The 121,896-nt window shown below is 45.1% G+C and overlaps 2 protein-coding genes across 5 annotated transcripts; one reads left to right on the top strand and one right to left on the bottom strand.

Moving 5' to 3' along the window:
• Window positions 1-5,658: 5,658 nt before the first annotated feature.
• plekhn1 (pleckstrin homology domain containing, family N member 1) lies at window positions 5,659-61,158 on the top strand. Of its 3 annotated transcripts, none has more exons than XR_010016071.1 (19): window positions 5,659-5,851; window positions 10,912-11,008; window positions 16,536-16,637; window positions 18,489-18,635; window positions 20,930-21,010; window positions 22,201-22,288; window positions 26,090-26,229; window positions 30,033-30,182; window positions 35,186-35,266; window positions 36,901-36,979; window positions 37,570-37,724; window positions 39,355-39,588; window positions 40,859-41,080; window positions 43,519-43,752; window positions 47,366-47,599; window positions 50,901-51,116; window positions 51,985-52,076; window positions 54,071-54,124; window positions 58,581-58,663. XR_010016071.1 is itself a non-coding variant. In XM_063033055.1 (19 exons), the coding sequence occupies exons 1-19, from the start codon at window positions 5,775-5,777 to the stop codon at window positions 58,799-58,801; spliced, it is 2,661 nt and encodes an 886-aa protein (XP_062889125.1). In that variant the 5' UTR covers window positions 5,659-5,774; the 3' UTR covers window positions 58,802-61,158. The 3 variants fall into 3 exon arrangements, 2 of the variants coding, with proteins under 2 accessions (XP_062889125.1, XP_062889126.1); XM_063033055.1 differs by having other exon boundaries at window positions 51,985-52,033; window positions 58,581-61,158; XM_063033056.1 differs by lacking the exon at window positions 39,355-39,588 and having other exon boundaries at window positions 51,985-52,033; window positions 58,581-61,158.
• Window positions 61,159-83,408: 22,250 nt separating this feature from the next.
• perm1 (PPARGC1 and ESRR induced regulator, muscle 1) lies at window positions 83,409-94,239 on the bottom strand. 2 transcript variants are annotated; one of them, XM_063033030.1, is made up of 4 exons: window positions 94,125-94,239; window positions 88,652-89,935; window positions 84,700-84,813; window positions 83,409-83,575 (listed from the first exon to the last, which is right to left on the bottom strand). In XM_063033030.1, exons 2-4 carry the CDS (start codon window positions 89,931-89,933, stop codon window positions 83,460-83,462), a joined length of 1,512 nt encoding a protein of 503 aa, XP_062889100.1. In that variant the 5' UTR covers window positions 89,934-89,935; window positions 94,125-94,239; the 3' UTR covers window positions 83,409-83,459. The 2 variants fall into 2 exon arrangements, with proteins under 2 accessions (XP_062889100.1, XP_062889099.1); XM_063033029.1 differs by having other exon boundaries at window positions 94,051-94,151.
• Window positions 94,240-121,896: the final 27,657 nt, after the last annotated feature.

The raw sequence follows: 121,896 nt of genomic DNA, 5'->3' as shown, positions 1-121,896 counted from the left end.
AGATACTATAATCAACCTTAATCCATGTCAGAAAGGTGCATCGGCTATGATTTATAATATTATTATGAAACTTAGGAAAGCTCCATTTGATAAGATTAGGGTAAATTGGGAACAGGAATTGGGGTTTACCATTTCCGTGGATGACTGGGGGCAGATTTTACAATTAGTCAATACTTCCTCTATCTGTGCTAAACATTCCCTAATTCAATTTAAAGTTGTTCATAGAGCACATATGTCCAAAGATAAGTTAGCGCGCTTTTATTCTCATATTAATCCTTTTTGTGATAGATGTCCGGGGCAGATAGCCTCTTTAACTCATATGTTTTGGTCTTGCCCTACTTTGGAAACTTTTTGGAGAGGCATTTTTAATATTATCTCCAAGGTATTGAATATAGATATCTCTCCTCACCCTATTACTGCTATCTTTGGACTACCTAAAATTTCCAGTAATCTTTCCCCTTCAGCCCGTAGAATGATTGCATTTCTTACTTTAATGGCGAAAAGATGTATCTTACAACATTGGAAAGAGCTTAATGCTCCAACTACCTTTTTTTGGTTTTCTCAGACGATATTATGCTTGAATCTGGAGAAAATTAGAAGCAATCTTTATGACTCCTCATTTAAATTTGAACAGACTTGGAGATCTTTTATTTAATATTTTCATTTAATGTAATATGTACCCTTCTTGTTTTTTTTTTACTGTTTTTAATGGAGGTCGGGATTGAGGACGTGATTTTAAGTTTAACTCTGTTTGGTTTCAAGTTAGCCCATTGCTTTGCTTTGCTTTTAGTTAGTTGCACGGTGGGTTTTTTTTTTGGGGGGGGGTTTCCTTTTCTCTATTGATATATATATAAAATTAGTATACTATTATGTTACCTTGGTATGTTATGTTTAACTTACATTGTTTGTAGTATTTTTTTTGTATTAATATCTTCTGTAATTTTATTATATTCTAACAGTGTATTAGTGTCTATATGGCTTACCTTTTTGTATACTTATTCAATAAAAAGATTTAAAAAGAAAAGAAAAGAAACTAAAGAAAATTTTAATTGTTAACTAATGCATTTAGGTATTTTCTCAATTAAATCAGCTAATTCATTACCTGAATTCTCTGCTTTCCCTTGAAGCCATTACATTCCATGGAACTGAATGGTGAAAGTTGCCTTGATTGTCATATAAAAATGTACATGTACGGCAGGATGACTAGAACTGAAGATAGAAGTCCCGATGAAGGGTCTCGGCCCGAAACGTCAACTCTTTATTCACTTCCACTGATGCTGACTGAGTTCCTCCAGCATTTTGTTTGTGTTGCTTTGGACCTCCAGCATCTGCAGAATCTTGTGTTTACAGTATTCCCAATGTCTTGCACAACTGCAATATAGCAACCCGACTTCTGTAGTCAGTGCCTTGACTGAACAAGACCAGTGTGCCAAAAAGCCTTCTTTACCACCCTGTTTACCTGCAACATCACTTTCAGAGAACCATGTTCTTATACAGCACTGTGCAAAAACCTTAGGTGCATGCATACACGCACACATACATACACAGCATATACAGCTCAGGTCCCTGAGACTTCTGCACAGTACGATATTTGTCAACGTGGAGCAGAGAATGAGTTTGTAAATCTGATGGGAGCAAAGGACATTGGGGATAGCGAGGGTGGAGTGTCACGGGAGGGGTGTGGGACGGGTGGCAGAGAAGGAGTGCCAGTGGCAGGGTGGGGGGGGGGGTTGGCATGAGTGCAGACACACCCAACACTGAGACACCAGGTAAGGTCAATTGATTCCAAACAATTGGTTTATTGATCATTACAGAATGTCTCTCTGGTGCTTCCCGCTCCCTCCCCTCTCGCTTCCCCTTTTCCCAACCATGATTCCCCTCTCCCTGCCCCCTTCCCACTCTCAGTCCACAACAGAGACCCATATCAGAATCAGGTTTATCATCACTCACATATGTCATGAAATTTGTTTTTTTTTGTGGCATCAGTGCAGTGCAATATATAAAATTGCAACAGTACTGTGCAAATGTTGTAGACACCCTAGCTATACATACGTGCCTAAGATTTTTGCACATTACTGTACCTGTCATAGAGTAATACAGCATGGAATCAGGCCCTTTGGCCCATCGAGTCTGTGCCAACCATTGATTACCCATTTGCACCAATCCTACTTTCCCCAGCTTCCCATCCGCACACAATTGTTTGGATCCAATGAGGTATCAATAATCAGTAAGCGTAAAGAACACAATGAGAAACACAAGAAGTATGAACACGAGATTCTGCAGGTGCTGGAAATCCAGAGCAACACACACAAAATGCTGCAGCCACTCAGCAGGTCAGGCAGCACCTCTGGAAACGAATAAACAGTCAACATTTCAGATTGAGACCCTTCATCAGGGTGGAAGGGAAGGGGGAAGATGGCAGATTATAAAGAAGGGGCGGGGGGAAGGAGGATTACTAGAAGCTGGATGGGTGGGAAAGGTAAAAGGCTGGAGAAGAAGGAATCTGATAGGAGAGGAGAGTGGACCATAGGAGAAAGGGAAGGAGGAAGGGATCCAGGGAACTATGAGAAGAAGAGATAAGAGGCCAAAGTGGGGGACAGGAGAAGAGGGAAGGGGGAGGAAAAAATTACCTAAAGGAGAAATTGATGTTCAGGTTGGAATACCTAGATGGAATATGAGGTGTTAGTCCTCCACCCAAGAGAGGCGTCATCAAGGCAAAAGGGGAGGCCATGGACTGAGATGTTGGTACGGGAATGGGGATGGGAATTAAAATGTAAATGTAAAAGCTGTCCTACAAAACACGATGTACAGGTAACTTATACACATGGCCTGTTGGTACATAAAGTGACTCTAGGTTATAGGTATGTGGTGGTGGTGCCTGTGGTGTGGTGGATTAAAGCAGAAAATTAATATAACAACCTCAGCATCGTTGCAGTAGAAGAAGAAATTGGAGAGCCAGGAGGAATCACACTCCATGATGGAGAGAGCGTGCAAACTCTATGCGGACAGCAGTAGATGTCAGGATCACATCTGTGTACCAGGACAGTGACAGCAGTTCTGCTGCCTATGACACTTTTGCTGCTGTTGTGAAAGTCCATTTTTAAAAAGTCCATGAAATAAAACCATAAACCATTAAGGGAGCTAGGGCTTTACTCTTTGGAAAGAAGGAGGATGAGAGGAGACACGATAGAGGTGTACAAGATAATAAGAGGAATAGATAGAGTGGATAGCCAGCGCCTCTTCCCCAGGGCACCACTGCTCAATACAAGAGGACATGGCTTTAAGGCAAGGGGGTGGGAAGTTCAAGGGGGATATTAGAGGAAGGTTTTTTACTCAGAGAGTGGTTGGTGCGTGGAATGCACTGCCTGAGTCAGTGGTGGAGGCAGATACACTCGTGAAGTTTAAGAGACTACTAGACAGGTATATGGAGGAATTTAAGGTGGGGGGTTATATGGGATGCAGGGTTTGAGGGTCGGCACAACATTGTGGGCTGAAGGGCCTGTAATGTGCTGTACTATTCTATGTTCTATGTAAAATTCTGGACCTACTTAGCAGGTCAGACTGCATCTGTGGAGAGAGAAACAGATGAAGTTTGAGATCCAGGACCCATCTCTCTTGCTCTCAACTGTACTGGGTATATCGTTCATCCATCCTTACGAATGGAGCTGTACAGATTTCTCTGAGGAAAGATAACGGGGTACAATACCCTAGAACAAAATTGTCTATGAAGAATATTGGATAAGGCCCAGTCCATCACGGGCAAAGCCCTCCCCAACATTGAGCAATCTACATGGAGCGCTGTCACAGGAAAGCAGCATCCGTCATGAAGGACCCCCACCGTCCAGGCCACGCTTTTTTCTCGCTGCTGCCATCAGGAAGGAGGTGCTGGAGCCTCAAGACTCACACCATCAGGTTCAGGAACATTTATCACCCCTCAGCCACCGAGGTCTTGAACCAAAGGGGATAACTTCACTCAACTTCACTCGCCCCATCGCTGAGAAGCTCCCCCAAACAATGGACTCATTCTCAAGGACTCTTCATCTCATGTTCTCAATATTTATTGCTTATTCATTTTTAATTATCCCCCTCTTTTTATATTTGCACAGTTTGCTGTCTTTTGCACATTGGTTGTTTATCCAATTTGTCGTATAACATTTTTAGACCATAAGACCAAAAGATATAGGAACAGAATTAGGCCACCTGGTCCATCAAATCTGTTCTGCCATTTCATCATGGCCCATCCAATTTTCCCTCTCAGCCCCTATCTCCTGTCTTTCATTGATTCTTTTGTGTTTCTTTGTATTTACTGCGAATGCCCATCATAAAAAATGAATCTCAGGGTAGAAAATTGTGACATATATGTACTTTAATAATAAAGTTACCTTGAACTTTATATTCTCCAAGTTTTGCTCAGCAGTTCTAGTGAGTCAGAGCAGTTTCCCAGAATCTTTTTTTTCTTATTGTGCAGTTAGTGTATATTTTCACATTCTAGGAAGAACTGCCGGCTCATTGTTGAGTTCATCGAGTGCGAGGTTTCACTGTCCAAGTGTCTGGTGGGCTTGAATGGGTTGGTGGGGTTTCCTTCCCTTTGTGCTGTAAACTAATCGGCGTGCCAACAATAGCACTTGGATGAAATGTCACCTCGGAAGTGTACTCGCTTCCATTTGTCACATCTATTGACACTTTCGGGGCTGTAAATCAGCCCAGTGTCATTCGATACTCAGTAAAATTAGTAACTGGGCAGGGCATGTGGTCCCAGAATCCTAAAACAAGCAGTATAATTCAATTATAAACACCCTACTGGTGGAGACCGGACGCAAAATAAAAACAAGTCTGTACAGTTTAATGCTGCACAAACTCCTTAGTCGCAACCTCGGGCCATTAGTCATGGTTTCTGAGAGTTCACATTTTTTTTACACAGTCCCATTGATTTATTTCTTTATTTGAGGATTAATAATTGCTTTGCTTCGGGCCGTGACTGTTTCTTGTAACGGTCTCTAATTTTGTTTTTCACAAACGCTCGCCGTGACCTTGAAGGTGTTAAAGTTAATAACTTTATTTTTTTTTCGGCTGATGTTCTGACAATATACATTGTCTATGTATAAATTGCATTTAGTCGGGGGCTTGTTAGCCTGGCATTGGGCCCTCGTGAACTTGTACTCTTGTTTGGCCTTTTGGGTTTGTTGTTTCGTCTGAGTTTCGGGGGGTTAGTGGGGTCTTTCGTCGCGCCCTGAGATGCATTTGAAGGAGCGACGCTTTCCTCTCGGGGTCGATGTTGATCCTGGTTTGGGGTGAGATGATAAAAATGCTGGAGGAACTCAGCAGGTCAGGCAGCATTTCTGGAAATGAATGAACAGTCAACGTTTCGAGCCGAGGCCTTTCTTCAGGACGCTGTGTCCTTATATTATTCAAGGTTGGATTTAGTTTGTTTGTTTAATAAAACTATTATTCCGAGCCTCCCGTGCCTGGATCCGAACATGAACTCGGGACACTTCCCATTAACGCCGTCCCCTCTCCCTCTGGGGAATTTCGATGTTACTTGAGTCTGGGAATAGGACCTTTGACCGACACCCCCCCCCCCCGGTCAGGTTGAAGTCAGGTTGACTCTGTAAACCCCACCCACCGAAATCATTACCTTATAAGCGGAAATGGTGGATGTGTTAACAGTCAGAGCAGTCGGACGTCTGCACTCGGCTATCGGTATTGTGGCTCTCCCTGAGATCAGGAGTTAATCCCCCCACCCCCGTGTGACAGAGGCACAACCCGCAGCCAGAATGGGCAACAAGCACTCTTGCATCCCGAAACGGTTGAAACGATTAAAGAAGAGGAGAAAAGGACTGAGAGAAAGTCGGTATGTAGATCGATTATATACTAGTGCGCTCCCAAGACAATCCCGCTCACTTTATTTAACTTCTAGCCAGTTCGGCAGCGAACCTTTTGCTGTCAAAGGGGGCCACATGCACTGCAAGATGCCCATAAAATTTCAGCCAGACATTGTTCAGACACTGAGTGTTTTGAAGTAATTCGATTGAACTGTTTTAGAGAAAGGTGTTCTGAAGTTATAGTGGGCAATCATTAATGGATTTTGACCTTACACAATATAACGATTTTACGTTTTGCTTTCAATCTGTGCGAGTTGAGTTTTAAAGTTGAAACAGGGCAAAATACTTAAGAGGGAGATAAGCACAGAATGTGTGTAGGATTGCAGACGGGTGGCTGACAAAATTATAACAAGCACAGGCCCCGATAAACCTGAACCGCACCAGCCCAAGTGACTGACATTCCAGTTCATGGATTAGATAGTTTGCGCAAACAGGAGAAAATCTGCTGGAAATCATGAGCAACGCACTCAAAATGCTGGGGGAACTCAACAGGTCAGGCAGCATCTGTGGAAAAGGGTGAACAGTCGACGTTCCGAGCCGAGATTCGGCTAGTTTCTGCGTGAGTAACTGCAGTGAGAGGGCTACAGGGTTCTTTTGCCTTACGATTAATTTTTAAAGCGGGCGGACGAGATGAACAATGCATGCTTTCGTGTTATCAGAGTGCGTTAGTCAGTTCGCTTCCAAATAAAATTAAATTGCATTGCATCCTTTGCATAATGTCGCCTGCCGTGACTTCATTTTTCATCGAACATTACAGCACAGTGCAGGCCCAGGGCGCTGTGGTGAACTTGTAACCTACTCTAAAATCAATCTCAACTCAGGAGATCCTGCAGGTACTGGAAAAACAAAGTACTGTAACACACACAAAATGCTGGAGGAACTCAGCAGGTCAGGCAGCGCCTGTGGGTGGAATAAAGCGCCGATGTTTCAGGCCGAGACCCTTCATCGAGTCTCATCATCGCCCAGTTTTTTTCTGGAAGTGAATGAAGCCCCAATGGATTAATCTCATTATCTTTGTAAATTCCTTTTACTTCAAGATTCAAGATCGTTTAATGTCATTTCCAGTACACAAGTGTAAAGGAAAGCGTTACTCCCCATCTAATGCAGCACAAAAAACTCAAAAGATAAATAAATAATAATAATAAAAAAACAATAAATATAAATAGGTAAGATAGCTTATAAACATAGATTGATTGTATGGCCATAAAGTGATTCTAGGCACAGGAGTGTCTGTAGGTAAGGTGACTCCTGCAGGAAATGATAAAGTCGTAGTGGTGGCTGGTCTGGAGGGGTAGGTTAGCACATCACGTCAGCACTTTGACTTAGTTGTGATGAAGAGTCATGGCCTGAAACGTCGACCGTTCATTCCTCTCCATAGACGCTGCCTGATTTGCTGAATTCCTTGTGTATTTTGTGTCTAGATTTCCAGCATCTGCAGAACCTCTTGTGTTTGTCCCACATTCAGGCAATTCCCTTCACAACCTCTGCCCCTTTGCTGTCTTTACATCTAAATATACCTTTCCTCGAGAGGAATAAACAGTCAGTGTTTTGGATCTAGACTCTTTTTCAGGAGCTGATGAAGAGTGTGGGCTTGAAAACGAAGACTGTGTATTCCTCTCCTTAGCCGCTGCCTGACTGGCTGTACTTTGTGTGTGTTGCTCTGGATTTCCAGCATCTGCAGAATCTCCTTTGTGGGACACTTGAATGATGTAGGCAGCCCCATTTCCCCACCATTTCTTATTTTTACATCTGGTTCTCACGTTTATCTGCCCTTGCCTCGGGTTTGCCCGTCTCCTTCATGTTCTGTACAATGGCAGCTTAGTGCTGGAGTCTGTTGCTTAGAGTGGCTCTTGTGTGGGTTACGTGGATCCCTTTCTGTCATTTCAGTTCAGTATAATTACTTACTTATTTAGAGATACAGCGTGGAACAGGCATTCCAGCCCAACATGCCACACTGCCCCAGCAACCCACTGATCTAACCCTAGCCTAATCACTGGACAATTTACAATGACCAATTAACCTACCAGCCGGTACGCCTTTGGACTGTGGGGGGGAAACCGGAGCACCCGGAGGAAACCCACGCGGTACATACAACCTCCTTACAGACAGAACCAGAATTGAACTCTGATCTCCGATGCCCCGAGCCGTAATAGCATCGTGCTAATCTCAGTCATAGGACAATACACTACTGAAGCGGGCCATCCAGCCCACCTAGTCCATGCCAAATGCGTATTCTCCCTAGCCCCATTGACCTGCTCCTGGACTATAACCCTTCATGCAACTCCGCCCAGTCCACTTACCTACCCAGACTTCTGGTAAATGTTGAAATTGAAACCACATCCACCATTTCCATTGACAGCTCACTCCGCCCTCTCACCACCCTCTGAGTGAAGAAGTTGCCCCTCAAGTTCCCCTTAAACGCTGATGAAACTTCAGAGTTGTGGACACAGCTCAGCTCACCATGGGAACCATCCACCCCTCCATGGAATCTGTCTGCACTTCTCACTGCTTCAGTAAATATATATTTAACATACATGGATTAAATATGTGATAAGAGTGGGCACGTGGCCAAGTGGTTAAGGCATTGGACTAGCGACCTGAAGGTCGTGAGTTCGAGCCCCAGCCGAGGCAACATGTTGTGTCCTTGAGCAAGGCACTTAACCACACAGTGCTCTGCGACGACACTGGTGCCAAGCTGTATGGGTCCTAATGCCCTTCCCTTAGACAACACTGGTGTTGTGGAGAGGGGAGACTTGCAGCATGGGTAACTGCTGGTCTTCCATACAACCTTGCCCAGGCCTGTGCAAATCTGCACAGGAAGACTTTCCAGGCACAGATCCATGGTCTTGCAAGACTAACGGATGCCTTTACTTTATGTGATAAGAAAAATAGAGGCCTTTGTGGGAAGGAAGGTTTAGATTGGTCTTAGAGTAGGTTGAAAGGTCAGCACAACATGGTGGGCTGAAATGTTCGATGTCCTAAGGCAGCCAGCATAATCAAAGACCTATCCCATTCCAGACATCCTCCCTTCTCCCCTCTCCCATTGGGCAGAAGATTCGAAAGCCTGAAAGCACGTACCCCCAGGCTCAAGGATGGCTTCTGCCCTGCTGTTATAAGACAATTGAACGGCTCTCTAGTTGATGGGGTTCAGGTTCATAGCTCCCTGAAAGTGGCTGCCTCTCAATAGGGAGGTAAGGAAGGCACATGGCATGCTTGTACTTGTTCATTGAGGCACTGAGTCCAAGAGTCAGGAAGTTAAACTTCAGATTTGGAAAACCCTGGTTAGGCCGCATCTGGAGTATTGCATTCAATTCTGATTACAGGAAGAATGTGGATACTTTGGAGAGGGTGCAGAAGAGGTTTTACCAGGTACCAGGAAGCTACCTGGATTAGGGAGCATATGTTACAAGGTGAGGTTGAACAAACTGGGAAGATTTTCCTCTGGAGTGGCGGAAGCTGAGGGAAGACCTGATAGAAGTTTATAAGAGGCAGAAATAAGTAGTCAGTCTGAATGTTTTTCTCAGGGTTGAAATGTTAATACAAAAGGCTGTGCACCTAATATGAGAGAGTGAATGTTTAAAGGAGATGTGTTGGCAGGTATTTTAAACAGAGAGTGATCGGAGTCTGGAATTGTGAGCATTTTTGGGCCCCTTATCTGAGATAGGATGTGCTGGCATTGGAGAGGGTCCAGAGGAGGTTCATGAAAGTGATCCTGGGAATGAAAGGGTTAACTTATGCGCAGTGTTTGGTGGTTCTGGGCCTGTACTTGCTGGAGTTTAGAAGAATGATTGGGGATCTGATTGAAACCTATCAAATGTTGAAAGGCCTGGATAGAGTGGATGTAGAGAAGATGTTTCCTTAAGTGGGGAAGTCCAAGGCCAGAGGGCACAGCCTCAGAATGCAAGGACATCCATTTAGAACGAAGATGAGGAGGAACTTCTTTAGCCAGAGAATGGTGAATCTGCCTATCATTGCCGCAGAAGGCTGTGGAGGCCAAGTCACTGGGTAGATTTAGAGTAGAGGTTGGTAGGTTCTTGATTAGTAAGGGCATCAAAGGTTACGGGCAGAAGGCAGGAGAATGGGCTTGAAAGGGATAATACACCAGCCATGATGGAATGGCAGAGAAGACTTGATGGGGCAAGTGGCCTAATCCTACTCCTATGTTCTGTGGTCTTACAGAATGTGATGCCAGGGTAGTGGTAGAGGCAGATACAATAGAGGTGATGACAAGGCACATGAATGTGTAAAGAATGGACAATTTTTTTTTTAATGTGCAGGTAGAAGGGATTAAGTGTCATTAATTTAATTAATTTAGCACAAAATCATGGCTGAAGGGTCTGTTCCTGTGCGGTACTGTTTTATGTTCTAAACTGCAAGCACAAGCTCACTCCAAGCAGGTCAGTGAAATTGCTTTCATGTGAACTGTATCCACTGTAATCCCTCAGAAATAAATGGGCTTTGCTTACGATCTCTCTCTTTCCCCATCTCTCCCCCCTCCCCCTTCCCTCTTCCCCCTCTCCCTCTCCCCCTGCTCCCTCTCCCCCCTCCCCCTCTCTCTCTCCCCTCTCTCTCTCCCCTCTCTCTCTCCCCTCTCTCTCTCCCCTCTCTCTCTCCCCTCTCTCTCTCCCCTCTCTCTCTCTCCCCTCTCTCTCCCCTCTCTCTCCCTCTCTCTCTCCCTCTCTCTCTCCCTCTCTCTCTCTCCCTCTCTCTCTCCCCTCTCTCTCCCCCCTCTCTCCCCCTCTCTCTTCCCCCTCTCTCTTCCCCCCTCTCTCTCCCCCCTCTCTCTCCCCCTCTCTCTCCCCCTCTCTCTCCCCCCTCTCTCTCCCCCTCTCTCTCCCCCCTCTCTCTCCCCCCCTCTCCCCCCCTCTCCCCCCTCTCTCCCCCCCTCTCTCCCCCTCTCTCTCCCCCCTCCTCTCTCTCCCCCCTCCTCTCTCCTCCCCCCTCCTCTCTCCTCCCCCCTCCTCTCTCCTCCCCCCTCTCTCCCTCCTCCCCCCTCTCTCCCTCCTCCCCATCTCTCTCCGTCTCTCAGCGAACAAATACAGATTTATAACAAGTTGCAAAACGGGTTGGAAACTGATCACAATCAAGATTACTACAGCTTGCAGGCAGAAACATGTTCAGCAAAGGTAAGGAAGTTTAATATCTGTGACTATATTAAAAGTACACTCTTTGGCCACTTTATCAGGTACGCTTGTACACCTGCTCGTTAATGCAAATATCTAATCAGCCAATCACGTGGCAGCGAGTCACTGCATAAAAGCATGCAAACATGGTCAAGAGGTTCAGTTGTTGTTTAGACCAAATGTCAGAATGGGGAAGAAATGTGATCTGAGTGACTTTGACCATGATTGTTGGTGTCAGGCAGGGTGGTTTGAGTATTTCAGAAACTGCTGGTCTTCTGGGATTTTCACACACAACCTGTTTTCAGAGTTTACAGAGAAAGGTGCAAAAGAAAACAAAAAAAAATCCAGTGAGCAGCAGTTCTGTGGAGGAAAATTGTTTGTTAATTAGAGAGACGTCAGAGGAGAACAGCTTCAAACTCACAGGAAGGTAACAGTAACTCAAGTGGCGACATTTCATGGGCGATTGTGATCTTTCCACGACCATGATTGTTCTTGGCAAATGTCCCTACAGAAGTGGTTTGCCATTGCCTCCTTTTGGGCAGTGTGTTTACAAGACTGGTGACCTCAGCCATTATCAATATTGTTCAGAGACTGTCTGCCTGGTGTCAGTGGTCGCATAACCAGGACTTGTGATACGCACCAGCTGCTCATACGACCATCCACCACCTGCTCCCATAATTTCACGTGAGCCTGATCGGGGGGCTAAGCAGATGCTACACCTTGCCCAAGGGTGACCTGCTGGCTAGCGGAGGGAAGGAGAGCCTTACCCTTTATTTGGTAGAGACGTAGCTCCACCCCGCCACCCCTTAGGTACGAGGTACATAATAACCTGGCCACTGAGTTTTAAGTGCAAGTGCTGGGCATGGCGCTTGGCAGCACAATACATTCTCAGCCCTTTTATTGTTGAAAACAAACCAGCATGCGGCTGATACGTCTCAGTTCCCGACACTGTGCCTTTGAGATAATGCACATGCTGGTAACGTCTTAACACCTTCATGCGTTCCCTTCTCTGAAACAGAGAAACCCCTGTTCATTCTTAGTGCAATCCGTGAGGTCTAAATTTTAAAAAAATGGACTATATCTTATTCCTCACCACCATTCAGAGTCAGGTTTAATATCCCTGGCCTCTGCCGTGAGATTTGTTGTCTTGCAGCAGTAGTACGTTGCTGTACATAATAATAAAACTATAAGTTAATAATTATAGTTACAATTTGCCTCAGGGTATTGTAGTGGTCAGCACAACACTTTACAGTACCAGCAGATTCCCTCCACTGACTGTGAGGAATCTGTATGTTCTCCCTGTGACTGCGTGGGTTTCCTCCGGGTGCTTCGGTTTCCTCCCACAGTCCAAAGCCATGCCGGTTAGTAGGTGAATTGGTCATTGTAAATTGTCCCATGATTAGGTGAGGGTTAAATCAGGGGTTGCTAGGCAGTACGGCTCGAAGGGCCAGAAGGGCCTGTTCCGTGAGGTATCTCAATAAATATAAAAATAAATAAATAGGTAGCAAAATAAATGCTGAAGTAGCGTACAGGTTTTCCTGGACCATTCAGAAATCTGCTGGCGGAGGGGAAGAAACTGTGCATGAAGATCGAGTATGTATCTTCAGGCTCCTGTGGCTCCTCGCTGATGGTAGCTATGAGAAGAGGGCAAGAGGGAGAGTTCCCCTGAGCCCCGATCGTTAGATGCTGCCACTCTCTAAAGTATTGCGCTAACCGCTGCACTTCTGTGCTCCGTTAATCACTACCGCAGCACAGCAAAGCCCGACCACATTAATCAGTTTGCACCAACCTGCACTTGGTATTTTATTTTGCTTTGACTGCATTCTAGTTTATAAAAACTGTGTATAGCATGTTTACTCGATATTTTTCTTGTGAGAATGTTGCATCTCTTGTGCCTGTGATGCTGCTGTGTTTTTCATTGTGCCTGTGCATATGTGTAGTGCGGATGACAGTAAACTCAGCCTTGACTTTGATCCATCTTCCTCCATTCCCTGCACGTTCATGTGTCTATCTGAGAGCCTCCTGAGTACCACTATCATATCTACTTCCACCAACGCCTCTGACGGCCCCTTCGAAGCATCCACTGCTCTGTGTGGAGGCACTTGCCCTGCACATCCCCTTTAAACTTTCCCCCTGTGTACTTCTTAAGCCCGTCACCCCTGTTGGGGCGTAGGCCGCCGACCGCAGCTCACCAGAGCCCTCTGTCCTGGGCCAGTCTTTCAAGTCCAGGTGTAGCCCATCTATACGCCTCGGGGACAAAGTCACTGGAGCTTCTGTTGGCTCTGGGTTTTCATGGGATGCGTTTGCTAGCCTCCTCCTTTCGCAGCCGGGCTTGGGACCATCCATGGAAGAGCTTGTATTGATTGTGCAGGGAGTTAAATATTTACGGTGGGTGAGTGTTACTTTGTCCTGGATGGTGATGAGATTTTGGAATGTCACTCATCAGGCAGGTGGAGAACATCCCATCACATCCCTCACCTGTGGGATACAGTGAAATGTATTTTTTTTTGCACTAACAACCATTGGATCCTGGTGTTTTTGCGATCAAAAGGATCTTTGGAAGTCGAGAATGAGGCATAATACTTGTTGCTTATGGTCGTTTTATTAAATGTCACAAGAATGAAGAATAAACAAAAACGAGGAGCCAAGAGAACAAAGAAAATGTTGTCATTGTCATCTCATACTCAGACTGGAAGTAACGACATTCCAGTGATAACAATTACTCTATAAAAATGCCAGATTCGAGTGGTGAGACACCTGCTACAGAAAACTAAGAAGTTTCTAGAAAAATACAGAAGCAGCTGTACTGTATTTGCTGGAAAATTCACTGAGCAATTGCATGTAAATAGGTGATTATATGAAAATGGCAAATTTCTACGGACGTACCATTGAGAACGTTTCAACTGGTTGCACCACGGTCTAGGATGGAGGGGAGGGGAGGGGCTACTCCACAGGATCGAAATAAGCTGCAGAAAGTTGTAAACTCAGCCAGTTCCATCGCAGGTACTAGTCACCTCACACTGAGGACATCTTTAAAAGACGATGCCTCTGAAAGGTGGCATCCATCATTAGTGACCCCTATCACCCGGAAGATGCCAAGATGCCATCTTCTCATTGCTACCATCAGGGAGGAGGTAGAGGAGCCTGAAGACACACTCTTAGTGTTTCAGGAACAGCTTCTTTGCCTCCGCCATCAGATTTCTGAATGGACAATGAACCAACGAACACTACCTCGGTACTTTTCCCATCTCTTTTTGTAATACTTATTTAATTTACTTTTTATATATACTTATTATAACTTATAGGCTTTTAAAATTATTGCTATGTATTACAGTGCACTGCTGCGTCAAAATAACAAATTTCATGCATACGCCAATGATATTAAACCTGATTCCCATTCAGAAATACAAGTCAGCTTAGGGAACTTAAACCACAAGAAAAATAAATTCCACATCCCAATCAAACACTCTGGACGAGAGATTTTTATTCCAGATATATAGGCATCCGTTAATCTCAGGAGACCATGGATTTGTGCCTTGGAAAGTTTCCAGGGCACAGGCCTGGGCAAGGAGGTATGGAAGACAGACAGTTGCCCATGCTGCAAGTCTACCCTCTCCATACTACCAATGTTGTCCAAGGGAAGGGCATTAGGACCCATACAGCTGGGCACCAGTGTCGTCGCAGAGCAATGTGGGGTTAAGTGCCTTGCTCAAAGACACAACACGCAGCCTCAGCTGAGGCTCGAACTAGCGACCTTCAGGTCACTAGACCGGTGCCTTAACCACTTGGCCACGCGCCAACAATTCCAGATATAACTTCTAGTTCGTCAGTTCACAATGAATGAATTGGACTGATCACGAGGTCAGTGATTTGGTAACGCAGAGTTGAGGAGGAACTCGAATGGTTTAGCACGTCCTGATGGGGACTTGCCTCAGACATCTGCACTCAGGGTCGAGCCATCTGAGACTTCAGTGACAAGTAACACAATGTTCCCCTTTCTAATACAGCAACCAGCTGAATCAGAGTCAGAATCAGGTTTATTACCACTGAACCAGTCTGGTCATTCTCCTCTGACCTCTCTCATTGCCCACAGAACTGCTACTCACCGAATGGTTTTTCTTTTCCACCATTCTCTGTAAACTTAGCAGGGGTTCCCAACCTGGGGTCCATGGGTTTGATCCATGGCAGAAAAACGGTTGGGAAGCTGCTGTAGAGATGGTTATGCATGAAAATCCCAGGGGATCAGCAGTTTCTGAGGTACTCAAACCACCCCATCTGACGCCAATAATCATTCCACCGTCAAAGTCACTTAAATCAGATTTCTTCCCCATTCTGATGTTTGGTCTGAACAACAACTGAACTTCCTGATCATGTCTGATTAGAAATTTGCATTAATAAGCAGGTATACAGGTATATCTAATAATGCTGCTACTGATTGTATATTTGGGTGGGGTTCACATTGATTTAGAACTGAAATTAAGACACTACCTTGGCTAACACTCTATTCTCATACATACCAGACACACCTGGACTTCATTTCCTTAAGGAGTTTGTTAATGTGCATTCAGTCCCTCTCTATCCAAGGGAAGACACTGGGCTTGCTATTTGTCAAGTTAATTGACGAATGCCAGCAGCAGATTTTCCAATAACTTTATTAAAGGTGGCAGCTTAAAGCTTTCTTGAGTTGTTGCAAATAAGCTGGCTGATTCCAGTATTAAATTTGTGTCTGTAGTTGTGGCCGTGGTTAACATATTCCTCTCATTGCAGCATGGTAGTGTAGCGTTTGGCGTAACACTCTTAAAGCTTAGAGTTCAGAGTTCAGTTCCGCTGCCATCTTTAAGGAGCTTGTACGTTCTCCCGGTGAACTGTGTGGGTTTCCTCCGAGTGCTCCGGTTTCCTCCCGCAATCCAAAGATGTACTGGTTAGTAGGTTAATTGGTCACTTGAAATAGTACTGTGATTAGGCTCGGGTTAAATAGGTGGGTGGGCAGTGAGGCTCTTGGGGCCGGAAGGACCCGTTCCACACTGTATCTCTAAATAAAATAATTATGTGATTAAGAGAACAGTTGAAGAGACTGGATGGACAAATTTTGCTTACTCAACTAAAGATGAAAATGGATTGAAGATTAAATTTATTTGTCACATGTACATTGAAACACACGGTGAAATGCATCATTTTGCATCAACAACCAACCCAGTCTGAGGCCATTTTGAGAACAGCCCACAAGCGTTGCCATGCCCCTGGCACCAACGTAGGATAACCACGACTTACCAGCCCTAAACCTGTATGAAGTGTGACTGTGGGAGGAAACCGGAGCACCCGGAGGAAACCCATGCGGTCACGAGGAGAACGTACAAACTCCTAGCAGATAGCATCACGAGGAGAACGTACTGAATCCTTACAGTGATCAGCGTGAGCTGAAGCTGGGTCTCTGACGCTGCCCCGTTTACTTCCTGTTTAATCACCAGGATTATTATCATTGACCAATCACTGTCAATTAATCAATCAATAATTTGATTAATCTCTACAGGAGCAAACTGAAGGATCGCGCAGAGATGGTGTTCGAAACAGTGGGCCATTTATTAAAAATGGATGCGTACCGGGAGAGCGGTCAAAGACGACGATGAATTTGGTACAGCACTTACATTCTCAGTTGCTGAGATTACTGGTAAAGCTACGTATAGACAACAGATTGGTGGTGACAGGAAGGGTTAATTAAATAACAGATTAGATCTGGATTAGTTTGTTCGTCATGTGCTGTGTCGCACAACGTGGATGATCCTGGTCTTTCCTTAACCCTGATTGTTCTTGGCAGATTTTTCTACAGAAGTGGTTTGCCATTGCCTTTTTCTGGGCAGTGTCTCTCCAAGACAGGTGAACCCCCCAGCCATTATCAGAGATTGCCCGCCTGGGGTCAGTGGTCACATAACCAGCACTTGTGATCTGCACCGGCTGCTCGTACAACCATCCACCAGCTGCTCCCGTGGCTTCTCGTGACCCTGATCGGGGGGGCTAAGCAGGTGCTACACCTTGCCCGAGGGTCTCCTGCAAACTAGCGGAGGGAAAGAGTATCTTACACCTCCTTTGGTCGAGGTGAATGCCCCCCCACCCCCCGCCATTCAAAGATCCTGATTAAAAAGCAAAATGATTATCCGCAGGTCTAACAGCAAATCCAATTTTCTATTACAATGATGGGTGCACACTATAACGTGATTAGTGAAGTTCCTGATACTTGGATGCCATCAATGCTGCATTCCTTGTCTCTAGTTTTGTCTGTGGCTCCCTGTTACCACATTAGCACAATCCATACCAATATTTACTAGTTATTAGCCCTCATTTTTCTTTCCTCTACAACAATCACTAACTGCATGGTCAATCATGAACCTTTGACATGAATGCTCTGACTCCCTCCACACCAGGAGTGTTGTGGACGAAGGGCCCAAAACACTGTTGAGGACCCCTACCACCCATCCCAGTAGCTGACCTACTACCGTCGGGAAGGAGGTACAGGAGCATCAGGACTAGGACTGCCAGACTGGGTAACAGCTTCTTCCCTCAGTCCGTGAGGCTAATGAGTACCCTGCCACCACTGAGGGCTCGTCACCAGCACAGCAAGCTGTTTATTGTTTAGCTATTTGTCTTTTTTTTAGTTATTTAGTGATACAGCATGGAGTAGGCCCTTCTGGCCCTTCCAGCCACATTCCCTCAGCAAGCCCACATCCCCGATTAACCCTAACCTTATCATGAAACAATTTACAGTGACATTAATCTACCCAGCGTGTCTTTGGACTGTGGGAGGAAACCGGAGCATCCGGGGGAAAACCCAAGCATTTCACGGGGAAGATGTACATAGACTCCTTACAGAATGGCAATGGAATTGAACTTTGAACTTCGAAGCGTCCCAAGCTGGAATAGCATCACGCTAACCACGACAGTACCATGTCTTCCTGTTCTGTGCAGTGCATGCACTTTGAATTATATTTTATTAAATTATTTGCCCTTTGAGAGGACCACAACCTTATCGTAGGGTTTGGCGGCTTGCCAAGTGACCAGGAGAGCTACATTGGTTGGAGTCAGGGCCTTGTGCTGTGGCTCTTGGTAGGGTCACCCATGCCAAACAGGTCAAAGGGTAAAGGCCAGGATAAGAATGTGCCACCAGTCCTCCAGGTTTGGGGTTTATCTCAGGGCTAACAACCTTGAACGGTCAAACAAAAATGTTAGAAAAATAGCAATGAGGAATCCTTCTATATCTATGTTCGAGTGTATGTGCAGACAGAGATGGAGATCTCCATTGCTGCCCTGAACGCCAGTGCGTAGCAGGCAGTTAAAGAGAAACTTATTTGTGGTGATATTTTGCCTTATGTGCTGTGTGTGATATATGTTTTGTGGGTGTACCGCAGTCCGGAGGAATGTTGTTTGGTTATATATATGTACAGTCAGACGACAATAAACTTAAACTTGATGGCCCTTTATTTTCAATTAGGTTACAGAGCAAAATGATCGTTCTGATATAGAAGGCACACTGTTCCTCAATCCCATCAAGGAATGGGATCAAAGTGGGATGGAGCTGGAAGATTTAGGGGAAATAATCCATTGCTCCAAGGTCAAGATCAATTGGCACTCCTGCAAGGTAAGGAAGTCTTCACCCATTCGGAGTATGGATGCTTCCAATTCACCAATGAGGAATTCTGTCAAAGGAACCTTATTACCAATGGGAAACTGGCTTGGGAGAGATAATCAAATTGAAACACTGGATCCTGGGCTTGTCATTGTAGGATTTGGACTCAGTAAATATGTAAATAAATAATACTATTTACATGAGTTGTAGAGACCTTGAAGTTGAGTATATAAGTTGAAGAGTGGGTCCTTAGGTTGTGGAATCCATTCAGTCTTGAGGTGAGTGAAGGTTCAGGAGCCTGATGGTTGAAGGGTAATTACTGTTCCTGAACCTGGTGATTTGGGACCAGAGGCTCCTGTACCTCCTGTACCTCCTTCCTGATGGCAGCACAGAGAAGAGAGCATGGCCTGGGTGGTGGGGGTCCTTCACGATAGATGCTGCTTTCTTGCACCTTTCGATGGGGAGGGTTTTTCCTGTGAGGGACTTGGCAGCATCCATCACTTTTCTTGGGTGTTGGTGTTTCTATACCAGGCCGTGTGCAATCAGTCAGGATACTCTCCACTGTGCATCTGTAGTCAAAGTTTGAGGTGACTTGCCAAACCTGCACAAGCTTCTAAGAAAGTAGAAGTGCTGTTGTGCCTGCTTTGTGATGACAGTTTTATTTATTGATTAATTGATTGAGATACAGTATGGAATAGGCCTTTACGGCCCTTTGAACCACGCTGCCCGGAAACCTCCGATTTAGCCCTATCCTGATCACAGGACAATTTTCAATGACCAAATCACCCACTAACTTGTACGTCTTTGGTCTGTGGGAGGAAACCGGAGCACCTGGAGAAAACTTTCGGGGTCACATGGAAATTAGCTCCTCTCTTCTTGGGGTTGGAAGAACGTTGCTTTAATTCTTTCAGTTGCTGAGTGATAAAGATCCCAGCGCCAGCTAAATTTTCTTCTTTCATTCATCTAATCACAAGACACAAGGGCTGGTCATCATGGTCGCGGACCTGGCAAGATTCGAGAGATTGTAAGTTGGGAGGATGGTTAGTGAATCTAGAATCGGCAAATAAGCACAGACTATATGAGGGCCAGATTCCAACAGAAATACTTATTAGACCCCAAACTCATGGATAACCAGGTTGGGACATGATGGGTAAAGTTTTTCTCCTCTTGAATCGGGTCAGACCCTTGTACTCATAGCCTCCTTCCTTTGACATCATCATCATCTTCACTATGTGCCGTATCATATGACATGGGCGATCATGGTCTCGTGACTATGATTGTTCTTGGCAATTTGTTGTACAGAAGTGGTTTGCCATTGCCTTCTTCTGGGCAGTACCTTTACAAGATGGGTGACCCCAGCCATTATTAATACTCTTTGCATAGCTAGGGCTTATGATATTCACCAGCTGTGCATACGACCATCCACCACCTGCTCCCCTGGCTTCACGTGACCCTGATCAGTTGCCACATCTTGCCGAAGAGTGACCCACAATCTAGGGGCAGGAAAAGGTGTCTTACACCTCCTTTGGCAGAGACGTATCTCCACCCCAATGCTCTGAATCTTGAGTAACACACTCAAAATGCTCGAAGAACTCAACAGGTCGGGCAGCGTCTATGGAGCACAATAAGCATCAACATTTTGGGCTGGGACCCTTCATAAGACAGACAAACTCTGAGGAGTATTGATAATGGCTGGGGTCACCCAGCTCGCAAAGACACTGCCCAGAAAAAGGCAATGGCAAACCACTTCTGTAGAAAAAATTGCTAAGAACAGTCATGGTCATGGTACTATGCTGGGCTCTGTCATATGACACTGCACATAACGATGACGATGATGGCTCGATTTACATCATCTGTAGAATCTCTTGTGTTTCTACACATGCATAAGGCTGGAGGAACTCAGCAAGTCGGGCAGAATCTGTGCAAGGAAATAGACAGTTGGCATTTCAGGTGAATGCCCTTCACCTGGGCTTCAGCTAATTCATTTTCTCTGACTGTACATCACTATCCATTGATGCTGCCTGACCTGCTGAGTTCCTCCAGTATCTTTTGTGTGTTGCTATGGGCTTATAGCATCTGCAGAATCTTTTGCATTTGTAGAAAGGTTTACATAGAACTTGCGTTTTGGCTTAAAGTGTAGAATTTCATGGTCTGCTGAATTTTGAGAAACACAATCTGTCACTTTCAAACAGAAGTAGGTATAACCCCAATCTCCTGTGTCCAGCTTAGTGCAATGATACTTGTTTGTAGAACATGTTCCAATGTGATTTCTGTTTGAACCTTCCCATCTGGCTGTTTCCTAACAGGAAGTAACTGACAGATGTCTGGTACTCTTCCAAAACCACTTGGTGATTCTCTCAGATGACTTCCATGGTTTCACTTACCAGGTATGTCTTGCTTAAACACAGCATCTAGTAGTATTAGAAATATTTATTATTCATTCATGAGTACAGGCATTTCAGAAAAAAACAAGCCCATTTAGCAGAAGTTTGGAAAAGTATGAGCTATATCTAGTTCTAGGGTGGGACTAGAACTAGAAGTCATGGTTAAGGATGAAAGGTGAAATATTTAAGGGGAATCTGAGGGGGGTCTTCTTCACTCAGAGAAATGCGAGTAAGGAACAGGCTGCCAGCAGAAGTGGTAGATGCGGGTTTGATTGCAACACCTTAAGAGAAGTTTGGACAGGTAGAAAATGCATCTAGTTCTAGAGTGAGACTCTAAGTATCAACTTGATTAACAGAGGAGAGGTCAAGGATGTTGCTGGGACTTGAGGAACTGAGTTCGAGGGAAAGGCTGGATGGGTTTGGACTTTATTCCCTTGAGCGTAGGAGAATGACGGGAGATTTGTACAAAATTATGAGGGTATAGACCAGGTAAATGTAAGCAGGGTTTTTCCACTGAGGTTTGGTGAGACTACAACTAGAGGTCATGGGTTAAAGGTGAAACATGTTTAAGGGGAAAATGAGGGGGAATTTCTTCACTCAGGGCAGTGAGAGTGTGGAACGAGCTGCCAGTGGAAGTGGTAGATGTGGGTTCGATTTCAACATGTAAGAGAAGTTTGAAAAGTATATGGATGCGAGGAGTATAAAGGGCAGTCCAGGTTCAGGTGGAAAGGTCCAAGCAGAATAACAGTTTGGCATGGACTAGATGGGCCAAAGGGCCTGTTTCTGTGCCCTAGTGCTCTATCACTCTATGACTGTACATTTTGCCTAGACCTGTCAACCCATACCCAGACCATAGCCCTCCATACCCCTCCCATCCATGTACTTATCCAAACTTCTCTGAAATGCTGGAATCAAACCGCTTTGATAGGGCTTCTTTTGCTGTTGTTGTTTGGTTGCTCGTTACGTTCTTCGTTGTTCTGCCGAGCACGGTGGGCATGCTATATTGGTGCCAGAGCGAGCAGCGACACTTGCACATCCTCATGGATGCAGACAATGCAATTCATTGTATGTTTTGATGGACAGGTGACAAATAAGTCTGAATCGGAATCGGTCGGTGACAAAGCCCTGAGTTATGATTTGAATCAATCATAAATAGAATAAAAAAATTAACACGTAACTCTCTTTCTGTAAAGGGCACACTGCCTTTAGCAGGGATTTCCGTGCACGATGTGAATGGAGCTAGCGACGGTTCTGGGCAGAGCCATATGTTTCAAATCACAGGTAAGTGCCAATGTGTAAATGATCCAGTGAAAGAGGAATTCTTTGTTGTCTCTGACAGTCAAAATTCCTTTAATACCGAGGGGAAGGTCGCAATTAACAGAGATGTTTCTGCTTATTGAGTGATTTTGGTTTCTCACTAAATTTTAGTTCAATTTGTTCACAAATGATTTGTTTTTTCTCTATATTTCTGAAGAATTAACATCTCTGTGGCAAGTTCCATGCCATAGATTGTCAGAAGTGGTCTTCTTTGTGCCACATCTGCTGTAGCACTCGTAGGTCTCTCCCCTGTTAATCAAGGAGATACTTAGAGTGCTACAACAGAGAAACAAATCGTGGTTAGTCATAGTCATAGTCATAGTCGTACTTTATTGATCCCGGGGGAAATTGGTTTTCGTTACAGTTGCACCATAAATAATAAATAGTAATAAAACCATAAATAGTTAAATAGTAATATGTAAATTATGTCAGGAAATAAGTCCAGGACCAGACTATTGCCTCAGGGTGTCTGACCCTCCAAGGGAGGAGTTGTAAAGTTTGATGGCCACAGGCAGAAATGACTTCCTATGACGCTCTGTGCTGCATCTCGGTGGAATGAGTCTCTGGCTGAATGTACTCCTGTGCCCAACCAGCACATTATGTAGTGGATGGGGGACATTGTCCAAGATGGCATGCAACTTGGACAGCATCCTCTTTTCAGACACCACCGTCAGAGAGTCCAGTTCCATCCCCACAACATCACTGGCCTTACGAATGAGTTTGTTGAATCTGTTGGTGTCTGCTACCCTCAGCCTGCTGCCCCAGCACACAACAGCAAACATGATAGCAGTGGCCACCACAGACTCGTAGAACATCCTCAGCATCGTCCAGCAGATGTTAAAGGACCTCAGTCTCCTCAGGAAATAGAGACGGCTCTGACCCTTCTTGTGGACAGCCTCAGTGTTCTTTGACCAGTCCAGTTTATTGTCAATTCGTATCGCCAGGTATTTGTAATCCTCCACCATGTCCACACTGACCCCCTGGATGGAAACAGGGGTCACCGGTACCTTAGCTCTCCTAATACTGATTAGGATACCGATTCAGACTCCGATTCCAATTCCAATTCTGACTCTGATTTGGATTCGGACTTGGATAAAGATTCGGGTTTGGATCTGGATTCAGTTTCATTCATTTATCGTGGACAGTGAAGTGCGCTGTTTGCGTTAACAACAGTTGGATCCTGGTGAAGATCCAGAGGTTCTTCAGAAGTCAAGAAAGAGGCATAAAATTTGTTGCTTACAATCATTTTATTAATTGTTCCAAGAATACACAAAGAAGGGGAGTGAAGAGAACAAAGAAAAGGCAAAGGGATTGGCATTGTGTTCATCTCAAACTCAGACTGGAGATAACAGCATTCCAGTGACAATGATTAACCTGTTACATAGCCAGATTCAAGTGGTGTGACATCTGCTGCAGAAAACCTGAGAAGCTTCTAGAAAGAGACAGAAGCAACTAACTATACTGTGATTTCTGGAAAACTCGCTGAACGATTACATGTATACAGGTGACTGTGTAAAAATACAAGCAAACATAGGCAAGTTATACTTTATACTTTATTGTCGCCAAACAATTGATACTAGAGCATACAATCATCACAGCGATATTTGATTCTGCTCTTCGTGCTCCTTGGAGTACAAATCGATAGTAAATATTAAAAATTTAAATTATAAATCATAAATAGAAAGTTGAAAAGGGAAAGTAAGGTAGTGCAAAAAAACCGAGAGGCAGGTCTGGATATTTGGAGGGTAAATTATGATCGATTAAACCTTGCTCCGGCACCTTCCACCAACGGCATCGAGGGAGAGAGAGATTGCTCAGCTGAAAGGACCTTCTCTCGGGGGCAGTGAGCGAGAGGGGGAGACGGACCGCCACACAGAGACACCCTCCTCCCAGTAGCAGTGAGCGAGAGGTGGGTAGACATTGCTAAACACTTGCTCGCCCTCTGCACCAGCCTTGATGAATTTGATCTTCCTTGGTGCTTTAATTGGTGAGATTAGTGAAAGACAAGAGTTGATCGTGGGCTCGCGCCCCATCCCCTGGGTTCCTGGCCTCTATGCCACACACCTTGGTCACAGCCTTGTGGTACTCCCAGTGACAGTAGAGCATCAGATCGCCTGATCGGATCGAAATTACAATGCCAGAATGTAGATTACAGGCTCAACTGTAGCAGAAGCACATCGGAAATAAGAAGTGGATGTAAAGGAAGTGAAAGGGATTGCTCCATGACCCGTCTTGAGGATGTCACCTTTAGTAACGTCTGCTGGCACCATCTTCTCCCAGCAACACAATGGCAAGATCTCATTTGTACGTTTCTCTGGTTTGTCTTCTGAAAAGCATAGACTTCATCACAGTCTCTGTCCAGTAACTTGGATTTGTCTCAGGCCTGTATATATAAGAAAAAAGTCTCAAAGTGCTTCACAGTTGTATTATGACTGTGTGTCATAGCATTTTACACACAGTGGCCACTTTATTAGCTACCTCCTGTACCTAATAAAGAGGCCACTTGAATATGTTCATGGTCTTCTGCTGCTGTAGCCCAGCCACTTCAAGATTCAACATGTTGTGCATTCAGAGATGCTCTTCTGCACATCACTGTTGTAACGTGTGGTTATTTGAGCTACTGTCGCCTTCCTGTCAGCTTGAACTACTTTGGCCATTCTCCTCTGCCCTCTCTCATTAACAAGGGGTTTTTGCCCACAGAAGTGCTGCTCACTGGATGTTTTTGTTTTTTTCCACCATCTTCTGTGAACTCTAGAGACTGTTGTGCATGAAAATCCCAGTAGATCAGCAGCTTCTGAGATACTCAAACCACCCCATCTGGCACCAATAATCATTCCATGGTCAAAGTCACCTAGGTCACATATCTTCCCCATTCTGGTGTTTGGTCTGAACAACAACTGAACCTCTTGACCATGTCTGTATGCTTTTATGCATTGAGTTGCTCTCACACGATTGGCTGATTAGATATTTGCATTAGAGCAGGTGTACAGGTGTACCTAATAAAGTGGCCACTGAGTGTATGTTGTAAGGCAGGTAGAGCATGCTCACAGGGTGTATTATGAGTTCTGTGGAGTGGTGTGGAGGGTGAAAAATTAGGGATGAAGTGTCTTATGATTGTGGTTCATTGACCTCTGCCATAAACCTTGGAATATTGCTCAGAAGTAGAACAGTCGATGTTTTGGGTTGAGACTCTTCATTAGGACTTGAAAGGAAGGGGGAAGAAGCCAGAATAAGAGGGTGGGAAGAGAGGGGATGTGTACAAGTTGGCAGGTGATGGGTGAGACCAGGTGAGGAGGCAAGTGGGTGGTTGGGGGAGGGGGGATGAAGTAAGAGGTTGAGAGATGATATGTGGAAGAGTTAAAAGGCTGAAGAAAGAATCTGATAAGAGGAGAGTGGGCCATGTGAGAAAGGGAAGGAGGAGGGGCACCGGAGGGAGGTGAGGAGAAGAGGAGTAAGAGGGATATCAAAATGGGGAATGGGAAAAGAGAGAAGAGGGAGAGATTACTAAAGGTTAGAGAAATCGATACTCATGCCATCAGGCTGAATATGAGGTGTTTCTACTCTGACATGAGCTTGGCCTGATCATAGCAGTAGAGGAGGCCGTGGACTGACATGTCGGAAGGGAATGGGTAGCTAACAGGAAACCCCGCCTTTTGTGGAGCAAAGGTGTTTGATGAATTGCTCGCCCAGTCTACCCAAGTAGTGTGAATAAACGAGGTACAAACAACCCTGGTAACTGTCATCTTTCACTTCTTCCGGTTCCAGGTCCTTTGGTGCACCCTTTTACTGTCTACTGCTCAACAGAAGAGGAAGTGAAGGAGTGGCTTTATCACCTTGACAGACAGAGGGAGGAGAACAGCAAGGTTCCAGCAATATGTCGGGGACGATCATTGAGAACCAGTAATGTAAGTTATTCTCGGCTGCCATTTTTCTCATGCGTCAGGGGTGTTGTTATGCGGGATGGTTGTCGATCACTGTGAGTGAGAACGTGGGTGCATGTTGGAAGGGGAATGACTGATGAGGGGTATTCCTTGTGACCAATCAGCCATTCTAGTAAGTCTATCACTGCATTGCACTCTGGTGGCCATGAAGGTTAGGAAGAAGTGTGATTTCCGAAAACTCCCTTCTGGAAAGCACGACAGGGCTATTAAAACAAAAACGCCACGGCATCTTAAAGGTTTCTTCCCGAGGCAGTTAGCCTGATCAACCATTAGCCCTCGAAACCCCTTTGTCTTTGAACCCCCGTCACTGCTCTGCACTGTAAACACTGTAAACCACTTTTTACAATGCTGTTTACATTGTAAATACATGCTGGTATTTATATATTTATGCACATTTTATTCCATATTTGTACTTTAACTCTTAACTTCACTTTATTATAATTCTATATAAATATTGAATGTTGTTTTTGTTTCATGTGTAACCCTGGCCACCACACCACAGCAAATTCCTAATTCCAACGTATGCTCCATGGCCACTTTATTAGGTACACCCGTACACCTGCTTGTTAATGCAAATATCCAATCAGCCAATCACGTGGCAGCAACTCAATGCATAAAAGCATGCAGACATGGTCAAGAGGCTCAGTTGTTGTTCAGACCAAACATCAGAATGGGGAAGAAATGTGATCTAAGTGACTTTGATCATGGAATGATTGTTGGTGCCAGACGGGGTGGTTTGAGTATCTCAGAAGCTGCTGATCTCCTGGGATTTTCACATATAACAATCTCTAGAGTTTACAGAGAATGGTACGAAACACAATAAAACATCCAGTGAATGGCAGTTCTGTGGGCGAAATCACCTTGTTAATGAGAGAGGTCAGAGGGGAATGGCCAGAAGAGCATCTCTGGATGTACAACATATTGAACCTTGGAGTAGATGGGCTGAAGCAGCTGAAGACCACACCGGGTTCCACTCCTGGATCTAGTAAAGTGGCCACTGAGTGTAGAAGGCAAATCGGTGTAACACGCAGAGCAGGGACGTGGTGGCACAGCCGAGCAGCTAATCGAGTCACTGACCAGCAGCTCTGGAGTCGAGGGTTCAGTCCTGAGCTTGTGTGTTGTGTGCATGGGCCTACCTGATTTTCCCTTGGGCCTTCCTACGTCCTACAGACCAGGAACATGGGAGGAAACAGGAGCACCCGGAGGAAATCTGCACAGTAACAGGGAGAACGTACAAACTCCTTGCAGGCAGCAATGGGAATCGAACCCCCTGTAATAGGGCAATGCTAAACGCTGCTCTCCCTGATTGGCCAAGTTGGCCAACGTAAATTCTCCCTGGTGTATAGGTGGGGTTATGTTTATTCATTTATTATTTGTTAGAGATACTGCGCGGAATTGGCTGTTCCAGAACTTCGAGCCATGTCGCCCAGCAATCCCCGATTTTAACTCTAGCCTAATCATGGGGCAGTTTACAATGACCAATAGCCTACTAACCAGCACATCTCTGGACTGTGGTATGAAACTGGAGCACCCAGGGGAAATGCACACATTTCATGGGGAGGACGTACAGACTCCGTACAGAGGACACTGGGATTGAACTCTGAACTCCGACGCCCGAGCTGTAGTAGCGTCACGCTGACTGCTACACTGCTGAGGGTTGTGGAATCTGACGGGAGTTGATGGCAATGTGGGAGGAATAAAGCAAAATAGGATTAGTGACGGGGTGGCTGATTGTTGGCGTGGACTCGATGGGCTGAATGGCCTGTTTCTCTTCCTATGGCTCAAGGGGGAATGAGATCCTCTGCCTCTTGCAATGGCAAGAGTTCTGGTCTGAGGCAGGTTTGCCAGCTCACCTGTGAGCTTCCTTCAGCTGTGGTTCAGAGAGAGACTGGGGCTCTGGTGAAGCTACCCACAGCCGAGTACAATGGTGAAGGACATTACACTGCCATTTCAGATCGAGGCCTTTCTATTGACGAGTGCTGAAGATATTTTATTAATGACACCAACGTGTTACAATGCGCCAGGTGCAAAAGCCTTGAGGAACTTGAGCTTGGAGGAGAAAAGGGTCAAGTACGTTGAACCCGGAGGTGGAGCTGCCCTATAAATTGGGAAACCTGATCTCTGCCTGACCGGGGGCTTCTTCCTCACAAAGGACGTTTCCTATGGTAACCCGGCCTTCTCTCCCCTTCTCTTTGTGGCGATCTTAAGCACAATTCGAGGCTTTCACAGCTAGGGTTACCGATTTTTCCCTCAGCTTAAATGACTTGTCGGCTATTTGAGATGCGCAGGAATAGGCATGTGAGTGAAGGGTCTTCTATTGTTGCTGTCGGGTTTGTGAGCCGGAGAGGAAATGCATGAAGCAACCTCTTTACGCAGTCCCGATATGTCGAAGACTAGTCCTTTCCTGCAAACACGCCAAGCTTCTCAAAGTAATCATCTTGCTGGGATGCATCGTAGTATTTTGCTCGTTATCAAGCTGGGCACACACCTCGTTCCCATCCCTGACTCTATCACGGCACAGAAGTTAGAACACTGAATCCAGCATCCGGCCATTATAATTTGTTGTAGTCACTCCTGTGGGCTGTTTCTGAAGACTGTTAGTGTGAAGAGGAATAAATCAGGAAACTGAACCAGAGAGTAAAGGGAGAAAGGAAAAGAGAGAGAAGACTGACCTGCTGAGTTCCTCCAGCATTTTGTGCGCGTTGCTTGGATTTCCAGCAGATCTCCTCTTGTTTGTGATGAACTTAACCCATGCTTTGGAAGTGGGAGGGAACCAGAGCACCCAGAGGAAACCTGTGCGTTGTAGGGAAAACGTACGAGCCCCTCACAGCAGGGATTGAAGCCCGACTGCTGATCGCTCGCACTGTAATAATGTTATGCTCTCCGCTAAGCCACCATACGGCTGCTCAGGACCGCACCGCGTATGTTGAAATCTCACCTCATTCCGAACGGCTGCAATGTGCCACAGTCATTCTCAGTAAGAATGGTATGTAGATCTGCTGATTGTACAGATGACGGCACACAAGAGATTCTGTAGATGCTGAAAATCCAGAGCAACACACACAGAATACTGGAGGAACTCAGCAGGTCCTGTATGATGGATGTTGCCTTCTTGAGGCATCGCCGTTTGAAGGTGACCTCGATGCTGGGAGCGCTAGTGCCCATGATGGAGCTGACTGAGTTTACAACTCCCTGCAGCTTTTTCTGATCCTGTGCTGTGGCCCCTCCCTACCAGATGGTGATGCAACCAGTTAGAATGCCCTCCATGGTACATCTGTAGGCATTTGCTATCATCTATAGAGTAGAATTTGCTAGTAGAATTTGTGGGCATGTGGCCAAGTGGTCCATTGGACTAGCGACCTGAAGGTCGTGAGTTCGAGCCCCATCTGAGGCAATGTGTTGTGTCCTTGAGCAAGGCACTTAATCACACATTGCTCTGCGACAACACTGGTGCCAAGCTGTATGGGTCCTAATGCCCTTCCCTTGGACAACATTGGTATCGTGGAGAGGGGAGACTTGCAGCATGGGCAACTGCTGGTCTTCTATACAACCTTGCCCAGGCCTACGCCCTGGAGAGTGAAGACTTTCCAGGTGCAGATCCATGGTCTCGCAAGACTAACGGATGCCTTTACTTAGAATTTGCTAGAAATTTGTGGGGGTGGAGGGAGACAGAATTAATGTTTCAGGTTGACAAAATTTATTCCTGCTGTTTGTTTTTTGCTTTCTGACTTCCACTGATGAGCTAATCACAGGTTCTTTTCCCACAGTCCAACTCCCCTGGGCAACGCAACCACGATACGGACTTGAGGACGTTGGTACTGAGCCAGCCTCTCTATGGAGGGGAGAGGACAAGCATCAGTTCCCTGGGTAACATCCTCTGGATATCAGAGGCAAAGCTGCAACACTTGCCTTCTCAGGTACGGGGGTGTGCATTAATGAGATGATTGGGAGGGCAACGGTCTGGGTGTACTTAGCCAACTTGGTTTTCAATGTTGTAATTTACTATAAAGTTGCCATGAACTTCAGTAACAGGTCCTTTGGCCCAACTTGTCCTGCTGACCAAACTTCCTAACTAACCTTATCATGGTTTATAAAATTATGAGGGGCTTTGATAGTCAGAAACTTCCTTCCTTGGGTAGGGGAGTCCTGAATGAGAGAACTTAGGGCTTCGGTGAGATGAGAAAGGTTTAAAGAAGGGTACATTTTTCATGCTGATGTTTGAATATCAGAACATAGAACAGTACAGCGCACTACGAGCCTTGAGGCCTATGTTGTTGTGCCAACCGATATAAATCTACTTCACGATCAGTCTGTCCCTTCCCAGGATGGTGACTATTTGCAGCGAGTTTCCGGAGGGAGTGCCAGCAGCAGAAATGATTACAATGTCTAAGAGAGATTTGCACAGGCACAGGGATAGAAATGGTATAGAGGGTTACGGGCCTAATGTGGAGAAATAGGATTAGTGTAGTTAGGCGTCACAGTTGGCATGGATGGCAAGGCTTGAGTCTGTGGTTCTATAATCCTATCTGTTGTGTATATAATATTTAAGTAATATTTGAGTAATCTTGTGTATATATATATATTGGTTGATTAAACATTCTTGTTTGTTTAAATAATTCATTACAAGTTATATGTAAAAATACGTGAATTGTCTACATCATGACGCTACCACATGATACGTGCGCGCCTCGAAGTTAGAAGTAAACACGAAGTTAGACGCACACTTCAGACACTCACAGGTCTTCCTTTGAATTAATGTCTTTGTTTTGAGCACTGTTCGTGACAAGGAAGGCTGCAGGCATGGGGGTGGCCTGTCTTTGAGCGTGAGTGGGTGGGAGGGTGAAAAGGGGTTTGTTCTGCTATTGTTGTTGTTTATGTTGTTCTGCTGAACATTGCGGGCACGCTGTGTTGGCATCGGAATGTGTGGCAGCACTTGCAGGCTGCCCCCAGCACATCCTTGGGTTGTGTTGGTTGTTCACGAAAATGACACATTTCACCGTCTAGTTCCTTGTACACATGATAAGTAAATGAATCTTAATCAGAGTCTAAAAGTGCTTTAATTGGCACTCATACAGTTGGCAATAATACCATTCCTTAATTGGCACTGTTTTTATTAGCTCAGCCTGCTTGAGAGTGGAGTACGAAGAGTAACAGGCCAGACTTCCAAAATGTTGCCAGGATACACGCTGATGAATTCATATTAACACTGGACACACCTTGGATACACACTGATTGGATACACAAGCCACTTTGCAATGAGACCATTTTACTCAGAGATAAGCAAGTTAATGATTTACGTACATGTTGTGTAAAGGTTTATGTCTAGGTTTCTGGCCACCACATTATCAGAAGGATGTGGAAGCTTTAGAGAGGGTGCAGAGATTTGCCAGGATGCTGCCTGGACTAGAGAGCATGTCGAGTGAGGACATGTCGAGTGAGCTAGGACTTTTCTCCTCGCAGCGAAGGAGGATGAGAGGAGACTCGATAGAGGTGTACAAGATGATTAGAGGCATTGATAGAGTGGACAATCAGTGATTTTTTCCCAGACGGAAATGGCTAATCGAGGGGTCATAATGTTAAATTGGGTAGAGCAGTTGTTAATTTCTTGCAGAATCACGGGCAGAGCAGTTGCCACACCAAGACGTTGTGCATCTGGATAGGTCGCTTTCCATGGTGCATCGATTAAAGTTGGTGAGGGTTGATGAAGACATGCCGACTTTCCTGAGGCTCCTGAGGAAGTAGGGACGCTGGTGAGCTTTCTTGGCCGTGACGTCTAGCTGGTTGGATCAGGACAGGCAATTGGTGATGCCGACTCTGAGGAACTTGAAGCTCTCCACCTTCTCAAGCTCAACACCACTGGTGTCAGAGTCAGAGTCGGGTTTGCTGTCACTGACATACATCATGACATGTTGTCATGCGGTAGCAGGGCAGTGCAGTACATTAAAGAACTAAAACAACAGTAAGAAATATATAAAGATAAACAATTAGTGCAAAATGGGAGCAAAAATTGTGAAGTAGTGTACACACGAGGAAATCTGCAGATGCTGGAATTTCAAGCAACACACATAAAAGTTGCTGGTGAACGCAGCAGGCCAGGCAGCATCTGTTGGAAGAGGTACAGTCGACGTTACGGTAGCCTCCAACGTGATGGCATGAACATTGACTTCTCAAACTTCCGCTAATTCCCCACCTCCCCCTCGTACCCCATCCGTTATTTATTTATATACACATTCTTTTTCTCTCTGTCCTTTTTCTCCCTCTGTCCCTCTCACTATACCCCTTGCCCATCCTTTGGGTTTTTTTCCACCCCTCCCCCTTTTCTTTCTCCCTGGGGCTCTTGTCCCATGATCCTCTCATATCCCTTTTGCCTATCACCTGTCCAGCTCTTGGCTCCATCCCTCCCCCTCCTGTCTTCTATCAATTCGGATCTCCCCCTCCCCCTCCCACTTTCAAATCTCTTACTCACTCTTCCTTCAGTTAGTCCTGACGAAGGGTTTCGGCTCGAAACGTCATCTGTACCTCTTCCTAGAGATGCTGCCTGGCCTGCTGCGTTCACCAGCAACTTTGATGAAGTAGTGTACGTTGGTTTATTGTCCATTCAGAAATCTGGTGGTGGAGGGAAGGAGCAGTTCCCAAAACATTGGGTGTGTGTCCTCAGGCCCCTGTATCACCTCCCTACGGTAGCAATGAGGAGGGGGCACGTCCTAGGTGATAGGGGTCCTCAGTGATGGGCGCTGCCCTTTTGAGGCATCACCTTCCAAGATGACCTGGATGGTGGGGGAAGCTGGTGCCCATGATGGAGCTGGCTGAAGTTGCAATGCTCTGCTGCCTTTTCTGTTCCTGTGCAGTGGCCCCTCCATACCAGACGCTGATACAGCCAGTTAGAATGCTCTCCACGGTACATCTGCAGAAATTTGCTAGACAGGAGCATGTACACCACCCCCGCTTCCTGAAGCCAGTGACCACATCTTTTGCTTTGATGACAATTTTGAGAGATGGGGGTGTGATGGGATGCCTTTCCTCCTGAGTTGGGAAGAGGTGGGGTGCTTTTCCTCCTGAAATGATTCAGAGTTTCCTCTAGCCTGCAGAGATCCCGGGAATATGCAGCATACGGTGGTGTGGCAACTCAGTTATTAAACAAGTATCCCGATATTGGGAGTATTGTTTTGCATACGTAAGATCAAATCACATCACAACAGCTGAGGGATTCATGTGTTTCTAATTCAGGAGTTACCAATCTAGCATCCTCGGATCCCTTGGTTAATGGTAGGGGTCCATGGTATAAAAAAGGTTGGTAACCCCTGCTCTGATTGGTAAGTCTGGAAGAAGAACTAGTGGTCATAAAACATCCAGACATATCTGGTTCCAGAGGGGAAATCGGCTGGTCTATACGTGACTCCAGGTCCATAGCACAATAGTTGCCTTGTAATTACCCTCTGAAGTGGCCCAACAAGTCATTTAGGGTAATGAGGGGTAGGTTTGCGATTCAGGATTGAAGTATATTTATCACATGTACATGGAAACGTACAGTGAATGTGTCGAACACAGCTGAGAATGTGCTGGGAGCAGCCCACGACTCTTACCCCACATTCCAGTGCCACGTGGCATGCCCAGGGTGCTCAGCAGAACAGAGGACATGACAAAACAGAGCGTTACAAGCAACAAGTTCAGCAAAACAAACCCAGTTCCTCCCTCCCATCCACACACACAAACAGTCCTCTAACCACTGAACATCGATTTCGCTAACTTCCATTAATTACTCTCCCTTTCCCCTTCTCTCTTCTTCCACTTCCATTCTGATTCCCCTCTCACCTCTTCTCTTCTCCTCCCCTGCCTATCACCTCTTCCTTCCCTTTTTCCCTTGGTCCACTCTCCTCTCCTATTAGATTCCTTCTTCTTCAACCCTTTACGTTTTATATGTATCCCCTCCCAGCTTTTCACTCCATCCCCCCTCCCCTACTCACCTTCCTCCCCCCCTCACCTGGTTTCACCTTTCACCTTCCAGCTTGTACTCCTTCCCCTCCCCCATCTTCTTATTCTGGGTTCTTCCCTGCCCCCCCCGCCCTTCCTTTCCTATCTGAAGAAGGGGCTCAGCCCAAAACGTCGATTCTTTATTCTTTTCCACAGAGGCTGCCTGACCTGCTGAGTTCCTCCAGCACTTTGTGTGTGCGTGTAACCCCAGGACAGGCTGCTTTCCTCAGCCTCCAGCCTCCAGAGAACGTAGACACGGGCTCTCAGACGTTGGGCTTCAACTTTCCTGGTGACTTGCAGAGATTCTCAATAACAAAATTTGCAGTTGCAGATACACGCAATAAATTCTGGGCCTTGCTGCTGTTGTCTACAAGTCAGGGTATAGTATGTGCCTGTTTTACGCCCAGCGGCCTCTTTGAGGTCACGGTCTTCTGCTGCTGCAACCCGTCCACTTCGAGGTTCAACGTTTTGTGTGTTCAGAGATGTTCGTCTGCACACCACTGTTGTAATGTGTGGTATTTGAGGTACTGTCACCTTCTTGTCAGATTGAACCCATCTGACCTCTCTCACTAAAGGCATTTTCACCCACAGAACTGGAGCTCATTGGATGACTTTTGGTTTTTTTTTGCACCATTCTCTGTAAATTCTAGAGATTATTGTGTGTGAAGATCCCAGGAGATCAGCAGTTTCTGAATAGTCAAACCACCTCGTCTGGCACCGACTATTATTCCACAGTCAAAGTCACTTAGATCACATTTCTTCCCCACTTTAATGTTTGCTCTGAACAACAACTGAACCTCTTGACCATGTCTGCATGCTTGTATGGATTGAGTTGCTGCTATTTGATTGGCTGCTTGGATATTTGCATTAATAAGTAGGTGTACCTAATATAGTAGCCACTGGGTGTAGATTCCTAATGAATTCACGCTGAGCGCTACTGTCTCCACAGGAGAAGCATGACCGCCTCTTGGTTCTCTTCCCAACTACGCTTCTCATCCTAATGCAAGTCGACTACTCCCTGGTTTACAAGGTAAACAGTGCTTTTGTCTTGCCAGTAATTGAATACTCTTCCCTTTCTGCAACCGTACAGTCACATTTATTCGAAGAAGATGGCTTGAAGTCCACTGTTAAAAAGATTACCCCTTATTAATAATGATCTGTTAGGCAGAGAGAGAATCTGCACTTATAGTCAAGTACCTTTACTGTCTCAACTAAAAAGTGTGTGTGAATTTGTGCAATTGGGTACCTGTGTGCACACCTACTAACTTTCCCTGACCCTCCATGAACAGTCCAAGAATATTACCTGGGAAAGGGGTCTACATTCCAACAAGGGTTCCTTCACATCCAGAATAGTTGGTCTCCAGAGAGTTGTCGCTGCTTTGCATTTGAAGCTCCTTCCTTTTAAACTTCTTATCAGTTCAAATGTCACACTTCAATCTCATTGACTCGAGGTCGTCTGACTAACCTGTGTCACCTTATTGGTCCAAGCCAGCATCTATTTGCTGCCTCTACCTTAAGTGACAACTGGTAACTTATGGCCCTTGGTTGTAAATCCATTTCCGAGCAAGTAACCAGCTAGAATCACACAGGGCAGACGCACACCCCACCATTCATAAACCTGCATGTGATACAGTATCTCAGAAATAACTTCCGGTGGAAATGACCTCGAATCCAGCAGATTACCTCGTTCATCACTGTGCCTGCCATAAAACACTGATTCAGCCTGGAAGCTCCAGATCACAAACCAACAGCTTCCATTCCTTCAAACTCACGGCATGAACAAAGGCAATCTGTCTGCTTACTTCCACTATCCTTGATTTATTCGAGTTAGAAACTCGGTGGTAGTTTTGGATGTAAATTCTATCTCACTAACCCTCTCTTTTCAGGCATTGACGTTTATTTGAAGAATAAGTTCATCTGATTTAAGATGTGGCAGAATCCTCCAGCACAACTGATTCAGTTTCAGCTGTGGCTCAGTGTAAGATTTTCACTGATATAACAAAGTTGTGGGTCCACTCACCAGCTGGAGCTGATGACCCCTGGGCTGTCTGGTTGTACTGAGTGAGGGTAGCAGTTCCGAAGAGGGAGTGCTGAGGGTGGATTGTTCAAAGTACATATGTGACACCATACGTTACCCTAAGATTCGCTTTCTTGCAGGTTCTCACAGTAGAACCAAGAAATACAATAGAATCCGTGAAAAACTACACGCAGAGACTGATAAACAACCAGTCTGCAAAAGAAAACAAACTGTGCAAACATAAAAAAAAAAGATAATAAATAATCTAACCTCAGTGGAGAAAGCCTGCTTGTATTCACCATATCTGTATCCCTCATTATTTTATACGCCTCTGTCGAATCTCCCGTCATTCTCCAACGCTGCAGGGAAAAAAGTCCTAACCAATTCAGCCTTTCCTATAACTCAAGTAGAACCACACTCTCAAAACTTATCCTTTCTTGAAGAATTATACAATTATAACTCATGTGAGTGTGTTTACAACATCTTATAAATTTTCTCTATAATCTTTTAATCTTACTGGTATCTTTCCTGTAGGCAGTTGACCAGAACTGCACTCAGTACTCCAAATTTGACCTCACCAATGTATTATACAACTTTAACATAATAACCCATTTAATGCATTTATTCTTTTTGGTGTTTGCTTACAGGGGGAGCTTCCACTTAATGCTCTAACTATATCAGAACAAGATCCATCTGATAGCGATTCACGCACGCTGTTGATGGAAGGTAGGTGGAGTATCAATGTCCACATTGAACAATAACTTGTCTCATCATCAAATTGCAAAGCTGCTTTACAGAAGTCTAGTCAGGAGATATTGAACAGGCGAAGGATCAAGGATCAATTATTGGCGATACGTATTTACATACATTAGGGATTCTGTGGTACCGTATGCCAGCACTACAATCCACAGAGAAACGACATTCAGCTGTGGTAGAGCAGCGGTTAGTGCAGCGTTATTACAGCTCAGGGTGTTGGAGTTCTGGGCTCAATTCCGACGCCATCTGTGAGAAGTTTGTATGTGTGTGGGTTTCTTCCCACAGTCCAAAGATGTTCTGTTTCGTAGGTTAATCGGTCATTGTAAATGATCCTGTGACTAGTCTAGGGTTAAAATAGGTAGGTCACTGGGCTGTGTGGCACATTGGGTAGGAAGGACCTTGTTCTGTGCTGTATCTCTAAATTTAAAAAAAATATGAAACATTGACTCTTGTTTCTCCAGCATTTTGTGTGTGTTGCGCTGGATTTCCAGCACTTTCAGAATCTCCTGTGTTTATGATTCTCACATCTTCTCTGTCTTTACTGCTTCTTTGCATGCTAGGTAAAATGATCAATCAGATCGTGGTGTCCTGCCCCAGCAGATCTGTATACCAGAGCCTAATCCATCACCTCAGCTCTACAGGGGTCACGGTCCACAAATACTCCCTGGTCATTACAGAACGTGACGGCAAACACTCGTTGCAACGCAGAGAACAGGTAGTTACAGCTTATAATCCACGCAAAATGGTACAAAAATCCAACAGGGAGAATACCTCCTGTACCTAATAAAGTGAACACTGATGAATGTTTGTGGTCTTCTGCTGCTGTAGCCCATCCATTTCAAGGTTTGACGAGTTGTTGTTCAGAAATTCTCCTCTGCACATCACTGTTGTAATTGACACATTGGCCTTCATAAATCAATGTATTGAGATGGGATGTTGTGTTGAAGTTGTGTAAGACACTGGTGAGGCCTAATTTGAAGTATTGTGTGCGGTTTTGGTCACCTAGCTACAGGAAAGATGTAAATAAGATTGAAAGAGTGAAAAGAAAATTTACAAGGCTGTTACTGGGACTGGAAGACCTAAGTTTTCAGGAAGAGTTGAATAGGTTCGGATTTTATTCCCTAGGATGTAGAAGATTGAGGGGAGATTTGATAGAGGTACACAACATTATGAGGGGTATACAAAGGGTAAGTGCAAGCAGGCTTTTTCCACTGAGGTTGGGTGAGAATAAAACTGGAGGTCATGGATGAAGGTTGAAAGGTGAAAAGTGTAAAGGGAACATGAGGGGGAAACTTCTTCACTTAGAGGATGGTGAGTGTCTGGATGAACTGCCAGTGCAAGTGATGGATGCAGGGTCGATTTCAACACTTAGGAGAAATTTGGATAGGTGCATGTATGGGAGGGCATGGTCTGGGTGCAGTCTGATAGGACCAAACAAATTAATGGTTTGGCAAGGACTAGATGAGCCGAAGAGACTGTTTACGTGCTCTAGTGTTCTATGACTCTATGACCTTTTCTGCTGACCTGACGGTTCGCTGTAGCTTGAGAATATTGTGAGACGATGCTGCACCAAACCAGACAGTAATGGCTGACGTGGTGTGATATGATGGCAGTGTAAATTGCACCAATATATTCTGGGGAAGATGAAATTTCACCAACTACGGCAAGAAGTACGTGCACTGCAGACCCTTTAGTTAATGAAAGAGATGGGGTTCTCGCATATGAGGTGCTGTGAAATAATAACACCCAGGAGTCTGAATGTCAAAACGGAGCTAATGGTAGAGTTGTTGATGTTGATGCAATATAAATGGAAATTGGTGGGACAGTTCCAGCGATAGTTTCTGATGGTCCATAAGACCGTGAGACATGGGAGCAGAATTAGGTCATTTAGCCCAACAAGCCAGTTCCGCCATTCCATCGTGGCTGATTTATTATCCCTCTCAACCCCATTCTTCTGCTTTCTGCCCGTAACCTTTGACACCCTTACTAATCAAAACCCTATAAACCTCTGCTTTAAATGTACCCCAAAGATTTGGCCTCCACAGCCATCTGAGACCATAATTTCCACATATTCACCACCCAATGACTAAAGAAATTTCTCCTCATCTCTGTTCTAAATGGATGTCCCTCTATTCTGAAGCTTTGTTCTCTGGTCCTTGGGAAACAATCTCCCTACATCAACTCTCTCTAGGCCTTTCAATATTTGATAGGTTTCAATGAGATCCCCATTCATTCTTCTAAATTCCTGTGGGGACAGGCCCAGAGCCATCATACGCTCCTCATACATTAACCCTCTCATTCCTTTTCTTCAGCGTCTCACTGACTAAAATATTTTTCAATTTTAGCTTGTAAACAAGAGCGATCCTTTACTGGAAACACAAGGAGGAAAAGGAAGTCCAGGAGAAGTGTACGGAGTCTTCACCTTTCCCCAAAAGCCAATAGAAATGATCTCTGTGTCAGAGCATCTGCCCACAGTGATTGCCGAGACGGAACAACCCCTCTCCCCTGATTACACAGAGCCTTACACTCCTCCTCCATTGCGTTCCTCTGCGCCGGCTAATCATTTAAACCTTCCTTCAGTAAGTAAACATTACTACATTACGAGACCATCCCTGAAGGTTAGATAAGTGACTAAATCACATTTCAAATCTGCATCCACTCTACATTGCGAGCACAAAAATAATAACATATTGTTTCATGATACATTTCAACAAATTTTCTGAATTGGACTTCCCTCAATATGTTTTTCATTTTGTTAAAAAAGGTCATATATACACCACAAAAATGAAACAGAAGACCACAAGGGTTTCATTGCTTAACGGGTCCTAAATGAAGACATTACTTTATCCCACACACGTTGCTGAAGGAACGCAGCAGGTCAGGAGCATCTATGGAAAGGAGCAAGTCGATGTTTCAGGAAGAGATCCTTCATCTGGATCCTGATTATGATTCTGATGAAGGTTCTTGGCCTGAAAAGTTGACTGATTATTCCTTTCCATAGACGCTGCCTGACCTGCTGAGCTCCCCCAGCATTGTGTGTGTGTTTCTTTAGATTTCCCGCATCTGCAGAATCTTGTGCATTTATCATCACTTTGTAAATCAACAATGGATTTTTCACTAAGTCCTGGTGTGGAATTGATAGAACTGTTGGCATTTCGTTAACTCTGGCGCTTTATGGGCTGGGGTGGCTCACCTTGTGCCCAGTCCTCCTCCTTTTGCAGCCGGGCTTAGGACTGCCATGAAGGAGTTATCTCAAAGTTCAAAGTAAATTTGGTATCAAAGTATATATATGTCACCATATACAAGCCTGAGATTCATTTTCTTGCGGGGATTCATAGTAAATAGAAGAATCACAATAGAATTGTACACCCAACAGGATAGACAAACAATCAATGTGCAAAAGACAAATACAAAAGTGCAAACACAAAAAGAAAAATTAAATAACAAAAAATAAATGAGCACTAAGTATCGAGAACATGAGATAAAAAGTCCTTGAAAGCGAGTCCACAGGTTGTGGGAACATTTCAGTGATGGGCAGGTGAAGTTGAGTGAAGTTATCCCCTCTGGTTCAAGAGCCTGATGGTTGGGAGGTAATAACTGTTCCTGAACCTGTCGCTGTGGTGTGCCTCCTTCCTTATGGGAGCAGGGCCTTGCTGTTGGAGGTCCATGATGATGGATACTGCTTTCCTGCAATAGTACTCAGTGTAGATGTGTTCAATGGTGGTATGCCTATCTATTATCTATTAACATTATCTATTGCATTAGATGTGCTTAGTAACCTATTATATTAATCAGCTTAATGCCAGCTGTCCCATTAGATGCTAACGTGGAGTTCTGCATTCACTTCAGATTGTGAAGAAGCATAAATCCTCACCCCTCCCGGCCTGCCGGAACAGCGTGAAGGCCCCGGGCCGTAAGCTGCATTCTTTGTCCCAGCCTTCGCCCCTGTCCAGCAGCGTTTCCGAGAACCTGCTCGTTACTGGAAATCGCCTGTCGTTCGGCTACGCAGAGCCCTTTGCCGCTTTGAAGATGGAGGCAGCCCTTCCTGAGGACGTGCTATCTCATGGACAGGTAAGTTCAGAATCACCTACAGTGTCAGTAAGTGATGGAGAAGGCTTGAAGAGCGCAGTGTTCTACTCCTTACGCTGCTGGTCTATAAGGCATAGGAGCAGAATGAGGCCATTCAGCCTATCGAGAAGCCCTGCCATTCCAATATGTCTGATTTACTATCCTTCTCGACCCCATTCTCCTGCCTTCTCCCTTACTAACCTTTGGCACCCTGACTAATCAAGAACCTGTCAAGCTCCTCTTTAAATATACTCAATGATTTGGACTCCATATCTATCTGTAGCAATGAATTCCATGGATTCACCACCCACTGGTTAAAGAAATTCCTCCTCATTTCTGTTCTAAATGGAAGACTCTCAATTTTGAGGGTGTGGTCTCTGGTTCCAGACTCCCCTACCCCCCATCTTTTTTAAAATGGCCAAACATTTTAATTCCCATTCCCATTCCCATTCTTGTTCTGACGGGTCGGTCCATGGCCTCCTCTTATGCCAAGATGTGGCCACCCTCAGGGTGGAGGAGCAACACCTTATATTCCTTCTGGGTAGCTTCCAGCCTCATGGCATGAACATCAATCTCGATTTCTCATCCAGTAAACAAATTCCACCCCCTCCCCCTTCGTCTATTCCCCACTCTAACCTTTCACTTCTTCTCACCGGCCTATTGGCTGGCTGGTGGCTCAGTGAGATCAGTGCTGGTCTCCGGAGCGAAGGTTCCTGAGTTCGAATCCAGGTCGGGCCGCCCCCGAGCACGCTTTCCATCCGTGCCAGGTTGAGTGTCGAGCTAGCCACTCGGCCTCGTAAAAAATACAAGGGTCGAGTCAGGAACATTCATGACGTGACCCGGTTAATCCTGACACCACGTGCCAGACAAGAATGGCTGAATGTCTGGGGTGACGTGCTTAAAAAAAACCTGCCTATTACTTCCCCTCCTCCTTCCCTTTCTCCTATGGTCCACTCTCTTCTCCTATCAGATTCTTTCTTTGCCACCCCTTGACCTGTTCCACCCACGTGGCTCCACTGATCACCTTCCAGCTAGCCTCCCTCCCGGTACCCCCCCCCCCCATCTTTTTATTCTGGCGTCTTCCCCCTTCCTTCTCAGTCCTGAAGAAGGGTCTCGGCCCAAAACATTGACTGTTTATTCTTTTCCATAGACGCTGCCTGACCTGCTGAGTTCCTCCGGCATCTTGTGTATGTGTTGCTTTGGATTTCCAGCATCTGTAGACCTTATCATGATTATGACAATAACTCAACTTCAAATTTGAGCTTGCTGCAGCTTGTCATTCTGTGTGTCAGAATGCTCTCTAGCATACATTGCTAAATGTTGGCCAACGATATTTGGGGCAGATTAACTCTTCTTAGGCACCTCAGATAATATAATCACTGTTGTGCCTTCCCTCCTATCGAGCTTGTGTTGACAGACAACCTGTACCGAGATACAGTGGGCAGTTTTCTTTTTGTGAGTCTTCTGAACAGATCATGACAAACATAACTTAAGTCAAAACTTAAACACAAGAGATTCTGCAGATGCTGGAATTCCAAAGTAACAAACACAAAATGCTGGAGGAATTTTAGGTACTGCACTGTACTACTGCCACAAGAAAAAATAAATTTCATGACATATGTGAGTGATGATAAACCCGATTCTGATCTGGGTCTCTATTGTGGACTGAAAGTGGGAAGGGGTCAGGGAGAGGGGAATCATGGTTGGGAAAGGGGGAGGGAGTGGGAAGCACCGGAGAGACATTCTGTGATGATCAATAAACCAATTGTTTGGAATTAAATGACCTTGCCTGGTGTCTCAGGGCTGGGTGTGTCTGCACCCTCACCACCCCCTACCCCTGGCACTCCTTCTCTGACACCTGTCCCACACCCCTCCCACGGCACTCCACCCTTGCCATTCCCAACATCCTTTGCTCCCGCCAGATGTACAAACTTGCTCTCTGCTCCACGTTAACAAGTACAGTACTGTGCAAAAGTCAAGCACCCTCGCTATCTATACTGCATGTGCCGAGGACTTTTGCTCAGTACTGTATGTCACTATGTAATACCTTGAGATTCATTTTCTCGTGGATGTTCACAGCAAATGCAACAAAACACAATAAAATTAATGAAATTATGCCACAAGACGGACAAACAACTATTGTGCAAAGACAATAAACTGAATGAATACATAAAAACAACCAATCAGACGAATTTTAAAAAATATCAGAACATGAGATGAAGAGTCCTTGAAAATGAGTCCATAGGCTGTGGGAACTGTTCAGTGTTGGGGTGAGTAAAGTTATCCCCTCTGGTTCAAGAGCCTGATGGCTGAAGGGTGATAACTATTCCAAAACCTGGACTGTTCTGTTGCTTTCACTTTTGTACTTTGCAGTTTTTCGTGATACGGTGTAATAAACCTGGCTGCTGGGCTGACACAACTATTTTCTTCACTAATTTCAGACGGTCTCCACTCAGGATCCTTTAACGAACTGGGAACAGAGTACCAATCGGAGATCAGGATCCAATAACTCCAGGCCATCTCCTGTCACAACGCAACCAGGCAGCACTGGTGTTAATCATTGTTTGTCTAATGGTGGATGTCTCAACAACCCTCTGTCTCCCACCTACGCTGAACCATACCTGCCGTTAAGATTGCAGCCAGCACCCCCTGCAAAGGCAGTTTGGCTCCGAGAGGTAGGTGAAGCATTCCCTAATGTCAGAGTAGTGCTTGGTTATTTATACAATGCTTTGTACTTGAAGAAAGACGTGATGAAATTTCAGACGCTCAAGAATAATGCATTAACCCTGGGGAAGTTTAAGGTGACTAACTATGCTATTGGAAAATGGGTTGTACAGTATTAACCCTCATATGACATGAGCATGTTATTTTAGACTAAATCCTACAAACTTTTAGCAGATGGTCTCTGCAATATTCTAAAAATTTATCCAGCATATTTGTTACCTATGTATATTGTAGAATAATTCCCAATCTTGCTTTCAGCATCGTTTATGTTAACAACAAGCACAGTCTGAGGATCTACTTTTATTTAGAGAAAGAGCGTGGACCGGGCCCTTCCGGCCCAATGAGCAACTTATATAATCCGCGCTTAATCACGAGACAATTTAAAATGACCAATTAACCTACGAACCGGTACTTCCTACGTCTGTGTGAGGAAACCAGAGCACCTGGAGAAAACTCATATGTTCACAGGAAGATTGGATTAGATTATTAGATTAGATTAGATTACGAGGACACGCAGTCCTCTTTTATTGTCATTTACTAATGCATGCAGTAAGAAATGATACAATGTTTTTCCAGAATGATATCACAGAAACACATGACAAACCAAGACTAAAAAAACTGACAAAAACCACATAATTATAACATATAGTTACAACAGTGCAAAACAGTACCGTAATTTGATAAGAACAGACCATGGGCACGGTAAAAGTCTCAAAGTCTCTCGAAAGTCCCATCATCTCACACAGACGGTTGAAGGGAAAAACTCTCCCTGCCATGAACCTCCAGCGCTGCCAACTTGCCGATGCAGCATCCAGGAAGCATCCGACCACAGTCCGACTCCGAGCACCGAGCACCATCTTTGCCAAGTGCTTCAACCCCGGCCCCGGCAACAGGCAATAGGCAAAGCCAAGGACTTGGGGCCTTCCCCTCTGGAGATTCTCGCTCGCACAGCAGCAGTGGCAGCGAAGCGGGCATTTCAGAAGTTACTCCCGGTGTTCCTCCGTGCTTCTCACGGCTGTCTCCATCAGATCCGGATTGTGCACGGCTCCCTAGTTAACACATAAAATATTTATTCGGAACGGCCGCACGCGCTGCGTTGCACCGCCATCTTCTCCTCCCTCTCGTACAAACTCCCTGTAGACGGCACTGGAATTGAACTCTGAACTCTGCCACGCCCCGAGCTGTAACAGGGTTGTGCTATCTGCTATGCTGCCGTGGCACCTGTGATCGTGCAGGAGGCAGCTGACGGGTGGCGTTATGCTTCTGGTGCCATTACAGTGTGCCCACAACTTACTAACCCTATCCCTTATGTCTTCGGAGCATCTGGAGCAAACCCACGTGGTCACGAGGAGAACGTACAAACTCCTCCGCTGGCCCTGTGATGCATTATGCTAATCACTTCACTACTGTGACAGTCAGGGATGTGGTCGCTGTAAAGCAAAGTGGTTGTGGATTCAGGTCACTGTCTGGAACTTGGCATGTACACTCAGTGCCCACTTTATTAGGTACACCTTTACATCTGCTTGTTAATGCAAATATCTAATCAGCCAATCGTGTGGTAGCAACTCTGCACAAAAGCACGCAGACATGGTCATGAGGTTCAGTTGTTGTTCAGACCAAACATCAGAATGGGAAGAAATGTGATCTAAGTGATTTTGACCATGGATTGATTGTTGGTGCCAGACAGGGTGGTTTGAGTATCTCAGAAACTGCTGATCTCCTGGGATTTTCACGCACAACAGTCTCTAGAGTTTACAGAGAATGGTGCAAGAAACAAAAAGCATCCGGCGAGCAATAGTTCTGTGGGTAAAAATGCCTGGTTAATGAGAGTGGTCAGAGGAGAATGACCAGACTGGTTCAAGCTGACAGTGACTGAAATAACCACACGTTACCACAGTGGTGGGCAGCAGAACATCCCTGAATGCACAACACCTCGAACCCTGAAGTGGATGGGCTACAGCAGAAAACAGGAGGTACCTAATAAAGTGGCCTCTAAGTATATAATCTAAGCTGATGGTTCAGTACATCTTTGGGAGAGTTGGGTTGGATTCACCTCTGTAGTTTCCATCAGAAGAATGTCAAACCTGACACTCTGTTACTGCAATGACTTCTCTGGTCTGTTAATGAAGAGATGGATTGGAACGTAGAAATCTGGAAGCACTCAGAAGGTCAGGTAGTACCGGTGAAGAGAGCAATTTCTTAGGCCTCCGTTGTAGGTCCACCATGGATGTAGCTTCCTAGCTGTCTGATACACAAGCCAGGGCAGTACAGTATTGAGAGCTTGCCCATGCAGCAAGCTCCTGTCTCCACACAACTGTTGAACCCAAAGGAACAGCAGGGACTGATACAGTTTGGCACCAGCAGCATCGCAAGTGTTGAACTCAATGAGGGACTGCCTTAGGGACTCCAGCTCCGGATTTTTCCTCGGGGTTTACTCCCGAAGCCTTCCCCATGAGTGGGTGTAGCCGCAAGGCAGCGGAGGTTTGAGATCAGTTTTCTTTCTCCTAGATGAGCTGCCAACCACGGCTGATGAGCCCCATCTGCCCAAGAGAGAGAGAATTAGTTAATGTTTAGTGTTACTGAGCTCTTATCAGAACTAACCTGAAACGTTGATTCCATCTCGCTCTCTCTCTCTCCAGATGCTGCCTGATCTGATGAGTATTTCCAGCTTTCTCTCTGATTATTTCAGATCCTACTGTATAATTTAAATACTAGTTAAGTTGTGACGCTCTTTGTTGTATATGAGAAGCATGAAAGATAAATAACTTGCCAATTTGCTAATCAGGTGCAGAGGAGATGTAGAGGATGCTGCCTGGATTAGAGCATCTCTTTTGAGGAAAGGTTGAGTGATCTAGGGTTTTTCTGTCTTGAGTGGAGGAGGATGAGAGGTCACTTGATACAGGTGTACAAGATGATAAGAGACATGGTTCGAGTGGACAGCCAGAAAATGTTTTCCTAGAGTGGAAATGGCTAATACAAGGGGGCATAATTTTAAGATGATTGGAGGAAAGTATAGGCTCCTTCAGCATTTTGTGTGTGACAGTTGAAGGGTTATCAGTAGTTTTTTTTTTACTCAGAGAGTGTGGGTACGTGGAATGCCCTGTTAGAGGTGGTGGTAAAGCCAGATACCCAAGGGAAATTAAGAGATTCTTAGATTGGCACATGGATGATAGAAAAATGAAGGACTATGTGGGAGGGAGAGGTTAGATTGATCTGAGATTAGTTTAAAAGATCGGCACAACATTGTGGTGGAAGGGACATCTTAAAAGTTTCTTCACTCATGCAGTTGATCTGATCAATCATTCTAGTTAGCCCCATTACCCCGTCACTGTACTGCCCTGTAAACGCTTTAAACCACTGTTTATAAATCTGTTTACATTGTAAATACATGCTGGCATTTATGCACATTTAATTCCATCATCTCTCTATGTTGCATGTTGTGACCTGATCAACACACCACAGCACATTCCTAATACTTGGAACCGTATGTGGCAAATAAGGTTGATCTTATCCTTATTCCTGATTCTGGGCTGTAGTGTTCTATGTTCTCTGTTTGCCTTTCAGCCTTTATCCAGACACAGTTCGTCACCATTACCAGCCCACGAAGGTGATCAGAGAGCGTCGCTTTGGAAGACCCCTGCGTTGTCCCGGCAGCCTGGAAGCTACAATGCTTGTTTCAGGGAGGACCGTTACTCACCTACAGTTGGTCCCATGGACACCCCTCTGTCACCAGCATATGCTGAGCCCTTTGGGGGAATCATGAGAGACTCTCCATCTATAAGAGGCTCTGCTGCTGAGGTAGGGTACATTTCAAAGGCGTCCACGTTTTAACTGTAGTTTAGTCGAGCTGTTTGTGGCAGGTGCAGTTAAAAACCATAAACAAGGACATAACAAGAAAACATGGCCTTTTCTGGTCGGCTGCCGTTGACGATTGGTGCTCTGCAGGGGTCCGTGTTAGTCTGCTTCTTTGTACATTAGAAACATCAAAATAGGTGCAGGCAACATACATCAAAGTTGCTGGTGAACGCAGCAGGCCAAGCAGCATCTATAGGAAGAGGCGCAGTCGACGTTTCAGGCCGAGATCCTTCGTCAGGACTAACTGAAGGAAGAGTGAGTAAGGGATTTGAAAGCTGGAGGGGGAGGGGGAGATGCAAAATGATAGGAGAAGACAGGAGGGGGAGGGATGGAGCCGCGAGCTGGACAGGTGATAGGCAAAAGGGGATACGAGAGGATCATGGGACAGGAGGTCCGGGAAGAAAGACAAGGGGGGGGGGACCCAGAGGATGGGCAAGAGGTATATTCAGAGGGACAGAGGGAGAAAAAGGAGAGTGAGAGAAAGAATGTGTGCATAAAAATGAGTAACAGATGGGGTACGAGGGGGAGGTGGGGCCTTAGCGGAAGTTAGAGAAGCTGATGGCATGAACATCGACTTCTCTAACTTCCGCTAGGCCCCACCTCCCCCTCGTACCCCATCTGTTACTCATTTTTATGCACACATTCTTTCTCTCACTCTCCTTTTTCTCCCTCTGTCCCTCTGAATATACCTCTTGCCCATCCTCTGGGTCACCCCCCCCCCCTTGTCTTTCTTCCCGGACCTCCTGTCCCATGATCCTCTCGTATCCCCTTTTGCCTATCACCTGTCCAGCTCTCGGCTCTATCCCTCCCCCTCCTGTCTTCTCCTATCATTTTGCATCGCCCCCTCCCCCTCCAGCTTTCAAATCCCTTACTCACTCTTCCTTCAGTTAGTCCTGACGAAGGGTCTCGGCCTGAAACGTCGACTGCGCCTCTTCCTATAGATGCTGCTTGGCCTGCTGCGTTCACCAGCAACTTTGATGTATGTTGCTTAAAATAGGTGCAGGAGTAGGCCATTCGGCCCTTCGAGCCTGCACCGCCATTCAGTATGATCATGGCTGATCATCCAACTCAGAACCCTGTACCAGCCTTCCCTCCATACCCCCTGATCCCTTTAGCCAAAAGGGCCATATCTAACTCCCTCTTAAATACAGCCAATGAACTGGCCTCAACTGTTTCCTGTGGCAGAGACTTCCACAGATTCACCACTCTCTGTATGAAGAGAGTGTCAATGATCAACGTCAATGCTCTGGAAGATGGAATTGATGTAACACACACAAAATGCTGGAGGAGCTCAGCAGGTCAGGCAGTGTCTATCGAGTGGAATAAACAGTCGACATTTTGGACCGACACCCTTCATCAGGATGGAAGTGATTGATGGCTTTGTAGCCAAATTTAGGACAATGTAAAGATAGGTGGAAGGGCATTGGTCACACCACATTTGGAGTATTGTGAGCGGTTTTGGGCCCCTTATCTAAGAAAGGACGTACTGACATTGAAGAGGCTCCAGAGGAGGTTCAATAGGTACATTTAATATCAGAGAAATGTACACAATATACATCCTGAAGTTCTTTTTCTTCGCAGACGTCCACCAAAACAGAAGTGCCCCAAAGAATGAATGACAATTGAAACGTTAGAGCCCAAAAGCCCCCCACCTCCATCTCCCCCCTCCCACACACGAGCAGCAGAGCAACAACCCTCTCCCGCCCTCCACTGAGCACTCAAGCATGCAGCAAAGCATTCATGAGAGTGATTCAGGAAATCAAAAATCATTCAGGGTTAATGTAAGGGGAGTGTTTGATAGCTCTGGAGTCTTAAAGGATGGGGGAGGGATCTCACTGAAACTATCAAATGTTGAAAGGCCTAAATAGAGTGGACATTGAGAGGATGTTTCCTGCAGTGGGTGAGCCTGGAACCAGAGGGCACAGTCTCAGAATACCAGGACGTCCCTTTAGAACAGAGATAAAGAGGAACTTCTTTCGCCAGAGGGTGGTGAATCTGTGGAATTCACTGCCACAGGCAGCTGTGCAGGCCAAGTTGTTGGATATATTTAAAGCGGAGGTTGATAGCTTCTTGATTAGTAAGGACATCAAAGGTTATGGGAAGAAGGCAGGTGAATGGGGTTGAGAGGGATAATAAATCAGCCATGATGGGATGGCAGAGCAGACTTGATGGGCTGAATGGCCTAATTCTGCTTCTATGTCTTAAGGTCTTATGGTGTAAAATGGGAACCTGGTGAAATTCAGATTAGTTCAGGTTTATTGTCATCTGACTGTACATAGATACAACCGAATGAAACAGTGTTCCTCCAGACCACAGTGCACCCACAAAACATATAACTCACACAGCACATAAAACAAAATATTACCACAAATTAGTTCATAAAATACGATTCATATTATAATTCAAAGTTCATTTAGTGTGTAGCACAGGTAAACAGTACATTGAACAGTAAACAGCTCTTTTCATACAGATGATGTCATTCAAAGTGCTTTACAATGGGATAGATTACAAAATGAAAATAAATGACAAAAAGATGTTGGTTAAAAGCAAGGTTAAATAAATAGGTTTTGAGCTGACGTTTAAAGTTGTCAACTGTGTCTGCATCTCCTATTGTTTTAGGTATCGAATTCCACAGTTTAGGAGCTTAGCTTAAAAAAAGCTGACTTGCCAATTATCTTTAGAGGGAGATTGTTTAAATTTAAGAGAACAGCTGAGAGCTCAAGCAAGATTATAAAACAAAAGCAATTTTGTGATGTATTCTGGTCCCAGACCATTAAGAGCTTCAAAGTTCAAAGTAAATTTATTATCAAAGTACATACAGTATACGTCACCGGATACAACCCTGCGATTCATTGTCTCGCAGGCATTCACAGTAAATACAAAGAAACACAATGGAATCAATGAAAAATCACACACACTCATCAGACAACCACAAACTGTGCCAATAGTAAAAGAAAAAAATTAATATAAATAAGCAATAAATACTTAGAAAATGGGATGAAGAGACCTTGAAGATGAGTCTGTAGATTGTAAGAACAGTTCAATGATGGGGCATTTGAAGTTGACTGAATTTATCCTGTCTGGTTCAAGAGCCTGATGGTTGAGGGATAATAACTGTTCCTGAAATATGTATTATATGTACTTATATGTATACGGTGAATAAAGTTGATCCTTGATGTTATTGCCCTTAGGATAATCTTCGCAATGCAAGTCACAGAACAAAATGATTTTATTTTTATTACAGCCTGTCTTCAAGCAGAAAGATTCATCGGATGCGGATCATTGGAGCATCATGGTCCCATCCACAGAGGGAAGGTTCTCTCTATCATCACCTTCCGTGTCAGAGAACAGTTCCTGTGCATACATGGATGGAAAACCGCTCAGTGATATTCTTTCCCCTACGTATGCAGAACCCTATAACTCTTTTCAGTTTCCCTTGGACTGCCACAGGGTCAGAGACGTAAGTATTCTATAGAGTTGCATTGAAGTTCAAGTTTAATTATTATACAGCCAAATGAAACAGTGTTCCACCGGGGTCAAGGTGCAAAACACAAAACCAACAGTCATACAAGGCACATATAATTATGACATAAGTTGTCCGGTGATTAGGCTAGGGTTGCTGGGCAGTACAATTCATAGGGCCAGAAGGGACTATTCCACACTGTGTCTCTTTAATAAATAAATAATATAGTCCAAGTTCCTGATGGTCATGTCCTGTAGATTAATATTGCACGGCATTAGGTCAGCAAGAACAGGGTGGTCATCAGAATCCGATCGTTGAAAACCCTCATACAGATGTCCATTAGAGCCTCAGAAATGTGGATGGGGAGGAGGATTTGGTGCGCAACAAGGAGGGGAGTTTGCATTGTGGGACGGTTGTCTGTGCAACTGAGGAATCCTTCAGCCCATCTGGTCTGTGCTAGTGCAAACTGGCATTTTCTACTGAGAAACTACAACTAGAGGTCATAGGTTACGGGTGGAAGGTGGAACATTTAGGGGGAGAAGTAAGGTGAACCTCTCCCCTCAGAGTGTGGAATGAGCTGCCAGTGGAAGTGGTAGATGTAGGTTTCAGAGAAATTTGGAAAGGTACACGATGGGAGGGTTATGGAGGGTTATGGTCTGGTGAGGGTCGATGGGGCTAGGCAGAATAACATGGACTAGATGAGCTGGAGGGATTGGTTTTGTGTTGAAGTCCTCCATGACTCTATTACTAAATATCTTTCTTTTGACATCCTCTTAAAGTTAAGCTTGTATTCATAGTCATGTTGCTTATTTACTGTTCAGTCCGTCTGGTGTCACTATTCTGAACCATGTCTCATCTTTTGCAGGGGGTACCCAGGAAAGGAAGTACTGATTTTCCTGTCCATTTCTCCAAAGGTACAAAACCCCCTTAAAAAGTGATGAATAATTTTGCTTGAAGGTGCGTTCTCCAATAGGCTGACATCTCTGGATGATTAGGTTTTGTCCACTAGTCAGGGTGTCTGCTACTCACCAAACAGTAATAATCTGACCAATGCGATGAGATGTCCAGGAGATCAAGTCCAGTTTTGTTGTCCACTAGGAGGGAATGGCCAAGTGGGCAAGCTCTATTGCGTTGTTCATGGGAGGGGATATCCAGGTAGTCAAGTCCAATTGTATTGTCCAATAGGAGGGCATGTTCAGGTGTCCGAGTCCAATTGTGTTGCCTAATGGAAGATAATGTCCCGCTGCCAAGTTCTATTGCATTGTCTAATAAGAAAGGGTATTCAGGTGGTCAGGTCCAATTGCGTTGCCCAATGGGAAGGGATGTCCAGGTGGTTGAACCCAATTGTGTTGTCCAATGGGAAGGTTATGTCCAAGTGACAAGTTCCATTGTCTCATCCAATGGGAGAGTGGGCAAGTATAATGGCATTGTCCAATGGGAAGGGATATCCATTTGGTCAGATATAGTGGCTCTGAAGAATAGATAAAGATTCACACATTTTTAGACATTCTAATGACCATGGATTTGAATTATTTTACAATCCTTTATACCAGGGGTTCCCAAGCTGGGGCCCATGGACCACTTGGTTAATGGTATAAATGGTATACTGGGGTCCATGGCATAAAATCAGGTTGGCAACCCCTGCTTTATATGGCAGTAAACAGTTCCCAGGATAGAGTGGGAAAGGAAGGAGGGGAGAGGAATCCCGAAGTTAAAATTCAGGAAGAACCACTGTCCCCTTAGATCCATTTGGAATGCTTTCCCAATATTTCTGGAGACTAATGTCTGGGAAATTCTGACCACCGTTTAAATGGGACCAAAGGTCAAGTGGCTTTAAGTTGCTCTCAGGACCCCAGTTTAGGTGTTAGTGAAAACCCTATGTAAGCCAAGGTTAGATTAACCAAGCTGAGATAATCTAAAAATGGTATGGGAGGAACACATGAAATTCCTGTATGTTTTCTTTCAAGATATTAAAATAAATCCAGAATAGTGATAGTAAGTTTGAAGTTTAGAATATTACCCATAAGACATAGATGTAGAATTAGGCCATTCGGCCCATCGAGTCTGCTCTGTCATTCCACCCAGCTGATTTATTATCTCTCTCAACCCCATTCTCTTGCCTTCTCCCTGTAACATTTGACACCTTTACCGTGGGTTTCCTCCGTGTGTTCTGGTTTCCTCCCACGGGCCAAAGGTGTGCAAGTTGGGAGGTTAATTGGTCATTGTAAGTTGTCCCGTGATTAGGCTGGGGTTAAGTCAGAGATCACTGGGCGGTGCATCCTGAAGGACCAGAAGGGCCTACTTAGCACTGCATCTCTAAACAAATAAATGATATCAATAATCAGGAACCTGTCAACCTCTGCTTTAAATATACTCAATGACTTGGCCTCCATATCCATCTGTGGCAATGAATTCCACATTTTTAATATATTTTTCTCCTTTTTCCTCTCTTTTTTTCTCCCTCTGTCCCTCTCACTATAACTCCTTGTCAGCTCTCCACCCTCCGGGCTCCCCTTCCCCCTTCTCTTTTTCCCCAGGCTTCCCGTCCCATGATCCTCTCCCTTCTCCAGCTCTTAGATCCACCCCTCCCCTCCTGTCTTCTCTTATCTTTTAGGAACTCCCCCTCCCCCTCTCAAATCTCTCACTAGCTCTTCTTTCAGTTAGTCCTGACGAAGGGTCTCGGCCTGAAACGTCGACTGTACCTCTTCCTATAGACGCTGCCTGGCCTGCTGCGTTCCACCAGCATTTTGTGTGTATCGCTTGAATTTCCAGCATCTGCAGATTTCCTCGTGTCTGCGTTTTTAAATTCCACCAATAACCTGATTTGTGCCAATGCCACCCAGATTTCTCAAAAATTATATCGTGTTGAAATATAAGTTTATAAAGTTGAATTTGATGCATCAAATCTGATTAAAAAAGTGACTTAGCTTGCTTTTCTCTCCTTTTTCTAGATGACAACTCTGAATATTTTGCAATAATGGAAGTTTTAGATAGCTACAGAGAAGGTGACTTATATTCTATATTATATAGTAGTGTTTACACCTGCACGGAAAATCCCTTGTAGTGATGTCAATGGATTAATGAATACACAGAGCCTAAATGATCCTTGTTTAATCCCGGGGCAGTTCCGGGCAGATGGGGCTCATCAGCTGTGGTTGCCAGTTCATCTGGCAGAAGGAAAACTCTAATCTCAAGCCTCCACTTCCTTGCGGCTAGACGCACTCACGGGGAAGGCTTTGGGGATAATTCCTGAGGAAGTCCCGGAACTGGAGTCCCTAAGGCAGTCCAGTGCTGAGTTCCACGTTGACTGGCAACTCCTGTGACATGGGAAGCCTCATGACTTCTAGGAACAGTCCCACTTTTTGAATAAGTCTGAGTGTTAGTTGACCGCATCGCAAAGGCACTTGCAAATTTGTACAGAGGTACTGTGAAGAGTATTCTGACTGACTGTATCTCCTTCTGGTATGGAGGTGGGGGGCACTGCATAGAATGAAAATAAACTGCAGAGAGTTGTAAACTTGGGCCACTCCATCATCTGTAGTATCCAGGACATCTTCAAGGAGTGATGCCTCAAAAAAGTGGCATCTGATATTAAGGACCCCTATCGCCCAGGACATGCCCTGTTCTCATTGCTAACATCAGGAAGGAGATACAGAAGCCTGAAGGCACACACTCAACGATTCAGGAACAGCTTCTTCCCCTCTGCCAGCAATTTCTGAATGGACAATGAAACCATAACCACTACCTCACTACTTTATTTTTACTTTTGCATACTTATTTAATTTAACAATTTAACATATATATGCTTACTCACTGTAATTCTGTTTTTATCTTTCTGTTGCTATGTATTGCACTGTGCTGCTGCAAAGACAACAAATTTCACCACATACGCCAGTGATGTTAGACCTGATTCTGATCACCAGTGAGAGGGTGTGGACGGAGCCTGTGTCAGAGACGAAGCAATAAAAATGAGTAGAACTTTTCTCACTAAAACACAAATTAGATTAGATTAGATTATGAGGACACGCCAACCTCTTTTATTGTCATTTAGTAATGCATGCATTAAGAAATGATGCAATATTCCTCCGGTGTGATATCACAAAACACAGGACAGACCAAGACTGAAAAACTGACAAAACCACATCATTATAACATATAGTTACAACAGTGCAACGATACCATAACTTGATGAAGAACAGTCCATGGCACAGTAAAAAGTTCAAAGTTTCTCAAAAGTCCCACATCTCTCGCAGATGGGAGAAGGAAGAAAACTCTCCCTGACATACCCGACTACAGTCGGACTCTGAGTCGTCTGAAAACTTCCAGCCTCTGATCAGCCCTCCGACACCGAGTATTGAGCACCATCTCTATCCGAACGCTTTGACCTCAGCCTCGGTCGCCAGCAGCAGGCAAAGCCAGGGATTTTGGGGCCTACCCTCTGGAGATTCTTGATCGCACAGTAGCAGTGGCAGCAAACCAGGCATTTCAGAAATTTCTCCAGATGTTCCTCTGCTTCTCACGTCTGTCTTCATCAAATCAGAATTGTCCACGGCCCCTATTTAACAGAAACGATATCATTTCACCGGACAGCTGCGCGCGCTGCGTCACGCTGCCATCTTCTCCTCCCGCCTCTGTAAAGTTTGCAGTAGGGGAAGACAGCCTGGAACCCAGTCTGTTGGCCCAACTTGGTCATGTTAGCAGGATGGCCTGTCCAAACTAGTCCTGGTTGCCGGAGCTTTAATTCCAATCTGGGACAGAGGCAAAAGTCCACCCAGGAAAAATTTAAAACTGGCCACTAGCAAGATGCTGGTTCCTCCTTTCTCTGTAACTCTGCACCATGCAGTCATTACTTAACCTACCCACAGCCTGTAATGTCTCTGTTATTTAGGTCAAACTGAAGGGCCTCCATCTCTCTTTGTCCTTGCCACTCAGATACAGGATTCTTCATTGCTGTTTCTGTAACAGTTTTGTTTGACCAGTCAGGGTTGTTAGCCCTGAGCTGAACTCCCAAACCTGCAGGAGCAGCAGACCACTCTTAGTCTGGCCTCTACCCTTGTTTGGCATGAGTGACCCTAACAAGAGCCAAAGCACAAGACCCTGATTCTAGCCAACTTAGCTCTCTGGGTCATTAAGACACACAAGCCTCCAATCCCTCTGACAAGGTTGTAGTTACTTAACGTTGACTGTTTATTCCCCTCTGTGACGCTGCCTGGCCTGATAGATTCTTCCAGCATTTCGTGTGTGTTGCTCAAGATTTCCAGCAGCTGCAGAATCTTTTGTGTTACTTGAAACCGCGATTAGGAAGACCCAAACACTGCAATTCTAGGAGCTTGCTTAAGACGCAGGACACTCTGTTTAATTACTAACACACAAAGAGGCGAAGAGTTTATCTAGAGTTACCGTTGACAGAAGAGATTTCCAAACAGGTTAACATCGTCTGAATATGTTAAGTGTCTAATATTTTCAATTAGATTCAGCTTTACTATCACTGGCATTTGTTGTGAAATTTGTTGTTTTATGGCAGCAATACATTGCAATACATAATAATAAAATAACTATAAATTACCATAAGTACATATTGTATATATACAAAAGAAAATTAAATTAAATTGGTAGTGAAAAAAGAGAAGAAAAATATTGATGTGGTGTTCATGGGTTCAATGTCCTTTCAAAATTCTAATGGTGGAGGGGAACAAACTGTTCCTGAAACATAGAGTGTGTGTCTTCAGGCTCCTGTACCTCCTTCCTGACGGTAGCAATGAGAAGAGGGCATCTCCTGGGTAATAGAGGTCCTTAATGATGGGTCCCGCTTTTTTGAGGCATAGCTCCTTGGAGACGTCCTCGATGATGGGGAGGCTGTTGCCCATGATGGAGTTGGCAGAGTTTACAACTTCCTGCAGCTTTTTCTGGTGCTGGGCAGTGGCCCCTCTCTCATACCAGACAGTGATGCAACCAGTTAGGATGCTCTCCGTGATAAATTATGCGGTTTTTATTTTCAGTCGATAACTATCGAGCTTTCTCTGCACATTGGTAGACCGGGGCTTTTCGATCACTGTGCACGTCACTGTATTTACTTTGTATAAGGGAAGGGCTAGGCCCATTGAGATCTCGATGAGGACACAGATATTTAAAGTTGGCAAAGCAGGCACACAGAGTGATAGAGTTAGCCAGCATGGGAGCATTCCCTTCGGCCCGACTGGTCCATGCTGACTGACATACTTCATCCAAGCTTTACTCATTTGCTAGCCTTTGCTCCAGGACCCCTCTAAAGAAGAATGAGGAGACGATAGGAGCTACAGGGAGGTAGTTACACCTAAGGGCGCCGTGGTGGCCTAGTAGTTAGCATGATGCTGTTATAGCTTGGGGCATTCTGGAGTTCAGAGTTCAATTCCTCTGCCATCTGCAAGGAGTTTGTACGTTCTCCTGGTGATTTTCCACCATGGGTCCAAAGATGTCCCATTTAGTTAGCTAATTGACAAGTGAAAATTGTCCTGTGATCAGGCTAGGGTTAAATAGGTGGGTTGTTGGTGGTGCAGCTCGTTGGACAAAAAGGGCCTGTTCCATGCTGTATCCTAAAAATTAAAAAGAAGTTGTAGGAGGCGGGTAGCCCAAGCACGTCAGGTAGCATCCATGGAGGGGAATAAACAGTTGGCATTTCGGGCTGAAGCCCCTCATCAAGACTTGAAAGGAAGCGGACAGAAATGAGAACAAGAAGGTTGGGGGGGGAGGGGAGGAAGTTCAAGCTGGCAGGTGATTGGTGAGACCAGGCGAGGAGGGTGGTGGGTGCTGGGGGAGGGGGAATGAAGTGAGAAGCTGGGAGCTGGGAGCTTGAAGAGATAAAAGGTTGAAGAAGATGGAATCTGATAGGAGAGGAGTGTGGACCATGTGAGAGAGGGAAGGAGGAGGGGACCCAGAGGAAGATGAAGGGTCGAGGAAGGGAAGAGAAGAAAAGGGGTAAGAGGGGAGCCAGAATGGAAAATGGAAAAACGGAGAAGGGGGAGGGTCTAGAAGTTTCTGGACGTTAGAGAATTTGATGTTCAAGTTTATCGTTATTCAACCGTACACATGTATATCACCAAACAAAACAACTTTCCTCTATACCTAGGTGCACAACACAGTACATATAACTCACACACATAACACATAAAGTAATATTATAGCTACTAAATTAACAAATAATAAGGTGCATTTGTGACAAAAGTTTAAAAAGTAAACAGTATAATGTTCTGTAGTCTCGAGGCTTGGGGTGAGAAGCTGTTTCCCATCTGAATAGTTTGTGTCCTAATGCTACGGTACCTCCTGCCTCATGGTAGGGGTCAAGGAGATTGTTGGATGGATGGGAGGACTGATTGACAACACTAGGGGTCATCATGGTTGGTGTTTACAGTAACTGTTCACACTGATGTCATGTATCAAGTGAAGGTGCTTTGCCGTGTTTGACCGTCTGCCTTTCTCCTGCAGAGAAGGCAATGAGCTGGTACAGCGATGACACCAGGTTCTCCATCACCTCTTCTGAACCCACCTACGCGGAACTCGAGAGCCCTCAGGCGGACACCGATGATGGATTCTGGGACTTCAAGCAGCAGCTAATGCCCCATCTTTCCCCCGCCACCCTCAGGAAGGTGTGCCAGCGAGGGATGGTCGACTCGAGACTGCAGGGGGTGCTGCATAGGTGGTCCTGAACCCCTGGGAAACTGTTTACTCTCTGAATTGTTTGGAATATCATCCCATTATGGTGAATGTGAAGATGCAGTACTCTACTAGCCTGCGAAGAAGGGTCCAACGTTTTGGAAAAAGATTTGTTTCAACTTTTGTTAATTTCTCCCCCTTCCTTCCTTCTCTCTTTCCTCTATTCACAATTCTGGCTCCCCTCTTACCCCTTCTCTTCACCTAGCTATCTCCTCTCTCTGGTGCCCCTCCTCCTTCCCTTTGTCCTATGGCCCACTTCTCTCTTATTCCCCTTTCTGGCTCCCCTCTTGCCCCTTCTCCTCACCTGCCCATTACCCCTCTCTGAAGCCCCTCCTACTTCTCTTTCTCCCATGGTCCACTCTCCTCTCCCATCAGATTAATTCTTTTTCAGCCCTTTATCTCCTACCCTTATCACCTGCCAGCTTCTCCCTTCATTCCCCCTTCCCACCTTCCCCCTTACCTGGTCTCACCTGTCACCTGCCAGCTTCTCACTTCATTCCCCCTCCCCACCTTCCCCCTTACCTGGTCTCACCCGTCACCTGCCAGCTTCTCACTTCATTCCCCCTCCCCACCTTCCCCCTTACCTGGTCTCACCTGTCACCTGCCAGCTTCTCACTTCATTCCCCCTCCCCACCTTCCCCCTTACCTGGTCTCACCTGTCACCTGCCAGCTTGTACTCCTTCCCCTTAGCATAGTCCTTGCTAATGCTGTGGTACCTCTTGTCTGATGGCAGGGGGTCAAAGAGATTGTTGGACAGATGGGAGGGATGATGAAGTGTCGCGACCCAAAGCGTTGACAGTTCGTTCATTTCCAGTTCGTTCATTTGCTGCCTGACCTGCTGAATTCCTTTGCCAGTTTTATTTGTGTTGATTTAGATTTCCAGGATCAGCAGAACCGCCCATATTTATGAACCCTGTACCAACCTGTGATTATTGACCTCTGTTTATTTTCTGCGTCTGTTTTCTTAAAGTATCCTTGACTGTTGGTCATGGAGGAGACACTTCTAGATACCTCTCTTGTCTTAGCCCATCACCCTTACTAGGGCATAGGCCGCCAGCAGCAGATCGCCAAAGTCCTCTATGCTGGGTTAGTCTTTCAAGTTATCCCAGGTGTAGGACATCTTCTAGGTAAACCTTCATTTCTCAGGGAAGAGATCTTTGGAGCTTCTGTTGGCGTTTCTGTATATGGGATGGAGTTGTTAGCCCCATGCCCAACCCTCCTTTCGCAGTCAGGCTTGGGACAGTCCATGGCGGAGTTGGTCTAGATATCAGTCAGCTGAAATTCACTTACACTCAGTGGCCACTTTATTAGGTACATCTGTACACCTGCTTATTAATGCAAATATCTAATCAGCCAATCATGTGGCAGCAACTTAATGCATAAAAACCTGCAGACATGGTCAAGAGATTCAGTTATTGTTCAGACCAAACATCAGAATGGGAAAGAAATGTGATCTAAGTGACTTTGCCTGTGAAATGATTGTTGGTGCCAGACGTCGCGCTTTGAGTATCTCAGAAACTGCTGATCTCCTGGAATTTTCATGCACAACAGAGAACAGTGTGAAAAACAAAAAAAAATCCAATGAGTGGCAGTTCAGTGGGCAAAAATGCCTTGTTAGTGCGAGAGATCAGAGAGAATAGTCAGATTAGTTCAAGCTGATAGGAAAGCAACAGTAACTCAAATAACTATAGTGATGTGCAGAAGAGCGTCTCTGAATGGACAGTACTTAAAACCTTGAAGTGTTTGAGTCACACCAGATTCCACTCCTGTACCTTATAAAGTGGCCACTGAGTGGAAGTTCACATTCATAATCAGGAATGGATGGTTTTGTTGAGACATCAAAAAGAATTGGCTCAGATAAATCTAGGGTAAAGGTCTCGGCATGAAAGGTCGACCTCGTATTTACTTCCATAGATCTTGCCTGATCTGCCGAGTTCCTCTCGTATTTTGTGTGTGTTGATCTGAATTTCCAGCATCTGCAGAATCTCTTCCATTTAGGATGAAGATCAGTACTGTTTTGGTGTCATAGCAGTATAGGCTTAATGATCTGAATGACTCCGCTTGTGATTAATAGTGGCTACGTCACGACTTTACCAGATTGAGAGTCTACGAGTTTAGCTCTACGCCATTTGGGACCAGGCAAAAATTAAAACAGTTTACACTTGTGTGAAAATATTTGGTGAAATTCTTCATGATGTGAGCAGGTCTTATATCATCCTGTTATATTCTATTGTTAATATTTTTATTGTTTATTTTTAAACTATTCCCATTGCCTTGTAATAATTAAATTCTTATTGTATAATGTCGTTTATGTAACAGCTCTTGAGTGAGTGTAATAAAGTGGATGTTGTTGGGATAATTCATCTGATATTTTTAGCTGAGTATATAATCATGCAAGTTACATAACCTTTTATAACTGTAAAGAATAATGAGTTGCTTTATTTGTCACATGTATTTAGAAATATCGAGGCATACATTGAAATGTGTAGTTTTGTGCTCAGGATGTTCTGAGGGCAACACGCAATCGGTTCATAGTTTGCCCATGATTTACTAACCCTCACCCGTATACCTTTGGAATGGGAAGAAAAGAGGAAACATGGAGGACACTCACACAGAAATGGGAAGAACGTAAAAACTCCTTACAGACGGTGAACTCCGATGAGTAATCGCTGGTGCTGTCAAGCATTGCGCTGAACGCTACAGTTCCTTAGCAGTTAATCAATGATCACATCGACCAGTTTGCACGAAAGTGGACTTACTGATAGAATGCAGTGTCGGCGAGTGTATGGTCATGCACTTTGGTAGGAGAAATAAAAGCGTACGCTATTTTCTCTGGAGAGGAAATACAAAACACTGAGGCGCAAAAGGACTTGGGAGTCCTTGTGCAGGATTCCCTGAAGGTTAATTTGCAGGTTGAGTCTGTGGTGAGGAAGGCAAATGCAATGTTAGCATTCATTTCCAGAGGGCTAGAATATAAAAGCAAAGATGTATTGTTGAAACTTTATAAAGCACTGGTGAGGCCTCATATGGAGTACTGTGGACAGTTTCAGGCCCTCATCAAAGAAAGGATGTGCTGACATTGGAGAGGGTTCGAGGGAGGTTCATGAAAATGATTCCAGGACTGACAGGCTTATGATATGAGGAGATTTTGATGGCTCTGGGCCTCTACTGTCTGGAGTTCAGAAGAATAAGGGGGGACTTCATTGAAATTTATCGAATGTTGAAAGACCTGGACAGAGTGGATGTGGAGAGGATGTTTCCTATGGTGGGGGAGTCTAAGACCAGAGGACACAGCCTCGGAATAGAGGACATCCATTTAGAATAGAGATGAGTAAGAATTTCTTTAGCCACAGGCAGCTGTGGAGGCCAAATCATTTCATATATTTATGCCAGAGGTTGATAGATTCTTCATTAGTCAGGACATGAAGGAATAAGTGGAGAAGGCAGAAGATTGGGGCTGAGAGAGAAAATGGATCAGCCATGATGAAATGGCGGAGCAGATTTGATGAGCCAAATGGCTTAATGCTGCTCCTATTTCTTAAAGTCTTATGGACTCTCTGACGGTGGTGTCTGAAAAGAGGATGCTGTCTAAGTTGCATGCCATCTTGGACAATGTCTCCCATCCACTACATAATGTACTGGGTGGGCACAGGAGTACATTCAGCCAGAGACTCATTCCACCGAGATGCAACACAGAGCGTCATAGGAAGTCATTCCTGCCTGTGGCCATCAAACTTTACAACTCCCTTGGAGGGTCAGACACCCTGAGCCAATAGGCTAGTCCTGGACTTATTTTCTGGCATAATTTACATATTACTATTTAACTATTTATGGTTTTATTACTATTTAATTATATATGGTGCAACTGTAACGAAAACCAATTTCCCCCAGGATCAATAAAGTATGACTATGACTATTGTTACTTACTGGGGCATAGGCTGTCCTAGGCAAGTCTTTCAAGTTGTCCCCAGGTGTAGCCTATCTTCGAGATCTTTCCTCTCCCAGGGATGAGATCTTTCGAATTTCTGGTGGCTAACCATTTTAATTCTTATCCCCATTCCCATTCCAAGATGTCAGTCCATGACCTCCTCTTCTGCCATGATGAAGCCACTCTCAGGGTGTTTTGAGCAACGACTCATATTCTGTCTAGGTAGCCTCCAACCTGATGGCATGACCATCGATTTCTTCTTCCAGTAACTTTTCTTCATTTTTTCTTTTCCCCACCATTGCCTCTTTACCTCTCCTCATCTGCCTATCACCTCTCTGTGGGTCCCTTCCTCCTCCCCTTTCTTCCATGGTCCACCCTCATCTGCTGTCAGATTCCTTCTCCAGCCCTTTATCTTTTCCACCGATCACCTCTCAGCTTCTTACTTCATTCCCCTACCCCACTCACTTGGATTCGCCTATTACCTTCTAGCTTGCCCTCCTTCCCCTCCCCCACCTCTTTTAATCTGTGTTTTCCTGCTTCCTTTCCAGTCCCGATGAGCAGTCCCAGCCCAGATTGTCAACTGTTTATCCATTTCCATAGACGCAGCCTGACCTGCTGAGTTCCTCCAGCATTTTGTGCATGTGCCCAAGATATCCAGTATCTGCAGAATCTGTTGCTTTCTCTGGAGCTTTGACGGCTAAGAGGTGGCCTGATAGAAGTATATAACATCATATATTTAATGTATTACATTTATATGTTCATTGTAGTACAATTATTTACTTACACTCATCATCCCTACTGGGGCATAGTTGACTGATAGCACCTCGCCAGGATCATCTGAACTAGGCCAGCCTTTCAGGTTGTCTCTAGGTGTAGCCCATCTTCAAAGATCCTTCCTCTCCTCGGGATGAGGTCTTCGGAGCTTCTGTTGGAGTTTCTGTAGGTCTGGGTTTCTACGGGACGGGGTTGCTGGCCCCCATGCCCAACCCCCCTCCTTTCATGGCACCATTCATGGCAGAGTTGGTCTCGAGGTCAGTCAGCCAAAATTCACTTAAACACAGTGTCTGCTTAATGAGGCACACCTTGTTACAGCAGATATCTAATCAGCCAATGACGTGGCAGCAACTCAATGCATACAAGCATGCAGGTGTGATTAAGAGGTTCAGTTGTTGTTCAGACCAAACACCAGCGTGTTGCTGTTTCTGTAGCTCTGGGTATTTACGGTGTGGGGTAGCTGGCCCCATGCACAACACTCTGACTTTGCAGCCAGGCTTGGGACTGTTTGTAGCGGATCTTAAAGAGGACTTGGTGTTTTTATTTTGTTCTGAGTGTGTTCTATCGTATAAAAATTGTGTGTAATTTATGTTTTTTTCTTGAGAATGCTGTTTTTCTTGTTCCTGTGATGCTACTGTAAGTTTTTACTTTGATCTCACAGCTGGCACTGTAACAGGTTACACTAACGGCTGTGGGACCATACCATCCAGCGGAATTATAATGTTCATATTAGCCATTTCAACCCTGAGTCCTTGCAGTGAATGTACTGTATCTTCTTCAATGTGTGAAGGGAGCTTTTACAGCAGACGTTACTTCCACAGGCTGACATTTGGGCTCTATAGGCTAGAGTCCAAAAATCAGAGGCAGCCTATTCATGCGTGAAGTTGGGAAACACTTCTGTAAGAAATGGGTGGGAGAAATTTGGAGCTTACATGGAACACAGAGAGCATAGAACAGTACCACACAGTACAGGTCCTCCGGCCCACAACGTTGTGCTGACCTTTTAACCCATTCTAAAATCCATCTAACCCTTCCCCTTACATAGTCCTCCACTTTTCATTCATCCATGTGCCTATCTAAGAGTTTTTAAAATCTCCCTAATGTATCTGCCTCTACCAACACTCCCGGCAGCACGTTCCATGTACCCACCACTCTGCGTAAAAAAAAAGCACCACCAACTCTGACATCCCCCCTGGCCCCATACTTTCCTCCAGTCAGCTAAAAATTATGCTCTCTTATTAGTTACTTCCACCCTGGGAAAAAGTCTCTGGTTGTCCATTCCATCTATACCCCTTAACATTTTATACACTTAAACATAGAAACATAGAAAATAGATGCAGGAGTAGGCCATTCGGCCCTTTGAGCCTGCACCGCCATTCAGTATGATCATGGCTGATCATTCAACTCAGAACCCTGTACCAGCCTTCTCTCCATACTCCCTGATCCCTTTAGCCACAAGGGCTGTATCTAACTCCCTCATCCCTTTAGCCACAAGGGCCATATCTAACTCCCTCAGGACCATATCTAACTCCCTCTTATGTCCGGTCATCCTCCCTCGTTCCAAAGAGAAAAGTCCTGCTTCTCTCAACCTTTCCTCATGAGACATGTTACCAAATCCAGGCAAAATTCTGGTCAATCTCCGGTGTGCCCTTTCTGTGGGTTCTACATCCTCCCTATAAAGAGGTGACCAGAACCGAACACTATATTGCGAGTGTGCTCTAACAAAGGTTTTATAGAGCTGCAACATTACCTCGTGACTCTTGAAGTCAATCCCCTGACTAATGAAAGGCAACACTCCATATGCCTTCATAGTCACCCTATGAGCTTTGAAGCATCTATGGACATGAACCTTGAGATCCCTCTACTCCTCCAGACCGCTAAGAATCCTGCCATTAACCCTGTGTTCTGCCTCTGACCTTCCAAAGGGAATGAAATGACATCAGGAGGTGAATATATATGGAGGAAAGGAGGACCTTGTGGAAACTGAATCAAATTGTCTGTTTCTGGGCCTATTCTACGTTGTACTCTTCTATGTTAAGAGGTGAGGACAAATACTACCTATGTCTTATGTTCTATGTTCTACAGTTAGTGCCCACTTTATAAGGTACACCGGTACTCCTGCTCATTAATGCAATATCTAACCAGCCAATCACGTGGCAGCAACTCAATGCAGTAAAGCATGCAGACATGGTCAGGAGGTTCAGTTGTTGTTCAGACCAAACATCAGAATGGAGAAGAAATATGAGCTAAGTGATTTTGACTGTGGAATGATTGTTGGTGCCAGAAAGGGTGGTTTGAGTATCTCAGAAACTGCTGATCTCCTGGGATTTTCACACACAACAGCCTTTACAATTTATAGAGGACGGTGTAAAGAACAAAATGACATCCGGTGAGAGGCAGTTCTGCGGATGAAAATGCCTTGTTAATGAGAGAGGTCAGAGGAGAATGACCAGACTGATTTCAAGCTGACAGGCAGGTGACAGTAACTCAAATAACCACACGTTACAACAGTGGTGTGCAGAAGAGCATCTCTGAATGCACAGCACATCAAACCTTGAAGTGGATGGGCTACAGCAGCAGAAGACTGTGATCATGTACTCAGTGACTATGCTATTAGATATAGAAGGAACCTAATAAGTGGCAACTGAGTGTATGTTCTATGTTCTATTTTATCCCAGTTTTTATCCAGCACCCTATTAAATGCAACTTGCTAATCACCGGAATCCTTTACTACAATAAGTAAGCCTGAAAGGTCACAGGGTGGGTATGAGCATTAACATCTGCATTCTCCAATGCTGGTACCTGCTGATTTGCAGAACCAGGCTGGATGTGACTTCAGGACTCCAGAGGGCAGTCGGAAACGTAGCCTTCTGCTCCTGAGCACCACCACCCTGGTACCACAGCCCTGTGCTGCTCCGCACAGATAGCAACAGCAGAACTTTGACAGATTTTTACAAATCCCCGATGGGTATGGAAACGCCAATGCCCTTGAATGGAATATCCTACAAAAAGTGGTGGATACAAGCCCTGTCCTTCACAAGAAAATCCATCCCCACCATTAAGCACTCCGACAAGGCGCACTGGCACGAGCTGGCAGCATCCATCATCCAAGCCATGCTCTCTTCTCGCTGCTGCCATTGAGAAGAAGATACAGGAGCCTCAGATCCCACACCACCGGGTTCATGAACAGTTATTACCCCTCAACCATCAGGCTTTTGAACCAGTGGGGATAACTTCACTCACCTCAACACTGAATTGATTCCACAACCTATGAGTTCACTTCCAATTAATCTACAAATCATGTTCTTAGTAGTATTTAAAAAAGGCATCCATTAGTCTTGCGAGACCATGGATCTGCGCCTGGAAAGTCTTCACTCTCCAGGGCGCAGGCCTGGGCAAGGTTGTATGGAAGACCAGCAGTTGCCCATGCTGCAAGTCTCCACGAAACCAATTTGTCCAAGGGAAGGGCACTAGGGCCGATACAGCTTGGCACCAGTGTCGTTGCAGAGCAATGTGTGATTAAGTGCCTTGGTCAAGGACACAACACGTTCCCTCGGCTGGGGCTCGAACTCACGACCTTCAGATTGCTAGTCGAATGCCTTAACCACTTGGCCACATGCCCACACATATTTATTCACCAATTTATCATTGTTTTTGAATTTGCACAGTATATCTTCTTTTGCATGTCAGTTGTTTGTCAGTCTTTGTTTTTGTGTAGTTTTTCATTGTATTTCTTTGTTCTACTGTGAATGCCCACAAGAAAATGAATCTCAGGGTGGCATATACTGACATATACAGCACCTATAAAAGGTATTCATCCCCCGGGGAAGTTTTCATGTTTTATTGTTTTACAACATTGAATCATAGTGGATTTAATTTGATTTTTTGACACTGATCAACAGAAAAAGACCCCTTCGTGTAAACAGATCTCTACAAAGTGATCTAAATTAATTACAAATATAAAACACAAAATAATTGATTGCATAAATATTCACCCCCTTTAATATGACACACCAAATCATCACTGGTGCAGACAATTAGTTTCAGAGGTCACATAATTAGTTCAATGGAGATCTGTTTTTGGGGACTGTGTGCAGTCAAGTTGTTTCAATTGATGGTAGTAAAATTACACGTGTATCTGGAAGGTCCAACTGCTGGTAAGTCAGTATCCTGGCAAAAACTACACCATGAAGGTGAAAGAATACTCCAAACAACTCCACAAAAAGTTTATTGAAAAGCACAAGTCAGGAGATGGATACAAGAAAATTTTCAAGACACTGAAATGGAGAGAATATGGCACAGCTGTAAATTTGCCTAGAACAGGCCATCCTCAAAAACTGAGCGACTGTGCAAGAAGGGGACTATTGAGGGAGGCCACCAGGAGACCTATGACAACTGGGGAGTTACAAGCATCAGTTGCTGAGACTGGAGAGACTGCACATACAGCGACTGTTGTCCAGCTGCTTCACAAGTCACACCTTATTGGAGAGTGGCAAAGAGAAAGCCACTCTTGAAAAAACCTCACATGAAGTCTCAGCTAGAGTTTGCCAGAATGTATGTGGGAGACTCTGAAGTCAGCTGGAAGAAGGTTCTATAGTCTGATGAAAACAAAATTGAGCTTTTTGGCATCAGATTAAATGCTATGTTTGGCATAAGCCAAATACCACACATCATCAAAAGCACCCCATCCCTACTGTGAAGCATGGCAGTGGCTGCATCATGCTGTGGGGATGCTTCACTGCAGAAGGCCCTGGAAGGCTTATGAAGGTAGGGGGTAAAATGAATGCAGCAAAATACAGGGAAATTCTGGATGAAAACCTGATGCAGTCTGCAAGAGGACTGTGACTAGGAAAAATATTTGTTTTCCAGCAAGAGAACGATCCCAAGTTTAAAGCCAAAGTTACACAGGAATGGCTTAAAAACAGCAAAGTTAATGTCCTGGGTTGGCCAAATCAGAGTCTTGATCTCAATCCAATTGAGAATTTGTGGCTGGACTTGAAAAGGGCTGTTCACTCACAATCCCCATGTAGTCTGACAGAGCTTAAGCAGTTTTGTAAAGAAGAATGGGGAAAAATTGCAGTGTCCAGATGTGCAAAGCCGATAGAGACCTATCCACACAGACTCAAGGCTGTAATTGCAGCCAAAGGTGCATCTACATAATACTGACTTGAAGGGGGTGAATACTTAATGCAACTAATTACCTTGTGTTTTATATTTATAATAATTTAGATCACTTTGTAGAGATCTGTTTTCATTTTGACATGAAAGTCTTTTTCTGTTGATCACTGTCAAAAAACCCAAATTAAATCTACTGCAATTCAATGTTGTAAAACAATAAAGCATGAAAACTTCCAGGGAGGGGTAGTTGAATAATTTTTATAGGCACTGTACACACTTTGATAATAAATTTACTTTGAACTTCGAATTCTGAGAACCCTGCAGTTTCCCAGAACCCTGGGGATCTACAAGACCACGCCCATCGACCATTCAATCATGGGCTGATGCAATTCTTCCAGTCATCCCCACTCCCTTGCCTTCTCCCCATACCCTTTGATGCCCTAGCTAATCAAGAACCTATCTATCTCTGCCTTAAATACATCCATTTACTTGGCCTCCACAGCCACTTGTGGCAACAAATTCCACAGTTTTACCATCCCCTGACTAAAGTAATTTCTCCGCTATGCCATGAACATTGACCAAGTTAGTTGTTTAAATGAATAGGTTGGAGCAAGTCTGGGGAAACAATAAGTAGACTTCTTAATTTAATTCATTTTTAAAGTCCTGAGTGATTTGGCAGATAAAGAGGCCCTTTGGTCTATCTTCTTCAGGTTGGTCATCATGTACCTATCCAGGCATTGGGGTGTGAAGACTTTAGAGAGGGTACAGAAGAGGTTTACCAGGATTCTGCTTGGATTAGAGGAAAGCAATGTCCATCAACAGGAACCTGCCCACATCCAGGTCGTGCTCTCTTCTCACTGCTGCCATCAGGAAGGAGGCACATGAGCCTCAGGACCCACCACAGTTCTTACCCCTCAACCATTGGATTCTTGAACCAGAGGGGATAACTTCACTCAACTTCACTTGCCCCATCACTGAACAGTTCCTACAAACTATGGACTCACTTTCAAGGACTTCATCTCATTTTCTCAAGACTTTTTGCTTATTATTATTATTATTATTATTGTTGTTGTCATTATTTTTCTTCTTTTTGTGTTTGCATGGTTTGTTGTCTTTTGCACGTTGGTTGTTTGTTGGGTGCGGTCTTTCATTGGTTCTATTGTGTTTCTTTGTACTTATTGTGAATGCCTGCAGGAAAATGAATCTTATTGTTGTATATAGTGACATAGATGTACTTGGTTCATAAATTTACTTTGAAATTTGAACTTTGAATTGAGATTTAGAGGTAGTTTGGATAAACTTGTTGTGTTCTCTGGAGCGTCAGACATTGAGGGGAGACTTGATAGTTATTAAGATTATGGGAGATCAATAGAGTGGACAGTCCGAATCTTTTTCTCAGGGTAGAAACGTCTAATCTGAGAGAGTATGTATTTAAGGTGGTTAGGGAATTTTTATACTTGGAGAGAGGTAGTTGGCTGCAGTACACTGCCAGGTACGATGGTGGAATCAGATATTTACTTATTTATTTACTTAGAGATGCGGGACAGTAACAGGCTTTTCTGGGCCAGCAAGCCTGAGCCAACTAATGACATGCATGTTACCAATTCACCTACTGACTCATACATCTTTGGAATATGGGAGTAAACTGGAGCACCCAGTCATTGGGAGAATGTACAAACTCCTTACAGAGTGATGAATATGGTAGTGATATTTAAGAGGCTGTTTGAAAGTCACATGAACATGTTGGGAACGGAGAGATAAGGAACTCATGCTGGCAAAAAAAATTGATTTAATTCAATATCATATTCACTGCGTGCCAAGGGGCCTGTTCCTATATTGGGATGTAGCTTTGAAGTTGTATAAAACGTTGGTGAGACCACATTTGAAGTTCTGATCACTTACCTACAGAGACAATATCAATAAGGTTGATCAGTACAGAGAAAATTTACGAAACTTTCCTGACACTTGAGGACCTGAACGAAAAGAATGGTTGAATTGGTTGGGATTTTATTCCCTGGATTATAGGAGAATAAGAAGATAAGAACAAAAAAATAGGAACAGGAGTAGGCCATCTGAGCTGTTGAGCCAATAAGATCATGGCTGATCTGGCCATGGACTCATCTCCATCTACCTGCCTTTTCCGCATAACCCTTAATTCCCCTACTATGCAAAAATCTATCCAACCTTGTCTTAAATATATTTACTGAGGTAGCTTCCACTGTTTCATTGGGCAGAGAATTCCACCACTCTCCGGGTAAAGCAGTCCCTCCTCATCTCCATCCTAAACCTACTCCCCTGAATCTGGAAGCCATGTCCCCTGGTTCTAGTGAATGAGAACAGGTTTTATAGAGGTACTAGACAACCAAGTGACCCGTTGGGGCACCCTTTGAGAGAAGGGTAGTGCAGTCTGATGTGACCAGAATGAATATTAAATTTTCCTGAATGCTATTGGTATCGCTTTGCTTTGGAAACTAAAGTAGAAAACCTCAGTTTATTAAAGAAGGACGACGCGTAGCAAAGCAAATATAGCTCCTCCTCATTTACCGAAGGACACTTTTGATGGCATCATTTCTGGTTTATCTGCCACCCTCGTGCCTCTCATTGTCATTCTGGAGACAAGCAGTCCTTTCATCCCCCGTCTCTTCATCTCTTCTGCTGTTTGTTGTTTGTCTCCGACCCTGGAGACGTGCATGCCTCTCCTCCTCTGTCTCGTCTTCTCTCATCTTTTTTTGTCCTGACTCTTTGATCCTGGAGTCGTGCGCCCCTGGCCTCATTCGATTGTTGTCCTCTCCCTCTCCTTGCCACTTCCCGACAACGTTTGGTGTCACCTCTTGACCATAATGTCCCCCTTCCCTTTCCATGCAGCATAATTAGGCTGACCATTTTTTTTTACCCTGATGCTGGATAGAAGATATGAAGCAGTAACACCAAAGGATGCTGATTATTCTTGATGATGTGGTTGGTGCTCTCCTAAATGGACGTGATATAGTCACCGCTGCTCTTTGACTGCAGCAAAGGGTTTTATGGGTGTCTCGAAGTACTTTGTACATCATTACAATAAGATTTAATTATCTCTTATTGATGGGTGGCAGTTAGATCTGTCCAGATCCCGCACATGCTGATGGTGATTAGCAGAATGTGACCCCTCGAAATAGAGCTGCCGTGCCCTTTTGCTCCAGTAGGTGTCGCTGCTGAGGCTGGCCGTGCGCTTCCATCATTTCCATGATGGCCGTTAGGCTCTCGGGTGAAAGGGAGCCTGTTGATTTTTGCAAATGAGCAATTTTATACAAACATATAACCCTGAATTTTGCCTGCATTCTGTAAGTTAGCGCACTTTAATCAGATTTAGCCAAAAAAAAGTTCCGCTGTAATGCAGCGTTTGCACTAATTGGAGGTCACAAACAGACAGAGCATGAGAGTTTTACTAGTGTATATATATATAGATAGATAGATACAAAATGATAAGGAATGTATGGGGAGTCCAGGACAGGGCAGCACCTTTGAAGGGGTTTGTTGTATCCATTTTGGGGGAGCTCACTCACCTTTGGTCGCCACTGGCTCTCACCTGTGACTCCAAGTAGCTGGTTGCTTGGGACAGTGGCCACACCCCAGTACACCATTTTGTCAGGTGGACTAAACCAGGTGAGGGGAGCCTGCAGCCTCGTACCCTGGTGAGATAGGAACATGCCTGTCTTGCATTGCGAAGTCAGCTCCGGCAGACTGGACAGATGAGACCTGCAGTGAGATCCAATGGTACAGAAGGTGTCACGGTCGTCCACTGCAACTGAGAAAGACCCCAGCCTGTGACACTTGTTCGTACCACTGACCCTGGACTTCTGAGATTAAGAGAGTGGAACTGCCCCAGTGCAGCGGCTTTTCCATTTTAAAAACTATCCCGCACAGGTCTCCTGTCATCATCGGACACGATGGACAACCACCACAGAAAGGATAAATGCAGTAGGGCTTTTCCACTGAGTTCAGCTGAGACTAAAGTTAGAGGTCCTAGATTAAGGGTGAAAGATGAAATGTTTAAGAGAAACCTGAGCGGGCACTTGTTCACTCAGAGGGTGCTGTGAGTGTTGAATGAGCTACCAGCAGAAGTGGTGGGCATGGAGCTTCAACTGGAGAGGCACATGGATGGGAGGGTAATGGACGGCTATGCTCTGGGTGGGATGAGGCAGAATAATTGACTAGATGGGCCAAAAGGCCAATTTCTGTGCTGTAGTGTTCTTTAACTATGATTCTACTGTTCTTTTTTCATACTAATCCCATTTACCAGTGCTTGACCGTAACCTACCATGTCTCTGCAATTTATCTGCTCGTCCAGATAGTTCTTTAATGTTATGAGTGTTGTGACAGTCTCCGTCTTCACCACCTTCTCAAGCGGAATGTTCCAGATTGCAAGCAGCCTTGGTGTGATCACTTTCTTTCTCAGATTTCCTTCAAGCTTCTCATTCCCACCCTTAATCCTACCCCTTTGGTCATGGGCAGGTCTAACAAAGGCAGAACTTTCTAATTGTCAATCAAAGCTTTTCTGTATAATGAACAGCTTGACCAGGTCACCTCATGACCTACTTTGTTCCAAAGTCGTTTGAGTTTTCCTCAAAAAATATATTTAGATTTTAATTCTTTCTGAGTGGGCATGACTTAAGGATTGAAGGGCACCCATTCAGAACAGAGATGCGAAGAAATTTTTTTAGCCAGAGGGTGGTGAATCTATGGAATTTGTTGCCACGGGCAGCAGTGGAGGCCAAGTCATTGGGTGTATTTAAGGCAGAGATTGATAGGTATCTGAGTAGCCAGGGCATCAAAGGTTATGGTGAGAAGTCAGGGGAGTGGGACTAAATGGGAGAGTGGATCAGCTCATGATAAAATGGCGGAGCAGACTCGATGGGCCGAATGGCCAACTTCTCCTTTGTCTTATGGTCTTATGGAGTGCTTACCAATGTTTTGACTATAATACAAAGGACAGAATTCAAAGACGACTACAACTTTGTTGTGGTTTGGAGGCTTGCGTGCCTCAGTGACCCGGAGAACTATGCTGGCTGGAGTCAGGGCCTTGTGCTTTGGCCTTTGGTAGGGTCACCCATGCCAAGCAGGTCAAAGGGTAGATGACAGACTAAGAGTGGTCCACTGGTCCTCCAGGTTCGTGGGTTCAGCTCAGGGTTAACAACCTTGACTGGTAAAACAAAATTGTTACAGAAACATCAATGAATCCTTCTACATGTGAGCGTGACTGTGTTCCTCAGTCTCCACCTGGGACTTGTGCGACTGACAGTACTGAAAACCCAGAGGAAGCTACAGACATGAGCACCAGCAGAGATGGAGGACCTGCATTGCTGCCCTAAAAGCCAGAGGCATAATGGGCAGCAGTTAGGTAGGTACATAGGATAGAATTAGGCCATTCGGCCCATCGAGTCTGCTTCACCATTCCATCATGGCTGATCCATTTCCCTCTCAGCCCCAAGCTCCTGCCTTCTCCCCGTAACCTTTGACGCCCTGACTAATAAAGAACCTGTCAAACACCACTTTAAACATACACAGTGACTTGGCCTCCACAGCCGTCTGTGGAAATGAATTCCACAGATTCACCGCCCTCTGGTTAAAGAAATCCCTTCTCATCTCTGTTCTACAAGGACATTTCTCTATTCTGAGGCTGTGCCCTCTGGTCCTAGACTCCCCGGCCTCTCTGCGTCCACTCTTTCTAGACCTTTCAATATTTGATAGGGGATGTGTAACATTCAAAGGCATTCCACCTCTATATTCTGTCTCTGGGATTCTCAATTACGACAGATGGACTTGTTTAAGCCAAGGCTATTTGGATTTTACTTTTTAACTTTGGCATGTGTGCAAACAAACACAATACTCACAGGCACTAAAAACGCTGTGCCGTGTAGACGTGAATCGGCTCAGATGCGAGAGGCAAATGCTGAACGTTGCTTTAGTTGGTAACAAGACAGCATGGGTTCCTTGTGACATGGTGATGCTTGTTGAATTAAACCTCCCTCGCTTTGACAGGTAATGTATAAGAGATTTTTCCACCACACTGCCAAGCTGCACTCTGATCAGTAACAGCTATATATAACCATCTCACCAAAGAGGATGTACGTCAGAAGCTTGCGTAGGTAAAGCATGGCATCAGACTGTTACAGGCAGTATGCTTTTTTAAAAAATGCAGTTTGCCTTTGAGCAAAATTGCTCATGTGATTTCATCAGAATACTGCCTGGACTAGAGAGTCTTAGCAACAAGGCAAGGTTGGATAAACTTGGTTTGTTTTCCCTGGAAACTGAGCGGAGACTATTATCTAAATGGGGAGAAAATTACAAAGGGCAGAGGGACTTAGGAGTCCTCCTGCAAGATTCCCTGAAGGTAAATTCACAGGCTGAGTCAATGGTAAAGAAAATAAATGCAATGTTGGCATTTTATTTCAAGAGGAATAGAATATAAAAACAAGGAGATAATGCTACAACTTTATAAGACACTAGTCAGGCTACACCGTACTGTCAACAGTTTTGGGCTCCTTATCTCAGAAAGGATGTTTTGTCATTGGAGATAGTCAGAGGAGGTTCACAAGGATGATCCTGGGAATGAAGGGGTTAACATATGAGGAGTGTTTGGCGGCTTTGGGCATGTACACACTGGAATTTAGGAGAATGTGTGGGGATCTCATTGAAACCTACCGAATGTTGAAAGGACTAGATAGGGTGGATGTGGAAATGATGTTTCCTATGGTGGGGGTATACAAAACTAGAGGGCACAGCCTCAAATCTGAGGGGTGACCTTTTAGAACAGAAGTAAGAAAAAACTCTTTTTTTAGCCAAAGAGTTTTGAATCTGTGGAATGCTCTGCCAAGTCCGTGGGTATATTCAAAGCAGAAGTTGATGGAATCGTGATGGGTCGGGGCATCAAGGGATGGTGAGAGGGCAGGTGTATGGGGATCAGCCATGATGAAATGGCGGAGCAGATTCGATAGGCTGAATGGCCTAATTCTGATCCCATCTCTTATGGTCTTATGGACTTGATAGAGACTTATAAAATTATGTGAGGCATAGGCAGGGTAGATTTTTATTTATTTAGAGGAACAATGTGGAACAGGCCCTTCAGGCACCCTCTGGTAACCCACACTAGCCCATCACACGACAATTTACAGTAACCAATTGACCTTCTAACCGGTACATCTTTGGACTGTGGGAGGAGACCAGAGCACCTGGAGGAAACCCACGTGATTCATGGGGAGTACCTATAAACTCCTTACAGTCGGCACCGGAATTTAACCCAAAACTCTGGAACGTCCCAAGTGGTGACAGCGTCACGCTAACTGCTACGCTGCCATGGCACCCTGAAGTCAGAGTCTTTCTCCCTCGGCAGAAATGTCATATACTAGGGGATTTAAGGTTAAAGTGCAAAGAGAGAAATTTAAAGGAGATATGTGGGCAAATTTTTAGACAGAGTGATAGGTGTTTGGAATGCACTGCAGGGGTGATAGTGGAGGCAGAGGTGACAGTAATGCTTAAGGGGCTTTTACACATGTGGTAAGTATGAAGGTGTGTATTAAATATTTCAGTAATATTTGAGTAATCTTGTGAATTTATTGTTTGATTAAGTAATATTGTTCATTTCAATAATTCATTACGGGCTTTATGTCTAAATACTTGAATTGCCTATGGCATCAGGCTACCACATAAGTGCGTGGCTCACGTAACGTAGACACGGAAATAGACTCACATTTCAGACTCCCCTGTCTTCCTTTGAATTAGTTTAATGTTTTGAAGTTACAAAACACGACGGAAGTCAATGGAGGGATATTGATCATTTGCAGGCAGATAAGTTTAGCTTGAACACCTGACAGCGGCTAGGCACAGTTCAAATGCCATCTACAAATTTGCTGGTGGTGCAACCACTGATGGCAGGAACAACCTGGCACTCAGCGTCAGTAGGACCAAAGAACTGATTGTGGACTTCAGAACGGGTAAGACAAGGGAACACCCACCACTCCTCATAGAGTGGAAAGAGTGAGCAATTTCAAGTTCCTGGGTGTCAGAATCTCTCTTTCAATATTTTTATTAATATTATATAAATTGCATAAATACAAATACAAAATTCATAAGGATACAAGTAAGTAATACGAATTACGTTACATTTAGATCACAGTAATATGATCACAGTATCCCATATTCCAAATCAATCATGTAGAAAATAAAGATTGAATTATGAAATGAAATAAAATAAAATAATTGTATTTTATTTTTAAAAAATCTACCCCAACTACCAAAATGAGCTGGTTGGTGAAAAAAAAGGAAAAAAAGAAATACTTTACCATATAATATTATAATAATAATGGCTCAGATCCATACTTTAATAACAGTTCAAAGGTTATGAAAATAACCCAAGGGTGTCAATAACTCTGACCCAACATATTGATGCAGCTACAAAGAAGGCACAACAGCGGCTATACTTCAATAGGAGTTTGAGACGATTTAGTATGTCACCAAAATCACTTGCAAATTTCTACAGATGAACCATGGAGAGCATTCTAACTGGCTGCTTCACTGTCTGGCATGGGGGGAGGGTGGTGTTACTGCACAGGATCGAAGTAAGCTGCAGTCAGTTCCATCATGGGCACTAGCCTCTGTAGTAACCAGGACATCTTCAAGGAGCGATGGCTGAAGAGGGCAGCGTCCATCATTAAGGACTCTATCACCCAGGTCATGCCTTGTTCTCATTGATACTGTCAGGTAGGAGGTACAGATATGTGAAGGCACACACTCAGTGATTCAGGAACAGCTTCTTCCCCTCTGCCATCCGATTTCTGAGTGGACATTGAACCCATAAACACCATCTCATTACTTTTTTTATTTCTATTTTTGCACTACAAAAAATATAGGTAGATATTATGTAACATATATTAATGATTTAGATGACGGAATTAAATGCAGCATCTCTAAGTTTGCGGATGACGCAAAGCTGGGCGGCAGTGTTAGCTGTGAGGAGGATGCTAAGAGGATGCAGGGTGACTTGGATAGCGGCCACACCCCAGTACACCATTTTGACAGGTGGGCTAAACCAGGTGAGGGGAGCCTGCAGCCTCGTACCCTGCTGAGATAGGAACATGCCTGTCTTGCATTGCGAAGTCAGCTCCGGCAGACTGGACAGATGAGACCTGCAGTGAGATCCAATGGTACAGAAAGTGTCATGGTCGTCCACTGCAACTGAGAAAGACCCCAGCCTGTGACACTTGTTCGTACCACTGACCCTGGACTTCTGAGATTAAGAGAGTGGAACTGCCCCAGTGCAGCGGCTTTTCCATTTTAAAAACTATCCCGCACAGGTCTCCTGTCATCATCGGACACGATGGACAACCACCACAGAAAGGATAAATGCAGTAGGGCTTTTCCACTGAGTTCAGGTGAGACTAGTGTTAGAGGTCCTAGATTAAGTGTTGGCGCGTGGCCAAGTGGTTAAGGCATTCATCTAGTGATCGGAAGGTCGCTAGTTCGAGCCTTGGCTGAGGCAGCGTGTGTGTCCTTGAGCAAGGCACTTAACCACACATTGCTCTGCGACAACACCGTTGCCAAGCTGTATGGGTCCTAATGCCCTTCCCTTGGACAACATCGGTGGCATGGAGAGGGGAGACTTGCAGCATGGGCAACTGCTGGTCTTCCATACAACCTTGCCCAGGCCTGTGCCCTGGAAACCTTCCAAGGTGCAAATTCATGGTCTCATGAGACTAACGGATGCCTAAAAAAAAGATTAAGGGTGAAAGACGAAATGTCTAAGAGAAACCAGAGCGGGCACTTCTTCACTCAGAGGGTGTTGTGAGTGTTGAATGAGCTACCAGCAGAAGCGGTGGGTATGGAGCTCCAATTGGAGAGGCACATGGATGGGAGGGGTATGGACGGCTATGATGGTGGTTACGTTGCTGCCAGATATAGCGGCTCCGATGCACAGCATTGCAAGAAGCTGTAGACTCAGCCAGCTTCACCGTGGGCAGAACCATCCCCGACGTTGAGCACATCTTCAAAAGGCATTGCCCCAACAGGCTGCATCCATTATTAAAGACTCTCAGCATCCAGGACATACCCACTTCTCATTGCTACCACCGGACAGAGGTACAGGAGCCTGAAGACCCACACTCAACGTTTTAGGAATAGATTTCTGAATGGTCCATCAACACTGCCTTGCTATTCTTCTTTAGCAATATTTATTTATTTATTTGTAACTTATAGTAATTTGCATATCTTACAATGTGCTACTGCCACAAAACAACAAATTTCATAACATATGTTAATAATAAGAGACCTAATTCTGATTCTCATTCTGAACATAACTTCCTGAATCAAACTCAGTACCTCGACAAATAAAAGCAATCATGCTGTTGCCTTCTTTACAACCCTGTTGATTTGTGCAGAAAGCGATGGAATATAAATCGTTTCCTGAAAGTGATATTATAGGTAAACAGGTCAGTGAAGAATCAGAATCAGGTTTAATATCACCAGCAAATGTAGTAAAAATTGTTGACTTTGCGGTAGCAGTACGTTGCAATACATAATAATAAAATAAACATGAATTTCAGTAAGATGTATATAACAGTAAAATTAACTAAATCAAGCAAAAATAGAAATAAAGGAGTAGTGAGGTAGTGTTCATGGGTTCAACGTCCATTCAGAAATCGAATGGAGTTTGTCATGGAGTTGAGGTGCTATGTTGCAGTTGTAAAGATGTTGGTATGAGCGCACTGGGAGTATTGCACATAATTTTGGTTAAGCTGCTAAAAGAAAATCTCCATGATGGATGGTCCCAAGCCTAGCTGCGAGAGGAGGGGTTTGGGCATAGGGTAAGCAACCCCATCCCATAAAAACCCAGAGCCACAGAAACATCAACAGAAGCTCTGAAGACCTCATTCCTGGGAGAGGAAGGATCTAGCATTGGAGTTCTTGTTAGACTGAACTGATGTATGGGCTATTGACTTGCATTGTGTTGTTATAAAACTAGATTTATTTGTCACATGTTCATTGAGACATACAGTGAAATGTGTTTTTCGTGTGAAATCAAATCAGCGAGGATGGTGCTGGGCAGTCTACAAGTATCGCCAGGCTTCCGGCACCGAGATAACATGCCCACAATTCACTAGTCTTAATCATATGTGGCAGGATATGTCACCATATTCCTGAAACATGCACCCTTTCTCCATCTCTGTTGTGGACAGAGGAAAGGACTTAAGGATATGCTCAATCCCTTCTCAAAAAACGCAATGTCCCCACTCCTGGGAATCTCTGGCCCAACACTAAGATGGAGAAGATCATGAATTGGAGACATGCAGAGGCCTGCGTAATCAACAGAAGGAGTGTACAAACTCTCAAACCACTCACTCCACTGACCCATCAACCAGGTTCAATCCCATCTGATGAAGGGTCTGTCGTTCCCACGTTGGGCTGATACAAGTTCCTGACCTAAAATGCAGACAGTTCCGCAGATGAGTTTCCCCTGTCTACGGCCTCCTCTACTGACAAATCCTCCTCTGCGCATCAGATGATAAGAGGCATAGATCAAATGGAGAGACAAAGATTTTTTCCCAGGGTGGAAATGGCTAATACCAGAGAGTATAACTTTAAGGTGATTGAAGGAAAGTATAGGGAAGGAATGTCAAAGAGTGGTGGGTGTGTGGAATACTTGGCCGGGGTGGTGGTAGAGGCTGATACATTAGGGACATTTAAGAGATCCTTAGATAGGTACATGGATGATAGGAAAATGGAGGGTTATGTAGGAGGGAAGGGTTAGATTGATTGTGGAGTAGGTTAAAAGGTCAGCACAACATGGTGGGCTGAAAGGTCTGTACTGTGCTGCAGTGTTCTATGTTCTCATGTTGCAGTGTCTGTATGGTATATGAAGTCCATAAGACCATAAAACATAGGAGCAGAATTGGGCCATTCAGCCCATTAAGTCTGCTTCTCCATTCTCATCAAGGCTGATTTATTATTCCTCTCAACCCCATTCTCCTGCCTTCTCCCTGTGGCATTTGACGCCCTGACTAATCAAAAACCTATCAACCTCCACTTTCAATATACCCAATGACTTGGCCTGCACAGCCTTCTCATCATTTTTCTAAATGAATGTCCCTCGATTCTGAGGCTGTGACCTCTGGTCCTGGACTCCTCCAATACATAAGACATCCTCTCCATGTCCAGTCTATCTAGACCTTTCAATATTGGGTAGGATTCAATGAGATCCTCCCCTTATTCTTCTAAACTGTGGCGAGTACAGGCCCAGAGCTGTCAAATGCTCTTCATACATTAACCCTTCCAATTTCAGGATCACTCTCATGAGCCTCGTCTGGACCCTCTCCAATGCCAGCACGTCTTTTCTTAGATAAGGGGCCCAAAACTGCTCACAATACTCCAAGTGTGGTCTGACCAATGCCTATAAGTTGGTGAATTGTATTCATTGATTGAGTTATCTATCAGTGAGTTATATTTCAAAAGTAAAGTTCAATGTGCTGACGTAACAATATAAATCATTTATGTAGTGTGGTGTGTGAATAGGCAGCCACTTCTGTTGTCTTCTCCGTGGATGCCATCCAATCTGTTCAGGACTTCCATCATTTTCTGTTTGTGTTTCACATTTCTGATTTTTCTTAAATACCATCTTTAACATTATGGTTTATTTTACACGTGTCAGGGTGGCATCAAGGTTAGCACGAAGCTATTACAGCTCGGGGCGTTACAGCTCGGAGCGTTAGAGCTCGGGGCGTTAAAGCTCGGGGCGTTAGAGCTCGGAGTTCACTTCTGTTCTGGCACAGTCTGTGAGGAGTTTGTACTTTCTTCCCGTGACCACGTGGATTTCCTCCGGGTGCTCCAGTTTCATTCCACTGCCCAAAGATGTACCGGTCAGTAGGTTAATTGGTGAATGTAAATTGTCCTGTGGTAAGGCTGGGGTTAAATGGGTGGGTTGATCTGCGGTGCAGCTCGTTGGGCTGGAAGGACCTATTCCACTCTGTATCACTATATAAATAATAAATAAGTCGAACTATAGACCAGCCCTTAGTCCCTGCAATGTGCTGTTCTGTTCTTTTATGTTCTCGGCACACATTAGAGGAACATTAGTGGTAATCTCCAGCCTGGTGGCATCAACGTTGATTTCTTGAACTTTTTGTAACTACTCCTTGTTGTCTTAGCAAGTCCACTCCCCCCCCCCAACACACACACACTCTTTGTTTTCACTTATCCCTGTGGTCCCTTCACCTCTTTTCTTTCCCATCTCTTGCCTCACAACCTGCCCGTCACCAACCCCCCACTTACATACCCCCCCCACTTGGATTCACCCATCACTTGCTGGCACATGCTCCTCCCCTTCCTCCAAAACTTTTATTTTGCCATCTTCCTTCCCAGTCCCGATGAAGGATCACAGCCCAAAAAGTCAAATCTTCATGCCTGACTTGCTGAGTCCCTCCAGCAGTTTTTTCTGTGTGTTCCCCACACGTTGGCCTCACTGCTTGCATGAGGACTCACGGGATGGGAGGGAAGCTATCCGCAAGCCTGAAGATTTTCCCAAGAAGGAAAAGGAGATGAGAGGCATTGATCGTGTGGATAGTCAGAGGCTTTTCCCCAAGATTGAAATGGCTAGCACGCGAGGGCACAGTTTTATGGTGCTTGGAGTAGGTACAGGGGAGATGTCAGGGGTAAGTTTTTTACACAGAGAGTGGTGAGTGCGTGGAATGGGCTGCCGGCGGTGGTGGTGGAGGCAGATACAATACGGTCTTTTAAGAGACTCCTGGATATGTACATGGAGCTTAGAAAAATAGAGGGTTATGGGTAACTCTAGGTAATTTCTAAAATGAGTACATGTTCAGCACAGCATTGTGGGCTGAAGGGCCTGTATTGTGCTGTAAGTTTTCTATGTTTCTATAAAGAAGAACACTATCACTACCAGGATTCTAGTCTGCGTTGTCACTTTTCCACCTTCAATTAACATAGCATTCTTCCTCCAAAAAAGGTCCAATGAACCAGAGCTGGATCTGGTCAAGTACCAAAGTTACAGTCTGATTCACAGGACCATAATTCCATCAGCAAGAGTCAGAGTCAAAGAGCTCTACAGAACCAAAACTGGCTCTTTGGCCCATCTAGTCCGTGCTGGATAATTTTCTGCCTAGTCCCATGGACTGTAGCCCTCCACATCCCTTTTGTCCACGTACCTATCCAAGTTTCTCATAAATGCCACAATCGAACCCGCATCCACCACCTCTGCTGGCAGCTCGTTACATGGTCGTACTATGAAAGAAGTCCGAAACAGATTAGCAGAGAAGTTTAAAGGCAACGTGACTGGCAAGTTTTTACCCAGAGTACTTGGTACATGATCATCAAAAAATGGCAGATATTCTAAATCTGGATCAATAGAATTGATTTACTATCGATTTGTACTCCAGGGAATGTGAAGAGTAGCATTAAATATCGCTGTGATGATTGTACATTCTAGTATCAATTGTTTGGCGACAATAAAGTGAAGTATTAAGTAGAGGAGAAAGACAGAAACACTCAGCAGTTGACATATATACACACACAAATAACAGAAACACATTTTGTGATATATGTCGGTGATAACAAAATGAATTCAGATTCTGCAGCTGGTAATTTGTTACATCATGGAATTAAAACAGTGAACGAGATATGTTGGTCTTCCAACAACACATCAAAACTCTGCAGCATCTATGGAGTGGAATAAAAAAGTTAATGTTTCTGGCTGAGACCCATCATCAGGATAAAAATGGTCAAACAAGTCTTGTTGTTTCAAAAGATTTAATAGTTTCACAGAGCTCACTGGAAGCTGAAGTATGCATTCATCTGAATGATCTCTCCCCAGTGTCCTGGAGAGCCAAGGATGTGGGATCTTCTATTTGTATGTGTCTCCTGAAGTACCTCACTGCAGAAATGGCACTGAGATTCACCAACAAAGCTGCAAGAACACAAACAAGCAAGTTGCAAATGAAATATCATCTGTCATTTATGGGAGAGATTAGAGATTACTTCTATTTTTTGCACGTACGTCAAAACATACAGCGAAATGCTTTGGTTGCGTCAATGATCAACACGGTCTGAGGACGTGCCGGGGGCAGCCTGCGGGTGTCGCGACACTTCTGGCACCATCATAACGTGCCCACTACTTACTACGCCTAACCCGCACATCTTTGAAGCATGGGAGGAAACCGGAGATGAGTACCCTGAGATGGGAGGAAATCAGTGAGATGAATCATGGCTTCGCACTGAGGGACATGTCCACAGGCTACTTAGTATTCAGCTATAAAGCACTGAAGCAGGCCCTGTAACTCACTGCATTTACGTGGACCATGTCCTGATATCTGCCCCACCCTCAGATTCCACCACCAAACCATACTGCAGACAGTTTACAGCACCTGTGGGATTAGAATGTAAAGTTGTTATTGCTCTTGTTGTTTAGCTCTTTCTATGCTTGCTTATATCTTTATTTAATTGACTACATGCGCGTAATTGTTCGGTGACTTTTTCAGTAAGTGTAGTCTAACATATTGATGCCATTACAAAGAATATCAACATCTATATTTCATTCCGAGGTTGAGGAAACTCGGTTTGTCACTAAAGGCTCTATCAAATTTCTACAGATGTACGGTGGAGAGCATTCTAACTGGTTGCATCACCATCTGGTTGGGAGGGGGTCACTGCACAGGTTTGGACGTTGTAAACTCAACCAGCTCCATCATGGGCACCAGCCTTCCCAGCATCCCCAGCATCCAAGACACCTTCAGAACACAGTGCCTCAAAAACATGGCATCTGTCATTAAGGGCCCCCATCATCCAGAACATGCCCTCTCTCATTGCTGCCATCAAGGAGAAAGGACAGGAGCCTAAAGACCCAAACTCAAAGTTTCAGGAATAGTTTCTTCTCTGCCATCAGATTTCTGAATGGACATGAACCCATGAACATTATTTCCATGCGTAGGAGGCTCAATGGATTCGTGCAGTTGGCACGTTCTTGCCATCAGTCCGATTATGGGTCAGATATTGGAAAGTTCCCACATGAACACCCAGCAGAGGAACACTTACCAGCTTTCCACATGTCTGACTGTGAATTAGCAGACCTCATGGCCCAGGATGCGCAGGCAAAGCAGAATAAACACAGGTCATTCTGAGTGCAGGACTGGCACAAACCTCGTCTTGCTAGGTGGGAAGAAAGATGATAAAGATTATAAACACAGAGATTTGTCAGACGCTGGAATCCCAGAGTAACACACACAACATGCTGGAGGAACTCTGCAGCATCTGTGGAGGGGAATAAAAGGCGGGAGGAGAAGATGGCGACGCGCCTGTATGTGCGCAGCCCTCTGGTGAAAAATGATATCGTATCTGTTAAATAGGGGCCGTGGACAATTCTGATTTGATGGAGAATGGACGTGAAAGCACAGAGGAACATCTGGAGAAATTTCTGAAACGCTTGTTTGCTGCTGTCGTTACTGTGTGGTTGGGAATCTTTCGGAGGGTAGGCCTCAAAATCCCTGGCCTTGCCTGCTTTTGGCGATCGAGAAGGAGGTCGAATCATTCAGACAGAGATGGTGCTCAGTACTCGGTGTCGGAGAGCTGATCAGAGCTCAAAGTTTTCCGATGACTCAGAGTCGGATTGTGGTCAGCATGGCAGGGAGAGTTTTTCTTCCTTCTCCCGTCTGCGTGAGATGTGGGACATTTGAGAAACTTTGAACTTTACTGTGCTCATGGACTTCTTCATCAAGTTATGGTATTGTTGCACTGTTTGTACTATATGTTATAATTATGTGGTTTTGTCAGTTTTTTTCAGTCTTGGTCTGTCCTGTGTTTTGTGATATCACACCGGAGGAAATAATGTATCATTTCTTAATGCATGCATTACTAAATGACAATAAAAGAGGACTACGTGTCATAGTCTAAAAATTAATGTTTCTAGCTGAGACCCATCATCAGGATAAAAATTATAAAGATTAGCTTTATTTGTCACATGCACATCAAAACAAACAAATTACTGTGTTTGTGTTAACGGCCATCACAGTTCAAGGATGTGCTGGGGGCAGCCCACAAGTATCGCCAACATAGCATGTTGACAGCTTACTAACTCTGACCTGTGTGTCTTTTGGAATGTGGGAGGAAACCAGAGCACACAGAGGAAACCAATGCGGTCATGGGGAGAACGTAAAAACTCCATAGAGACAGTAGCGGCAGTTGAACCCCCATCTTACAGTGGTGCTGCAAAGCGATTGTGCCACCATACCACCCCAGTCAATGGCAGGGAAGGTTTGAAGGGCTGAGTGGCCTACTCCTGCTACGGTTTTCTTGTGTGATGTTCTTAAGGTGGGATTTTAGTCAAGACTTAAGATTGTTAAATATCCATTCCAGTACACAAATCTAAAGACCATAAGACATAGGTGCAAAATTAGATGATCAGGCCCATCAAGTCTGCTCTTGCCATTCAATCATGGCTGATCCTTTTATTCCCCCTGCTCAGCCCCACTTCCTGGCCTTCTCCCTGTAACTTTTGATGCTGTGGCCAATCAAGAACTTAACAATCTCCGCCTTAAATACCCCCAGCAACCTGGCCTCCTCAGCTACCTGTGGTATCAAACTCCACAAATTCATCACCTTCTGGCTAAAGACATTTTTCCATATCTCTGTTTTAAATGGACGCCCCTCTATGCTGAGGCTGTACCCTTTTGCCCTGGACTCCCCCCATATAGGAAACATCCTTTCCACATCTACTCAGTCTTGGCCTTTCAACGTTCAACAGGTTTCAATGAGACCCCCCCCCCCGCATCCTTCTGAATTCCAGCAAGTACAGGCCCAGGGCCGTCAAATGGTCCTTGCATGATAACCTTTTCATTCCCGGAATCCTCCTTGTGAGTCCCCACTGAGCCCTCTCCTATACCAGCACATCTATTTTGGATAAGGAACCCAAAACTGTTCACAGTACTCCAAGTGAGGCCTCACCAGTGCCTTATAAAGCCTCAGCATCACATCCCTGCTCTTATATCTAGACATTTGCCTTCCTCACCACCAACTCTACCTGTAAGTTAACCTTTAGGGTGTTCTGCACAAGGACTCCCAAGTCCCTTTGCATCTCAGATTTTCGGATTCTCTCCCCGTTTAGTAAATACTCTGCACATTTATTTCTTCTACCAAAGTGCATAACCATGCATTTTCCAACATTGTATTTCATTTGTCGCTTTCTTGCCCTTTCTCCTAATCTGTCTAAGTCCTTCTGCAGCCTTCCTGTTTGCTCAACACTACCTGCCCCTCCACCAATTTTCATAAATATAAATATATAAGATAACTCATATACATAGATTGATTGTATATCCATAAATTGAGCTAGGCTGAGGACCAGGGGTTTGCAAAGTTTTTTCTGCCATGGAGCCTTACCATTCATCGAGGGGTCTGAGGACCCCAGGCTGGGAGGCCCTGTTCTGGAGTGCCTGTTCATAAGGTGACTGACAGCAAATGATAAAGGAGTGGTGGTTGGGAGTGTGGGTTAACGGATGGAGGTGTTGATCAGGCTTGGGGACAGTGACTGTTTTTCAGTCTGGTGGTCCTGGCGTGGATGCTATGTCACCTCCTCCCTGATGGGAGTGGGACAAACAGTCTATGAGCAGGGTGGGTGGGATCCTTCATGATGTTACTGGCCCTTTTCCAGCACCTATTTGTATATGCAGTACTGTGCAGAAGTCTAAGGCATGTATATATCACTAGGGTGCCCAGGACTTTTGCACAGTATTGTATTTGTCAATATGGAGCAGAGAGCGAGTTCCTAAATCTGGGGGGAGCAAAGATATTGGGAATGGTGAGGGTGGAGCACTGAGGAAGGGGTGTGGGACAGGTGGCAGAGAAGGGGGAGGGGTGGGGGGGGGCACAAGTTCAAACATCAGACAAGGTCATTTGATTCCAAACAACTGGTTTACTGATCATTACTGAATGTCTCTCTGGTGTTTCCCACTCCCTCCCCTCTCCCTTCCGTTTTTCCCAACCATGATTCCCCTCTCCCTGTCCCCTTCCCACTCTCAGTCCACAATAGAGACCCATATCAGAATCAGGTTTATTGTCACTCACATGTCATGAAATTTGCTCTTTTTTTGCAGCAACAGTACAGTGCAATCCATAAAATTACTACAGTACTGTGTAAAAGTCTTAGGCACCCGGGCTATATATATATGCACCTGAGACTTTGGCACAGTTCTGCTTGTCCTTGACGGCGGGTAGGCCTATGCCAGTGGTACACAGGGGGTGGTTTTGAATACCCGTTGTGGAGCCTACCTCTCCACCGCGGTGCAGTTTCTGATCTGACCGAATAGATCATCCTCTTCGGTCAGACCAGGAATATGGTGAGTAGTACTGGGCCTCTTATCTAAGAAAGGATATGCTGGCATTGGAGAGGGTCATGAGGAGGTCCACGAGAATGATCCCAGGAATGAAAATCCTGACATATCAGGAATGTTTGATGGCTCTGGACCTTTACTCGCTGGAGTTTAGAAGAATGTTGAGGCGGGGGAGAGGGAGGGGATCTCGTTGAAACCTATCGAATATTGAAAAACTGAGATAGAGTTAATGTGGAGAGGATGTTTCCTTTAGTGGGGGAGTCTCAGACCAGAATACAAGCATCCGTATTCTTTAGAATACAGATGTGAAGGAATTTCTTTAGGCACAGGGTGGTGAATCTGCAGAATTCACTGCCACAGACGGTTATGGGGCTCGAGTCACTAGGTATATTTAAAGCAAGGGTTGACCGGTTCTTGATTAGTAATGCTGTTAAAGGTTAAGGGGAGAAGGTAGGAAAATGGGACTGAGAGGGATAGTAAATCAGCCATGATGCAATGGAAGAGCAGACTCGATGGACTGAATGGCTTAATTCTGTTCCTGATTCTTATGGTTTTCAAACCCATCCTCCCAAATTTCAAGTATAGTTGTTTACGTAACCAGTGAAGTTAACCTCCTGTGAGTGATCTCCCCTCCACCACAGATCGGTAATCATTGCCCAAGGTACCTCTCTGCACAAGGCTTTCCATCATTGTGTGGCTTCCGTCACGTGGTGAGTACCTCACCAATGCCCCAAGGTCAGAAGAAGTCTTGTCCTTTGCTCCCTCAGATTGGTTTGACATCCTGAGAGGCACTAACGCTGAATGCGTTTGTTTTGTGTTCTGTAAATATTTCCATACAATGGTCTTAATTGCTGTCAATAACTTCACTGCCTTGCGCCGCTGGCTGTCTTGATCTTCATGCTTGGAAGGCATGGGCAGGGAGACATTGTTTTGATCCCTTTCATCTTCAGGATCTGTGTAAAAATACTCATAGATTTCTGGAACTGTGATGGAATAATCAGTCTTGCACTTGACTCCTGCAGATAGACTTTCAGGCATTGATTCTGTGACTATTGATGTTTCCCTGGTCCTTAAAAACTGTCTGTCCTTTGATACAGTGACAAAGGTCTGTGCAATTGAATCCTCCCCAAGCGTGCTTTGACAATGACCTTCAGCACTACCAGCCGTTTGCTGGCTGCCCTTACAGTGCTGGCTTTGTATCTGTGTATCTTCCTGAAACTCCTGGAGGGCCTTCTCATCTTCTCGGGATTCCTGAGTTTGCTCTAATCCAGTACCCAAGGGCTTGTCCTCGGTGGTCTTTAAATGGTGCAGGTAGAATTCGTTGTCAGAGTCATCCAGTCCCAGTGTGGTGGTGGGCCTAACGCTGGCTTCTGTAATGTGGGATTGCCGAACCGGAACATGGAACCCTGAACTGGATACTTGGGAATGGGGCAGGGATTGTCCAGAAGAAGCTGTAGGACACTGGATTTGAGAAGGATGGACTTGCTCACCGGAAATCAGGAATATCTGGGGACTCACTGATAAATTGTCATTTGACATTACTTGACTTCTGGCCATGAGGAACTGATTTACCATTTCCAGTTCCAGCTCTTCTTCACTGCCAGACCAAACATCTTCATAAGGATCCCACTGCCACTTACTTTCTGAAGGGGAGCTGTTTACCGAAGGGGTTGACGTTTTGCCTTGAAGCACTGGCCACCCCACTTCCTTGGGTATCGTTCCCCACCCATCTGGCATGCTTCTGCTGGGGCTCTGATATTTGCGGAAGTTAAACCTCCTGCTGCGCTTGTGACGGGAGGGTAAGACCTTGTCGGCATCGTCGCTGAGATCAGTGTCTTCGGAGGTGACCAGGGAAGGTTGCTGGGTGCTCCCGCACTCCTCGGGCACGCTGTCGAATAATGGCCAGTCATTGTCGCATTGGTGGAAGCTGTATCCGAAACTGTCCATCACTGAAACCAGAAAGTGTTGGCGATTTAACAAAGGAAGCACAAAGGCTACAAAGAGCTAACTTTATGTATGTAGACCATAGGACAAAGGAGTGGAATTAGGCCATTCAGGATATCACGTCTACTCTGCCATTCAATCATAGGTACTTTATTATCCCTCCCATCCCCATTCGCCTCCCTTCTCCCCGTAATCTTTAAAGCCCTCTCTAATCAAGAATCGGTCAACCTAAGTCATAGGTTAAGGGTGAAAGGTGAAATGTTTAAGATGAACCTGAGGGGGAAGTTCTTCACTCAGAGGGTGGAACGAGCTGCCAGAGGAAGTGGCGGATGAGGATTTGATTTCAACATTTAAGAGAAGTTTGGATATGGTTGGGAGGGGTATGGGTGTAGGTTGATGGGACTAGGCAGAATAATAACTCGGCATGGACTAAATAGAATGAGGGTCATGTTTCTATGCTGTAGTTTTGTATGATTCTAAACTCTGCTTTAAATAAACCCAATGACTTGGTCTCCACAGCCTTATGTGGCAATGAATTCCACAGATTCACCACTCTGACTACAGAAATTCCACCTCATCCCTGTTCTATCGGGGCATCTTTGTATTCTACCGCTGTGCCCTCTGGTCCTACATTCCCCCATTGTAGGAAACATCTTCTCCACATCCACTCTATCTAGGCCTTTCAATATTCGATAAGTTCCACTGAGAACCGTCCCCACCCCCCAATTCATACTTCTGCATTTGCTCTGGAGACTCGGGAGACTGCAGATGCTGGAATCCTGGCAAAGTCACGATCAGAGACTCATAGATCGCTACAGTAAACCTGAATCAGAACCAGCTTTATCATCACTGACATACATCATGAAATTTATTGTTTACGGCACCAATACAGTGAACTATATCAAATATAATAAAAATTACAATAAGAAATATAGATATATTGCAAAAAGAGAGCAAAAATATTGATGAATTAATTCAGACATCTGATGGCAAGGGAGAAGAAGCTGTTGCTGAAATGTTGAGAGTGTGTCTTCAGACCTTTGTACCTTAAGTACACCTAATGACTGGCCTCCACAGCTGTGGCAATAAATTCCACAGGTCCAACACCTTCTGGCTGAAGAAATTCCTCCTCATCTCTGTTCTAGATGGATGCCCTCTTATTCTGGGTCTGTGTCCTTTGGCCTGAGACTCCTCCGCTATAGGAAACATCGACTCCACATCCACTCTATTCAAGCCTTTCTACATTCAATATATTTCTTTGAGATTTCCCTCATTCTTCTAAATTCCAGTGAGTACAGGTCCAGAGCCATCAATTGCTCCTTATATAGTGATCCTTGCATTCCTGGAATTATTCTCGTAAACCTCCTCTGTACCTTCTCCAATACCAGCACATCCTTTATTAAATAAGGGGCCTAAAACTACTCCTAATACTCCAGGTGAGGCCTCACCTGTGCCGCATACAATCTCAGCATTACATTGTTGCTTTTATATTCTAGTCCTCTCGAAATGAATGCTAACATTGCATTCGTCTTCCTCACCATCGACTCAGGCTGCAAAGTAACCTTTATGGCATCCTACACGAGGACTCCCAAGTCACTCTGCACCTTGGATTTTTGAATTTTCTCCCCATTTAGAAAATAGTCTATGCTTTTATGTCTTCTACCAAAGTGCATGACCATACACTTACTTACTTAGAGATACAGCACATTAACAGGTTGGGCATGGGGTTAGAACTCCACCATATAAAAACCCAGAGCTACAGAGATGTCAGCAGAAGCTCCAAAGACATCATCCCTGGGAGAGGAAGGATCCAAGGATACACCAAGAAAATGGGCTCAACCTGGGAAAACTTGAAAGACAGGCCTGGGACAGAGGACTGTGGTGAGCCGCTGGCAGTGTCCTATGCCCCAGTAGGGTTGATGGGCTTAAGAAGAAGACGAACAGGCCCATCTGGTTGAACAAGCCCATATTGCCCAATCATGCACACGTGACTAATTAACGCACTAACCTGTTCGTCCCTGGGGTGTGCGGGGTGGGGAAATTGGAGCAACCAGAGGAAACCCATCTGGTCTTGGGGGAGAACATACAAGCAATTTAAGGACAGCCGCAGGAATTGAACCCAGGTCGTTGGTACTGTAGTAGACTTATGAAACTGTGCCACATTCATGACTTTGTCATCGTAGTGTTAGAAAGAGGGAGGGTTCCTGGAGTCAGGCAGAAAATGCGGGAAACATCTCAGGAGGTCAAACCTGCTCTGCCAGAAACATTAACCCTTTCCCTCTCCCCACAGATGCTGCCTGACCTGCTGAGTATCTCCAGTAATTTTTATTTTATTTTATTTAGAGATACAGTCCAGAATAGGCACTTCCGGCCCTTCGAACCGCACCACCCAGCAATCCACCGCTTTAACCCTGGCCTAATCACAGGGAAATTTGCAATGGCCAATTAATCTACTAGCGGGCACATCTTTGGACTGCGGAAGGAAACCGGAGCATCCGGAGAAAACCTACATGCACTTGGGAAGGAATGCTCAAACTTGATTGCAGAGGACACCGGAACTGAACTCCAAACTCCAACGTCTGAACTGTAATAGCATTGTGCTAACTACTACACTACCATGGTGCCCCAGAATTCCAGCACCTCCAATACTTTGCTTTTGGAAGGAGTTTCAAAGTATTGAGAGTTGTCCAATGTAGGGAACCTTCTCCAAGGTTAATAGGAACTGGCAGATGAGAGAGAAGGTTCCTCCTCTCCTCTGTGCTTTTCTCTACAGAAATGGCCTCTTACCCAGGATTCCTCTGTCCAGAAACCATTCTGAACTTGCTCCTGAGAAAATTCTCAGGACTTCCGACTTAGTCATAGAATCATAGAGCACTACAGTGCAGAAAAAGGCCCTTTGGCAAATCTAGTTTTCAAACTTCTATTCTGCCTAGCTTATTGACCTGCGCCTGGTCCATTGCCCTCCATATCCCTCCAATCAATATACTCATCTAAGTTTCTCTTTAAAGCTGAAATTGAAACTGTATCCACCATTCCGCTGGAAGGCTCATTCCTCACTCTTACCACACTGAGTGAGGAAGTTCCCCCTCGTGTTCCCCTCAAACATTTCACATTTCACCCTTAACACATGACCCCTAGTTCCAATCTTGCCTGTTTGCTTTTACCCTGTCTATAACCCTCAATTTTGTACACCCCTATCAAATCTCCCCTCAATCCAGGGAACAAAGTCCTCACCTATTCAACCTTTCCCTATAACTCAGGTCCTCAAGTCCTGGCAACGTCCTTGTAAATTTTCCCTGCACTCTTTCTATCATATTGATATCGTTCCTTTAGGTAGGTGACCAAAACTGCTCACAATACTCCAAATGAGGCCTCACCGATGTTTTATATGGCTTCAACATAACATCTCAACTCCTGTACTCAGTACTTTGACTTATGAAGGCCAATATGCCAAAAGCTCTCTTTATGACCCTACCTATGTGTGATGCCCCTTCCAAGGAATTACGAATCTATATTTCCGTACAGATTCAGAATTCTACCCACTTCTGCCCATCTCCCAGATGTGAGACTCTGTGTCCAAGTGGCATCTAGTCCCAAAGTCAGATATCAGAACTGCTGAGAAAACAAGTCCTCCCTGACACGGACATCCACTGACAGCCTTGTGTCGGCTGTGGCTGAGGATAGTCAATAAAAGTCCCACAGCTTTCCGATTCACTGAGAACACTGGAATTTTCTCGTACGCTTTGCCTGGTATTGCATACGGGAGTGTGGGTTCTCTGCATCCTCCAGTCAGAAGAGAAGGCCTTTCAGCCCTTTAATCCTCCACTCAAAAGGATCGTGGCTGATCTGATGTTCCTCACCCTTGACCTTCCTCTTCTATAAACCCTGGATCTATTCTTAAAGATCTCAACTTTCCATAAAACTAAGAACCCTGTTTCCGCAACACTGTGCAGAAGAATTCAAAAGATTCACATGGAAATTCTTTCTTTTTTCAGCCTCCTTAAGTACTTCAAAAATAGTTCATCAGTGTTGTATCTCTCTCTGGGAGATACCTGCACCAGGTTCTAAGCAAAAATCTTATCTGAACTGACCTCTGAAATATCTCAGCAAATGAGATTACCTGAGCCTTGGTTGGCTTCCATTTCGACAAGAGCAGTGAGCAGTTTGTGTGTCTTAAGGCAGAAATCTACTCACCTTGGTTCCTGCTGTGCCAGTTTGTCAAGGGCAGGGAAGAGTGCTCTCACTTTTTTGCCGTAGCACGTAGCAGAGGCTGACCTTTGGTGGACAGTGGTTCTATTGGAATATTAAAAATAGACCTCCCCGTCATCACATGGGCTCTGTTTGGCCTTCCTGCCTACAGCATGACTGTCAGTGGTGTGTTATAGTGTTACAGGCTACGAATAGAAATCAGGAGAGAGACAGGAAGTTTGAAGGAGACCATAGTGAGTGCACAGTGGCTGAACTTCAAAGGGAGGGAGGGGAATTAACCAGAGTGAAATGGAACCAAAGACTGAGATCTGGATATCTTTATGGATAATAAAGTGAGACTGTGAGATTGGGGAACTCAAGGCTCATTGATGAAAAAGAGAGAGAGAGATAATTGAACAAAGAAGGTGTGGGATGTATGTGAGATGAATCCTTCAAGAAAGGAGAGATAGAAGAGACTGTAGATGCTGAAATCCAGAGCAGAAAACTTCTTTCCTCTCTTTTTGCACTACTTGTTTAATTTAATTTTCTTTATTTATTGTGATACCGCGTGGAATTGGCCCTTCTAGCCCTTCGAGCCACACCGCCCAGCAGCCCCCCAGTTTAATCCTATCCTAATCACAGGACAATTTACAATGACCAATTAGCCTACTATAGCTGGCCGGTGGTGTAGTGGCATCCACACCAGACTGTGAGGCGAGTGGCCCCGGGTTCAAATCCGGCCGGCTCCTTGCACGCTTTCCATCCGTGCTAGGCTAAGTGTCGCGCTCGTAACTCTGCCTCGTAAACAACTGCCAAGTGGTCAAGGAGCTGCAAAGTTGCCGCCCGATGCATCGCGAGGTGTGGAGCGGATCAACAATTACCATACTAACCTGTGGGTGGAAACCAGGGCACCTGGGGGAAATCAGGGAGAACGTACAAACCCTTTACAGGTAGCAGTGGGAATTGTACCCTGATCATCTGCACTGTAAAGTGTTGTGCTAATCACCACGCTACTGTGCACCTAACTATACATATAATTACTATAGTAATTTATAGTTTTTATTATTATGTACTGCAAAGTATGGGTGGCAGGGTGGGGATACGTCTCTACCAAAGGAGGTGTAAGGCACTCCTTCCCTCCGCTAGCCTGCAGGCCGCCCTTGGAAAAGCTGTAGCATCTGCTTAACACCAATCATGGTCATGTGAAGCCAAGGGAGCAGGTGGTGGATGGTCGTATGAGCAGCTGGTACATATGACAAGTCCTGGTTATGTGCCCACTGACACCAGGCAGACAATCTCTGAAGAGTATTGAGAATGGCTGGGGTCACCCACCTTGTAAAGACACTGTCCAGAAGGAGGCAATGGCAAACCGCTTCTGTAGAAAAATTTGCCAAGAACAATCTATGATCACTTACGTCAATACGACATGGCACCTAATAATGATGATTGCAATGTACTGCTGCCAGAAAACAACAAATCTCACAAGATATGCCAGTGATATTAAACCTGATTCTGAAATTCTGAAACTGATTGCTGGAGGAACTCTGTGGACAGCCAGCATCCGTGGAGGGAAAGCAATGGAGGTGAGGCCTAAGGAAGGCTTGAGGTGCTGAGTGGCTGCCTCCTGCTCCTATTTTCTTCTGTTCTACAATGACAGAGGATGTAATGACAATTCAAGATTGTTCAATGTCATTTCCGGGAGACAAGTGTAACGGAGAATGAAATAATTGTTGCTCCAGATCTGATACAGCACAGAAAAAACATACAGTAAATATAAATACATACAGTTCTTATCTACTACACCTACAGTGCTGTGCAAAAGTCTTAGGCACATACAGTATATATAGTTAGGCTGCCAAAGACTTTTGCACAGTACTGTATTTGTCAATGTGGAGCAGAAACTGAGTTTGTAAATCCGGCAGGAGCAAAGGATGTTGGGAACGGTGAGGGTGGAGGGCTGAGGTAGGGGTGTAGGACAGGTGGCAGGGAAGGAGTGCTGGATGGGGGTGAGGCATGGTGGTGTGGGTGCAGACACACCCTGTCCTGAGACCCCAGGCAAGGTAACTTCATTCCAAACAATTGGTTTACTGACCATTACAGAATGGCTCTCTGCTGCTTCCTGCTCCCTCCCCTTTTCCCAATCATGATTCCCCTCTCCCTGTCCCCTTCCCACTCTCGGTCTCGTATCAGAATCAGGTTTATCATCACTTGCATGTCATGAAATTTGCTTTTTTTTGAGGCAGCAGTATAGTGCAAATCATAAAATTACTACCTCACTGAGCAAAAGGCAAAAGCTATATACGTTTATGTGTCTCAGACTCTTGCACAGTACTGTACACAGATTGATTGTACATCCATAAAGTGACGATCGCCACAGGAGCATCTGTACATAGGATGACTGACAGGAGAATGTTTTTTTGGGGTGTGGAGAGTTGATTTAGTGAGTGGAAGTGCCGATCAGCCTAACTGCTCGGACTAAGTAAGTGGTTTTTGAGTCTGGTGGTCCTGGCATGGAAGTGGGACAAATAGTTTGTGAGCAGGGTGTGTGGGATCCTTTATGACGTTACTTATGGGGTGTTAGCTTTCATAAGTCGAGGGATAGAGTTTAAGAGTCACGAGGTAATGATGCAGCTCTATAAAACTCTGGTTAGGCCACACTTGGAGTACTGTGCCCAGTTCTGGTCACCTCAGTACAGGAAGGATGTGGAAGCATTGGAAAGGGTACAGAGGAGATTCACCAGGATGCTGCCTGGTTTAGAGAGTATGGATTATGATCAGTGATTAAGGGAGTTAGGGCTTTACTCTTTGGAGAGAAGGAGGATGAGAGGAGACATGATAGAGGTGTACAAGATATTAAGAGGAATAGATAGAGTGGATAGCCAGCACCTCTTCCCCAGGGCACCTCTGCTCAATACAAGAGGATATGGCTTTAAGGTAGGGGGTGGGAAGTTCAAGGGAGATATTAGAGGAAAGTTTTTCACTGAGAGAGTGGTTGGTGCGTGGAATGCACTGCCTGAGTCAGTGGTGGAGGCAGATACACTAGTGAAATTTAAGAGACTACTAGACAGGTATATGAAGGAATTTAAGGTGGGGCGTTATATGGGATGCAGGGTTTGAGGGTCAGCACAACAATGTGGGCCGAAGGGCCTGTACTGTGCTGTACTATTCTATGTTTTATGTTCTATGTTACTGGCCCCTGTCTGGCACTTTCCTCTACATATGCCCTTGATGGCAGGTACACTGGTGCTGGTGATGTGTTGGGCAGTTTTGACTACCTGTTGTAGAGCAGTGCAATTTCCGTACCATGCAGTAATGCAGCTGGTTAGGATGCACTCTACTGCACATCTGTAGAATGACTTGAGTACAGATGTGCAAAGTTCACAGAAAAGGACCTTATGTGGTAGTAAATGCTATCTATTTAATATTTCAGTAATACTTTTGGAATCTTGTAAGTATCTTGTTGATTCAGCATTCTTTGTTTGTTTAAATAACTCATTACGGGTTATATATAAAAGTACGTGAATTGCACGCGTCACGATGCTACCACATGTATCGTGTGTGCGCGGCTCGCTTAGAGTAAAGAACAAACTAAGACTCGTATCTCAGCTTTTTGTTTTCCTTTGAATTAGTTTAACGTTTTGAAGTTACAAAACATAACCGTATGTGGGGAGAAGTGCAATGGGACTGATTAGGGATGAGGAAGGTGCTATGTTAGAGGAGCAGGGCAGAGCTAGATGCCTAATTAGAGTGTTGTATTTGTCCTCACAAAGAAAGGGGTTGCTGACAAAACATCAGTAAAATAAGCAATGATAAATGTATTGGTGGGGCAACAACTGGATCGGGTGATTGCTGGATGTGGGTGGACTGACATACAACATAGAACATGGAACATACAACATAAAACAGTACAACAGAAGGACAGGCCTTTCGGCCTACCATGCCTGGTCCGAATTAAACTAAATCTCTTCGGCCTGTGCATGATCCATATTGGTCCAAGCTCAACATAAATACCACCACCACTTCTGCTTGCACTAGCAACTCCGGCAGCCCATTCCAAGCACCCACCACTCGCTGCGTAAAAACAAAATCATGCCTGCATATCTCCTTTAAATTTTCCCCTCTCACCTTAAACACATATTGTCTAATGTCTGGAATTTCTACCCTGGGTGAAGATTTTGCCTTGGCTATCTATGCCTCTCATAATCTTATAAACCTGTACTGGATCTTGCCCTCATCCTCTGCCACTCCAGAGAAAACAACCCAAGTTTGTCTAGCCTCTTGTTATAACACGTACCCTCTAATCCAGTCAGCATCCTGGTGAAACTCTTCTGCACCTTCTCCAAAGCCTTGACGTCCTTCCTATAGTGGGGCGACCAGGACTGCTCACAATGATTGAGCCAATGTGGGAGCTGGTGCTGAGGTCTTGGAGCTCCCCCACATGGTACAGCAGGGGATTTATTAAGAGAAACAGCTCAGTAACAGCCCTTCCTGCCCAACCAGCCAACCCTGCCCAAGTACCTATTTATTATCGAGATACAGCACGGAGCAGGCCCTTCTGGCCCTTCGAGCCGTGCTGCCCAGCAATCCCCCGATTTAACCCTTGCCTAATCACAGGGCAATTTATAACGACCAGTTAACTAAGTGTGAGAGGAAACCGACGACAACCGACGTGGTCACGGGGAGAAACTACAGACCACTTGCTGATAACCGTAGGAATTGACCCTGGGTCACTGCTGCTGTAAAGCGCTATACTAACTGCTATGCTACTGCGCTGTGCTAACCAGCGGCCCGGTAGAGTAGTGGTTAGCACAACGCTTTAACCACACCAGCAAGCCGGGTTCAATTCCTGCCACTGCCTGTAAGGAGTTTGTACATTCTCTCCGTGACTGTGTGGCTCTCCTCTGGGTGCTCTGAGTTTCCTCCCCACACTCCAAAGCCATACCGGTAATACCGGTTAGTAGGTTAATTGGTCCCATGATTCGGCTACGGTTAAATCGGGAGATTGCTGGGCGGTGTGGCTCGAAAGGTGGGAAGGCCTGTAAAAAAAAATTCACGGCATCTCCCAGAGTGTTACCCGCACCACACGTGGCAAAATTTGACACTTTGTACTTTGTCGCCAAACAATTGGTACTAGAATGTACAATCATCACAGCGATATTTGATTCTGCACTTCACACTCCCTGGATTACAAATATTAAATATTAAAGATATTAAAAATAGTTAAAATTAGTAAATTTAAAAAATTTAAATTATAAATCATAAATAGAAAGTAGAAAAACGGGAAGTAAGGTAGTGCAAAAAAACCGAGAGGCAGGTCTGGATATTTGGAGGGCACAGCCCAGATCCGGGTCAGGATCCGTTCAGCAGTCTTATCACAGTTGGAAAGAAGCTGTTCCCAAATCTGGCCGTACGAGTCTTCAAGCTCCTGAACCTTCTCCCGGAGGGAAGAGGGGCGAAAAGTGTGTTGGCTGGGTGGGGTCATGTTCTTGATTATCCTGGCAGCACTGCTCCAACAGCGTGCGGTGTAAAGTGAGTCCACGGACGGAAGATTGGTTTGTGTGATGTGCTGGGCTGTGTTCACGATCTTCTGCAGCTTCTTTCAGTCTTGGACAGGACAACTTCCATATCAGGTTGTGATGCACCCTAGCCGAATGCTTTCTACGGTGCATCTATAAAAATTAGTGAGGGTTTTAGGGGACAGGCCAAATTTCTTTAGTTTTCTCAGGAAGTAAAGGCGCTGGTGGGCCTTCTTGGCCGTGAACTCTGCTTGGTTGGTCCAAGTCAGGTCATTTGTGATATTGACTCCGAGGAACTTAATCAATATGAGGTGTGTTATCATTGACATAGTGGAGAAATTTGTTGTTTTGTGGCAGTAGTGCAATGTAATACCGAACGATTACGAAAAGCCGCCATAAAAATAAACACACAGATACTGAAAAAGACCAATAGTGAGGTGGTGTTCACGGGTTCATTGTCCATTCAGGAACCTGATGGCAGAGGGGAAGAAGCTGTTCCTGAAACGTTGAGTGTGTGCCTTCAGGCTCCTGTACATTCTCCCTGACGGTAGCAATGAGGAGAGGGCATGCCCTGGCCGGTGAGTTCCTAAATGCTGCCTTTCTGAGCCATCGCCTCTTGAGGATGTCCTCTCCATAGATATTTCACAATCAGAATCAGGTCTCATATCACTGGCATATGCCATGAAATTTGCTGTTTTGCAGCTACAGTACACTGCAATACATTAAAAAAACTATAAATTACAGTAAAATATATTTAATTTCGCAATACAGCACAGAGTAGGCCCTTCTGATCCTTTGAGGAGCACTGCCCCAGCAACCCCTGACAAGTCTGATTTAGCCCTAACCTAGTCATGAGACAATTTACAATGACCAATTAACCTACCTGATATGTCTTTGATCTGTGGGAGGAAACAAGAGCACCTGGGAAAACCAACACGTTTCATGGGGAGGACATAGAGAGACACCTTGTAGATGACGCCAGAATTGAACTCTGAACTCCGATGCCCAAGGCTGTAATAGCGTCAGTCTAGCTGCTGTGCTACTGTGGCAGCCGTACTGTATATATATATATATATATATAGAATTAGATTAGTGCAAAAAGAGCCAAAAAATAATGAGGTAGTGTACATGGGTTCACTACCTCACTGACGGTGGAGGGGAAGAAGCTGTTTCTGAAACAATGTGTGTATGTGTCTTCAGGCTCCTGTCCCTCCCCCTTGATGGTAGCAAGGAGAAAAGGGTATGTCCCGGGTGGTGAAGATCCTGAATAATGGATGCCCATTGTGACAGGATGGGGACCAAGTGGATCAGAGGGTCTTTGTCTGTCATGAGGGGAGAAGAATGATTACGAAGACAGAGGTTATTCTTTTGCATGTTGCAAAGAGGAGATTGGGGCATGATTTTTTGTTCGGGGGTGAGTCCAAGAGGTGAGATGTTCAGAACTGAGGTCCCAGTGCAGACAATTGAGGGGAAAGGGATTAATGTCTTCATGTGGAAGGGCAAAAGTCAAAGTCTTCAGCTGAGAGATTCGGAGTCATGGTCTGAGTCTGCTAAACTAACCTTTGTTAATGGTGGATTTGAAATGCTTGAACAAGGGTAGAGATATGTTCAAGGATAACTGACCGGAGTGTTTCAATTACCCCTGTAAACCAGATGCACAGGGTTCATGATTTCCAAAAGTGCCTGTACAACAAGACATGGTTTCCATTCATTGAAACATTTGATAATTCTATTCTCTGTGCTTGTACAATACCTTTCACACATTCCCACCATCAGAGTTTCATGGGAAATGGTGATATTCTCAATTCACAGGAATTCCTGGGACGTGTTGAGACTTGCTTTCGAACCACAGACAGAATTTCTCATCCTTTTTGTATAACTGACTGTTAAAACAGCTCCCTGAAGTCTCAAGCACAAGAGATTCTGCAGATGCCGGAAATCCAGAGGAACATGTGCAAAATGCTGGAGGAACTTAGTAGGTCAGGAAGCATCTATGGAGAGGAATAAAGAGTCAAGGTTTTGGGCTGAGACTTTCATAAGCACTCAAATCCTGGTGAATGATCTCGGGCTGAAATGTCAGCTCTCTATTCCTCTTCATAGATGCTGCCTGACATGCTGAGTTCCTCCAGTATCTTGTTTGCGTAGCTCCCTGAAATACTTTGGCCAGTAGAGTGGGGACTGAAATGGCTCGTGGAGAAGGTCTCTCCAACCTTTTCTTTCTGCTGTGGTCCCAGAGGGTTGTGGAGACCGTGGAATTTGGCAAAATTCCATCTTCCTCAGAATTTACTGGCACAAATCTACATTGCTGCCTTAAAGAGCATCTCCACATTGATCACTGCTGCCTGGTTTAATGTAGCGTCCTCTCACAATCTACAAAAACTGCAAATACAGCGAACTGTCAGGTCAGCAGAAGAGGTAGTCAGCAGTCTATCATCTCCGCAAGATCAGCATGAGCAGCGGACAAAGCAGTGAGCAGGCAGCAAAAACCTTTGTGGACACTGCCCACCCTGCAAACTGTCTTTTCCAAAAGCTCCCTCTGGAAAGTGCTAAAGGGCAATTGAAGCAAAACCTTCACACCTTCTTAAATGTTCCTTGCTCCAGGCAGTTAATCCGATCAACCATTCTAACTAGTCCCCACCCCCCACCCCCCACCTCCCTGCCTCCACACCCCTCTCCGTCTGTTACCTCAGTCACTGCACTGCTCTGTAGACTCTTTTGACCACTTTTTGCAGTGGTGTTTATACTGTAAATACACGCTGGTGTTTATATATTTTGGCCGGCTGGTGGTGTAATGACATCAGCACTGGACTTTCAGGCGGGTGGTCCTGAGCATGAATCCAGCTGGGTCCCAACCCTAAGCAGAGAAACACCTGGCAACCTATTTCTGTATCTTGCCATGAAAACCCTATGGACAACCACACTATCCATAGGGTTGCCATGAGCCCGTAATGACTCGACGGCACTCAACAGCAACAACATTTGTCTATATTTTATTCCATACCCATACTTTAGACTCTAACTTATTTCTACATAATAATTTACTCAGTGTTGTTTTCCATTGCATGCCGTGCCCTGACCAACACACCATAACAATTTCCTAATTCGTGTAAATGTACCCTCATTACCAATTTATTAGGTACGTCCTGTACCTAATAAAGTGGCCACTAATGGCTGATTTGTACCTCTGTGTTAACTCGACACTGCAACCTACGCAAGTGGCCAACGTGCGTTGTGAGCATTTATACTTGTGCATGGGTGTGTCTGCATCACTCTGCAATTTGCGCACGTCACGCATGCGCACACACCTGCCCGTGCAAGGCTTCATGGTCATGGTAGTCTTTCTCAGGGAAAACAGGAAGCGAGCATCTTTTTTCGTAAAAGCGAAATGTGTCCTCCATAATTTCGGAGGTCTGTAAAACTTTATGGAAAGCACTGCAGCCAGAGTTCCTTCCCTGCCCTTCAGTCGCCCAATGGGAAGCTATTGCAGCGTAGGAGGAAATGCGATGCTACCAGGCGGACCAATCACAGTTGTTGCGTTCTGCATTGCCGCAACGCGTAGTTACATTTTGGGAGAAGTGCGCGTCAGGCTACAGGGTAGGGATCCGCGTAGGGTTCGCGGCGATGTCGTACCTATGGCGTTGAGTTGACGCAGAAGTATAAGACAGCCTTAAGTGTATGTTCATGTTCTTCTGCTGCTGTAGCCCATCCACTTCACGGCTCAACATGCTTTGTGTTCAGAGATGCTCTTCTGCACACCACTGTTGTAACGTTAAGTTAAGTTACAGTTAACGTTAAGTTACAGTCAGCTTGAACCAGTCTGGCCATTCTCCTCTGACCTCTCTCATTAACAAGGCGTTTTCGCCCACAGAACTGCCACTCACTGGATGTTTTTTGTTTTTCACACCATTCGCTGTAAACTCTGGAGACTGTTGTGTGTGAAAATCCCAGGAGATCAGCAGCTCCTGAGATACTCAAACCATCCTGTCTAACACTCATTCCACGGTCAAAGTCACTTCGATCACGTTTCTTCCCCATTCTGTTGTTTGGTCTGAGTAACAACAGAACCTCTTGACCATGTCTGCGTGCTTTTATGCATTGAGTTGCTGCCACGTGATTGACTGATTAGACATTTGCATTAACGAGCTGGTGCACGGGTGTAGCTAATGAAATGGCCACCGAGTGTGTGTGTTTTCGCACTTCAAGTAGTGGGCCAGGTCCTTCCGTTGCTCCCAAGTGAACCTCTTTATTAGGAGGTATCTAATAAAGTGGCCACTGAATGAACATTCCCATCTATGTACCCATCCAAATTTCCTGTAAGTATCACAATCAAACCCACATCCACCACTTCTGCTGGCAAATCATTGCACACTCTCACCACACTCTGAGTGAAGAGGCTCCTCCTGGTTCCCCTTAAATGTTTCATCTTTCACTCTTAACCTTCTTCAGGACTGGAGAGGAAGGCTCTCAGCCTGAAATGTTGACTGTTTATTCATTTCCACAGGTGCTGCCTGACCTGCTGAGTTCCTCTGGCATTTTCTGTGCATTTCCACCCATTTCATGTCGTCTAAGTTAGAGATAATAAACCTTATTTCTCAGCCTTCACCTGGTCTGTAATGAGAGTGATTGTTTAAAAGCAGGAAAACAGGCTAACTCAGCCGCAAGCGAAAGACACCTGCGTTCTCCACCCCACCCCCACCCTGACAGGAAAGGGCGAGGTGAGAGCCGCTCACCGAAACCAGAATAATCCTGACAAATGTAGGTTTCGCTTTGGAAAGTATTACGCTGCACATCTGCTGTGTCAGGTCCCTACTTGTGCCTTGCGAGCTGGCTGATGGGTGTCTGATGTCACGTTCTGTTTATCTAATCCTCTGCCTTGCACTCGCTGCCAATTCCCACAGTCGAAGGAGCTGACCCTTGACCCTTGCAGGGCGAGCCTTCCAAAAAAAAGTGCCTGCACAAGGGCTGGAAGTGGTAGGTGGAGAAAAATTAAAGAGAAGTAATCCAGGATTCTGCAATGGTACTTACTCCAATAAATAAAAATTTCCATTCATAAATCCTTTCCAGGTTGTCGCAAAGCTCTGCCATAATCCATTCCATCATGGCTGATTTACTATCCATCTCAAACCCATTCTCCTGCCTTCTCCCCATAACCTTTGACACCCTTACGAATTAGGAATCTATCAGCCTCTGCTTTAAATATACTCAAAGACTTGGCTTCCAAAGCCATCTGTGGCAATTAATTCCACAGATTCACCACATTCTGGCTAAGGAAATTCCCCCTCATCTCTGTTCTAAAGGGACATTCATCTATTCAGAGGCTGTGCCTTCTGGTCCTAGACTTCTCCACTATAGGAAATATCCTCAGCACTTCCACTCCATCTAGGCTTTCACTGAGTTTCAATGAGATTCCCTCCTCATTCTTCAAAACTCCATGGAGTACAGGCCCAGAGCCATCAAATGCTTACTAACCCTACTCTTCACATTTTCGGAACATGGTTGGTTACCGGGAGGAAATAAAATTATATGCTTAAAGTGGGGATCCCAAAGATGGGGCTCATTTGCTGTGGTTGGCAGCTCAGCTTGAAGGAGAACTGATCTCGAACCTCCGCTGCCTTGCGGCTACACCCGCTCATGGGGAAGGCTTCAGTGGTAAACCCCTAGGGAAAATTCAGAGCCTGAGGCAGTCCTAAGTTGAGTTCAACGCTGGCTGGCAATGCTTGCAACACCACTTGTGCCAAACTGTATCGGTCTCTGCCATTCCTTTGGATTCATCAGCTGCGTGGAGAGGGGGAGCCTGATGCATGGGCAACAGTTTGCTCTCCACATCGTGCAACCCTGCCTTGCATATCACTTTGACAGCTGGGACGGAACATCTATGGTCGACCTTGATCAAACGAGGGCCGTGGAAGGGAGATGTGGGACAAACACTGATAAGTGAGATTAGCTCAGACAGGCACCCTGGTTGGCATGGTTGAATTAGTCCAATGGGCCTTTTTCCACACATTATAACTATGATTCAGAATCAGAACCAGATCCAGGTTTCATATCACTGTCATATGACCTGAAATTTGTTGACTTTATGCCAGCAGTACAATGCGATAAGGAAAAAACAGTGAATTACAGTAAGTATATAATAATTAAACTAAATAAGTAGTGCAAAAATAGCAGTAAAAAGGTAGTGAGATAGTGTTGATGGGTTCAATGTCCATTCAGAAATCGGATGGCAGAGGGAAGAAGCTGTTCCTGAATCATTGAGTGTGTGCCTTCAGGCTTCTGTACCTCCTTCCTGATAGTAACAATGTGAAGAGGGTATGCCCTGGGTGATGGAGGTTCTTAATGATGGATGCCTCCTTTTTGAGGCATCACTCCTTGAAGATGTCCTGGATATACTATGGAGGCTGGTGCTCATGATGGGGCTGACTAAGTTACAACTCCCTGCAGCTTAGAAACATAGAAACATAGAAAACCTACAGCACAATACAGCCCCTTCGGCCCAAAATGCTGTGCCAAACATGTACTTACTTTAGAAATTACCTAGGGCTACCCATAGCCCTCTATTTCTCTAAGCTCCATGTACCTATCCAGGAGTCTCTTAAAAGACCCTGTTGTATCTGCCTCCACCATAGTTGCCAGCAACCCATTCCACGCACTGACCATTCACTGCGTAAACAACTTAACCCTGATATCTCCTCTGTACCTACTTCCAAGCACCTTAAAACTGTGCCCTCTCGTGTTAACCATTTCAGCCCTGGGAAAAAGCCTCTGACTATCCACACAATCAATGCCTCTCATCATCTTATACACCTAAATATATATTTGCTTCGCTCCTGCGCAGTAGCCACGCCTCCCGTACTGGACGGTGATGCAGCCAGTTAGATTCCTCTCCAACACACGCTCTTGAGTCACAGAGATGGAGAGGGTCTCGAATCAATGGATTACTGATCTGTAGGAAAGAATCCAGGACACTTGGTGAAAGCTAACACTCCTCATCTCCAGCAGTCCATAATCTACTGGATGGGGGGAGGGGGATGATGCTGGAAGTGACAGATGTGGTAATCTGTTCCAAGAATTCAGGAAATACTGGAAAAAAGTGGGAAGAATGTGAAACTCGCTCCCACAGGAAGTGGTTGGGGTGAATTGAGTTTATATTTGAGTTTGAGTTAACAGGATAAAGGACAAGCTGATGGAGGAAAGGGGAATCGCTGGATCTGTTTTGAAAGTGAAGCAAAAGAGAGTGGATCTGGTTTATTATTGCCACATGTACTTAAGTGAAAAGCTGACCCTGCACATAGTTCATACAAATCAATTCATAACCCAGCGCATTGAGGTAAAACAAAGTATTACAGCAACAGAATCTGGAACATTTGCGGTGGTGCAGTGCAGGTAGGTAGTAAGACATGCAGTCATAGTGAGGTCAAGTGTCCATCTAATTGTACCAGGGACCATTTAATTGTCTTAATACAGCGGGGTGGAACTGTCCTTGAGCCTGGTCAGGCGTTTGTCTCCTCTGCCTGATGGGAGAACGTCTCTTGGGTGGGGTCTTTGATTATGCTGCCTACTTTCCTGAGCGAGCGAGAGGTGCAGAGTCCACAGAGGGGAGGCTGGTCGCGATGATTATTATTGCCACGTACTGAGGTTTTAAAAAACAGCTTTGTCCTGCGTGCTGTCTATACAGATCATTTCGTCACATCAGAGGGCAAAATAAAAACAGAATGCAGAATGAAGTGTTACAGTTGCTAAGAAACATAGAAACATAGAAAACATACAGCACAATACAGGCCCTTCAGCCCACAATGCTGTGCCAAACATGTCCCTACCTTAGAACTACCTAGGGTTACCCATAGCCCTCTATTTTTCTAAACTCCATGTACCTATCCAGGAGTCTCTTAAAAGACCCTATCGTATCTGCCTCCACCACCGTCGCTGGCAGCCCATTCCACACACTCACCACTCTCTGCGTAAAAAACTTACCCCTGACATCTCCTCTGTACCTACTTCCAAGCACCTTAAAGCTATGCCCCCTCATGCTAGCCATTTCAGCCCTGGGGAAAAGCCTCTGATTATTCACACGATCAATGCCTCTCATTATCTTGTACACCTCTGTCAGGGCACCTCTCATCCTCCGTTGCTCCAAGGAGAAAAGACCGAGTTCACTCAACCTATTCTCATAAGGCATGCTCCCCAATCCAGGCAACATCCTTGTCAATCCCCTCTGCACCCTTTCTATGGTTTCCACGTCCTTCCTGTAGTGAGGTGACCAGAATTGAGCACAGTACTCCATATGGGGTCTGACCAGGGTCCTATATAGCTGCAACATTACTTCTTGGCTCTTAAACTCAATCCCACGATTGATGAAGGCCAATGCACCATATGCCTTCTTAACCACAGAGTCAACCTGTGTAGCAGCTTTGAGTGTCCTAAGGACTCATATCCCAAGATCCCTCTGATCACACTACCAAGAATCTTATCATCAATACTATATTCTGCCATCATATTTGACCTACCAAAATGAACCACCTCACATTTATCTGGGTTGAACTCCATCTGCCACTTCTCAGCCCAGTGTCCCATTGTAACCTCTGACAGCCTTCCACACTATCACAACACCCCCAACCTTTGTGTCATCAGCAAATTTACTAACCCATCCCTCCACTTCCTCATCCAGGTCATTTATAAAAACCATAAAGAGTAGGGGTCCCGGAACAGATCCCTGAGGCACACCACTGGTCACCGACCTCCATGAAGAATATGGCCTGTTTACAACCACTCTTTGCCTTCTGTGGGCAAGCTAATTCTGGATCCACAAAGCAATGTTCCCTTGGACCCCATGCCTCCTTACTTTCTCAATAAGCCTTGCATTGGGTACCTTATCAAATGCCTTGCTGGAATTCATATACACTACATCTACTGCTCTACCTTCATCAATGTGCTTAGTCACATCCTCAGAACATTCATTCAGGCCCGTAAGGCACGACCTGCCCTTGACAAAGCCATGCTGACAACTTCTAATCATATTATGCCTCTCCAAATGTTCATAAATCCTGCCTCTCAGGATCTTCTCCATCAGGAAAGTGCAGTGCATACAGACAATAAGATGCAAGACAATAATGAGGTAGATTGTGAGGACGAGAGTCCATCTTGTCGTACAAGGGAACTGTTCAGTAGTCTTTTATCAGCAGGATATCCTTGGTCCTGGTGGTAACAAACATAAAACATTCAGTCACACCAGGGGTTCCCAACCTTTTATATATCATGGGGACCTTTATCATTAACTGAGGGGGTCCATGGACTCCGTGTTGGGAACTCCTGATTTACCGGAACCCAGGACTAATTCCATTTTTAGCCGCCCCCCAACAGCAAGGGGAGAAGCCATCCCTGAGCCTGCTGGTACGTGTTTTCTGGCTTTTGTATCTTTAGCCCGATGGGAGAGGAGAGAAGAGAAAATGTATGGGGCGAGCGGAGTCTTTGATTATGCTGTCTGCTTTACTGATGCAGAGAGAAGTGTAGAGAGAGTCCACAGAGGGGAAACTGCTTCCTGCAGTTAGCTGAGGTCTGCAATTTCTTGAGGTTATGGGCAAAGCAGTGGCTGCACCAAACTATGATCACTACCTCACTACTTTTTGTTTCTCTTTTTTGCAAAGTTATTCAATTCAACTCTTTAAAATACTTATATACCTCTTACTGTAATTTATAGTTAAAATATGTTATACAATGTATTAATGTTACATAACAACATATTTCACCACATATGTCAGTGATACTAAACCTGATTCTGATTCTGATGAGTCCGAGTAAGATGGTTTCCATGGTGCATCAATAAAAATTGGGAAGGGTTGACAGGAACATGCTGAATTTCTTTTTCTTTCCTTTCCCTGTGTCTTAAGTACAAAGTACTATCAATCACTCACTTCCTAAGGTAAATTCAATGACTTCAACATGGGTTCAGACTTGATGAGGATATGAAAATGTAGCTTGTTCTTTCTCGGCCCAGTCCTTCACCTGATTATATAACCACTGCAGCACAGATGGGGCCATTCAGCCCATCAATCCCATGTTCGTTTCTTGTAGAGCAACTGGAGAAGATTTACTCCTCCAGAGTCCCAGGGATAGAATAAGAGACGTGATCTAGGGTGGGGTGGTAGACTTTTGGAAGTGATTTCTGTGTTTGATTGGGTGATCGATGGGAAAAGGAGGTGGCGTGGGGGTTGTGGAGGGAAAGGTAGATTTGGTATTCAGGAATGGAGTAGACCGGGAATATGACCTGGCACTGGGCAGTGTGGTCCTGGGAATCTGCTTTGGATTTACCTCAGTACCATCATTAGGTAGAGACGTAACCCAATGGACAAGGGACATCCCCCAGGGTGATTAGGGAGATAGCTGTCCAGTCTGACCACTTGCCAGTGTCTGGGTGTGAAATATCCATTGTCTGGTGACTGAGGACATTTGCTATGCACCAAAGATACTGGCAAATTTCTACAGATGTACCACAGGGAGCATTCTGACTGCTAGCTTCACCACTTGGTCTGAAGACTCTGATGCACAGGATCGGAAAGAGCTGCAGAGGGTTATAAACTTAGCTAGCTCCATCATGGGCACTGGCCTTCTGACCATCGAGGACATCTCCAAAAGGCGATGCCTCAGGTATGCAGCATCCATCATTATGGACCCTCGCCAAGCAAATATGCCCTCTTCTCATAGTTACCATCAAGGAGGAGGTACAGGAGCCTGAAGATCTGAAGATGCACACGCAGTATTTTAGAAACAGCTCCACCATCAGATTTCTGAACGGACAATGAGCCCATGATCATGACCTTACAATTTTGCTCTCTATTTGTACTATCTATCTATTTATCCATTCTTATTGTAAGTTATTGCGTTTTTTATGTCTTGCACTGTACTGCTGCCACAAAAGAATCATGTTAGTGATAATAAACCTGAATTTCATTCACATTGCCTTCGGACTGGCTGAAATTTCATTAGGCTAGGGCTTTTATTCTAAATTCAAGCAGATCTCTAAAATCCGCCCCATCAGTCACACTCCCTCTGACCAGAACGACATACTGTCTCCAAGTTTAGCCTCATCAATGTCTTATACAACTTCAACATTACATCCCAACTTCTGCACTGTATGCTCTCATCTATGACGCCCAGTGTGCCAGAAAAGCCGGCTGGTGGTGTCGTGGCTTCCACACCGGACTGCAAGGCGAGTGGTCGCGGGTTCAAATCCGGCCAACTCCCTGCACGCTTTCCGTCCGTGCTGGGTTGAGTGTCGAGCTAGCAACTCAGCCTTGGCTGGCAACAGACAAAAATGCTGAAGAAACAGCAAGATTGCTGTCCGATCCACCACGAGGAACAACAACAGCAATGTGCCAAAAGCTCTCTTTATGACCCTCAATCAAATGGTTCAATTTAATGTCAGAGAATGTATACAATATACAACCTGAAATTCTTACTCTTCATAGATATCAACAAAACAAAAACCCCCACAGAATGAATGATTGAAATACCAGACCTCCCCTCAAAGCCCCCTCCCCCTCATGCCAAAGCAGCAACAGAGGCACCAAACACCCACACACCCCACCAGGCAAGCACTAGCAATAGTCCCCCCTTGATCTAGAGTCCGTCAAAAACTAGTTCATAAACCAGCACTTCAGAATCTCAGACAGGCTCCTGCAACAACGAGAGCAGAGAACAGCAACTCGCTGGTCCGACGTTAAAATGTTCGGCATCACTTCTCCAAGCCCCCCGGTTTGAGGACAGATGGGCTCTCACTCACCATCAAGGAAGAGAGAGGGAGAGAGAGGGGGGGGGGAATCGCTTGAGTACAGGGGTCTTCTTCCGACAGCAGCTCTCACCACCCGCTCTCCCAGTGTCTCAGTCTCCCGTGCACCTTCCAGTTGGTGAAATCAGCGAGCAACGCACCTCCTAGGCAGGTCCTGCAGGGTATGAAACACCAGGCCGCACAGCGGGTCGAAAGACCCACCGCCTGAGAAGAACCGTAGTTTGAGCTGTTGATCACAGACTCTGACTGAACCCCAACCACCTTGAAAAGAAAAGGAAGACAAAAGAGAAGAAGAATAAACTGTTTTGTGGATGAACTGGAAGAAGTCACCTGGATCTGCAAAAACCACTGGTGCCATCTTTCCTCACCCCTCCTCCATTCTACCCCACTGGCCTGTGACGCCACTTCCCAGGAATTATGAATCTGCATTCCCAGATCCCTCTGTTATTCCACACTCCTCAGTGCCCTGCTGTTCACTGTTTATGCCCTACCCTGGTTTGTCCTTCCAAAGTGCAACACCTCACACTTGTCCGCATTGAATTCCGCCTGGTGTTTCTCAGCCTGTTTTTCCAGTTGCTCCAAGCTTTGATAGCCTTGCACGCTTTCCACTGTGCTTCCAATCTCGGTGCCATCCGCAAAATTTGTTTTGTATGATGATCCCGCCCGTCTTCAACAAGCCTCTCAACTTATTGGATTCACTTTCTTCGGGATCTCTGCTTCGCCATGAGACTCGTATCCAACAGTGCAACCTTCCCTGAGTCAAAGGACTCCCTGCTGGCTGAAGGTATTGAACAGTCGTTCAAGAACAAGTTCCAGTTCAAGATTAATTGTCATTCAACCGTACATGTGTATACAGCTAAATGAAACATCGTTTCTCTGGGGCCAAGGAGCAAAATACAGTACATACAGTCACACACAGTACATATAGTCACATCATACAGTCACAAAATAATATCAATACAAGTGCCTGTCTGGCATGACCTAAAGACGGATGGTGCAAATGTAAATATAAATAAGTAGCAATCAATGTCGAGACCATGAGATGAAGAGTCCTTGAAAGTGAGTCCAGAGGTTGTGGGAACAGTTCAGTGATTGGGCAAGTGAAGTTGAGTGGAGTTATCCCCTTTGGTTCAAGAGCTTGCTGGTTGAGGGGTAGTAAGTGCTCCTGAACATGGTGGTTCGAGTCCTGAGGCTCCTGTACCTTCTTCCTGATGGCAGCAGCGAGAAGCTAGAGAGGCAAATTGGCTAGTCTTGTGCTGGGGCATCTGCAGGCGACCCAACTCATCGTCCGTGAGCGAATGCCGGAGAGTAGCACTGATGGAAGGCGCCAGCCCCCAACCCAGCACAGACGCCGTTTCAGGTGCGCCCGCCGCGCCTCCTTTCTCTCCCACACTGTCTCCGGCGCCTCCTCCCCTGATGGCCGTAACAAGCGAAGCCACAGCGTGAGAGCTTGGTCTGCATCCCACCTGAGGCCATGCCACTCCCCTGCCATCAGTCTCCCCAATGAACTGGACTTTATACTTTATACTCTATTGTCACCAAACAATTGATACTAGAGCGCACAATCATCTCAGCAATATTTGATTCTGCGCTTCGCGCTCCCTGGAGTACAAATCGATAGTAAATACTAAAAATTTAAATTATAAATCTTAAGTAGAAAATAGAAAAGGGAAAGTAAGGTAGTGCAAAAAAACCGAGAAGTAGGTCTGGATATTTGGTGGGTACGGCCCAGATCCGGGTCAGGATTCGTTCAGCAGTCTTATCACAGTTGGAAAGAAGCTGTTCCCAAATCTGGCCGTACGAGTCTTCAAGCTCCTGAGCCTTCTCCTGGAGGGAAGAGGGACGAAAAGTGTGTTGGTTGGGTGGGTCGTGTCCTTGATTATCCTGGCAGCACTGCTCCGACAGCGTGCGTTGTAAAGTGAGTCCAAGGACGGAAGATTGGTTTGTGTGATGTGCTGCACCGTGTTCACGATCTTCTGCGGGTTCTTCCGGTCTTGAACAGGACAACTTCCATACCAGGTTGTGATGCACCCCAGAAGAATGCTTTCTAAGGCAAACATTTGTACCATTTGTTGGACTTGGAAAGGCCCTGTGACCAAACACACTGCTATCGTACCAGAAAACATGGTAAAGTAATAGCTGACGGTTGTTCTAACCACTGGGTGTGAGGACGGAAGAAAGGAAGGTGCTTTTTAAATAGGGCATGTTGGCCCAGAAGATTTATTGTGTCACGATGAGCTCTTAATCCTTCCTCACCCACTATTGATCACTGCTAAATTATAAACCAAGCTCACACCCAAGCTAATGACCCATGATTTGTGTGGGAACTGTTTGATCTCTAGGTTTCGACAATCCTTCAGGTTAATACCGCACTTTGTTGTCTTTGGCACCTGGGGCACAAGTTTACCCATGGCTGGAAGCCAAGGCACTCTCTCCAGCTTCCAATGGGCTCATGTCTGTCGTGTCACTGCTACCTGTGAAAATCAGATTGAAAATCATAGCCAGAATTGTTATCAATGACTTTAGATGAACTGAAATTTGTTGTTTTGTGGCAGCAGCTACAATGCAATGACAAAAAATATCTTGAAATAACAATAATAGGTAAATAGTGGAAAGAAGGTATGCTCACAACTTCGTTGTCCATTCAGAATTCTGATGGCAGAGGGGAAGAAGCTGTTACTAAAATGTTGAATGTGGGTCTTCAGGTTCCTGTACCTCCTCAATGATGGGGTAACAAGAAAAGGTCATGTCCGAGACGGTGAGGGATGCTGCCTTCTTGAGGCATTGCCTTTTGAAGATGTCCTCGATGGTGAGGAGGGTTCAGAATCAGGTGTTATATCATTGGCATATGTTGTAAAATTTCTAGATCTGCGGCAGTGTTGTGCCAGTGAGGATACAACCCTCTACAGCAGAGGTTCCCAGCCTTTTCTATGTCATGGACTCCTACCATAAACTGAGTGGGTTCAAAGATCCCAGGGGTGGGAACTCCTGTTGTACACCCTCTTTCATAGAAATTTGCCAGAGTCTTTGGTGACATATCAAATCTCCATAAGACCATTAGAAAAAAAGAGCAGAATTAGGCCAGTTGTCCCATTATTCTTCTCCTCCAGTCCATCATGGCTGTTTTATCATCTCTCTCAACTCCACTCTCTTGCCTTCTCCCCATAACCTTTGATGCCTTTACTAATCCTTCAACTCTTAATGAAGTAGAGCCTTCTTTGCAATTGCATCCATGTGTTGGGCCCCCGGTAGACCTTCCAAGTTTTAACCTCCAGATAAAAGTTCTCAATATAAAATGGTAACCACCCTTCTCCCTCCAAGGTTGCTGCCTGACCTATTAAGTTTCTCCAATGTTTTGGAGTTTTGCTCCAGATTCTGGCATCAGTAATTAGTGTTTTGAAATGTGGACTTCCTCTATTATAAACCATAGAGTGAATCTGGAGACTGAATCAAGGAGAAACCAATTCCTTTTCTCTCTGAGGTTGAGACAGACCCCAAACCAACCGTTCAACGTGCTGGAAGTCCAGTGAGATTGCGGCTTGGCACTGGGGCTAAGGTGATTCTCTGACAAAGAGTGGACATGCATGGGTGATGTGGAGGTTCCCAAGTGACTCTGAGGTCAGCGAGTCCTGGGACTGGAGGTCTGAGGCCAGTCGGCATGTTTTTAGGTTGGAGGCCTATGATCAGCATGTCCTGGATTTGAATCCCAGAGGCTGGTGAGTCCCAAAGATTGAAGCACCAATATGGAGGTCAAAGCCCAAGGTCAACAAGTCAAAGGTTGAGGCCCCGAGATCGGCAAGGCTAGAGATCAAAGCCCTAGGCTGGCAAGTCTGAGGGCCAGAGGCCTGATGACGATCGGTCTGATGCCACAGTCTGAAGGTAGGAGGCCTGGAGACCTCTGTGTGTGTAGGGAGGGTAGCGGGGTGGTTGGGAAAGGGGGTTGTTTTGTTGCTGTTGCGTGCAGTACATCAGCTACATATTGTTCTATTAAACATTGTGAGCATGCTATATTGGTGCCAGAATGTGTGGCCACCAGCATGTCGTCAGGTTGTATCAGTCATTAATGCAAATGACACACCACTGCATGTTCCGCTGTATGTGTGATCAATAAATATATAAATCTAAATCTAAGTCTAAATATTGCTCTGGGGTGGGGGTTAAGGCACGCTTGCCCAGTGGAGAGAAGGACTAGGGCTACATTTGCTGCAGAACCGTGCGGCACACAGGAAAAGGCCCTACCTCTCACAATGCCTGCAGCAAACATGATGCTGAATTAAAATAAATACCTTTTGCCTGCATAGGATTCTTATTCCTCCATTCTATCCAACCATCTCTTGAACACCACTGTCTATCTGCTTCGACTACCACCCAGGCATCCACCACACTCTCTGCACCTCACATCTCTCTCAAACTTTCCCTCTCACCTTAAAGGCATGTCCTCAAGTACTTGACTTTTCCATCCTGAGTAAAACAGACTCCTATGTCTACCCTACCTGCTTCCCATAATTTTATTGCGGGTGGCAAGATGGAGTTACGTCTCTACCAAAGGAGGTGTGAGAGGCTCCTTCCGCCCGCTAGCCTGCAGCTCATCCTTGGACAAGGTGTAGCACCTGCTTAGCACCCCCGCCCCCACCAGATCAGAGTTACGTGAAGCCCTGGGAGCAGGTGGTGGATGGTCGTATGAGTAGCTGGTGCGTATCACAAATCCTGCTTATGTGACCACTGATGCCAGGCAGATGATCTCGGAAGATTATTGATAATGGCTGGGGTTACCCGTCTTGTAAAGACACTGCCCAGAAGAAGGCAAAAGCACTTCTTTAAAAAAATTTGTCAAGAACTGATGGTCATGGAAAGACCATGATTGCCCACGTCATAATGAGGAAACACGTTTTATTAATTTATATCGGGCTCCCATCAGCCCCTTCCACTCCAGAAGAAACAAGCTTGGGGCTTGGAACATAGAATGTAGAACATACTCTCAGTGGTCACTTTATTTGGTACACCTGCTCGTTAATGCAAATATCTAATCAGCCAATCATGTGGCAGTAACTCAATGCATAAAAGCATGCAGACATGGTCAAGAGGTTCAGTTGTTGTTCAGACCAAACATCAGGATGGGGAAGAAATGTGATCTAAGGGATCTAAGAATGGCCAGGCTACTTCAAGCTGACAGGAAGGTGATAGTAATTAAAATAACCACATATTGCAACAGTGCTGTGCAGAAGGGCAACTTGTTGAACCTGGAAGTGGATGAGCTACAGCAGAAGACCAGCATGAACGTACACTCATTGGCCACCTCATTCTGTACACAAGATACCTGATGAAGCAGCCACTGCGTGTAGAGCAGAGGTTTCAAACCTGGGGTCAACGGTCCTCTTGCCTAATGGTTTTGGTCCATGACATAGACAAAGGATGGGAACCCCTCGTGTAGGGTGAGAGGTTAACATTAAACTCCAATGGTAAAGGTATGATGCTGCAGAGATGAGAACATCAACTAATCATTCATATCATGGATGATATGATCCTGGCCTTTGCTCTGTTTTCAGGCTGGTGACTCCACAATCGCCTTGAATATGCAGTGACATTATGAGAAGCAGATTGGACCGGCTCCCAGCAGAGAGACTTGGCCCATCCCTTGGACTTACACCATTATCAGTCACCACTAGAGGGCCACAGAGTCCAGTGGTTAACCTGTCCATTGAGTGGTTTTCTGATCCTTTTCCCCAAGTAGGAAAAACAAAATGATTGTCTGCAGCACCCTATACAATCTCAACGTTTCAAAACCCTTTAGAGCTACTGACGGGACTTGGGTCAAGCACAGCAGATGGGACCAACATATGCAGATAACTGGTTGGCAAGGACGATTTAGGTCAAAGGACCTACTTCTAAACCCTAGAGCTTAGCACAACAGTTCTCAGTACCAGAGAACTGGGTTCAGTTCCCGCCGCTGACCCCTGCACAAGTTTGTACGTTCTCCCCACGACTGCATGGGTTTCCTCCAGGTGCTCCGGTTTCCTCCCACAGTCCAAAGACGTACCAAATAGTAGGTTAATTGATCATTGTAAATTGTCCTGTGGTTAGGCAAGGGTTAAATCGGGGAATTGCTGGATAACGCGGCTCGAAGGACCGGAATGGCCTGTTCCGCACTGTGTATCAATAAGTAAATACTCTGCGGGTCATGGTTTGAGCTGATGCCAAAACAACTAAAGATTAGCTTTATTTGTCAAATGTACATTGAAACATCACAACATACAGAGGAACAATTTGTTTTACATCAACGACCAGCATGGTCCATGGATGTGCTGGGGACAGCCCACAAGTGTCGCCATGCTTGTGGCCCCTAGATAGCATACCCACAACTTACTAACGTGACCCATAGGTCTCTGGAACGTGGGATGGAACCGGGGTACCCGGAGGAAACCCGTACAGTCACGGGGAGGATCGTACAAACTCCTTACAGACAGCAACAGCAATTGTACCCCAACTGCTGTCACTGAAAAGTGTTGTGCTAACCGCTACGCTTTCTCCCATCTGCAACATTAACCTCACTACACGAAGGGTACCTGTCCCACCTTGTGGCGGTTCTCAAAGAAATATTCTCTGGCTGAATTCGGCATCGATCGGTGAACCATTAAAACTGCTGGAATATTGGAAGGCCTGAATAGAGGGATGTGGAGAGGATGTTTTCTATAGCTGGGGAGTCTAAGTCCAGAGGGCACAGCCTCAGAACAGAAGGACGTCACTTTAGAACAGAGATGAGGAGGAATTTATTTAGCCAGAGGGTGGAGAATCTGTGGAATTCATTGCTACAGGTGGCTGTGGAGGTCAAGTAATTAGGTATATTAAAGTGGAGGTACATAGGTTCTTGAATGGTCAGGGTGTCAAGTTTACGGGGAGTAGACAGGAGACTGGGTTGAGAGGGATAATAAATCAGCCATGATGGAATGTTGGAGCAGACTTGATGGGCTGAATGGCCTCACTCTGCTCCTGTGTCTTATGGTCCTATGGGCCCACTCAGGTACCAGTGCAGTTCAGAAACCAGAGAGTCAACCATGCCCATTGTTTGGGGTCACGGAGCTGTGGAAAGCTGGCATTCTGTTTCTGAGTGGGCTTGTCACTGCCTATAATGGTGAAAGAAATGCTCTGAACTTGGAAACTGTATTTCTATTGTCACATGTACTGAGATACAGTGAAAAATTTCCGTTTGAATGCCATCCAGATACTGTATATCCTAACATACACTCAGTGGCCACTTTATTAGGTACAGAAGGTAACTGATAAAGTCACCCCTGGGTGTGTATGTCTTATGGTCTTATGTTTCGATGTGCACGTGACAAATAAAACTAATCTTTTAAAATAAACCTGGAATTAAAACTGGTCTCGATGACTGGGAACCGAGCCTAACAAAAACTTCAGGAGCACATCTGGCCCACTTATGTCCTTCAGTGTCATCTTGATGTTAACAACTCCATAACATAGTTCACACACACCTCCTCATGGTCAAGTATGGATGAGCCATAATTGCAGCCTTTACTCAGCACACCCACATCCTCTGAATGAATGAATGGAAAATGGAGATCTTTGTATGTTCAACTGGACTTGTTCTGCCCAGGAATTTAATGCTTCCAGATTTCAGATTCACAGTCGCATTTGGATTTATTTACCACACGCACATCGGAACAGAGAGTGAAGTGCGTCATCTGTGTTAATCAAAAACACATCCAAGGACGTCAATCACAAACATGAGAAAGCCTGCAGATGCTGGAAATCCAGAGCAACACACACACAATGCTGGAGGAACTCAGCAGGTCAGGCAGCATCTATGGAGAGGAATAAACAGTTGATGTTTCACTCCTTCTTGAGGAGTGAGAACGAAGCGAGGAGATGCCAGAATAAAAGTGTGCAGGGAGGGGAAACAGACTTGGAAGGTGATAGGTGAAGCCAGGTGGGTGGGAAAGGTCAAGGGCTGGAGAAGAAAGAATCTGATAGGAGAAGAGAGTGGACCATGGGAGAAAGGGAAGGAGGAGGGGACCCAGGTCATAATAGGCAGGTCATAAGAAGTAAACAGAGTGGGGAACAGAGGAAGTGGGGGTGGAGATTTGTTCACCCGGAAGGAGAAATTGATGTTCATGCCATCAGGTTGGAGAGCGCTCAGACGGAATATAAGCCGTTGCTCCTTCACCCTGAGGGTGGCCTCATCTTGGCACAAGTGGAGGTCATGAATCGACATGTCTGAACGGGAATGGGAATGGGAGTTAAAACATATGGTCACCGGGAAGTCCTGGTCGTGGTGAATGGTGTGGAAGTGCTCAAAGAAGTGGTCCCCCGGCCAGAAGGGCTATTTTATTGAAATGGAAAGATGCCTCTGCTCCCACTTTGATACAATGGTTCTCTCAGGTGATGTTATGTCTTAGTTTGAAGAAAATCAGAAGTCGAACTTTTGATCCTTGATTTGACTTTGAGAAAAGATGGGGTTCATTTGCCCGCTACTATCATCTGATTTGAGTTAATTAAGATGGCTTCCTTCTGATTTTTGTTTAGATGGATCTGAGTTGGCAGATTGATGTTTTTCTTTTATGGAAGCTTGTATGACGTATAGCTCCGGGGTTGTGCTCCCAATGGGGTTTTTTTGGGGGTTTTTTTTGAGTTAATAGGGGCTTTCTTTTGTTTTAGTTAGTAGGGGTTCTTTTTTTCCCTCTTTTTTTCTTTCAAAAAAATATTCTTAACACTTCATTTTTTCTTCTTATTATTGAGATATTGTTTAGCTTTGTTAATCAGTTATTTGGTAATTTAATTCTTCATCGTACATATTGACATGTTGACTTGATTACCTTAATGTATTTTTTTTGTTGATCTTTAATAATAATTAATAAAAAAGATTATAAAATGAATGAAGTGGTCCCCCAATTTACAACAGGTCTTACCAATGTAGAGGAGGTCTCATCGGGATCACCGGCCGCGATCGTTGACCCCAGTAAATTTGCAGATAAAGCACACCCAAGGATGTGCCGGGGCCGGGGGGGGGGGGAGGAGTTGGGCAGTCCAGAAGTGTCACCACACATTCAGGCGTTGCATCAGTCCGCGTAGCATATCCATAATATTCAGCAGAACAACACCAACAGAAGATCAAAACAAGACAAAGAAAAGTGAGCCCCTTTCTCTCACACACACAGTCAAGTGTCCAACCTCAGGTCAGGCCACCTTAGGGCCTCCGGTCCCTGTCCCTGGACTCTGGGCTTGCAGACACGCCCTGTCTCAGACCTTCAGGCCTCCATCTTTGGCATTGTTGACTTCAGTCTTCAATTTTTGTGCTCTCTACCTCTGGTCTTGCCAAGCTCTGGACTCCAGCCTTCACCATGTCAGGGTATTGACCCCAGGTCTTGTGATGGGCCTCGCCCACCAGGGGATCGCTAGTCTCCTCAGCGCCTGTCGACCTGACCTCCAGGGTTGCTGACCTTTGACTGCAGGGTCCTTCAGGCCTTGACTTCCAGACTCTGGTCCCAATGTCCTGGAAGGTGGGTGGCGGGGTGGGGGAAAGGGCATTTGAGGCCTCAGCTCAGAGTAGATACACAGCAAATCACACTGGGTGTCTCATAAAGCAAGGCCAGCTAGGACCTTGCCACCCAGTCCTGCTAAAAATAACTCTCAAGTTCAAGTTTAATTGTCGTTCAACCATACAAATGTATGCAACCAAATGAAGCAGCAGTCCTCTGGGCCTAGGGTACAAAACGCAAAACCAACAGGCACACACAGCACATATAACGTGTAATTACGATGGCCAAAAAATACACAGTCACAAAAATATATAGCCCAAGTCCCTGAGTGTCATGGCCTGTAGATTGATGGCACGTGGGATGCTGTCCTGAAGCCACGTTTCTGCAAGAACAAGCCCGCAAACGTCTGATCGTCATGCACTGGGTCAGCTGAAGATGACATAAGGGAAGAGAGATTTAGTTCCTAGGAGTTTCTAGAATTAGGCTCCGAGCAGCTGAAAGTGCATGCACTCATTAAATGGGAATCATATTGTTCCTAAGATTGAAGATGACGTCGGAATCCACTGGCATGATGAGTGGTGCATCGTGTGTTGTTTGTGGCCAGGACAGAGTGTGAATGATAGGACTTCAGGACTTCGTCTGACCTCAGTGCAGGTTGCAAGATGGCTGACTGGCTGCGATGGGAATAGTCTGATTCACAAAATCCCTCCAGACAACATTGCGAGCAATTTCGGGACCTTTACCTAAGAAAGGATGTGCAGGCATTGGAGAGGGTCCAGAGGAGGTTCATGGGAAGGATGCCATGAATGAAAGGGTGTCAGTAGTATTTGATAGCTCTGGGCCTGTACTCGCTAGAACTTAGAAGACTGAAGGGGGGGTCTCATTGAAACCTATCGAATATTGAATGACCTCGACAGAGTGGACATGGAGAGGATGTTTCCTATATGGACCAAGGGGCAGAGACTCAGAGTAGAGGGACATCCCTT

Source organism: Mobula hypostoma, chromosome 25 (genome assembly GCF_963921235.1).
Source record: "Mobula hypostoma chromosome 25, sMobHyp1.1, whole genome shotgun sequence".
Taxonomy (NCBI): Eukaryota; Metazoa; Chordata; class Chondrichthyes; order Myliobatiformes; family Myliobatidae; genus Mobula; species Mobula hypostoma.
The sequence above is the reverse complement of the archived record's forward strand: the minus strand, read 5'-3'. Positions and strand labels throughout refer to the sequence as shown.

Excerpts from the sequence above, each read along its gene's own strand:
- plekhn1 (XM_063033055.1), top strand. The coding sequence starts at position 5,775 with ATGGGCAACAAGCACTCTTGCATCCCGAAACGGTTGAAACGATTAAAG. Across the intron at positions 35,267-36,900 it reads ACTACTCCCTGGTTTACAAG|GGGGAGCTTCCACTTAATGC; the intron begins GTAAACAGTGCT and ends GTTTGCTTACAG. Across the intron at positions 39,589-40,858 it reads ATCATTTAAACCTTCCTTCA|ATTGTGAAGAAGCATAAATC; the intron begins GTAAGTAAACAT and ends CATTCACTTCAG.
- perm1 (XM_063033029.1), bottom strand. The coding sequence starts at position 94,072 with ATGGAAGCCAACCAAGGCTCAG. Across the intron at positions 84,814-88,651 it reads GGAAAGCCTTGTGCAGAGAG|CAAGACGAGGTTTGTGCCAG; the intron begins GTACCTTGGGCA and ends CTTCCCACCTAG. Across the intron at positions 83,576-84,699 it reads GTCAGACATGTGGAAAGCTG|CTTTGTTGGTGAATCTCAGT; the intron begins GTAAGTGTTCCT and ends GTGTTCTTGCAG.